This window comes from Copadichromis virginalis, linkage group LG4, assembly GCF_057382275.1.
Source record: "Copadichromis virginalis isolate Kocher_CV1m ecotype Utaka linkage group LG4, C_Virginalis_male_GT1.1, whole genome shotgun sequence".
Taxonomy (NCBI): Eukaryota; Metazoa; Chordata; class Actinopteri; order Cichliformes; family Cichlidae; genus Copadichromis; species Copadichromis virginalis.
The window spans coordinates 30,039,262-30,161,157 of record NC_140621.1 but is presented as its reverse complement, the minus strand read 5'-3'; the positions used below and the strand labels follow the sequence as shown (position 1 = coordinate 30,161,157).

Genomic DNA, 121,896 nt, shown 5'->3' with positions numbered 1-121,896 from the left:
AAAAAATCCTCTCGAAACCCAATTTAGCTCACTGGTCAGGTTTTACTAGGCATCAGTGCTTTTAAGAAAATCTAACACCGTTACAGTGGCTGTAATGAACCTTTGAACTCACTGAGAGTCTGTGTGATTTCACACTTTTCGATATTTCAGTTTTTTTCTCTTTAATTGTCAATGAAGAGCTTTTACTCTCAAGTTTTTAAAAATTTACTTAACAGAGTACGATGAATACTATCGCCACCTGTAACAATTAGGGTAACATATATGATTTAAAATCATTTTATTGATGTGTAGATAAGGTGGCGTGAATGTTGTTTACGTAGAGCTTTAATGCTATAGGGCGTCATCTTCCACAGAGCACGAGAAAATGTGTGCCTGCTGCATCTGTGTCTGCCTCTGCTGATACATTGAATCAGGAGACACGGTAACATGGACTCAAAAGAGCTCCATTTTAAAAAAACTGCATATATATAATTGAGTGTCCCCAAGAATCTCAATACATCAGTTAATTTTTAGAAAGCACCAAATGGCAAAAGAAACCAATGATATGAAATCATTAGTCGTAAAAATTGGTACGATAGAAAGAAGCATCTGTGAGACATGATTAAAAAAGCGTTTTCCTCCAGGGTCTGTGGGATGAAGGTTAAAGGAAAGAGATAATATTCTACTTTAGAAATGCATCAAAGTTAAAAGAAAGAATGATTAATGGGCACACTGAGGGAATTATACTCACAGGGACATCCAGTTTTGTTTAAATTCAGAGATAAGGAGCAGTTACATTTACAGAGTTATCTGTTTTCCAAAAGGGTTACTTCTGGTTTACGTAAATTAGTATTCTTCACGCCTTTTTGTCTTCTCGGAGCTGCTGCAGGCTGGAGTTCAGCCTCAGTTCAGTCTTAGTTCGTTTAACAGATATTTAGGAATCGGAAATTGCCGGCAGGTCAGCCATAGTGCATCAGAAACTCTATGTAAACACACTGATTGCCTTGGTAGAGCGGGAAGCCACACAAAGACAAGGTTGCACAAGTACTTAAAAGAGCATGGCAGAAACAATAAAATCAAATGCTTCGGTGCATTAAAGTGTTTCATGAATCAATTTAGCATGTTAAAGCAAGAACGGAAAATGGCTGAGCTCTGCCAAACACAAAAAGGGAGAGGGGTTTTGTAATGTCAGAGTCCACAACGGGGCTGTGTGCCCAAATATGTCAGGATGCATTTGTTTCTAGATGAAAAACACTTTCTAAAAAGCCTATTGTTTATATGTTTTGTGTGTCAAAGCAAGATCACACAAATATGGATTTTTAAAACAAATCCCGTGTCAGAAAGAAATGTGCATCCATCTGTTCAGGCTGGTGTTCACGAGGGAAAGCCAAAGGCTCTCTGATCTGAACAACCACAGTTCATTTGTCTGTACGCTCATTATAAACCCTGCAAATGTAATAATGGACACAGTTTTTTGCCATGGTTTGTTTACTTTTAGACATGAGTATAAATGTGAGGGTTAATTTGAGGGAATGGAAGGTTAATTTTAAAGAATTCTTAGGGTTAAAGCAAACACTCATTATCTGAACAGCTGGAACCAAACAAGCATCAACAAAAAAGCAGACATACCCAGTGTTTACTGCGAGTCCAAATCCCAAAGTTATGTAGTTAGATGTCAGAAAATTACATTTTACAAGCTTAAACTTGTGAAAAAAATGACTTATAGTTAAAAAGTTAAGATAAAGTTAAACCATTTATCTGCTAAATATTCTTACACTTTAACTTGAAGTCAGTGTTTATTATAAATATAGAAAGAATTCACATAGATGTACAATAAATACTGCCTCTGTTAGGGAGGTTTTCTGTTCTAAATTCAGTATTCATTAGCAGATTAACTTAAAAACATGGATTTAAATTAGTTTTGCTTTGGGCCAGGGAAGAAACTTTGAAGCAAATTTTTTGCCTACGGGTGAAACGGCTGATGATTTCTTCCTGTTTTTCTTGGTTCAAGGTTGGCGTTCTATTTATTCATGTCTCGAGAGATTTCTAGCTGTTTTTTCAATTTTTTATAACTTCAAATTTTATCCAGTCTTCATAAGAATACATTAAATTTACAGATCGCCTCTGAAAACATGCTCCATTTTCTACCGTCCATACAGTTTTGTTTCGTTTTTCTTCTTCGAGTATCCATGACCCGTGCTACAAAGCATCAGAACTACCGGAGTCATTACAGCTGCAGGGCAAACTCACCCAAATCACACACAATATTTGCCTTCCATGTAATTTCCAATTTGTCTATTTTAAAGGTTTTTTGTCTATCTTAGGTTCACATATTATCCTCCTTTGTCCTCAGATCCAACAACAAATAAAGCAGTAAGTCATACATGATAAATAGCACCATGTGAGTGTTATTTTTAAGTAAGTAGAAAAAGTACTACAAAGCTACTTTTAAGAAACTGGAGAAAATCATTTAAAATGATTTATATGATTTAACCTGAGTATGCACAGTGGATCAGCTGTCAAGTTTGTTGTCAAGGCCTCTTTGACCTTATGGTAGCTAATCTCTTACAACCTCATATTCCAGTGATTAGCTACCAAATCAAACTTTGAATCATCTCCAGAGCTTTTATTGATGTGATCTGCCAAAGAATAATGAGAGAACAGGCCTCGCCTGGCCACAAAACATCTTGTCAGTCAATTGTTGAATTATTTTTGAGACTGAAAATAATTCCTAAGCACTTGCAGTGGTTTTGTTAAACCCTGAAAGCTGAAAGTAGGGACTTCAACCACATCTTTAAAAAAAAGAAGTCCACTGTTATAGTGTACAAAATTGTGTCACTGTCTAAAGACACTGCTCAAAAACTTTACATTTTGTAATCAGACTATAGCATGAAGTCAGTTAAACTTCTGGGATATTGATCTGCATGGGTGGTTAATCAGTTTCAGCTGCTTTGGTGTTAATTAAATTAGCAGGTGCACAAGAAGAGGAGCAATGAGCGAACTCCCAAAACAGGAATCATTTTTCAGATCAATGACATTTTCTTCCCCTCCTCATCTTTTTGACTGTTTTTTTCCCCACTAGTTTTGCAGCAATCGCCAATACCTGGACCCTACAGAGGACCTATAGAGGTTGCACAGGTATTGCTGCTGCTCCAGGGTGGCACATTAAAACGTGCCAGTAACGGTGCCTGTGCTGTGTGTGTGTGTGTGTGTGTGTGTGTGTGTGTGTGTGTGTGTGTGTGTGTATTTGGAATCACTGCTGCAAATTTTTTTCATTCGGATGTTTGGGGTGTCTTCCAATTCAGCCATCTGTTGATCATTTTTATTTCCATCAAATGACCCGACAGCTTTTTTTATCCAATTGATATCAGTATAGCTATCCAGATTGATTTTTTCCCTCCATTGAAATCTGATGTGTTTTCACAATGTTCCTTTAATTTTTTGAGCTGTGTAATTTTGTACCTGACAGTCCATTACACCCCGAATTCACCCACGAGGCTCCTGCAGGCCGAGGCCTGGCCATAGATTATAGTAGCATCTAAACTATTTCACACTGTTATAAATACCCACACTATGTTCATCAGTGAACAGACAACACACATCAAGCAGCACTTTTAAAACCAGTTAACGCAGTTGATCAGACACCACATCACTTGGTACTTTTCATTCATGTTAGCGAGATAAAAGCAGCTAGTGGAGAGTGAGTAGATTAAAGAGAAAATGAGAGATAATTGGAGTCTGAACAAAGACACAGTTGGGCACTGACAGTGGGACATCCACTGGAGAGGTTTGTAGAAAAAAAGAGAGAACTTCAGGGAGAAAAACAGAGTTTGAGTTTTCCTTTAGTTCTGCCAGATAAAAGTCATTCCCGAAGTGGGAATTGGGGATTTTTCATTTCTTTTTCCAATCTAATCTTAGAGGCTCTTTGTTACCTGATGTGAGAAAGCAAAGCTAAACAAGGGCATCAGGGTTAAATGTTTACTTAACCTTGATTTATAATTTATACCTGCACAAATTTGTTCTCTCAAAAGCAATTTTGAAAAGATGATTGCATTGTTCACTCAAAACAGACACAACATTTTGAGAAGTGCTGACTTCATCTCACTGACTATGATCTGTTTTAGGACTCTGATGCTGCATCGTTAAATCTTGCGTATACTCTTCCCGAGTGCTACCTGGGACTGAATCATATTTAATTACCTGTTGACCGGTTTATTGGTTAAGGGGAGTTGAATACTAATTTAATCACAAGCCCCAGCCTCATCAGGATGCTCCCATCATGTGTTTCCAGCATGCCCCGGGGAAATCAGTGGCATTCAGAGCAGTTAACAAGGCTAATAATCCTTTCAGCTAATGAAACAACATACACATCCACCTGACCAGCTCTCTTAACAAATCATGTGTCAACATCCCTAACATCCTCAGGAGAGTTTTTCGAATGCATTGAGGAGTCTATGCAGTGATATTACTGAAAGAGGGCTGCTACAGGCTCGTCATGACCTGATAATTTAAAGCCCTGGAACAAAGTCCCTTAATGACATTCACAGAAAGACTTTGCAAGTACAGTTCTATAAAGTGATACATGTATTGGATCATGTTAATGTGCACAATAGAAGCATCCCTTGAGATCTTGACCTGGCTCATTGGTGCATTCTGCAAACTGACTGGTTAGGATGAAAATGCAAACTCATGGCACTTTATGAACCGGGCATTTTTTCTACTGACTTAAGAAATGCCATGATATTAGTGCTCTCTGTATTTTCAAGGCTTTTTTATGTCCATGCTTTTATTACTAGGGAGCCAGTGATTTAATGTTTAATAAGGCATTTGAACTTATTAAATATTTACTTAAGTGTAAAATGTTAATCTGAAAAGTAACTAGTAATGAATGAGAATATTCAGTAGGCTTGCTAACTTGACTGAGTTTAAAAAGAGCTTTCCAGAGGGTCATCACTCATTCTCATCACTGGCTCATCTACTTGATAATGCAAATATCTAATTGGCCAATCATGTGGCATCCACTCAACAGACATGTAGGAATACAGAGATGGTCAAGATAACCTGCTGAAACCATGTGGCATGGTTGTTGGTGCCAGATGGGCCGCTCTGAGTATTTCACAAACTGCTGATCTGTGGGGATTTTCTAAGGTTTACAGAGAAAATACCCAGTTTGTTTTGTTTATGCCAGAGGTCAGAGGAGAAAGACCGGAGTGCTTAGAGTTGATAAGAAGGTAACAGTAACTAAAATAACCACTTTTCATGACCAAGGTATGCAGAAGAACATCTCTGAGGGCACAACGTGTTAAACCCCGAGGCTATCATTCACCAAAATTGGACAAGAGTTTCCTGCATTCCAATAGTAGGGTCAGCATTTGGTATAAACAACATGAACAGATGATCCATCCTGCCTTGTACCAACAGTTCAGGCTGCTGCTACTGATTTAATGGTGTGGGGGATATTTTTTTGCCACATTTTGGGCCCCTCAATAACAACTGAGCATCATGTAAATGCCACAGTCCACCCAGGTATTGTTGCTGACCATGTCTATCCCTTTATGACAGGGGTGGGCAACTCCAGGCCTTGAGAGCCGGTGTCCCTGCAGGTTTTAGATGTGTCCTTGAACCAACACAGCTGATTTAAATGGCTAAATTAGCTCCTCAACATGTCCTGAAGTTCTCCAGAGGCCTGGTAACAAACTAATCATGTGATTCAGGTGTGTTGATCCAAGGTGAGATCTAAACAGAGGGGACAGTAGCATAGAATTTGGGGATTTCATCCTTTGCACTATATATTGTCAGTAAAGAAACTGGGGAGATCTCTGTATGCAATTGTCTGAAAGCCAATTGTTATGGATGGCTGTGATCACTGTGCCCTCAGGTGGCACTAGAAAAAGACAGGAAAATGCAAATGAGCACCTGCAAAAGGTCAGACTTGTGTTCTGTGCTATCAAGCAGGATTTGGGCTTAATGAGATAACGTCAGGGTTAACCTTGTTTCCAGCATTAAAGTGGTTTAGATTTCCATGGTAACTTATGCAGCAAACAGGTATGAAACCACTACCTACTGACCAGTCAGTTCAATAGAAAACAAGGTCACCAATCCTGGAATATTCCTGGAACTTCAGTGCATAGAAAGTAAAAGGGTTGGTAACATATTTGGCAGAACTTTATTTCCGCTTTTCCCTTCATTTCTTCGCTATTGGCTGCAAATAATTTTACTTTTTTTAATGCTATATGCTTCAATATATGATCCTTTAATCTTTTTGTAGTTGTGGACCTTCTATCAAATTTGCATGTAGTCTAAGGCTATATTTAACTAATATTTGTCCTTTACAGACTGTTAAACACCAACAGTGCTGCAGCTGAGAGAAATTAACTTAGAAAGATCTAAACTTTAATGGCATAGTAAACTGTAGTCTGTCAGTGTGTTAGTGACAGCTGTGACTATGATAACTCTGTGAAACAGACGCATTTTTGCTGTATTTCTTTTCCTTTTTCAGTATAGTGCTACTTCTCCAGTCTTCCTGACCAAACAGCTTAAAGCTTGTTCACATTTATTCAGAACTTTTAATACTACACTACGGTGTACTGATTTTCCTCATAACACTGATCTGTCTGAAGCAGTTCTGGTGCTTTCAGCTAACTTCTTCATATTTTTGTAATGTCATAGTTTTAACCTACTTTATAAAATCAGTCGCTCTGCTGCTCCATTTGCAACTTGTTATGTGCTGCCAGTGCCTCCTTTTTCATCTGAACAGGCATGTAGACCGATTGGGTTGATTTTTATCAAGATGATAACCACCTTTGAGTGACCACTTAGACTGATTTCTCATGTTAGGGTAAGAGTAGATGGTATCCTGGTTATGTTAATTTTTTTGTAGTGTAGATCCCAGGACATGGCAGTGCAGGTCCTGGTAGGGCTTTGGTCTGCCATAAAGTAGCTGATTGACTCTCATGGGAGAAAAGCTATCATTACAGGATTCTTCTATAGATTTCCATTCAGGATTCTAAGAGTAGCGTGTGTCTTCCTACCAGCATTAAAATCAATTGCAGTCATTGCTTTTCTGTTACGCTTTACTCTTTTACAAGAGTTTTCCACTGTTGACTTACATGGCTGTTGCTGGGAAACTGTGCTTGAAGTAAAGCAACCAAGAATGTCAGTGAAGGTAAAATCAAGTTTTACATCAAATCTGATAAGTACAGCTAGCTTTCATTCCTTACTGATTTGTCACTGATAAAAGCGCTGGCGAATGAATGTTGCACTTGCACTTTTGCAGAGCATTCCTCATTGAGTTAATGCTCATCCAAGGATTGCACCTTTCGCTCGTAATTTCTCTCTCTTCTCTTTCTTTGCCTCCTCCAAGGATGTTGGCTTTTTTCCTTTTCTTTCCAGTTCTTCCACTTGTTCCATCATTTGCATCATTTACACATTATCTAACTGGGGAAAACTGCTGGAAGAAAAAAGCATTGCCATCTTCTTGCACTTGGCTGTGCTTCATTTTCCAACAAGATTTTACAGTAAGACAGATGGCATAATTGTTCTATAGCCATTACATGTCCAGGCAACTTTTATCTCATATGATAAGTTTAAGCAAAAAAAAAAAAAAAACATCTCTGTTGCTGATTTTAAATTAAATGTGATAAAAAAGAAACCACAAATCCCAAAACAAACAGTGATAATGGTGGAACCAGGAGGGGAATGAGTCACAGTAAGTGAGTGTTTATGTGTGCTTGTATTTTATTGGTGGTGTGTATGTGTGTATTCCTCACTAAAATGTTTTGTGTCAGACAGTGATAAATAACGCTACCCGTGAGGAAGATCTGTGCCACAGCAATGAAACAGAGGGCTTCAGGGAAACCTTTAGAGAAGAGCCTCCACAATTGCAGTCATTTGTTCTGTGCCTCATCCATCACTGAAAAATGTACTTGGTCGGGGTTACATTATGAAAAAAGTCATCTGGGGAGATTACTACGTGGCCTTCGTGCTATACAGTACCTAAGAGGCTGCACAGATTAGATTAAATTGCCCGAAAGCAGAGAAGCAGGTCGTTGCTGTGCGTTATCATCGCCAGATGTTGAGTCCTGATTCAATAACACATGGCCTTTAAACGCATCACTCCTGAGAAATATGTATTTACAGGCTTTTTATTTCATCTCGTATCTCAAAGCACAAGTGAGTAAACAAAGTCAAGTGTGACATGGCTCTCAGTGCCTGAAAGCAATTACAATTAGGATGTTAGGATTATCATTACAAGATGATTTTAGGGTGGGAAACATCTTCAACCACATCTACTGCCAGAAACATGTCACCCAGCAGACTGTGTCGTGCTCTGCTTGTGCCATCTAGTGGCGATAGAGCAGCTCAGCTAATATAACTTTAATTATGTTCTCTTTGGGCTTCTTTATATATCTGATCACTTTATGTAGACATCATTTAAATTGTCAGTTTTATTCATAATGATAAACAGTCCAGTTATTAAATGATCATTTTTCTCTATTAAAGGAAAAAAGTTAAAAAAGTTAAGAAAGAAGAAACAGCCCTATGTGAAAAAGGAATCCCTTGTTAAACCATGAATTAATTGTGATTAACTACATATTCTGGGGGGGAGCTGAGCTCAATTTCAGTGGTCACTCTCAGGCCTGATTACTGCCAGACCCACTGAATCAAGAAATCACTTAAAAATAAAATCTCTGCCAAAGTGAAGTAGATCTCTAAAAGCAACGCATCATGCCACGATAGATAGAAGCTCAAGAACAGATGAGAATCCTTGACATTGTAGCTCATCTACCAGGTCATTTCCTAGCTTCTCCTGTCTGAATGTCAATGTATCCATGGGTTACCCTCACCCTGAGTTGCCCTCAATGCATCCATCGGAGTGTGAATGTATGTTACACAACGTGCTTTTTATGAATGTGTGGGTGATTGAGTGAATGAGGTTTTAAAAAAAGAATGCTCAATTAGAATAGAAAAGCGCTATATCACTAGTCCATTTGCTCTTTATCGGTGTGGAAAGGGTTACAAAGCCATTTCTAAGGCTTTCAAGCTCCAGCAAACCATGGTAAGAGCCATTATCCACAAATGGAGAAAACTTGGAACAGTAGTGAACCTTCCCAGAAGTGACTGGCCTGCCAAAATCACTCCAAAAGCACACTGATGGTGTCATCTAGGAGGTCACAAAAGAGAACAGAACAACATCTAAAGAACTGCTGGCTTCACTTGTCTCAGTTAAGGTCTGATTTCATAATTCAGAGACTGAGCAAAAATGGCATCCATGGTAAAGTTCCAAGGCAAAACCTACTGCTGACCAAACAGAACGCCAAAGCTCATCTCACATTTGCCAAAAAGTATCTTGATGATCCCAAAGACTTTCGGGAGAATATTCTGTCATCTGATGAGAGAAAAGTTTAACTTTTTTGGAAGGTTTGACTCCCATTATACCTGGTATGAAACGAACACAGCATTCATAAAAAGAACGTTGGTCAAACACAGTGGTTGCAGTGTGGTAGTCTGCCATGCTTTACTGCATCAGCATCTGGACGACTTGCTGATGGAATTACAAATTTTGGTCTTTAGCAGAAAATCCTGAAAGAGAAATCCCCTACCATCAGTTTGTGCCCTGAAGCTCATGAACAGTTGAGATATGCAGCAGAACAATGATCTGAAACACACCAGCAAATCCTCATTTGAAGGTTTCCAAAAAACGAATAAAAAGGAAGGTTTTGCAGTGGCGTGGTCAAAGTCTGGAGTTAAATCTGATTGAGATGGTTTGGCATGACCTTAAACAGGCTAGTCGTGCTCAAAAAACCTCCAGTGTGGCTGAATTAAAACATCTCTGCAAAGAAAAATGGCCAGTTTTGTTTCCCCAGCAGTGTGAAAGACTCATTGCCAGTTATCACAAATGCTTGATTGTAATTCGTTTTTGTTAAGGGTAGCACAACCAGTTATTAGGTTCAGGGGTCATGTACTATTTCACATAGGGCCAGGTAGGTGTGGATATCTTTTCACCCTTAATAAATTAAATCATCATTTGAAAACTGCATTTTGTGTTTTCTCAGATTAACTTTGTCTAATATTTAAATTTGTGTGATGATCTTGAACTTGTAAGTGTGACAAATACACCCCCCCCCCCCCCACACACACACACTGAAAAAAAAGAAATCTTTCATCTTAGTTTAAACCGTGGGTATTAATCTGTCTCTATTACAGGCTCTCTTTCTCCAGAAAGGCTTTTCAGCAGATGCTGACTCTAATTGTGCTGCCAGGCAGGAATGCAAGAGCAACACAGAGATTGGTGACTGATGCTAGATGATTAAGGCGTGGTTCACAGCCTGTATTCCAGTTCATCACAGTGTTTCTGCCCTCATGGTGCACGGCTCTGCAGCAAGTGAAGCACACTGCCAAATAAGGTTAAAGACAGGAATTTGTCTTTTAAACTCTCAAGCTACAAACAGATGCAGACGTATTTTCAAACAAGACTATAAAAATGCAAAACCAGAAATTGGGAAGACTGTCTCAGTCTATTAACATATCTAATTCATCAACACACCCAATACCAGGTTAGATTGGTAAGCATGAGAGAAAGCATTTATATCCACTGTCAGTAAATAAGATGGAGTCCACTTAGGAGGTCCTCAAATGAAAGACGGAAAGCAAAATGTTCCAATCTCTACAGGAGTGAGTGTAAAGTTTCTGGAGCCGGAATTCCAAATATTAATTTGGTTGATCTGGAGACTCGAGTACAGATATTCCAGACTTATAAAGCCTTACAGTACCTTTATGGACCATCCATCTGTACAGCCACTTTCCAATTATCCAGTTCAAGGTTTGTGGTGGTGGTGGTGGGGCTGGAACCTTTCCCAGCTATCACTGGGCCAGAGGTGAGGTACACGGTGGACATGCTGGTAGTCTAACTGAGGGTTAACACACAGTTAACCTAAAATGTATACCTTTGAACTCCAAAGAGAACAACCAGTAGATTAAAAGTGTGATGCGACTGTGCATCACAATAATGTTAACATAGCACTTCCTTATCATTGCTCTTATTGTGGTGTACAGCTGCTGTAAATCAGAGCAGGATTCAGTGACTTTGGCGTTCTTTAGATTTGTCTCTCCTCTCAGATGTAGCTTTTTCTAGCATTAAAATACTTTCTTCTAACTCAGCTCTCTTTTATTTATATTTATTACTTTTGAGCTTTGGGAAATTAAACCAGCAAAAAGTCCGATTGTTGCCAAAGAGTTGTGGGCATTCATATGCACATTTTCAAGAATAAGTATGTGTTCCAGCATTTTTCTGGCATGGTCTTCTTTCGGTGAATATATAGCTGTAGATGTAGAATATTGAGTCTTTAAAAAAAACCAATTAAACAAGCAATTTGGCATTAAGATGCTTGGTGTCACAGTTTGTATTTATTTTTAGTTGACAGAAAAAATGACAGCATATAAAGAAGTCATTTAAGATCACATTAGTCCAAAATACCCTAAATTGGGTCCATTTAAGATTCATGTTTAACGACTTCCTTAACAAACTAAAATATACACAGATTCTAAACTTTTTAGTATAATTGCAACATCTGGCAGCAGCTGTTCTTCTTCTACAAGGAGACGGCGAGTCCCTGAACAATTGTGACCCACTATGCAGCTGAGAAATCAACTCACTGACAACACCTGTCATCACCAGCTTCAGATCAAGAAGAACAAGCACACAGATGAAAGTGCCAGATGGGTGGTGTCTTAATTTATGGCAAATTATCACTGTTTACAAAATTTTAAAGAAAAAAGAACATCCACAAAAAGAAGACAATGCTGCAAGATAAGATTTAAACTCATGAAGGAGTTTTAGACAACAATTTAACTATTTAAAGATGTGCTAAGTGGAAGCATGTTATTCGCTATTACCTCATCAGTTTCTTGGTTTTTATTATAAAAATCATCTTTTTCCAATTTATTCTGTCTCTAAACCTAAAAAGGTTCATCTCTCAATATTTAATATGTCAATACTCTTTACTTTTCTCAGTCATTTGCATCTCAACTAATTCAACCCCATAATTCAAATATGAGTTCAGTGCAAAGTTCACCCAGAGAGAGAGAGCTATTCTCCAAATTCCACTTTATCTTCAACTAGGGTACTTAACTTGAATTACATCCAGTCTGGCTCATACTGTAATTGAATTCAGGTTCAATTATGGCACAATATATCACCGTCATTATAGCTGTTTCAAAGACCTGGACTAGTTCTAGCCACAGAAAATGTAAAAAATCATTAAAAAATATATTCTGTCATTCCTGAAAATACTCATTTATAATTTACATTGCTTTGCTTAAGGCTTTCACCTTTTGCTTTCATTAGGTTTTGCAGTGTTTAAATAAAAGTACCACTGCAAGCACACAACAGACCACGAACCTAATGCAAAACTAAAAAACATCATTAATCATCAAGTTAAATGACACAAGACTGATTACAATTCCCTGCATGGTTCCTCTCTATAATTTAACTATTTCTCCAAGTTTGGCATTTGCCCTTTGTGGTTCGTCTTGAGTCTTGAAATCACTTGAGCATGCAAAATGTTATATTAAAGACCTCCTTAAAGCATGCACTACTCTTCTATTTGCAAAGAATATCAATCATCTGATAATTAGGTTAATTTATCTTTTCATTATAATTGAATCATTTTGGATTGGCCCAACATGACTCTGTGAACTAAAGCTTTGCTGGATATTTAATTGTAAAACAAAAAAACATTAGGCTTCAAGTGGATTTATTTTATGTATTTCAAGATCCTAATGGTTTGTAATTTATGGGAAATATTCTCTTAAACAGCATGGGTAGGGTAGACTGGCTCCATCTAAAAGCACCAAAATCTTAAAAAAGCTGACTCATACATTTTATTTTTTCACTCTTTTTTAATACAATTTAATTAAAATGCCTTTTCTCATGGCTTGGTTATATGGAACTTCAAATTTCGACACTGTTCAGCTGTGCAGCAGGCACATTATGAGTACAAAAAGTCCAAAAACATCTGGAGGACAGGAGCAAGAAATCAGAATATGATACAGCAGTGAGGGACAATGCAACCAAGAATAAGGGGGCTTGAGACAATTTATTCACGCATGAGAGAAAACGGGTGGAGAACCCAGCTGGAGACAATCATGGAAATCAGTGAGGACAGGAAGTGAAACTAGATGGACTAAAGTAAAACAGTATGTTGGATGTGCCATGCAATGCTCAATTACATTGGTGTGAACTAGTGTGTTAGCGCAGTTAGCTCGTTAACGTGTTGGCCGTCTAGCCCCATGCACGGAGCGATCGGCGGTAGCTCGTTAACGGAGATTTGCCGTGTTGTGGCGTTAAGGTCATTTCAACGAGATTAACCTGAAAGCACTAGTGGGAACACAACGAATATGACTGCACATTTACGCCGACATCATCCTAGTGCAAAGACAAGTGGAAGCAGACAAAAAAAAGCAAGCATGCTACTAACTTTAGCCGAGTCATTTAGACAGCTGTTAGCACATGATTCTCCTTATGCTGCTGAGAATATAGCCCAGAAGAAGCAGATAGTATAGCTTTTATTTTGGAAAGAGACATTTCTCTGTAATAAACTCTCTTTTCCAAAGATGAGTGATTCCTCAATCAGATACAGGGCTTGCAATATCGCTAGCCCGACGTCCCGGAGCTAGTGATTTTTTCAGTCGGGCTACCAAAATCTATCTCTGCCCTGCCCGTCGGGCTATTGTAGGAAAAATATATGTCAATGCTTTTGCATTCTTTCAGAAATGTAGCTGGGTAATTATGTCATTGGCATCGGTGAGCCACTGTCAATATGTGACATATTGAAGTCGCGTTTGAATTTGCGCTTGTTTTTTTGCTTTCACTTTGCAATCGTGCGAACTGTGTATAGAGAGCGACAGCACTGATCTGTGAGTGATGATAATTTGTGCACCAATTCCTCTGACATCGTCTTATTAATCGTTAGCTTACTATGCAAACATGACAAGTGAAATCTCCCGCAGCTTACACATGTGAGAGGTTGATCGCGCAGAGAATCGCTGAGCTTATGTGAGTGCGTGTGTAAAAGCAGCAGTATATATATTTGACTACGATGACCTGGATGACTGAGAACCTTCACAGACAGATATATATTTTAGTTCTGCTGAGCCAAATAAGACAGGTCAGGGTGAAGAAGTGACAGCCAAAGAAAAGCTTACCACAAAACGGAGAAGTTATGACAAATCAGACTATAAGGCAAAAAGAAAGTGCAGCTTTATGGTTTCATGGACAAAAGAATTTCTGTGGCTGCAATATGACGAGCTAAATAACCAGGGCTGCACATAAGTGGTCCGCAGGTGCGCATTCGCTGTCAAAATAAAAAACACGCACAAGGGTTAGGGTTAAATTTAAAAACTGTACTTTTGAGTTAAAATATATATTTATAATTTTAATAAATGACAAATTAAAAATGCATGAACATTTTTTCGTATCGAAAAAATATCGAACCGTGACACCAAAGTATCGAACCGAACCGAACCGTGAATTTTGTGTATCGTTGCACCCCTATTAACTAGTTATATAGTTTTGACTTTTAAGCCCTCGGCTCATCATAACTGGAAAGTTTTATTTTAGGATCCAGATGATTTGGCAACATATGCTATTCACCTTTCTTCTCCTTTGTTTTTCTGGCTCCGACATGGTTGTTTACCTGCCTATGTGTGCATGGTTCCCGAGGAAAAGCAGCTACAGATTGCTTTGACAATACGTATCAACTTTTCAATTCAATATTTTCCTAAAATACAATTCCTGTCCTTCCTTTTTTAGTATTGTCAGTGTATAAAATCCCAGTTAATCTACCCCTGTGTCTTCAAACAACAAATTTTAGGCAATTTGTAATGGAGTTGGTGGCATCACATCACACTAGGCTTTTTTAACCGTAAACAACAGCCCTTCTGGTTGGAGGCTGATTCCTGTAATCCGTCCTTTAAAACAGATTTCACTTGGCAGGAGTAAACGGCCTCCATATTAACCACTGAGCCTTTGAAACGCAGCATCTTTTGTTTGTCCGTAATGAATGTGGATCTGAGTGCAGCGGCAGCACACCTTCAACTAACGTAGCTCCATTTTCTCAGCAGAGCAACTTTGCTAATTAGAATGATTGTTAACTGGTTTAATTGGGTCTGCCAGCAGCAGTCTCAGGAGTCACAGGATGCTCACAGAGGTAATTGCATAGGAGACAGAGTGAGAGTGGTTGATGCACTCTTGCAAAACTTCCCAAAAAGCCGCTCTTCACAGGCACAATAATGGGTTTCCTATGTTTTTTCTATTACAGAAACTGAATGGGGACTGCAATGAAGAATTAGTGTGAAGACCACTTTTCACTGCAGAGAAGTAATAATAAGGGAATAAGAGTCTGAGACTCCACAGAAAGACGCTGCGATTTTGAAGCCCTGCACCATAAGTGAGACATGTTTTCATGTCTAAAATCTAACTTTAATTATCATTTTGTATTTTGTGTTTATTTGCATATACTGGGAGTCTTCTACTCTTGGACTCAAGCTGGGTGATGCAGTCACTTTTTGTACCTATGCACAAAAATGGTTGGAACACATTCACTGGTCATTTCATTAGGCACACCTCTTCAGCTGCTCGTTAATGGAAATATGTATTCAGCTAATCAGATAGCACAGTGGTTCTCAAACTTTTCACATTGAGTACCACCTCATAAAATATATGGCTGTTGAAGTACACCTTTATGACTGAAGGCCTGTTTAACACCACATACAGTTTACATGAGACAATTTCTTGTATGAATGTTATTTGTCATAAACAAGATGTGACAAGTGATAATAATAACAACTACACTGCATTAAAACATTCACAGCAGATGGGATATCCAGTCTTAAGTGATGCCGTATGAACCCTGCTTCTCTGCTACTACTCTGTGTTTATTAAGGCTGTTTCGTTTTTAACATGTTTTAGTGCTTTGTATCTTGTTCCATTTAATCTGAACAAGCCCGATAAAAAAATTCAGTGATCACTGTCGGCCTCTCTCTTGGTTTTTATTACTACTATTAGTTTTAAAGCTCAGTTTTTAAAACCTTACGATGTAACTACAGCCCAGCCCGTGCAGCAGTATATTAGTGACTCAGCTGTTCTCCTGACTGAAGTTTGGTCCATTTACAGCATCCTGCCATGCAATTGCATTTGTCCCTGACCATCGGGAACCCTCACATTAGCTTTTATCAGGTGGAAAAAAGTTAGCGTTCATCTTCAGATTCACTGTGTTTATGTTATGCTAACCATAGCTGTGTAGCTAGCAGTGTTGGGCAAGTTACTTTGAAAAAGTAATTAATTATAGTTACTAGTTACTTCTTTAAAAAAAACTGAGTTAGTAACTGAGTTACAATATTCTAAAAGTAATTAATTACTTGAAAAGTAACTATTGCGTTACTTTAAAAAAAATGTTTAACCCTCTGGGGTCCAGGGTATAATTGGCCATTTTTAACTACTTTTGATTTTCCCTCCACATTTCACCTTTAAAAACTATTTACTTTGCCTTGTTTGGTATCATCCTTTTCAGCACAACCTCACGTGTCTGAATTTACAGTTATGTTTTCATTTTTTACGTACTGTATTAACACAAGTGATCTAAAATCAGACAAAAAACATAAAATCAGAGTAGAAAAAGTTATATTCTTTACTGTAACAACCACAAACATGATTAATGAATCATATTTCATAACTTTAAATGCAAATATAAATTGTCAATTTTAAAATCCTATGCACAAGTTTTGCAAACAACAAGTTATTTGCATCCATTTACCTTTTACCTTTTTTTAAAATAACCATTTCAAACTATTTACAGAACAATCAGCTGTTCTGCATTCAATAAGATGCCACACAAATTATTTGTGCCACTCCAAAATAAAAAAAATAATTTCTGTCCACTATAAAGGAGAACATCACAGCCTGATACCTGCAGGTCTGACAGCAGCAGGTGTATAACTCCTGTTTCTTCCTGGAGACAGCAGTCGCCTCATTGTTCTGACACACAACCACATCCACAACACTACACACTAACTACACAAGAAAACACATTAACTACACACTCCAAAGATGCTAAACGTCACAAATCTCTCACATCTCAAAACTCGCTCTCTCTCTTTTTCTGCTGTCTCTCGTTCTCTCGCCGTCACTCCTAAAACTTCCCCTGTGCTTGCTGCACTGTCAGACAGTAAACGTGATGAAACTATTGAGGAAAAAACGCCGCATATATATTGTTTATCATGACTCTGGTTTTACGTGGCCTATCAACACAATTTAAAAACTGGTATATCTTGTTGCTTTGTCTTTAAGTGGCCATGTGATTGGCTTACCACGCCTACTTTATTCTTCCTCAGTCAAACAGCAGCACTCGATTGTTTTGCCCCCTTAGCTCCAGGTGTTGTGCTAGACAGTGATCGTGATTACCGTCCGCGGGAGCGCTCGCAGCTACTTAAAGCTGTAGCGTCCAGATTACTTACAGCTACTTCCGTGCAACTGATATAAGATGCGGTGAGCTGAACACAGCTTTAACCGTCTGTTTGTTGAAAAATAGTAACAGACCACATTTTCTTATTAGTAACTGTAACGGCGTTGTAACTATAGGAATAGTAATTAGTTAGATTACTCATTACTGAAAAAAGTAACGCCGTTATTCCCACCACTGGTAGCTAGCCACCACATTGCACATCATTATATACCAGCTAGCCCAACTTCAGTAACCCTACAAACATCACTGCTGTTTAGTTTTCTGTCTTCATTTATGTCAGAAGTGATAGCAGAGCTGTATGTTTTAATTTTTCAGAAATCCCTTAATCAGAACATGGTATATTATTTAATCTTAAAATAATGGGGGCAGATTTCCCGCATACAACTAGAGGGAGCCCAAGTACCACCAGTGGTAAGCGTACCACACTTTAAGAACCATTGAGATAGCAGAAATGAAATGCATTTAGGTATGTACACAAGAAAAGGAAACTGCTGATCTCCTGGGATTTTCCCACACAGGCTCATCAAAAACTGTAACTCTCATTTAGATACTAAAAGTGATTTTGTGATAGCCTTTATTAGAGAAAATGATTAGTGCAGCTTGAAGTTAACGTTGTATTTTTTTGTGATATCTTTATTGTTATTGTTGATAGGCGGTGCCGTTCTCCACTGGCCCACAAGGACAGTTCTTAAATTATAATAAATGACTGGTCATTCAAATGAAGTGTGCAACTGCTGACGGAAATGAGGATACTGTGTTTAAAATTCCAGTTTTCGTCACATAAAAAGAAACTGTCATCATTGTAATAAATATTTGATTTTCTAATCAACATTATGCTCAACTGCTTCATTAGATTGATGATCACGCACATCTCTAGTTCCTGAGTTCCACTGCCACATCATAGGAATGGAAATGATGGTGCTCAGGTTCTGGTGAACTGCATTTAAATTCCTTTCCAGGACCTTAGCTTGTTTTCAACTTATTTATCACCGTGACAGTAATCTCTCCACTTATCAGAACACCAGAGAAACAGTGGTGATAGAATACAAATGCGATGTGTTGAGAGCTCTTTGGGACCAAAGGCAGGACTCCTGGCAGTGTTGTAGATTGCACTGGCACTAAAGAGAGTGAGTGACAGGTAAACGCACACATTCAACATTTTGACATTAAAAATGTCAGTGCAAGCTGTAGCACTAAAAGCAAAACCCACCAAACTGTATTTAAATAAACACTGAAAGTTTGAATCAGCTAGCTTTATTATGGCACTTTGTACATGTCAGGATACAAACTCAACATTCTAGGTTTCTTGGTTCATATAGCACATAAAACAATCAAAAACATTATTTCATTGCATAAAAAAAGACAGAAGGGTTCTGGAAGCTGCTTAGTTTTTTTTACCACACATACAGACACTTACATTCAATCAAATCCCAGTCTAGTAGTGACAGTTTATCTGAAATTTTCTCCAACCAGTCATTTCTTTTTGTAATCACCAGTGAGACACAGTCTGAGTGTCTGATTGGTTTTCTGATTTTGTGTCATTTAAGGACAGGTTGATATTTTTCAGGCCTGTCTTAGAATGATACAAACAGCTTTTGGGTGTTATTCCCCTTCTGTACACTGGTTCTCCTTCTAAGTGAAAATTGTTTCGCGTATAGAGTCAATGAATGTTTTCTAATGATAAGGAGGGGGCACAATAGAGTTCAAATAAAACTGCCCCGTTCCTTTTTATTTAATAGCTTGTAACAGTTTTCATATTACTTAATACTCTCAGTCGTTAGTTTCAGATTTTCATTAACACATCTTTATGTTCATTTTTGTAGATTAGGGTCACATTTGAATTAAAAAAGATGAAGCATGATGTAATTTAAGCTTTAGTGTTCTCAGTCATATCCATCCCTATGCCTGTCAGTGGCTATGTCTATCTTTTATGTACAGTCTGTTGTTCTGGGTCCTCTTAGTTAGCTTACTGAAGTATTTCTTTTACAAAGTTGCCTTGTGTTTTACCAGAAATCATCATAAGCTGAGGTAATTTTATAAGAGAATTTACTTTGGAAGACTTAGTAATTGAATTTTGCTTTTGCCTATTAAAAACTGGGCTAGATGTTTTCACAACCAGTGGAGGGAAATGTTAAAATACAGCTGAGAAATTATGAGTGCTGGTAATTAAAATAATAACTTGACCCTTTTCTTTCATTGACGTTCGGATTAAATCCATTTTAGACTTTATATAGGTCTTTATATTGGAAGAGCTCAAAGTATGATATATAAAATATTGATATGTGAACTGTCAAATTCAGATTTGTATGACTTGAAGCAGATGAAGTAGAAAATGACATCATAGTAAAGAAGGTGAAATGATGGCTAGCCTGCTTATTTTCTGACTCAATAAAAAAACTGGTTCTGTTCTAATTCAGATTTTCCGGACACAGTGTCTTTCAGCGCAACATTACAACAGTAATGAAAAAACAAATGAGTACTCATCACTTCTGCAGTCAAAAATACAGATATCTGCAAGAAAACTCTACAAAATCCATTTCTGCATGTAAAGGAGCATCACAGATTGGTGCATGTAAACACACTCTGACATCCATCCACACAGACTTTGTGCACAACATCATTTTACACACAAACTCATGTGGGTTCCCAGGGATCCAAGGTAAACAGGTTGCATTGAAGTGCTACGAGATCTTTCGTTGGCACGAGAGGAGTAACTTTTACAGTATTTACAACTGCGGTTAAATGATCAGTTTTTTTCATGCATTTCTTAAAAACAAACTCTTGTAGAAAATACTTTTTTCACATTCCGTTTGATTATTTTGTTTTGTTTTTGTTTGCGTGAAAAGAATGCATTAGTGTCAAATGATAGTCACTTAACTTTGCGTGTATTTATTTTGTTCTGGTCACTGTGTGATTATACTTTACATGATGCATGAGCAGTAGGAATAAACAGGAAGCATTCTGCAATTGGCATTGAGTTGAATAAAGCTTTGAAATTAAGAAACATGCTACCAAAAGGTACTCCAACAGGAGTCACAATAAACTGACTGACTGAGCAATCCTTTGAGTGGGAGACCAAACCTGACACACTCAGCTAGAAGTGCAATAGTTTGAGGAGTAAAACATTTGGGCTATGCTTTTTTTAACGAGTCCCATATTTTCAACAAAGTAACTAGTTTGCTATAAATTACCAGAACAGCTGCAGTTAATGAGAAACTCCACATTTTCTTCAAGATGAAAAAGTCTATTAGCTGATATCAGTATTCATCACTTTTATTAAAACTGCAGTTTAATTATGAAGTGCCAGGCATCAAAGAGTCATTTGTCAAAGATAAGCATTCATTCATTTCTGCCACCTGTTATTAACTTGGATGTCTCTTTGTAATTGTCACCTGTGCTGGGAATTATTTTTTTGTATTTCAGCCTCACAATAAACTACAAGATACTCTATCATTTAAACATAACTGCTAAAATGTAATCATTTCAAACCAACTTAAACCATTCTTGACACACAGCACAGTCACGTCCCATCTAATCAAACGTGTTTTCAGTCTTTCTAAGAAATCATCATTATCATTACTGGTGACCAGTGCCGAACACTGGCACCAGTGTTCGGCAGCCTCACCTCCGTCAGTGCGCCCCAGGGTGGCTGTGGCTACAATGTAGCTTGCCATCACCAGTGTGTGAATGTGTGTGTGAATGGGTGGATGACTGAATGTGTAAAGCGCTTTGGGGTCCTTAGGGACTAGTAAGGCGCAATACAAATACAGGCCATTTACCATTATTATTTTTTAAGACAGCCAGCTCTTAAGAGGTCATATACAGTAGAGCTGTGATCCACCTAATTATCTGCCGGGGCTTCCTCTGTTTTCTATCTGTGGAAGCCTTGTGGGCAGCAAACTTCATTTATCCAACTTAAGATGAAGGAAAAGTGAATGTAGAAGGGGCTATAAAAATAACTCAATGTAAGAGGGTAAACCTTTAGGCTGAGGGGGCCAAAATAACTGTTTGGAAGGTTGCCACTATGTAAATCTATATTTTCTGCTTAACATCCAATTTTCCTGAAGGTTTATTTCTGCATGAATGAAAACCTTGCTTTTCCTAACTTTATAAACTCTTTCCAAGCTTAACAAATACATTTTTTTTTATCTATTATTAAGCTGGGGTTTTTTTTTTTGTTTGTTTTGGCCAGTCTAAACTGTGGAAATCTTTTGGAGAACCTGTTGAAAAAATATGGGACTGTTTAAAAAAAGAGAGCAGTACCAAACATTTAAAACTACAATTTCCATCCTTGTCTTTGAACTAAATAAATTGAAATCAAAACCTGAATAAATATGACAAGACAAAGTAGTGATTGTTTGAGGAAGTAAGACTGTGACTTTTGGGCTAAATAACCAACCTGCTTTAAAACTGAGGTATTCCTCTGACATCATTCTCTCCCTTTGGTGCCTCGATTTTTGGCTGACTGACCAGCCCTGTAGCATTCAGAGGACTATGTAGAGGAAGTTCAGCAGACTCCAAGGCTGGCCAGCAGGCCTTTAGAGAAGAGAAGAATATCAGCTCTCTGGGAGAGGACCAGTGCAGGGTTTGGTGAACAGACTGTGAAGTTCTTCTGGAACGATTTGTGGAGTGCGTTGGTAAGCTTAGGTCCGCACCCAGCTGAGAGGCACCCAGAAGGACTCTCTCTCCAGCCTCTCCAAAATACCTCGCAGTTCTGCACAAGCACTGGCCGAGTCCTCCTTGATCAGGACACGGTCCACTAGGTGTCCATACTGCTGATCAATCTGAATGGCAGACTGACGCATCTCCTGAAGGTCTTCATCCTGTTGAAGAAAGGCAATTAAAGAATTTTCTTGTCTTTACAGTGGATGTTGTGGATTGATAGTGTCCTTTGAAAAAATACGCTAATATATATTGATGTTAGTGATCATTTTCTATCTTTTGTGTCACATCAGTTTTGCACTGGCTTAATGCTCCAGGAGTGATATTCTATAGTACATTTGTATAATGAGATTGCTGCGTATTTACAAAGCTTGTGAGTTGATAAGAATTGTGCAATACTTTTGATCTATTAAGCAAAAGAATGCATGACAGGCCCAACTACATTTAAAAAGAAACTTTTAACAGGACGTCTGTTACTGCTTAGAGAAACATGGCTCACTGTAATGCGGCCATGCTCGCCCCCTCCTGGGGAGGTGGCTGCACTGCGACGACGTCTGCTCTCAGGAACACGAGGCTTGACGAATATCACATAAGGCTTGAACTCCGATGTCCGTAGCCTCTTTAGAGCCTGGAGTAGTGGAAGGTTTACATCAAACAGAGAAAACAGAGGTCAGGAAGGAGCTGGGAAGAAGCAAAGTCAACAGCTTGGTGAGCAGGCCTGACATGACTGCCTGCCCCTGCCCACTCAGGTACTCAGTAAAGTGCTGCTGCCTGCAGACTAAGTAACTCATTGTGACATGTTATGACAGTGGATTCTTTGGATGAACATTAAACAGGATGTTCTCTGTAATGTGACCCTTACCTCAGGCTGCACATCTACTATACACATCTTATTCTTGGCCTGCACAGAGCGGATAGCCTCGATACTGGTGCCGTATTGGTTCTCCTTGTATTCACCGTGCTCTATGAACCTGTGCAGCAAGAATTAAACCTTTTCTTAAAGACACAATAAACCAAACTTGCACGACTCAACATGGATTCAACGGAAACATACTTGTTGTTCAAAACATCTGCATCAAACTGCTGTTTGGTGACAAAGTGGTACTCTACACCATCCTTCTCATGCGGCTTCTTGGGTCTGGTTGTATCTGTGGGAACACAGGAGTACTTTAGTGATATTTCTAGAGTTTTGGCGATTCATTTAGGCAAGTGTAAAATGTGGAGTGACTCACGCGGTACAGCTACTGCATAACGATGTGGGTTTTCAGCAATCACCCTCTGTTTGAGTTCATTAATTCTTGCTCCAAGAGAACCTTTCGGAAACAGATGGTGAATATACATGTGAACAAAAGGACAGCATGTTGTAACACAAGTTGTAGTCCACTAGATGTCGCAATCATCAAAGGAGTCCTTTTGTGCTTTTCAGTCTTACCAATCAGAACCACCAAGCGGGGCCTTTCATTTGGCCTCTGCTGATAGCGGGTCACCTCCTCATAGGTCAGGAACTCTGGTTCTCCAGGATCAGAACCCTCTCCTGATGATCCCTGCCTGTCTTTACGACTCAGGCGGAAACTCCTCCGCAAACCAGCTACAGTGAGGTCACAGATGGGAAGGAAGAAGAAACAGAAAACAAGAGGTCTTTGGTCAGATGTACGACAACATTTACTAGTGCACAGCAGTTTGATAAAGTTGTGGACAAACACCTTTTGGATAAATTAAAGACCAACCCACAGATCATGCATTAAAAACCTTTGTATAGAGTGCACATGGATGAATATAGATCTATCCTATTGAAAGTGCAAATAGTTAAATATTTGATATATAATATTATATATATATATTATATATCAAATATATTTAATATATCAATTCTAATATTTGATAGTGTGAGATATACTGTAAGTAGAAGCCAATTGGATGTCATGCTTAAACTAAAAATTGGATCACATGCAGCTGACAGTAAATATATTAGGTGAAAGTCTGTTATATTACATATTTTGATAATTTTCGCATTTAAAAACTGATTTTAGTGACCCAATGTAAATACCATTTTGCTTTTATGTATTAAGAAAAAGCATGCTGCTTTCAACAAGGCTACAGTGCTGAGGCAGGACAGACAGGACAACCTGGCCCTGGGAGACGCCACGTTAAAAGGAAAAGACTGGATCTCCCATGATCAGGACTGTCTGTATCCTCCCCTGTCAGTGATGTGTACCTGCAGGAATGAGCCGGGCACTGTACCTGAATAAAATTCCCAGGAAAACACCTGGCCACAGGAGGGCGCCACTGCTTTACACTTAGGAGAGACTATAACTGGCGTTAGAGCATCACACAACCCAGCCTCACACCTCCACACAGGGTGAACAAGCAACAAACGTGCCTGGTTGAGTGTGCAATGCGTCCAACGCAGCAGGGCCCTCGTGGGTGGGGAGAGGATGGGGGAAGGGGTTGATTCTGAGGGTAGGGGTAAGCAGTGCACCAACCAGAGCAGCAGGGACAGTTAGTTAGATGCAGGGCAGGAGGGAGGGGCAGGTTTAAGGGGATCCAAACACTGCAAGGTGAAGGCGGTGGGGGGAGGGATGAGAATGGGAAGGGTTTAACAGCTCCAAGCAGGTTAACGGGAAGCACAAATACTGTTTACTGAAGTATTTTGTGTTACAGTGAGAAAGGGCTGTGTTTAGATCGCTCCTTGTTGTCACACTTATTACAGCAGCTCACAGGATGGGGGAGCAGATGAGGGGTCAGGCTGGGTTAAAGAAGGGTGAGGGAGTGAAGGTCAGCGGAAGGCTAAAGAGCACAGGAAGAAAATTGGGGACTCCTTTTTTGCCCTCTTCCAAAGCGTAACGTTAGTAAAGATTGCTTATTGCAACATACCTTTGGCCTAGTTGTCCATTTAAATACAGTAAGCAACATTTTATAAACTACTTTGTCGTTAGCTATTAGATTATTTTATAGATTTGTATTATTGAACTATATGCTACACATTAGCCAGCTCAGTATGCTAGGAGTTCATTTATACTTATATCAAGTAAAAAAATCTTTCTCTAACAGTTTCAGTATTTAGTGAATAATAATAATAATAATAATGATAAAAGTAATAATAAAGGCAAGAACAAAACCAGCACATTTGTTGAATTTAAGTCCTACTGAGGTAAAGATATAGTAAAAAAATAAAAGTTACACAATTATTTTTTGCACTACTTTTTTTTCATGTTATGTCAGTGTTACATTTGCAAAAAACACTCACCGGCCACTTTGTTAGGTACTCTACTTCAACTGGTCGTTAAACCAAATATCTAATTGGTCAAAACATTTTGGCATGTTGACGTGCTCAAGACGACCTGCTGAAGTTCAAACCGAGCACCAGAACGGGGATTAAAGGTGGTCTGAGTATACCAGAAAGAGCTGATCTATTGGGATTTTCTCACACAAACATCTCCTGAGTTTACAGAGAGAAAATATCCAGTGAGCTGCAGTTGTCTGGGACAAAATGTCTCGTTGATGCAAGACGTTAAAGAAGAATTGTCAGACTGGTTTGTGCTAATAGAAAAGCAACATTAGCTCAAATAACCACTCGTTATAACCAAAGGTATGCAGAAGAGCATATCTGAATGCACAGCACTTTTAGCCTTGAAGTAGATGGACTGCAGCAGCAGAAGACCACACTGGGTGCCACTTCTGTTAGCTAAGACCAGGAAGGTGAAGCTGGAAGTGACATGGGCTTAGTAAAACTGGCATCTGACATTAGGATGCTAAGGTCAGAATTTGGCATAAACATGAAACCATGGAGCCATCCGGCCTTAAATAAGGAGGATGTTGGTAATGTAAGGGTGTAGGGGATCCCAAATCTAATTTAGTACCAAATGAGCATCATTTAAACACCATATCCTCCGTCTATCCGCACAGTGTACACATCTTCTGGCTGCTTCCAGCAGCAAAACATATCATGCCAAAAAGCTGAAATAATCTAAAACTGGATTCTTGACCTGGCCTCCACTGTTCCCAGTTCCAGAGGCATTAGAGCACTTTTTTAGATGTGATGGAATGAGAGACTCACATCATGGAGATGCAGCCAACAAATCTGGAACAACAATGATGTGATGCCATCATGTTAATATGAACCAATATTGCTGGTATGTTTGCAGCTCCTTGTTCATTTTTATTCCGCTGAAGAATTAAGGCCAAAGGGGTCCAACCCAGCAATAGCACTAACAAAGTGACCAGTGATTTTATGGATAAACGTCCAATTAACAATGTGCAAAAAAATCCCCCACCTGAATGTGGATTTTTCAAATTGTCCTTCCATGACATTGAAAGAGATGCTGTGGAAGCACAGTAGCTTGAAATCGAAAGTTGTGCTTTAAACAGCACCAAGTAGCGAGCTGTTTTCTCTTTTTTCCTTCAGGAAATTTCTAACAAAATAATAACTTGTTTTGCATAATGTAGAACTGTACAGTCTGCACCACAGGAGCTGACACAGTGATGCATCCCTAAACTCTCTCCTAACTAATTATTCAGTGGAGTCTTCAAAGAGGCAACTCTGTTACTAACACCTGCTGTGAGTGTGAGACGGTACTCCCTACACTTTCCTTTGCCCTTCCTCACTTTACACTGTAGCAGTTAAGTGTCTCACTCACATGCATATCTACCGTCTCTTCAGCTATCAGAAATGAATCACTGACCCTCATCTAATTTCTTGGACTGCTGTGAAAACCATCTTTTTTGAACTTTCAAAACCTTCACCCTTGCTCTTATCCCTCAACCCTGGCCCCCGAAGAGACAACCTTCCAAGCAGTTATTTTGGCCCCCAGCCCAAAGCACCCAGGGAACCAGCACACAGCCAGGCTGCAGCAGGCACAGAGCAGATAGGGAGAAGGAGGTGGAGAAAGATGTGCACACTCTCACCTATGTACTGTCCATTGAAATAGCCCTCACAGTCACAGTCCTCTGTAGGGAGGCAAGCAGGGAAAAGAGGGGGGTAAGCATAGGGTAAGAGACCTGGAAGAGTTGAGGAATAAGGGTTGTGGAAGAGTTTAAGAAAGGGGTGGGCGGGCCATGGTAGCTGTAGAGGGGAAGCAGGGCCCAACGGGCAACAGGCAGGCAGGCAGACAGCAGGAGGAGAGAGTGGAAGGGCAGCCAAGAGATGATGAAGATGTGCTGTTAGAGGCAACAGCCACTAAACAAAGGCTTGATAAAGAGATTTAAGTAGAAGGGAGAGAAGAGAGATGGCTCTACATCTGTATGTGAGTCAGCTATTAGACAGATCTCTGTGTACACACACGCAAACAAGCTCTGTGTCCCCAAAGATGTGCAGCTTGTGTACAAACTGCCTATACAAACCCATCTGTAATTCCTAAGCAAAATGTGTGCTTTCTACGCTTCTTTAATAGACTAAAGGGGAACAGGAAACGTTCATGTAAAGACAAATATGGAAAAACAAAAGACAGATAATAAGAGGTGAGGTTGATGCAAGAGAGGGGTGGAGGTATTGTTCTATTCAACAATCTCTGCTAGACGAAAGTCTCCAGGGATGCTGTTCTGCCTGCACCTTACCTGATACAAAAGAAACACACACACACACACACGTACACACTCAAACTAGCCACACAAAGAATCTCTATTCTGGTCTGGTAACTAATGGTAGGAGGGAAGGAATTAAGCTGGAAGCTGTAGAAATCCCAAATGCACACCCCAGTAGCACACATGCAAGCTTTACACACACACACACACACACACACACACACACGAATATGCACACAAACGGCAATATTACTCTGTAGTTTGTGTTTGGTTGTTTTGCTGTGTTTGTGGCTGCACATATACCAACCTTTATCACATCCTGGATCATCTGATGCAGCAGTGAAGGGCAGAGTAACATGTTAAGCACGGTTAAAGTAAAAATTATTTTGTGCTGATAATCTCTAGGAACGTTGGAAATTTGTTACAGAGGAAAGCTAGTCTAAATTTAGGAGATTGGCCTTAAACTGACGTCACTCTGAGACGAGGAGGGGGACCCGCATGTTAAAGCCCCTGCTGGGATTGGGTGGAATTAATAAAGAGAGCTGGGGGAGTGTGGATGGAGGCTGAGACAGAAGAGACCTCGCAGGTTTGCTGCTGTGCAGCATAGCAGGGCTAGTTGCCATATTGCTAAGCTCTTGTTGTCTCCACGCAGCTCCCGCCTAATCGGATCGCCTGCAGCTTATGTGCCACGAAGAGCCACCGCTCACATCATCCACTCACCTGGCTGTTTACATGAATCCACTATAGTATCAACTGGAAAAGTGAGAAGCGCAGCATATTAACAGGGCTTTGTTTCCCACTGGACGACTGTTGTTACAGAGTCTGAGTTAAGCTGAATTTGCAGCCTGCTTACTGGCCAGATGGACTGAACATGAAAGAGATTAATTCATATGTGTGATCCCTCCCAGTGTCTTTCTTCCCCTCCAACTCTAATCTTTTTTTCAAAACCTGTCTACACTGCAGCATTTAGGGAATGTACAGTTGATACTAATGGCTGTGAGAGTTCTAATTAATAACCAAAAAAAGGTTAGAAAAATGAAAGCCAGTGAAACAATATAATCACAGTAGAGAATGGAGAGCTGATAGTGAGAGATAGTGTCAGTCATAAATTGTTACTATAAAAAGATGCACTGAAATCCTAGGAAGCAGAAACTTACAGAGAGACTTTTTAGGGGATTTTGGATTCGGGAGTGTGCCCATTTTCATCCTGTAGGCCAGTCGCCTGGGGAAGTGTGCAGTGGAACAAAGAACCAGAGACGATAAAGGCAGAAAGAGAGTAAGCAAAAAGTAAGGGGGGACTGTCAGGACTAAAAGACGTGAATCTGAAAAGGCAGAGGAATATACAACACATGGATGGATGGCTTTATTATGAGGGCAGAGACAAATAAGACAGCAGTTTGCACATTTTTTGTGCTTACTTTGTGATTGGACTATCCAGCCTATCCAGCAAGAAATGGCAACAATCACTACAAAAAGACATCTGGGCCTATTCAGTAATCCATCCCTGATGAGCAGACCTGAGCTCATGCCACTTTTGTTCAGTGACAATCAATGTAATCCAGTTTTACCCTAATCGGTTTGTCCCAAACATGAAAAAAAAAAACAATTTTAGGTAGTTCTGAACCATATCTCTCTCAGTGTTTAAGCTATGGTTATTAATCCACCAGATGCTGCGGTGTTTGGCTGGAGATCAGCTGAGATCATTTTAACAGCAATTTTGACACTTAGAGTTTCAGCGCATGCCTATTCAAGTCAGAGTTTCAACTAAATTTATACCACAATGATCTGATGCTCTATCTAATCACAGTTGACCCTTTAAAGTGGAACACATGAATGTGGATTTAAAAGATTATTGTCTGGGTAAAATAAATATCCGTTGGTGTATGGGTGAACCGTTCAGCTTCTGTGACATCAGGCTCATTTTAATTGTGAAGACAAGACCTTCTTCTAAGCGTTCTCACCTCTCCTGAAACTGTTTGGATGGGATGAGTCCAGCACGCAGGTTGCTGTCTCCCACACGCTTGGCCTGCCACCAAGTGGGGTCATCCTGCGTCACAACCTGAATGATGTCTCCTCGTTTAAAGGGAAGTCCCGCCTCCTGGCAGGGTGTGGCCTTGTCTTCCAAGGGGATGTAGTCAAACAAGGCTCTCATATACACCTGGAGTCAAATGCACAAGGTGGTGGAAACACCATATTTTAGGGTTTAGAGTTATCTGAGCAGAGTGTCCTGGATGTAAAACACAGGGCAAAGTGAGAAGGTGATTGTACCACAATTATATTTAAAAATTTAAATATAATATAAATATTATTTGCTGAAATTAAATGGGGTTACCACAGGGTTACCATCTTTCATGTTTTATTCAGTGTAAACAGACACTGTCGTTGCTTAAATGCCAAAAACCACATTTGAAATCTCCTTGGATTTGGACTTTCAGCAGTTCACACAAAGACTGAATATTATGTACACTGAACAAAAATATAAACGCAACACTTTTGTTTTTGCTCCCATTCCCCATGGGATGGACGTAGAGACCTAAAATTCATTCCAGATACACAATATAACCATCCCTCCCAAACAGTGGTCACAAATCAGTCCAAATGTGTGGTAGTGGGCACATCTGCTATATTGAGGTAATCCATCCCACCTCACAGGTGTGCCACATCAGGATGCTGATCTGACATCATGAGTAGTGCACAGGTGTACCTCAGACTGCCCACAACAAAAGGCCACCCTGGAATGTGCAGTTCTTTGCGCTATTGGGGGTCTGGGGACCCAGAACCGGTCAGTATCTGGTGTGACCACCATTTGCCTCATGCAGTGCAACACATCGTCGCATGGATATTTTTGTTCAGTGTAAATCGTAGCGCAATAAAAGGTGTTTCATTTTTTGTTTTTTCTCTCCCTTGCACACTCTGAATACTGAGTGCAGATCAGAGGAAACCCATCCATCCATCATACTTTATCTCACCTTGCTCTCCTTCAGCCGGTCCTCCTCTTTAATAGCGGGGATTATCTTTAGAGTGATGGAGCCCTGGGACTGGGACTGGATCACAAATAAACAAGAGCATGGGAAGATTATGACTGCATCCTTACATTAAAGACAAACACTGAAATATAATACGCTTAACTGTCAACTTGCAGTGAACTTTATTTTTAATGGATAAAAGACATTTGTTTTTTTAGTGGAGTTATTCCAACATTCACATGTCCTTCTGTCCATCTTACCAACAACTGACTGATCTCATCAGGCCTCTTGTGGATCACAGAGACCCCGTTCACCTCCCTCAGCTCATCTCCTACATGCACCAAACCTGTGAAGAGCGTACATGCTGGATGAGCTGGCAGAAACATCAATGATGTTCAAAGAGACTTCAGTGTGCTTCCCGGGTCTGTGGGGTTTAGCATTTGTATCTTAAGATCAGCGCTGTTGTTAGATCCTCAGATACGAGCAGCTTCTGTCCTCGGCTGCGATCTGTTTATCTGCAGCCACAACAATGCGACCAAAGAGCACGAGAGAAGGGGGGTCGATATATTTCTCCCTCAGGATAGAAGCACAGAGCCCACGATATTATACTGATGAGCATTTTTTCATCACTTGACAGCAAGAAAAAAAGATTACTCACTGCTTACTTTCATTCTGTAGTTTATATTTTCCTGGTGTAACCACTGCACGTTGTACACGATGACTTACTAATGAAGAGGTTTTTGCTTTTCCAACAACTGTGCTGAATGTTTTGTCCTGATGCAATCTTTCTACCAGAGGGTTCATTAGAACATCAAGTTTTCTTGGCTTATTTTAATGAAATTATTTATCTCCTTCTCGCTGGTTGCAAGAAGAAAACTGAAGCCACACCACTGTAAAAATCAGGAGGCTCTTGAGGCATCATGCTGGGTCAAGGCTACGCTACATTACTGCAACAGCAGTTTGGTTTCATGCTGGGCCTGTTTTTCTTCATGACAGTTTCCCCTTTTCTGACTATTAAAAACAACAGAAACGCAGCAAAGAGTACACTTTTACTCAATTGTTGGTTTTATAAAGACAGATACTGACATCATTTATAAAAGTAATTCTTCTTCTTGTGAATTGATTGTTGATTAAATTTATAACGTGATAGATCTTTATTTGAAAATAAAAATAGAGAACCTTTAAAAAATGCTCTTAGTTTCTCCCCTGATAATCATATAACATCCTCTTGCTCATAGGCTGGTACCACAGATATTGTTATAGTAGTTATAAGATATACAAGCTTTTAGAAAATGAACAGCATTTTACCACTTCGATCAGCTGCACCTCCCCTCATTATCCGAGCCACTATCACTGCTCCAGTGGCTTCGTCACGCCTGATGGTGGCTCCCTAGAGTACAAAGAAGTAACAACTCCATTAGCAGAAGAGGCCAAAGGTCTCCGTCCCATAATCCTTTCCTGTTTCATCTGCTTCTCTTGAAGGCTCTCTAGTTTCATTCCCACTCTCGACTTTACGTCACAACTCACCAGAGGTTCTTTGTTCTTTACCAGCCTGACAATCTTTACAGATTCCTCTTCCAGATCGTCCTCAAAGTCGTCCGGCAGCGGTGGCAGAACAGGGTCAAAGTTCTTCTGAGCTACAGTGTCATGCACTGACAGAACAGCCTGATGGGACAGAAAACATACATGCTGAGATTACAGTGCTGACGTTCAGCTGTCGGGAAGCACACAAAGCAGTCTGACATCTGCCCGAGCTTGTGAACTGCATCAGAAATGAATTTTCAGTTTGATATGAGTGCAAGTGAAACAACCCAGCACAACAGGAAGTGAATGAAATCAGAGTTTGTGTGTCACTGCCACAAAATCTCCACTAATTGAAAATGTGTTTACCTTAAGATGAGGGGAAAGTAGCAAATTCAGCAGCTCCTTCTCCTCTGTGCTCATCGAACCACTCTGTAGCTCCTCTGCCACCTGCCAATCCCAATACACATGAACTCTGGATGTGTATACTAGTAACACACACAGTTTATTGTAGAACAACAGAAGACAGATTCAGAGATGCAGAGTGGGAAAGATAAGTGGAAAGCACCTAGGGTCAGCAGTTTGCTCTTCTGATAACTGGTGAGAGCAACAGGGCAGCAGGATATGGAGTTTCATTAGAGGAGCACTGGGATGATTCAGCACTTTGAGAACATTAAAATTCACTTTTCATACCCACATTGCTTCTCTGTCGGAGCTAACTCATGGTGACTGAATGCTGTGCCCAAGTGGAAAAGTAATTTACAGTATGTGTGTGTGCGTGCGTGCGTGCGTGTGTTTGTGTGAGGAACTTACATCCTCTGCCAGAGAGGAAGCACTGTGGAGGACAGGTGTTGGGCTCTGTCTCTCATACTGTCTCAGCTTCTCGTGAATCTAGGAAAAAACACAATCAGTGTATAGAAGGAAGAATTTTAATAAAGTGCTGCATAGTTAGGCCAAAAGGTGAAGTACAGTAATATGATATTCCATAACATGTATCAGCTTCATGCCATTCTTTTCCAACAGCCACAAAACATAAGCATAAATCCGCTGGGCTCAAATCAACTAGATATAAAAAACAACAACAAATGAACACAGCCACCATGATTGGTTCAAGTTCTGAACCAACTTGTCCAAGGTATCCATGCCCTAAAGCAGGGGTGGGGGAACTCCAGGCCTCAAGGGCCAAAGTCCTACAGGTTTTAGACATGTCCTTGATCCAACAGCTGATTTAAATAGCTAAATTACATGTCTTGAAGTTCTCCAGAGGCCTGGTAATGAATTAGTCATTTTATTCAGGTGTGATGACCCAGGGTCAGATCTAAAACCTGCAGGACACTGGCCCTTGAGGCCTGGAGTTCCACCAACCCTGCCCTAAAGTGTACCTTGCTTTAGCCTTTATGGAGATCATAGATCAAGTGAGTTGGATCCTTTTACCAAGTACTTTTATACAACCAAAACAGTCACCCTCTGTATGTCAGTAGAAAGAATGGCTAAAAGCCAGTTTGATGCACTGCATTATGGGAAACTATGTCCATCTTTTATCTACAGTCTATGGTCAGTGTACATAATCCTGACTATTCTACCCATCGCTGTAATATGTTACAAGTAGAATGACCTACCACATCGAAAGTAAGCCAAATAAAAAAATAACTGGTATATGCTTTTGATTCAGACTGAATGCTCATATAATTGAGATCAAATGTCTTCAGATGCTTATTTTATGTCAGGAGCATACTTCCATGAAGAGCAGACCTCCGATGAAAGCTGTGTGATCTGGTTTTATTTCCAAATTCTGCACTTTTATTATCGTGCACATCAAAATGATCAAATTTTAGGATTTGTTTTGAGTTTTGTTTTGTTTTTATAAAATTATGCCATCTGTAGACCTATAGACAGACTATAAAGACATTGGGAGCATTTTGGCATGATGCTACTGTAGTTGCACCGTTTCACAAAGAAACTAGATACCAATTTCCTGTTCCATGAAGTCAGGTAGTAATCCAAAAAAAAGAAAATAAACCTTTACTGCATAAACAAATAATAGATGTTTCAATTTAGAAATTAGTTATCCAAATAATTATATTACAAGTTATCATTTGTAAAGCTTGAACCATCCTCACAAGAATCATAATTCCTCACCTTCATCAGGTATCCCAAACTCCTCTCACTGAAGACATCTTTGAGGAACACCATGTCCTCTTTGTGGTTGGCATCTGGCCGCAGCTGAGAGGTCAGCAGGGCCAACGTTTCATGTAGCCCTGCACAGGACATGAATTAGAAAATCCATCATGTATATTAGCATGAACAGATGGGGCACAGCTAGCCTTGAGCAGTATGGACAGTATGTGTTGAGCATCTGCGCTCGCTTTTCTTACCCGCTCCTGCTGTGAGAACCGGCATGGCTTCTTTCATGGGTCAGTGAGGTGAGGAGGGGAAACCTGGGAGGGGAGAAAATATAAGTAGTATTTCCTCACACTTCCACTTGGACTCTGGCGGTTGCTTTCCGAGAAGTTTAATTGAGTGATTAAAAAAAAGAATTTCTTTCTTCCTAAAAAAATTAATGCAAGGGTGTGTTTGTGTGTGAGCATGTAGGATTGACGTACCTAGAAACCCATGTTTGGTAATTATAGCTGTACTTCATCCTCTTTTCTACTTTAAGCAATAAATCGGGGTTGCAATTTCCATTTTGCAGTGTAGTTACCTCATCTGTGAATGTGTAGGTGTGGATCTGAACGTCTGCTCGCATTATAGGGCAGTACTACTAAGATAAACAGTCACTGCTGGTACTATTAATCACACCGACTCTCATTAGGCTGTCTGAGCTTGTGTTGGTATGTGTGAAACGAGCAGAGTGGGATACTCTGGCACAAACCTGTGTGAAACAAGCAGTGTGTCAAACCTCTAAGGAAGAAGCTGCTGATACGAGGACTCGAAGGGATGCCTATCACATATTTACAGTACACTATGCTGTTGTAAATCTGTCCTCCTTGCTGCATAAAAAAGAGCCACCCTTCCTTGCTTGAAGGAATAATTTCAGTGATATAAAAACCAAAAGCCATCTATTGTCACAAGTCTTTTAATATAATTCAGAACAACTGAGGCTTATTTTAATTAAAAACAAAACAAGCAGTGCTTATCCCAGTTTGTCTTGAGGAATTTACCATCATAAATGAGACAGATGAGCGCAACAACTTTAGTTGGGATTCTCAGGGCTAAATGAAAAGTTAAAGTAACAAACGAAGGCAGCACTCTTCAGTATTCAGACCTGTGAGTGACTCAAAGATCTATTTAGTGTAAGCCCAGCACAGACTGCCGCATTATTGCAGTCCCAGCCAATCAATAACTTTGTCACTTGATTCAATATTCTCCATATTTCCTCACTTGGAAACCTGGATCAATATGAACAAAACAAAACAAAAAAAACCCACAGAGTCACTCATGTCACACTGTAATCTGATGACAGAACAACAGAAAACTGCAGCAAAGCCAAAACCGCAGTCTGTGGCTAAAACATTAACAAAGAGTATTAGTATTTTCAGTTGTTTCTCATAGTTATGTTGGACATTTATGAACTCTGGGACTTCTTTTAGTCATGTCAGGAAATGGCAAATTAGAAGATAGAGTTTAATTTTCATATTTCCTTTGTTTTTTTTCTCACTGTTTGCATAAATAACACTTTACACAGTAGGCCTATATCTCACAGTATGAGGCCCTAATATCAATCCATATATCAATCTGTCTGTCTACCTATCAAAGATGATCATACTTTAAAAGTAGTAACACCTAAGCAATGTGTTTTTCTAAACATACACAACCCACAAATCCAGTCAGTGAAAATAAATCCAAGAAGTAACGTTGGCTTCTGTACTGTTAGCACAGCATGTTAGCTGTTTTTTTTTTTACCGTATAATCTCAGTCACATTGAAGAAACAGGTGTGAAGCAGTGGATTTCCAGAGGCAGGTTTAACAGTAGCCAGTGGGGTGAAAGCAGTAAGCTAAAATTAGCAGGTGGATTTTCAAAATCCAGGCTGAGGATCCATCCAGTCCAGTTTGGGTCAACTGACATAAGGTGGAGGCTGGGCGGTGGAGTGACTGGGCCTCAGCAGTAGTCACTAGAGGACAGGTGATGAATAGCAAGTCTAAGATTAGAAATACAAGGGGATAAGGAGCTTAGAGCAGAGGTGAGATATAACGTTTTTTAGAGAGCTGGATCTTGTTCAGTGTTCAGAGACAGATTAGTCTTCCTGGTTAAATATATATATCTTTGTTTTTGCTGCAGTAATAATGGAAATATAATTATTTATTCTTCACTAGATCGATCCAGTTTTGAATCTTGGCTGAAGTACTTGTGGCAATAAAAGTTCTAGTGCCATCGACTGAGCCTGGTGAGTGTTCTAAATGTATTTTTAGATTTACATTATTTTTTATTTAATGTTTATATTGATAGAAAGAGTACTAGAATTCTTTCAGTGGAAAGTTAACAAGCTTGTCATATAGGGCTAGTGATTAAACTGGCTTGAATTTGTGTCATGTACTCAAAAGCTGAGTTACTCCAAAGCTTTCCTTTAGGTTCCCTGAACTTAAAATTATTGTGTTAGCTTTACTACTTCATTTTGTATCGTCACTCAAAATAATAAAGTTATTCTAAGTACTACCGTAACTTAAATATCTAAAGTAAACTGTACTTTAGTTTTTCTAATACAACAAGCTTGCGTGTTTATTTATTTATTGCAATACTCACACCTAATTCGATTTTACAGTGTAATATCTTAGCAATACAATTAAACCCTTCAAACTGTGGCAAAACTGCAACAAAAAGACTTAAAATTGTCTTTAGCACTATTAGAAAATGTAAATGCTAATGCTATAGGATATATGCTAATATAAAACCAGGTAGTCACACCAACAGTGACCATAGTGAGGATGTTAGCACGTTGCGATGAGCATTCAATTCAAAGCGGTGGATTACTACAGTGGCCAACCCGTGGTCATTAGGTGAGTCTGCAGTGACATAGAACAGCATTCATTCCTGTGTGCTAACAGAGCAGCAGTGTATTCTTAGGGTCTGTAACCTAAATATATCATCACTGATATGCAGCACGCAAGTGAAGACTTCTTGAATTAGGACAGAGCAACATCAACAAGCTGCAGCTGGCTCAGTTTCTCTTCATCTGCGCTGTTCTTACAGTTAAATAAATCACACCTGAACACGGATCTTCTGTTTCCGTCTGTATTTTGACATGTGCACCTGGGCCATGCATCTAGAAATTGGAATTATGTTGTTATGTACAGAGAGATCTTGAATCTCTGCAAGTGTGATCATCTTTGCCTCTTTTGCTTCTTCTTTCTGTCTCACTCCTCCTAAAGCATTTTTTAAATCTATTCAAGGCCTTTGATGGTTCACAATCAGAATTTGATTAACTTCAGCAGAGACAGCAGCGAGCTCATGAATAATGAACAGAGATGATATTACAGGAGGTGGGGGAGGCAGAGAGGGAGGGGGCTGCACTGTTTTCTGTACTGTCAACACAAGAGACAACCTTTTGTTATTAACTATGTCAGCTAGATTTTACTTCTTAACTCACAGGAAGAAAACAAAATGCCAGTTCTGTGTTTCTAGGAATGATAGACTGGCTTTAGTGGTCACTGTTTTCACTGATACATTTTTACATCAAAGAATGCTTTAAAGGTTTCCTCTCATCTCCTCACAACTATCTTCTACTTGATGAAAATTTAATATCCTCCTTTGTAATGAGCAAGCAGTTCATTTATATTAAATATATGGTTAGACTGTGCTTAAGTATTGATGCTTGTAGAGAATTACAGGGTCAGTCCTGCACATTTGATTAGATGTCTTTATCATTTTTAGCTTTTATCACTGTCTCCTTTTGATTTTTTTGTTTCTTTTGTGTGTGATTTGGACCACTTCAGAAGTCAGAACAGCAACAATGGCCATGACACCATGTAGCAAACATCTCATGGAGGCAGCCAAGCTACTTTAGTGAAAAGTTCCCGCAAGTGGGATCAATAATTAAGTTCCTACTCTGCAGCCTGACTCAGGCAAAACTGAACGCGCAGACATACTGGAGATTTTACTTCACTTTTACTTCCAGTGTCTGATAATAAAACTAAAAAAAACTAAAAAATACAGATCCAAAAATCCACAAATCTCCTTTAAACTGACTGCATTTTTTTTCTTTTGATGATTTGGGGTTTCTGCTTTGGGAAATATCTAATTCTGCAGCTGCTAAATACTCAGCGTTCACCTGCAAGCTCATCTATTAGTGCTGATGGTGGAACACAGTGGGTTTTAGAGGGGCTTGTTTTTTGTTTAAATTGACTTGGAAAAGGTTGTGAACAACTTCACAGTGACCTTAAAAACACTGTAAAACAAAACATGTAACTAAACTGATATGTGATGACTATTGTTGGGTTCATTAGCATACAAAGATTGATACTTGATCTGAGGCCTGTACCACAAACCAGGATTTTGTTTTATCCAGAAAATTTCAGGGCTCTTACCAGGTTACACTGCCATGATAACTTATATTATAATTACTATTATTATTGCTAGAGATTAGCTATCACCAAGTATGACATCACCCCTTACTTCAGAAAATAGTGTCAGATCTTTCAGACCTTTGTGCATGGATAGTTACTGGATTATTATTAATTATTAGCTATTATATCAATTGAACATTAACTAAGCCTATATTTGAATTGTGTTATTTATTAATTGTTAGTTCTTACTCGCTCTCAGTTAAACACGACCTGGGCTCCAGCTGGAAGGAAAACAAAACAAAACTGTCTTATGCAAATTTAAGAATGAATTTAATGGCGTACTTGAGTTTTCCTTGTCATAATAATTGGAATGTTGATAAGTTTGTTTACTCACAAAATTAGGATTTTTGCCAGCTTTTCTTCCTGCCATCAAACAGGCCGAATTTTTATTAACATAATAGTTCTTTTTCTGTTTTACTGACCAAAACTTTTAAAGCATAACCATGCGTTTATACAGTTCTTTTAACACTTAGCTACTATATAGTGTTTTTGCGCTCACATGTAGATTTATCTGAAGCAGCTGTGTTACTTTCATACCTAAGATCAGAAAGCCCTGGGTTGGCAAAGTAAGTTGATGACCAGCTTAGTGTGACTGCGTATCTTGATCTACCGTGTAGCGGTAAGTGATTCCAAATAATGGAAAGATATCCCGGGTATGTAGAACTTGCTATGTGTGCAGGATCCTGGAGCTTGACGTTTGTTTCCAAATATTTGACTCAGTTTAGAACTTGCTGTTTCAGCAGCTTACAGCATGTTACATGAATGTTTGCCTTTTATTGGTAATTAGAAGGATCTGTTCAGATCATTTGTTATCCCCAACACGCACAATGTCAAAATCCAAAAACAAAAGCGACTTGGCACGAAAGAAAATGTGTTCATGAATTTAAGATTAATTTGCTAAAAACTGCATCCAAGTGATATGTTTCTGAATAATTAAACTGACGATTGAAACTGCAGCTTTCAAACAATCAAAAGCTCGTGCTTTATTGCATCTCCCTTTGCTGCTCTTGTTACAATCACTGCATATGTATTCCTGCTAAAACATTTACACTAAGATATCAAAATATACATTATTACTATGTGCACTAATGTCAGCAATTATATGGTAAATAGAAGGTTCCTAGTTTTCTTCATTAACTTCTTCATTAAGTCAGGCCTTCCTGAGCATGCATATTACCTAATTGTTGAATTTAAATTTACTGTAGGTGTGGATATGATTACTTGTGGCTGTCTGTGTCACCTCATTAGACCTGTGTGGTAGACTGGTGACCTGGTCAGGGGTACCCAGTCTCTTGGTGGCAGTTAGGATAGGCCCCAGTCTCCACACAACCCCCAGCTGCCTAACTGGTTTAGAAAATGGATTGTTGCTAAAATTATGCTAATCAAAGTCTGTTTTTTAAATACTAGCTCTGCTGAAGTGGCAACCTCCAGAGATGAAAAATTGTGTACACAAGCCAAAACCACAAATAGCTGTTCAGTTCCTTCAGGGGTTGCATTTTTAAAATATCCCACTTTAAAAACTGAAAAGAATTAAACATGTTTGCTCTCCAGTAAAAACACAGGTTTGGTTTCAGTAGTTAATCTACCCCATCATAGCGACCGTCTGCTGATTGATTATCAATAACGCTCCATTTACATTGTATTAATGTTTAAGGATATGCACTAAAAGGCACACAGACACAGATGGAGATCCTTTCTTTATGTTCTGTATTGAGCTGTCTTTAAAGCAGTTTAGTTTTTTTTTAGGTTTTGTTTGCCAAAAATATGTTGACAGTCAAAATACCAAACTCAAAGCTAGAGGATTACACATGGGTGGCTATGTCTATCATTTATATGCAATAGTTTTATAGAACCTGGTTTTAAAGAACCAGTGTGTTAAAGTTAATCATCATTTGCTGTCTTACAGTATTAGTAGCTTAGGATTAATCCAGAAAGCTAAAAGCTAGTACACATACTACATATACTATGCTACGCATTAGTTTATAACACCTGTTTGCTTTTAACTCTTTGCTACCTCAAAGGTCAGTGTTGTCAAGACGTTTACAGCCGAACAGTGCATCAAATTCACAAAGTTTAAAGTTCCACTTATCAAATTCAAGGTCACGGGGGTTAAAAAGCATTTTTAAAAATGCTTTGATTAAAAAAGAAAGCATTTTTAATCAAAGCAAATCCAAAGATACTGTTTATGCTGCACATTCAGCATTCTGGTCAAAGTTTGTATCATTCACAACACAACTCAAACCCAGCCCATTAAGCGATGCTGAGTGAACAAACCTGCTACATGTGTAAACTTGGTGGAGATTTTAAACAACATTGTGAACATTTAATGTGGATTTAAGGGCAAAACCTCAGACTGCAGTGATGTCTTGTGCATTGTAATGATGTATTTTAGTCTGAAATTTCTTCTCATTTTGATATCTTGAGGCCTGGTATGAAATGCGCCAGAAGATCCACCGTCAACATGCATATTTATATCAGCCTCTTCTGTCACACCCTGAATTCTGAAATCCTGCACAGTTGAGTTCATGTTGTTGTAGCTCAAAACATCAGCAGGACTACAATCACCAAATCGCCCAACGTCACTGATCCAGAAATAGACTCAGACATTACGTTTTTTGCACTTTGTTCCAGCAAAAATGACGTTTGATGTCTCTTGAAATCTAGTTAAGAGCTTAACTGCAGATCACATAAACACGATGGAGTGGTGAAGCCACAGCTCAAAAGTCAGCTGACCAGATAACAGCTTTCGTCATATAGTATTCTTCTGGACTTTGCTAAAATGCAAACATTCCTATTACTGCTTTAATAACATAATCCTGCCTTAAATAAAACATTTAAAAATCAAAAATATTCTAAACAGCAATTTCAGTGATTTCTATCCAAAGTGATACTCACATTAACAGAAAACAAACAGGTTACACCCCGCGTGAGCACACAACCAACATACTCAGACATCCTCTATCTTCCTCCCACCACATCCTGCTCTCACTTTTCCTCTCTTCTGTCCTGATTCATCTTTTATCTTTGTTAGAACCACACAGCTGGTCCACAAGCCTTTTATTCCTCTGCATTCAGTCACGAGCCCCGGGGGTGGCATGATATCAGGCGGTTCACCATGAGAGTCACTGGCCCTCAAAGTACTCAGCGCACTGCCAAGAGCTTTATCAGGTCACTTCGAGTCTCTGTGACGCCTCATCCAGCAAAATCTTAGCCCTAAGAGAGCTACAGAGCAGCCACTGCTCTCCTGCAAGAAACAGAGGGAGAGCTTTCCTCTTTCCTTTAAAGGATCCAGGGTTTTGTAAGATTTTTCAATATAAAATGTAAGAAAATTGTTTCAAATCAGTCTTACTTTAAATATATTCAATTTAAAATAATAAATCTAATTTTACATGGAAACAAGACGACTTTTCACTGCTCCAAGGACGCAAACAATTAATTTAATTCTTTTAATTATTTAATTATTATTTAATTTGTTGCTATTACCTCCTAAATTTACAGTTTCCAAAAACATGATTTCTTTTAGACATTTAAATAATGGCTTTTTCAGGAAAAAAAAGTGCATTTTCATGACATGTATGATAAAAGATTTCCAGCAGAAGTTGGAAGGTATGGATGTAAAATTTATATCCTGCTTGTTCTCAAAGGTTCCAGGTTCTTTGTAGGTAAGGTGTTTTATAGGTACACACGAGTCTGTTCACATATGAAATAAGCTGCTCATTATGCAACTGACAGAATTATATTTCCATTAAAGGCCAACAAACAGGGCTAAAACTCTCTTTGGTAATTATTTTCAATAACAAAGAACTGATTTGCCATCATAAATATTATATATTTCATACAGTATTATCTGGAATCATTCAGACTGTTGATTCCTGTCACAGTATATTTCCATTCAGTCATCGTGGTGCTGCTTGTTATTGTTTTTGTGCACAGAGACTATGCCCTTGCTCTCTGTGTATATCCGAAGATGTTACAACACAAAATAGGCCAGCTGCAGTGCTTACTGTGAAGCCTGTGTGTAGGAATCATTAGAAACCCCCTCTTGAACATAGCAGTGCTTAATGAAAATGCATTGTCTACTTTGCTGTAATATGCCTCGGTATAGATACTAAAGCAACAAATGCTTGGTCGAGCTGTTCTAAGTGTGCTGCCTTTCAGAGACTGTTTCAGTTTGCCAGATGGCAAGGGTCAGCCCTGCTTCAGGAGCATTCGGTCTCTGTCTGTCCAGTGTGCTTTTACAGTATATTATTTCTGTATCATGTCACTAAAAAATGGATGTGAGGAACTTGTAAAGAGGAATCATGCCGGGGGTTAAAGGCTCGATCTGTATACAGCTGCAGCTGTGTGTGCTCCACTACAGTATTCCACACATAAAGACACAGGCAGTCACACACAGACACACACACTGGAGAATCCGTGCTGGTCTCTACACACACATAGAGCTGAGAGCAACATCTCGGTGAGCACATGATTGAGCGGCTTGGCTTGTCGCTGAATGAACACCGCTCACATACGGCTAATCCACTGAACTGACAGTAATGGGAGGCAATACTAAGCATCTTTGGCCAACATCCAAAATGTTTTTCACACACACACACACACACACACACACACACACACACACACACACACACACACTTCCCAGGCTCACACCATCACTTCTGCGCAACCACAAAAACCTCCCATCATCTAATCTCATCTCACAGGAGCAAGCAGAGGGTGTGGCCAGACAGAAACTTATATCATCTCCAACATGGAGGGAAACTACTGATGTTGACAGCTGACACACTCCTGCTCCTGCACACTGTCACACAAAAGGCTCCCCCCTCCTAAATCCCCCTACACCCACTTCCTGAATTCTACACAGCAAAACGGAGGCAGATGTCTGCTATCTCTTCCTGTTTCCACTTCTCTTCCACCTGATCTCTCTATTCTTACTTCCTCATGTCTGTAGAGCATAATGCTGCCCATCCCTCCCTCCCCCACACCCCTCCTCTTCCTCTCTCCTCCATCTCTCTGCATCACCCTGCAGTGCTACAGCGCTCTGCTCTCCCGACATACAGCGTGCCGTCAGCTGGCAGACAGAGGAAGAAAAGGAGAGCTCGCACAGGGTAGCAGAGCATCCTTTCTTCCAGCTGATACCCTACGTTCACTCTGAAAAACAGAAAGGTGTTAAACAGATCAATGTGGACAGAAGCTGCCTTCTTACCTTCGCTTCTCTCCGTATCTCCTCCTCTCTCTCCGTTTGTGTCTCCTGACTGCAGCCACACTGTTTGTCTCGCTCTGAATCCTCTCCCTCCTCCTTCTTTCTTCCTGCTCTTCTGGCTGCTGGTCTCACAAACCTGCTACCACTGAGTGAGCGCCTCTCCCTCTCTGCCTCGTGCCCTCTCTCAGCCCTCCCCTCCCCATCCTCCTCCCTTTACATTTCTGATGCTCTTTCTGCTAACAACATCAGTAAAGAATGCCAGAGTGGGGTTAAGATTTTACATTTTTCATACTCAATGCCCCTGAGTCTGCTATCTAATCTTCTTTTTTCAGGGGGTTGTTAGAATAGACCAGCCTTTGTAATATGAGTTGCATTATTTAAGAAAAGAAAAAAATAGATAAAAAACACAAGTATGTGATAATGAATGAAAATATTCTGTTGAAAATGCCATTAAAGCTGTACTTAATTAGCAATGGGTGAAATACTGTGCAATATCTTCAAGGTTATGTATTGAGAAATATCACCAAATTCTATTGTTTTTCATCTTGTGTTTTAACACATTGTAACTAACAACAGGTAAAAGGGAACAATTTGGTGGAGACCAAAAGCAGAGCCAAAACTACAGCAGCCAAAATTGTATCTACAGGCAGATAGAGCAGTCTGATTACACACTTTCAAAGTCTTTCAACTAGGGTTGGTTATAGCCTTGTTGATTTAACATCTCAAGATAGATTTTAAAAATATCTATATTTTTAGCTGTGTGACTCATTTGTCAAGAAAGTAATAGCAGTAGAACAAAATGGCACAAACACAATGCTGCCAAACAATCCACATATTGTTTTATTCAATATAATATTTTCTCCTTTTATTTTGACTCAATTTCACTGTCACATGTTGTGGTTACTTACTGGATCTGATTGGCTGCCACTAACAGGGAGTTCCCCTCCCCCTCCTCTCAGAGCCAGGCAGGATGAAGCTGAGCCCACATCCAGTTAGGGAGCGGCTGCTCGCTTTGTCTGCATGCATGCTGTTCCGAGTGGACACACACACACACACACACACACACACACACACACAGACTTTCTTTCTTATGATAATTGGGGGCGTTCCCAGTCCGTGTTTGTGGATCTCTTCTGGGGTTTTTTTTTTTTTTGGGGGGGGGGGGGCAGCCCTTTACAGCTCTCAGTACACAAAGAAGTGAACTGCATGTACAAATATGGCATGAACATGCCAACAAGTGATTTAATTCAATCACAGTGAACTGGTGACCTCCATCTGTTCTCAGGGATGTGCGTACACGATGCAGTCAAATCAAACGTACAATGATAAATGGGAAATACCAAAATGTCTTTTTTCTTTCTGATGTCTTATAAATATTGCCACTAACTGAGCTTTTAATGATATTAAATCAAACATTCACTGGGATAATGACCAAAATATATGTTATCTTAAACATTAAATATGTTATGTGCATGTTCTTTCTCCTATATGATCTTTTTTATTTTATTTGTTTGGTTTTTTTTGGTATTATTAACAAATAAATTATTATCCCAGTGAGTATCTGTGAAATAAACTTATTAAAGAGCTTTGAGTTCTGACCTTTTGCAGCCAGGGCTGTTCAGTGAGAGCAGGTGATCTGGACGGAGGGATTCTGAAAGGTCATTGTGATTCTTTGGGCAAATTGATTAAGAAGCATCTGTTAACTTGCTTCTCCGAGGACCAGGAAGGGTCGGCTCTGCAGTGAGAGGAGGGGCAGGAGGGCTAAGCTGTCCCCTGACCTCACAAATAGGCCATAAACTGGGTTTCTGTGTTCAGCCTGCTCCAACGGGACCAAAGGGATGGAGCTGTCATCAGATAATAGAACACATGCAGGAAACTGTGTGAGAATTTATTCCATGCTGTGTCCAGATGCAACCAGAATTTTGAAGCTGAAGATGTTTTTCCAGTCTCTTCTGATATAGACTGCTCCAAAAAAGTAAAGGAGCACTTTGAAAACACGCCACATCTCAAGGGGGAAAAAATCAAGCTGGATATCAGTACTGATATGGATTGGATAATGTGTTAGGATTTGATAGAAATGAAAATGATGAACCTACAAAGCTCCTACAAGGCCCCACTGTGCTTGTATAAACGCCAGAGGTGTGAGCTCCTGTTCAGTCTGAGGTACAACCTGGCAGCACTGATTAGACCAAAATATAAAGCTCCAGATATGTTGCATTGGATTTAGGTAAGGCAAGTGTGGAGGGCAGTCAGTATTATCACTTTCTACATCCTCCAGGAATTGCCTGCGTACACTTGCTACATGAGGTTCTCGTGCACCAAGAGGAACCCAGAACCCACTGCACCAGCGTAGGGTCTGACAATGGGTCCAAGGATTTCATCCTGATAGTGGTCAGGGTGCCATTGCCTGATCTGCAGAGGTCAGTGCATTCCTCCATGGGTATGCCTCCCCAGACCATCAGCAAACTGATCATGCTGAATGATGTTACAGGCAGCATAATGTTCTCTACAGCTTCTCCAGATACTTTTATGTCTGTCACATTGAAGCTGCTCTCACAGGGTGCCATTGGTGGACCTGCCGAGTTCTGGTATTCTATAGTAAATGCCAAATTTGGCTCCACAGTGCCGGGCAGTGAACACAGGGCCCACTAGACCACATCAGGCCTTCAGGTCAGCCTCACAAGATCTTTTTCTGATTATTTGGTCAGAAACATTCACACCAGTCTCGTTCTGGAGGTCATTTTATAGAGCTTGGCAATGCTCATTCTGATCCTCTGTGCACAAAGGAGAGGATATCAGTCCTGCTGAGGGGTAAAGGAATCTCTACAGCCTTGTCCAGCTTTCCTAGAGTAACTGCTTGTCTCCTAAAATCTCCTTCATGCTTTTGAGACTGTGCTGGGGCACAGATTGTATTTACTTATTTTTTAAAAAGCACCAAGAGCCACCCATATTACTGTGTTAACGTGTTCTGTCATCGAGTTTCTCATCATGCGAGAAGAATGAATAATGAAATGAAATGAAATTCGATTTTTAAAAATTAACAAAGAGTTTGGGAAACTGCTATGAATCACTTCTAAATATTTGGAAACATTGTCAGAAATATAAAACACATTTTCAAACAAATATGTGGTTTTGTGTGTTTTTAATCACAACAACAACAGGCAAGTGATGTTGTGAATTCAAGTGGAAAAAATGAAAGTGATGTGAATATAATTATGATAATCATTTAACAGTGGGTACTAACAGGTGTAATTTCTTTTATAGCAAATTCCTGTCCATAGTAAAAACCTGTCTAAATACATTCTGGTAACAGGAAATATCCATAAAAATAGAAATTCTAACCTTTTGAAAGATGATGGAAGACATTATAAGAAATTAAACTTAACTGAACTACGAGAGTAACTGGTTTAAACAGCACAACTGCCAAGTAGCGTATGAGAAGCTACATTTTTGGCAGCAGCAAAGCTATGAGCAACATAAGATGTAAAACATACTTTTATATGAGTGCTATAAGTGTCTCGAAAGACAGAAAGTGTTAGCATCTCCTATACAGCTAAAGTTTCACACGATTAAACCGCTATCAATATCAGGAAAGTAATTTAGTAGTAATTTTTTAATTATTCGAAAAAAGCCACCCAACAAAACAGTTGGTACATGAGAGTTTCTCATTGTTTCCTTACAGATTTACCTTGCTTTGTTTTAATCTATGAGAACTCAGCCTTATGTAACACTTAGAGCAGACTGCAGGAACCAAAAAGCTAAAGCAGCAGTAGATTATTACGCATAGTTGTTAAAAATTGAGTCTAAATTGAGCATGACTCATCTCTGCACCACTACCTCCCACCAAGAGCTGCATGATGCACAAACAACCAGATAAATAAAAACAACAGGCCCAATGAAGTTAAAAAAAACTGAAGAGAACAATCAGACAGTGAAATTTACTGCACAGCTGTAACAGCTGGCACCTTTGCAGGGTGGAGCTGGTCACACGATTGGCCAAGGCTGTGTCACTGACTAAGGGGTGAGATGGGGAGTTCCCCATCTTATGTTGCAGTTCGAATGACAGTGTATCCCATATAAATAAATGGCAGAGACTGACTTTCTTTCATTGCCTCAAGTGACCATTCAAGAAACTGCGATTTTGGATGTTCCATGTTGGTTTAATGGAGGTAGTGACTTCAGTTTCAGAAAACTGAGTCATTTGCTTTATAATATCCTGAAAATGTATTGCATTCCTCTTCCAATTTTAGATATTCTGTTGAATTAATTCATGTATTAATAATTAGTACCACAGGATAGGCATAACAAACAAAACGTATCATTTCAAAATAAAATACAGCAGTTTCAAGAGCCAAAAATGTACCAACGTTCAGTTGACGTTGATAAAATCTGACAAATGTCTACAGTTTACATTAAGCAAAGTTCATTTAATTATATGGAGAAAATCTGAAAATTGAAGTGAATTAAATTAGAATGGAGGTGAAATATATTCTATTACTGCACTAATAGAAAAAAAAAACCCAAATTGAATAAAGTAAGTAAACAATGAAACTGAGAAATGACTTTATCAAACAAGCAGAAAAACATACTTAATTCCTATTTGAACTGCAGTTTCAATCAGAACCATTCCCAAAACACCAGAGATAAAAGCGTCAGGGATAGGGATGTCACAATATGACTGTGTACTAGATACTTTTTAAAAATGTCCTAATTTATCTTACACTAAAAGCTAAACATTCAAACACTGATTAATTTTAAGGATAAGAAAAAAAAATCAATTTTGTCATAATGTTATCGTCCGGCGTGTGGATTTTAAAAGGTTAGTTTAGTCTGCACTTGGCTTATAAGTGGCAGGTGATTAATGAGGAAGAAGATATGCATATTTACTGTTCTCCCTTCAGTCAGATCTCTGCTGCTTAGAAGAGCCATCTAGAAGAAGGCTTAACGTCCTTTCAGACTAACGTCTGCCCGGCGCCACAACTTTCTCACCATTCTCTCTTCCTCCAGGACTCGTCAATTTGATTGTCTGTCTGGCCCTTCGTACATTATCTGCTGGCACTCAGGCCGAGCCCTTCTCCAAAGCCTGAGATACCGAGGGCAAGATGAAAGGATAACAAATTAGATTATTTGACCACTTTGTCAGAGGGAACTTATAAGAAACAAGGCTAAAGCAATAATTTTGGAACACTTTATCTTGCTTGATCATATTTTACTTGATGATGATGATGATGCATGGTTAGACGCAGCAGACAGAGTAGCTGACGGGTGTAGCAGCATGCTCCACCACCTCTGATAGATAGTTGGTAACCTGCATTTGAAATTTGTTTAAGTATGCTTTCTTCTGACCAGAAAATGATTCAAAAAATCCGCAAAGAAATTCAAACCAGCAACCACAACTTGCAAAACACAGAAATGAAAAAACAAAACAACTATTACTCACTGTATACAATCACTACCGTGTGCACAACGTCCACTAAATTTGCCCCGGAAACAGGTGATATAACATGTAAAGGGAGGGGTGTAAGCTGAATCAAAATAATAATAACTTCTTTTCACATTTAAAAAAAAAAAAATGTTGAGCTCAAGTTAAGGGACCCCTTTATCAAAAGTTATAATTCTATCAAAAAGCGAGGCAGAGGAAGACTGCAGTTCTTTTATTTTCATTTATTTATATACTTTGGCAGCTTAATGCCAGACACACAACGTTGCTGGGAAATGTTCCACAATTTCATGTCCTTCACAGGCTGCTGCCGAACGGCATTAGTGAAAGTGAATTACAACCTTCTGTGTGACCCGATAGAGAAAGAAGGAGAAGGGAAAGGGAGACAGGAGGGGAGAAGACAGAAAGCGACTGATTTCTGCTCATTCACAATGATAAAATGGATAAAATGGTAGAGCAGGTGGCTTCAGCTTCCTTTGTGGGCCTCCTGGCAGGAATTTATTAGACTGGTTTGTTGGCAATGGTGCAGTGTAAATTTTAGTGTTTGCAAACAATCATCTGCTTCATATGTTGCAGTTCCACTATTGTTTCAGCGTGAAGTCCTAGAATTGCATTGCTCATGCGATATATTATACACAGAAGACAGGTTTTGCATATTTTATGAACTTGAAAATAAACTTTCATCATTATTTTTTCATGTTAAATAGCTGAACTTAAGGGCTTTGAGAATCTGACAGAATAACTGGCCGTAAACGAAAGAAAGAGCGGCTCATTTTATCTGATGCTCTGTGCGGTCTTTGGAAAAGTGTGCAACCTCAAAATGTCAGTCTTTTTATTAACTGATATAAAATACCTTCATTTTCAAAAGGACCGAATGAAAAGGATCATTTACTGTAAGGGGACTGGATGACCTTAAAGGCCATCTGTGAGGAATACCACAAAACCACAACGCTGCTACACTTTGTTGCTTATTTTGTTCTTAAAATTCGACAAAGCTGCAGAAGGTGGTGATCTCAAGTTAGATTAGATTGAATCAGCTCTTTATGTTTTTGAGTTTTGAAGCTGAATAGATTCATTGCAATGTTAAATGTATCTCTGCACTAAAACTGTATTATACATATATCAGAAATATTCTTGATCCTAAAACGATATATTCACAGACTCACATTTAAGGTGAGTCCAGAACCTGAAATATACAAGGGATAAGCTTTCAGTTAATTCAACTATTTCTTTATATGCAACAAGAAGGAATCAATAGCTCCATGTTAATCCACATCTTGATCTCACCATGAGTGTGTGACGATAGCTTTCACGCACCTACTCTGCAGTCAGAGCAGATGTATGTGGATCTATCCGGGAGGAGGAAGTTCCTCAAGTTGGCGGTCCAGTTCAGTTGTTTCAGTGGCTCGATGCTTATTGAATTGCGTGCCCATTCCCACAGCTCCAGCAGGTCAAATGACTGGGATGTGTAGCTCACGGCCGCTAAGTGGTCTATCGATCAGTCAGCTGAGCCTGTGGGCTGATGGGATGTGCTGCAGCAGACTCGGCCAGGATTTGGCAAGCTGGTAATGGCTGTAAAATACAAAGCATTCCTACACAGATGAGAAGCACCAGAGTATATAGTTCCATGGCTGTGTTCAAAAAGTGGTGGAAAATTTGAAATGAAGGAACCTTTTAAATACAAGCGCGTCCATGCTCACAGGTGTACACACGGGTACTCACACACACAAACTACACCCTTTTTGGCTCCTACCTCAAAGCACACTGTGCGGTGTCAATATTACGTGCTGCACAATAATGTTTAATATTTAGTATTTACTGTTATATTCCCATGTATCATCGTGATGTTGTTTATTGTATTGCTCTCGTTTTCTTCTGCTTGTTTTCTTTTTTCTTTCTCAACAGGTGATCCAGGTGATTGATATATCTATTTTTTTCTGTCTGCTTATTTAGTTGGGTTTTGTTTTTTTGCCCTTTATCCCCGTCCCTCTTCTCCACTGTTTTTTTCCCCCTCTTCCTTTCTCCCTTTTCTTTTCCTGATTCAAGTCTGTCCCATATCTAGCAAGTGAAAATAAAAAATAAATAAAATAAACAATAAAAGGTGAATCAAATAGACCATTACAGCAATATTAAGTTGTTTTGCTGCTTCGCAGACTAAAGTGACGTTGTGTGAAGACTGCTAATTTCAATCAATTGTCCCAAAAGCTCTGACAAAACACATCAGTCTCAACTGCTGCAAGTAACAGAAGACGATGAAGCCAAAAGACAAAATCCATGACTTGAGCAATCAATGTAATTGACCCATGTTACTCAGCCTCTAAGCACCTAAATTCTCATTAATGCAACAAAGTAATCAAACGTATTAAAAGATTATTTTGCACGACTTAAAAGTAAATCATCTTTATTACCATAACTGACAATGAAGGCAACCAAATGGAGACACTGCTCCATAATAAAATGGTTGTAAACATTTGTAAGCACCAATAACATACAAACACAGGTTTAAAAGGTGTAAAATGTAGATAAACACTGAATTAAATGATTGTAAATTTCATAAATCCACATTTTATTCTTAATAGCACATGGCCCAACCTTCTGTGAATTACGGTTTATATACACATATATTATTGGGCCAGACCGTATATTTAAATTTTATTTCACTCTCAGATTAGTTAAGTTCCAGCCATGTACGTGGCATTGCTATTAAGGATCAGGATTCTACACACATGTTTAATCTTTACATGGAAATCATCAAGGATGTGCATCTGATTTGTTCCTCCTGTATACTCGCCACAGCCTGTTCAAGTGACCCAGTGCCCGAGATTAAGGTTTGGCAAAGCCAGATTTAGCACCAGCAAACCAAATCCCAGTTTTTAAGAGCTTGGCTGACTGCCGACTAACTGCAACACCACAGCAGCAACCACCTCGTCAATCTATGTGACATAGTGCAGCATAATATACAGAGCAGAGAGTTTCTAGGTAAAGTGCATCTGCATCTACCTCCAAGAATAGTCCCATCAACACCGAGATTCATATAGCAGTTAAATTGTATCTCACAGCCTTCTGCAGCTGTAATATTATTCAGCTTAAATTATGACAGTGGTTATCTTTGCAAAAGCAATACTTTTAATTAAATGTTTAATTATGCATATAATTTCTTAACAAACAAACAGAGGCTAGATCACTGTTATTATTGACTTTGGTCGATGTGTGATATAAAAACAAAATCAAGAATACAAAAATAAAACACCTTGGGTCACTATATTTGTTTTATTTCCTCATAAGGCCACGCTGATGTATCTGTTGTAAATTACTCATTCTCATGCCTCAGTGGCAACAACAGCGATGACTGGAGGCAACGTGTTTTTTAGGTCGGCTGTTTGTCTGTGCCTTCCTGTTGAACATGATTTCTTAGGAATGCCTTGAGGGAAGTTCTTGGTTGAGATTATTAAAGTGCGGAGCTATTCTTTCTCAACACCAGAGGTTGCACATTTGACAAATGCGTGAAAATAAAACAGAGATTACCACAAACCTTTTTTTCTTTTTACAATAAAGAAAATAAAGCATTACATGTGACATGTAAGTACCTAAGAAGGGGCGAGAATATGTAAGTTACTAATGGATGCAGCTAGGTCCCAAAGACTGAAGTCCTCTTGAACAAAAACAGCTACTTATTGTTAATCGACTACAACCTACAGTCGTTTAATATAACCCACATTTTTTTAATTCCACTGTGCACAAAACACCTGGTTTAAAATAATATTTAACAGTTTCTGGACTGGACAACGTGAGCTTTTAGTGGGAGTTTAGTGCAAGCTGCATGCAGCCATAATATTCTTGTAGCTCTATATTCCAAGTTGGTAATTCTTTGTTTTGGTTACATATATTTATAATTTTACAACAAAATCTACAGTTACACTGACTCACATATGTGAATGATGAAAACCAAGTGCAAGGCTCTTTAAATTAATTTATTTCTGCTGGATGTGTGCACACAGTCTTTTTCTTTACAAAAACACACACTTATAAAACAGTCCATTCTCTCAGAAGCACAAAGATAAATATATATAATTTATACAGAATCCTTAAAAAAATGTTTACAAATGATTTTTGGCACATCGAAAAAAAGCAGACAGGCTTCTTTTTTTTGCCAGCTTAGCACAATGTTTCCTATTCATCAAACAGACTATTAAACAGGCACATTTTGCAAGTGTAGCTTCAACAGATACAGACTGCTACAACATAAATCCCTTTAAATACTCCCAAACAGGGATCCAGCCCCTTTAGTCATTCATGATTTGCTTAATACAAAAAAAAAAAAATCACATCCTTTTAGGAAAAATAGCAGGTACCCCATAAGAACCCACATTCAATTTACCTCTGATTTATATAAAAACTAATAGTAAACTTATTATATACTTTAGTGCAATTAGCAAAATAAGATGCTTCATTTTTAAAATTCTTTTTGAATTCATCAAAGCATAAAATAAGGATTAAAAGTCATCTCTGTTGTTAAAAAAAACTGTTATTATACTATATATGAATGTAAGGAGCAACAGCGACATCCACTGGTTGTAACCATTAAGAGCAGACATGATGCACACAAATGAATCTCTTTGGTAATTTTCAAGATATTTTTTTTAAATGTCATTTGTGATTCATCATTAATGCAGATAAGCTCAGAGGGTAAAGTATCTTTATAAATAACTCTTCTCAGGATATGTATCTGTAGTCCCAGAGTTTCAAACCAGTTACTTCTTTTTGATCCCGTCTTCCTCGCTCATTTGTAGGTTTTAGTGTTTTCGTTTCAGTTTTTCTTCTCGTCTCCAGGTAAGAAGTAAGGATTTTCATGGCCTTGAACCAGATACGAGTAACGAGATGTATTTTTACCTTTGAAGGTCATCATTTCTTCTGGGTTGAGATCGTACGATCCCGTCTGAAAAGTCAGTAGAAGGAGTGAGTGTGACACTTTCATAAAGAAGCAGGGACTTCATAGGTTCACACACTTTTAAACCCACAAAACTCAAGACCCACACACAAAGGTAACCCCAGTCACCAGTGTAGACTGAAAAATTATTTATCACTACTCCCAAAAATATTGTCAGATGAATTTCTTTGAACATGCTGGATTTAGTGTGAAGATGAAAGCGCACTGCTGAGAAATCCCCGTTAAAGCTCCCCATCACCCAGAAAACCCATCACCTTCTCACTCTGGCATCTCTAAGTTATCAGCAGGGGTGTATCAAGGCAAATCAAGAATCTAAAAGCAAAGCCATGCCTTACCTTTTTCCATCCTTTCTGCTTCCGCTGAAACCCCTAAAGCAACATACTGGGAGTCAGGCAAAGCAGGGAGCGTGGCAGGGGGCTACATGCTAGCACTTTATTTACGATCACAGGAGTTAAAATGCATCATCAAAGCATCTGATTTATCTGGGTAGTGATGCAAGAAGGTTATGTGCCCAGTTATTAATTTGCAGGTCAAAAACAAAGGTCTAGTCTAGCTAAATCTGCCAGAAAGCAAGCTCTACCCACACATAGTTGCAGCTGTAGGTTGAGAGCTAGCGATCGTTGCCTACTAATCAATAGATTGGTGGGTCAGTTCCTGGTTTTTCCCAGTCTGTGTGTTGAAGTATCTTTGGACAAGTTACTGAAGTTGTCCCCAGTACATCCATGTGAGTGTGTAAATATTTTAAGTTCTTAAGCATAGAAAAAAGCACTTGTTTAAATGTATTTATGTGCATGAGGCTTATAGTAAAAACTTTTTTTATATAAGTACTGTTTCATGTTCCATCTCCATGCAATTTGTTTTGTTTTCAACCTGCAAATCCTTGTTTACTGAGTGGGTTAATAAGCAGATGCAATCTAGATGTGAGATAATGAAGCAACTGAATGAACAAACATTTGATTTAGTTAGTAAGCAATAATATGCAGGACTTTCAGACTGAGGATTAGCAGTAAATAACTGAGACAGCAGAAAAACAGCTGCGGTAACTCACCATTCCGTTGCTTTGATGCCTTTTGTCCACCAGGACATTACTGCTGCCCCCTTCTGTCATCTCTATAGGAGGAGCTCCATCCCATTTACTGTTGGCACGGGGGATGGGCATGATGCCAGTAGGCCAGGGCTGGTTTAAGTCTTCTGTTGAGTAAGGGCTGCTGCTAATGTCTTGCTTTCTATTTGAGCACAGCCTCCTGACATACAGAAAATAGAACAACAGTCACATTTTATGTTCTATTTTATATCTTGCTTTATTTTTTAAATTCAAGCAGTGAACTCCCACAGCAACAATCGTTTATTATTAACTGCAGCTGAGCAATTTTGTTACTCGTGCTTGCTAATGCTATAGTTGCCGCATATACACAAAGTCTTGAGGTTTTTTAAAATCTTAAAATTTGTGTCAGTTTTTAAAAACTATTCCGTCTGCTGGTCCAACAGTTTTGGATTCAGTTCTGCAGACACACTAAGTCTTTAGTTAAGTATAGTTTTTCATAGAGAAAAATTAACATGATTGAGGCTTTTGTTTTTCACAGGAGTGCAGAATATAATCACAACTTTGGCCCCGAGTCCTAAAGATTTTTAATAGCCATTTTATTTATTATTCTGGGCAAATGACAACTTGCCCATTTCCAGCCAATCTAGTCCAAGCTACAAACGACCATTTGCACAGATAACTGGAGCTGTAAGATGCAGAGCGACTTCATTATCTTTCAGTGTGAATCACAGGCAATCAGTACATATGAGCAATGTTTGGGGGGGGGGGTATAAGTGATCTATAATATTCTTACCAGCAGCAGTATATGAGCAAAGCCAGGATAAGAATGAGTAGAATTCCTCCTAGTACGCAGGAAATGATCACCACTGCCAGCAGGGCCGCTGTGAAGACACAATTAAAAACATTGTGCTGTCAGATGGACCCAAGAACACCTTCATCAACACTATTCATCATTTTGTACTTATTGAAACTCATTTTAAACTGGATGTATTCTACTTTCATCTTACAAAACCATTCATCAATTTGACTACTGTGTAACTTTCAGATCACCAAACGAATCGTAATATTAGCTAATCATAACCCGAGAAAATTCAAAGTGCAGTTTTAAAAGATTATTTTATTTATTAAGGGAAAAGGACTAACCAAACGTACTGTACCTAGCCCTACATAAAGAAAACAACAGCTAATAATTGGTAGTAACACCACTGGGAGCAAGTGCTTCAATCAAGCATTTGCAGAAACAGACAATGAGTCTTTTACTTCACTGTGGAGAAATGTTGGCTCACTCTTCTTTGCAGAATTGTTTTTATTCAGCCACATTGGAGGTTTTTCCAGCCAGTTTAATTCACGCCATGGACCTGAATTTGACTAGGACAATAGCTCTAGTAACCTTCTGAAAGGTTAAACTTTTGTCTCATCAGTCCAAAGAATATTTTCCCAAAAGTCTTGGGGAACACAAAGATTTGATATGGCAAATGAAATCACCTTTTAAAAACAGCATTTTGTATTTACTCTGGTGATATTTGTCCAATATTACAATCAGTTTGATGAGTTGAAACATGTGTGACAACGATGTAAAAAAAAAAAAAAAAAAAAAGAAGAAATCAGGAAGCGGGTAAATACTTTTTGACAGCCCTTTATTTTAATCCCTTATGTATAACCTTTGGCTGTCTAACATATTTAGAGCCACTTAGTTATTCAACTAAACAGTAGAACTTTTAACATATCCCTGTGGCTACTTCAGAAGTATTCCCTTAGGTATTAATATATCCTAGTTAGAAATCTCAGATATATATTTAAATAATCTACTGATTGGAAGGTTGGTAGTTCGATCCCTGGCTCCCACTAGTCTGCATTCCAAATATCCTTGGGCAAGATACTAACCCCAAGATGCTCTCCAATGCATCCATCAGAGTATGAATGTGTGTGAATGGTAGTTAGAAAGCACTAACTAAGCACTAAAACAAACATAGAAGACAGTGCTTGTGTGAATGGGTGAATGTGGCATGTTGTATAGAGCTCTTTGAGTACTCTGGGAAAGCAGAAAATCGCTATATAGGAACCAGTCCATATACTGTGCAGTCTATATGAGTTCTGCTTCTTTAGCATTTCCCCTTTGTAATACTGATGTTATACTCACAGTCATTGCAGTTGAATCCAGCATACCCAAAGGGACATCTGAAAGAAAGCACAGTGACATTCACATTTCAGAACTCCCCAGAACCATAATGGAGTTCAACAATAAATCCACATGGGGGAGCCATATTTTAATACTGTGCTCCAGTGGGAAGACGTGCAAAACCAGAAGACAGAATTTTAAAAAATGTGTGTACTTACGCTTCACACACTTCTCCCACTGGCCTCTGTCCGCTTGGACACGCTGCAAAAAGAAATAGCAATTGTAACTTAGAGATAATGCTTTGACCAATGAATGTTTCAGATTCACTGGACAGAAACATTTAGCGCTCATGATGGCACATCCAAAAATAGGAGCACTCTGGGAGTCTCTTCACTTAAAGGCTTGCTATTAAACAGTTTACGAGTTGTATGCTGGATTTGTTTGAGGCCTACGGTCTTATTCTTTAACAGTATTTCCTATAGCCGATCTCCTTGGTCACAACCCTACACACAGAGGCAAAGCTGCAATTCTTCCACATGTTTCCAGGGAAACATCCCCATTAAAAAGAAATGAATTAGAGAGATAAATGAAGGAAGTGTCAGGGGTCGGCATGGAGAAAAGGCTATAGCTCTTGACCTTGTACGTGAGTCTCACTCCCTGTTGATTCTTCTTCTCATTCCCACACAGAATTTTTTTTGCAAGGATAAGAAGGTTTTGTTACAGTTCTCGTGACTGTAGACGAGCTCGGGAAATTTCGCTTGAGCTTAGTCTTAAAAGCTGCAGGTGGTCAGCTTTAGTGGTCCATGCATGAGCCTTTAATGTATAATACTATTGCAGCAGGATGTTGTGAAGGCAAAAAAAAACATTAAAGACTTGATGTAAATACTAGAGCATGTGGTAGTTTCCTCATTTAAATCCAACACAGGTCTGGATTACGGAAAAAGTAATAATCCGAAATAGTCACTTTTACCTTTGCAACTAGTGTTTGAGTACACATTGGAGATGTAGCCATCTTTACAGGCACAAGCAGCCTGGCCATTTGTATTTGTGCATACTGTAGTGGAGACTTCACAAGGTAATGGGCTCAGCTCACACAGGTTTATACCTAAGAAGGGGCGAGAACAGAACAGGCTATGTAAATCAAAGATACGTTATTAACTGATCACTTGACTTGTATAGAATGTAGTCAGCATTTACTTGTATATGTAGCTTGACCCAGAAGTCCAGTGGAAGTTTTTATAGCTTCATTTATGGCGTTATTAACGGTAGTTTGATTTTCAGTGGTGTCACTAAACACATTATTTACAGTTGCTTGCACGCTACCTGGTCTGGAGATTTATAGAAAACAACCAACAGAGGTTAGACACCTTTTTTAACATGTGGCATCGCATCTTTGTATAACAGGAAAGTGAAACATGTACTCACTCAAGTTGCACAACATCAGACCGGATATACCCTGGCTGTTTCTTGAGGATATCGCTAAGCTGTGAAACAGAATAAACACAGTTTATTGATTAAGTTGACAAATTCTAGAGCTACCCAACATGTTTCTGTCTTCATAACCTACTGTTGCTGAAATTTCAGCAGCCGTCATCTGGAATATCTTTGAAGACCTGTTGAACATTTCATTTTGAAATGTTAAGGTGGTAAGATGAAGCCTCCCTGGGAACACATGGGCTGCGTGATGAAGAGGAAAAGAGAATATAAGGCGACAAATTCACTATTAACACCCAATTACACTTTCATTTACGCATTAGACTTTTTGTCTGAACAGACATAAAATGTTTTAATTTTTTTTTACCAGGTACACAATGTCCATTCAGCAGGTAGGTACCAGTGAGACACTGGCAAGTGCCATTAAGACAGATGCTTTCAAGTGGACATGGGACAGCTGGACACACTGGCAAGCAAGAAAAGAAAATGTATCCCATAAACAAATGTTATTTCTGTTTTGTTAATTACAAAATACCCTTTTTGGCCACATGGAGTGAGCACAAAAAGAAGTTATATACAGCTTTTATATAACATTTTTTTGCAAGCTAACAGTTGCTTCTTTATATCTCCAGGATATGTGGGAACATTATTATTCATGTCAAGGTGCATGTCTGATTTCATAATGTGTATTCTAGTCTATAGAAAAGCAATTTAAAGGTACAAACCTATGACTGGACTCTGCGTAGTGGTGGGTGGAGCTGGAGTGGTTTGGTTTCTGGTAGTGATCTGTGTTGGTTGCAGGGTGGTGGTTGTGATGTTAGAGACGGTGGTTGGAATGGCAGTTGTAATGCCACTAGCTTCAGTTGAAAGAGTTGTAGTTGCGGTTACTGCAGTGTGATTTGTCACTATATCATCAAAAGAAGAGAAACAATCAGATCAGAAATAGAGATAGAAAATACATGGATATGGGTATTAAAGTATGGTACTGTGTGAATATGCATATTTAATAAACACAATACCTTACTTTAACCTATATCCTAGTATGCACTCTCATGAAATACTGGATGGATTGTCATGAATTTCCTTCTCACCTCCATGATATAGTATATTATTTACAAGAACACATCAACATGTATCATGCTGTTAGTATTACCTCCTGAGCTTGCTGTTGAGGGACTAAGGGTGGTGGCATTTCCACTGGGGGGTACGATGCTATTGCCTGGGGAGGTGCTTGGAGGGAAAGAGCTGGAGTTGGAGATGGTGGTGGGTGAAGAGGGTGAGGTTCCAGCTGTGAGTGTTGTGTTTATGGCAGCAGTTGAGGACAAGGGTGCGGTAGTAGATGCAGCAGTCTCAGGAGAGGTGTTAGTAGTGTTTGGTTGAGTAGTTGGAGTTAACACAGCTGTAGAGCTTACTGGGGTGAGTGTTGTTGTAATTGCTGTGCTGTTGCTGGTTTCTTCAGTAGTTGAAGTTGTGATGTTGCTTAGTGGTGTAGTTGCTGTAATAAAAGTTGTGTTGTTGCTTGTGGGTGTGACTGGAGTAATGTTAGTTGAATGGTTGCTTGTGGGAGATGTAACCATAGCCGTGCTGTTGCTTGTGTGTGTAAATGGTGTACTGGCAGTGGTGTCGTTGTTAGTCTGGGTGACTGGTGTACTTGCAGTTATGTTGATGGTTGTGTTTGTGACTGGCATAACTGTAGTTGTGTCATTACTGGTGTTGGTCATTGGTGTGCTAACAGTGGTGTCATTGTTAGTCTGGGTCACAGGTGTACTTGCAATTGTGTGAGAGGTTGAGTTTGTCACTGGTGCACTTGTAGATGTGTTATTGCTGGTGTTTGTAATTGGTGTACTGGCAGTGGTGTTGTTAGTCTGGGTGACTGGTGTACTTGCAATTGTGTGGGTAGTTGAGTTTGTGATTGGCGTAACTGTAGTTGTGTCATTGCTGGTGTTTGTAATTGGTGTGCTAACAGTGGTGTCATTGTTAGTCTGGGTGACTGGTGTACTTGCAATTGTGTGGGTAGTTGTGTTTGTGACTGGCATAACTGTAGTTGTGTCATTGCTGGTGTTGGTCATTGGTGTGCTAACAGTGGTGTCGTTGCTAGTCTGGGTCACAGGTGTACTTGCAATTGTGTGAGAGGTTGAGTTTGTCACTGGTGCACTTGTAGATGTGTTATTGCTGGTGTTTGTAATTGGTGTACTGGCAGTGGTGTTGTTAGTCTGGGTGACTGGTGTACTTGCAATTGTGTGGGTAGTTGAGTTTGTGATTGGCGTAACTGTAGTTGTGTCATTGCTGGTGTTGGTCATTGGTGTGCTAACAGTGGTGTCGTTGCTAGTCTGGGTCACAGGCGTACTTGCAATTGTGTGAGAGGTTGAGTTTGTCACTGTTGTGCTCGCAGATGTGTCATTGTTGGTGTACGGTGTACTACGAGTTGTGTAGGTGGTTGAATATGTCATCATTGTGCCGTTCCCAGTGTCTGTAACTGCTGTGCTACTAGTGGTGTCATTGTTAGTCTGTGTGATTGATGTACTTCCAGTTGTGCCATTGGTGGAGTGTGGTGTACTTAGAGATATGTTGGTAGTTGTGTGTGGGATCAATGTACTTGTGCTCATTGTTTGATTCGTGGCTGGAACAGGAACCGTGGTTGTATTTGCAGTCTCGCTATCGCTGGTAGGATTGCTCGTCCCTGGCCTTGCAGTCGACATGCTTGCGTCAGTGGTTGGAGGTGATGGAGAGGGAGCTGGGCTGCCAGTGGTCACAGTACCGTTCTCAGTAACCGTAGTATTAGTAGTGATCATGGACTGAGTGCTCAGATTAATTGTCTCTGCATTGGTCAGAGTTGTGTGCACAGTTGTGAATTCTCGAGTAGTACTTTCTGTTGCTCTAGTCACTTCTGAAGCAGTTGTCAAGCCGCCGTCTGTGAGGGCACTGCTTGGATTTGATTCAGTTGTTTCTCCTAGAATGAACACAAAAGCACAAAAATAATCAGATTTTTACCTTCTCTTCAAGTCCAAAGCTTGCCACAGTAAAATGATTTTTTTTAAAAAGGGCATGTATAGGACAGATATATATATACTGCCTCAACTATTCTTTAGTGGGAAATCTACGTCATAACTTACAATGCAACCGAAAAGCCTTCTTAAATCTGCCATAACCTTCCACGTAACCTGAAGTGCCCCTCCCAAGAAATGTAACTACATGTTGGACCGATGAAGTCCGCACTGACTGAATGGCGTGGAAGGTTGTGTTGTAAGCTTAAGAGGGGTTATCGGTTATGCCCCAAGTTACGACATAGATTCAGGTATAATTCAGGCATAAGTGTTTAGTCCAGATTTTAATGCTAAACATCCAATGTCTAAAAGAAAAGACACTCTCCTATTTAAATCAATCCCACCTGTAGTGGAGCGGGTAGTTGTTTACTCGTGGACTGAATTAAATTGACATTGAAAATGTTATCAATGCTTTTCAAGTCCAGATGCCCTTTACTCTAGATTAAAAATGAAAGGACTTCTGCTGCTGTGGCATCTAGGCAAGTATGCTGAAAACACCAAATTGCATCACCTTTCAGTAAAATAGTTGATGAGGTTTTAAAACAAAAATGTGTTACTTATGTACAATTTTATCAACAATATATAAATGAATGTTCAAGAGTATTCAGTCACAAATAAAATTTGACGTTGTGTTTTTGTCCAACAGGTATGTCTACTGACTAAAGTGTGTGTGTTTTTTCTTTCTAGCATTTCTTGGGGGACATGTCCTTCTTTACGTCGTAAATACTCCACTTCTTTCACCAGCTAGTTGCTGCTCCAATAGCACATCATCTACCTCCATCTCAACCAAACCCCATCCCTAGCATCCTCTTCTGTCATACCAGCCTTCTGCTTGTCCTTCTTCACTACATCCATAAATCTCATCTGTTGTCTTCCTCTTTTCCTCCTGCCTGGTAGCTCCATGCTAAACATCTTTACAACATATCCACTACCCCTCCTCTGCATATGTCAAAACAGGGTGAACAGGGTGATCCGAAGGGCCAGCTCTGTTCTAGGATGCCCTCTGGACCCAGTGGAGGTGGTGAGTGACAGGAGAACGGCGGCTAAGCTGTCATCCCTGATGGACAACATCTCCCACCCCATGCAGCAGACTGTGACAGCACTGAGCAGCTCCTTCAGTGGGAGACTGCGGCACCCACGGTGTGGGACGGAGAGATTTCGCAGGTCTTTCCTCCCCACTGCTGTCAGACTCCATAATAAAGACTTTAACTGATCAAGCACACACATCCATACATATGCAATAATACTAAGTGCAATAATCCTTTCTGTCATCGTTGTATTTTTACTCAGTTGTATATAGTATTTGTATTTGTATTCTATTCTTATCTTATTGTATATTTATTTTATTTTATTCTACTGTATATAGTATTTTATTTTATTCTATTCTGTACAGTTGTGTACTGTATTTATTCTTATTGTATTCTAATTTTTGCCTCATAACTTTTGCACTGTCCACTTCCTGCTGTGACAAAACAAATTTCCCACGTGTGGGACTAATAAAGGTTATCTTATCTTATCTTATCTTAAAACCATCTCAGACTTGTACAGAGATCCTTTTTTAACTGAAATTTGCAGAATTATCCTGCTGAAAATCACACAATGAGAGCCAACCTAAACAGTAAAGTCGACAGGACTGTCCACCACAGCAACAGTTGACCCTGTTACTTTGATGGACAAGGACTTTAAGCTGTAATCACACGAGGTCATGACTTAAATAAAAATCTAAAACACAGCACATAGAACAGTTGAAAAAAAATACTGAATTTGTTGATAAGAACTACCGTAAACAAGCTGCCTTCTGTTTGTTCACTGTGCTGTTCTGACGCCTGTTCTTATTTAGCCTGTTCCCATTCTTTAGGAACAGTACAAACAGTAGGCGGTCTTTGATAATGAGTGATTACATTCAAAGCATGTTTTTTCAGCAGCCAGAGAGGATAGATATTCTACTGCCAGGAGTCAGATGGGTGGACGCCTTACACAAATAGTTTTCTCCAGTGGTGAAAAAATCAAGACTAATATCAGATCCTGAGCTTGATTTGATTACACTGTGTGCACAAGGCCAGTGTGTGACCTAATGTCTTTATCACTTAGTAACCGAGGCTCATTTAAAGATGAAAAACCAGAGGCTCCAACATGACACACCCTGTGATGCATTCAGTGAGCACACACCTATACCCAACCTCAAAAGTCATGTACTGGAAGACAAAAATAAGACATTGAGCAGTTAAATAGATAAAGAAGTAACAAATTATAGTTGAAATTCAACTGTCACAGTTGACGTTTTCAGTGATCATAAATTAAAGGAGTGGCAGAACTAGATATTGATATATGAGGCAACAGAGCATGAAATCATTGCTACGAAATGCATATCAGTTCCTGGATATTCAAGATCATGGCTTAAATACATCTTATTAATCTTACTGGATAACCAGAGATTTAGATTAATGGAAAAACCCTCTTAAATCAGATCCAGCCAGTCACGCAGTGACGTTACATTCTCAGTGAAATTTTAATAAGATATAATGCAGACGTGTTTCCAAGAACAACTAAAGATGAAGGTTCAATTTGTACCTTTTTACATCATTCCTGCATATCTTCAACTCTCTACAATCTCACATCAAATTTATGTCAAAAATATTTATTAATAATATTTATTATCAAAAGTACGTAAAGTTTTTAGTCATTTTTTTAAAAACTGTTTTGCTTTAACTGAAACTAAACAGCCAGTTTCAGCTAAGCACACCATCCTGTCAGGTGCGTGACTCCACTACAGCCGAGTTAATGTCACTGCCAGCAGCAGGTGCATTTCCGTGCTGATTTGAGGCACTGCAAATTCCTAACATTTTAGTAGCACTGCCAATTTAGCACACAGCATTATTCTACAATTGCAATTAATCTTGTTGACCCCATAGAAGTAGCAAAAAAATAATAATAATAATAGTAGCACTTATTCTAAGTATAAGGAGTCATAGTAAACTTTGTCAAAGAGCCTTATCGTTTGTTATCAGTATTTCTATATACTGGTCAGATTGGAAAGTTTACAGGCAGTCTCCATGAGTTGCAGTAGTTTTTAAGTATCGCCTTGGTAAATATGTATCAATGTCATTTAAAATAAGGAACTAAAGTCAGTGTGCCCCAGGGCAGCTGTGGCTACAATGTAGCTTGCCATTGCCAGTGTGTGAATGTGTGTGTGAATGGGTGAATGACTGAATGTAGTGTAAAGCGCTTTGGGGTCCCTAGGGACTGAGTAAAGCGCTATACAAATGCAGGCCATTTACCATTTACCATTCCTAACATTAGCTACAGTTGTGCTCAGAGCTAATTGGCAAGCAAATGTATGCTAACCCAATGCTGTCAAATAAGTTTCCAAATTTGGAGATATGGAGAGATAATAGTACCCACCGCAGTATTCCAACCGCAGCATCACGTCATCCAATCTTTAAAATCATTTTTAACAGATGTGAAATCTCTTGGCCTTACACTGCCGCCAGAAAGAAAGCATTATAAAGTACAATATGTATTTTATTTTGTTTATTTTAGCTGTATCTGATGTGTCAATAGTCATCAATTGGGAAGTGGTTTTTCTTTTTACTGTCAAAGTAATGGTGAGTGTTAGTCACAGACTGTATATTAAACCACCATGACATCACCCATTTGTTCCTCAGCTCTGACTTTTGAAACATCGACTTTAGCATTTTGGTCACTGCCAATAATGCTCGAGTAGTCTTGTTGGAGAGATGGATGAATTTAAAAAAAATGCACCGCTTCCTTTTACGATGCAAAAAATCAACTATAGACACAAAAACAGTTTTTTTAGTCTGTCAATTTTAGGATGGAGTTGGACATTTGGAGTTTTAACATCAAAGTCCAAATCAATTGACTGCCTCTCTGTCAAATTTGTCTCTTCCTTTTTCACACCCAGAGGCCTGTTGCTAGTTAACAGTACTTAACTATCAATGATTAATGGTTATTCATTTTAAGGTCACTGGGGTCAGGTTTCTGGCATTGTTGTAACAAAGCTGTAATATTTTGATTGGGTTAATACAAAATCTTACAAATCAAATCACAACTTATATCTAATCTTAATTTAAATCACCGAATACTGACACCATGAGCTGCAGAGGAGAAGGATATATACATATAAATGCAATATAACCACTGCACTTGAATGGGAAGTATGTTCACATGCAATGCCATAATCACATAAACAAACCAAGAGGTTCCTTACTGCATGTTATTTAATAACTATCTGCCACTTTAGCCACGCAAAACTGGAAAAACAACTCAGGCAGTGAAAGACATCTGGCTTCGTCTGCGGACATATTGTTTACAAACACTGATGTGGCAATAACTAAATGAAATGCAGATTTAATTACCAAGACATGAAAGCACTTTGTCCGTTTGAGGATTAGTTATAGATAAATGTCTTGGCAGCAGTAAAAAGTAATTGAATTTAGCGGTGTACTTTAACAGCCATTTAAAGTAGGGTTGTACTGATTGTGAAATTCTGGGTCGATATTTAAGTTTAACATAATGATTTGGCAAACAGCAGATACCAACGCAAATGTTTGATTTATTGTTTCTTTTCTGTTATTCATTCTCGCTTTTATGACAAGGAAACAAAAGAAATATCTTGCTTTCAGAAGCAATAGTCGTGATTTGTCAGAGCTCTGTCTCATCTTATCTCTTGCTTACAGCTTAATACCTGGAAAGAAACTGGAACCAAAATGCAGGGACGGTAATATCTAAAAGCGTTGCTGATACATTAAGTGTTCGGATATTTATCTGAATGAAGATTAGTTCATGCTACGGTCACATCATAAAAACAATAGTTTGTTTATGGACAGAGGGAAGTAACAGACAATAGGGTGTCACGGATATGAATGCATATGTCATGAGAAACACAAATATGATGGTTCTCTTTTTGTCCTCATTTTCATATTATTGTTTGTTTATTGCCGCTTCTCCAATTCCATTCACATGGAAACATTGTCTGAAAAAGTCCGTACAGAACAGTACACTTCGATGACGTCCTGGCTGAAGACTGATGGCACAATAGCAACAAATTGTGCCCGCCTGACCACAGACCACATCATTTCCAAACTACGTGTAGTAAGGCCCAGCCTAAGGCCTTTATTTTTCAGTTGGCAAGTTGCCATAATGGAAAAGGTTACCAAAAACCCAAGACCCAGTCCAAACAGACAATCAGTGAGTAGTATTGTTGAAAGAAGAGTAATTAAGAGCACACTCTGTGTTGCAAGCCTAACAGGCAGCCTTGTCTCTAAGGATTTAGCCTACAGCCGGGTAATCCCCTGCAAATATAAAAGAGATGACTGGGACAGGCAGGGTGACAAGTGGGGTTAAGGTCGACCTGTGAACACACACTCGGGAGGATATGGATTAGAAGGTCCGGCTTTGCTCCGATTCCAATAAGGATGTTTAATAAACTATCGCTAAAAGCTCCTGTGACTGTCCACCTTTATCTTTCCCTTTATTTTCTCAATGCTAACATCAAACAAGCACAATGGGGAAGTTTATCTGTAGTCAAGGAGATGTTTGTTTCTAGCTGCCGAAGCTTCGCCAGACTTCAATTTACTCACAGAAATAGAAAGAGACAGAACAAGACTTTGGCACTGATGCTCATGTTTCAGTTCAGGGCTTTAGTGACGCAGTAGAATTTCTATAAAGTACCTGCTCATGAACAGACCGTTAGATCCTGTTCCCTAAACACACATCCTTAACTTCCTCTCAATGCTGCCACTCCCAGATAATACATGGTCGTCATTGCCGATAACACTGGGCGAGGGCCAGTGGAATCTAGAAGGAACAGTACAGCGCTGCAGACAAAGAATCTCCTCTCTTCTGTGTTGCTATGAAACTGTTCGTTCAGTTCATTAGTGCAAACTGCAGTCTTGAAATAATTCCAGCAGCACAGAGCTGGACCAGCTGATCAAAGACTGCACACAGAGCAGGAGATGAACTGACAGGTTGTGACCCAATAGCCAGGAAGAGCCCGAAGCCAGAAGCCAGGATCTCATTAAGGAGAAAGAAGAGTCTGGCCAATAGTGTGTGCAGTGGTCGTGCGCCTAAAATCATCTAAAATGACATCTGAAACATGCTGTTCCAAGGCAAAAATGCTACAGGCATACTGGACCATGGCTCGCAGCTAATTACTGCGCACACTTTGTAGGTTAATGGGAGCGAACAAGTCTTGCATGCTGTTTTATGACCTCCTGGTATTTAAAAGCTGTTTTAAATGTCATGGAGCACTGACAGATACACACACAGGTCAGTTTCTTGCTGTATCCACAGAGGGGTAAAACCAGGACTGAGGGAGGCCACATCAAAGCTACACAGCTGATGCCACTTGAGCAGGAGCGTCCTTACAGGACACAGAGAGACTTTTAATATTCATTAACCAACAGTCAGTCATGCAGCTAACTGTCTCATGTTAACAGTTCTGATAAGAGGATGCACACAGATGCCTCAGAAGCTGGATAGAGTAGTTAATCATATGATTAACTACAGTCTACAGTATATAGACAGAACTGATAAGAGTAGCAAATATTAAATTAACAGACAACTTTTTGTTAGTAGCAACAAACAATTTGCATTTACAGCTTTTTAACTACTGCAAGTATTTTTTTTTCCAAGTTATATAATAAATCCAGTCTATCAGCACCCAGGATTACTGCACTTTTTCGTCAATACCTTAAAACCAGAATTTATTGGTTCAGATAGAAAACTGCAGTAATTCAAGCTTGGTGTACCTAATATTTATGCAACTGATAGCCTAAATCATAGAAGGGCATGATGCTGAATCACTTTGACGCATTACTGTAATGAAAGCAAAAGTGCCCCCAAATGCAAAAGTTGAAAAAAAAAATTATTCTTAAATTTAATTTGATTGTGATCATTAATCACACAGGCCTAGAGGTCAGTTGTTGAGCCCCCGACAACCACACGTCTCTAAGAAAACATGTCGATTCCCAGACAGCTTAAATTAGCGATTGGTTGTTGTTGCTGTCACTTGATATAAAATCTGTTGCTATAGCTTCAATCACACAGGCTTGGGATGCTAAGGAAAAATGTAGATTCCCCACCTGGAGGCAGCATCATCTAACATCCGCTCACAGTCAAGAATATGCATTTTTCTTATTGGTTGGTTATCAGTAGGTTAATAAAGGTGCAAGGCTTTAATATTTTTAATTGTCTTATATATGAATATATTAAATATCTTTATATTTTGGATGTCTTGAATAAATGCTATCTAAAAGGCTAGCTATAATATAGCATTGTATATTATTGTATGTCATTATTGTTTGAAGTCCTTTCATTAAACTCTTAAATTCTTTATCACACATTTTATTTTTTATGATCCAAAAACAGGTTATAAAGTCTATTACTAAATCTTTACTTACTTACATCTGGATTATCATATAAACGTAATCTTGGTCAGAACGGTAGCTCTTCCTGCTGCTTGATGCCTGACACCCACATGTGCTGGCCATCATGCATAGAAACATATTTACTGCAGAGGTGGGAGTTAAATAAATGAATACATAAATACATGAACCTGACCTGATATCTAATCTGAGTTTCTATTCATTCCAGAAGATTATGTCATACTCTAGTCTTTTCTTTGGCCCCTTCCTTATCAGACAGACCAATTTGTGGTATCCACAGTGGGAGGAGCCAGACAGACATGAGTTCTCTATTCTCTGTATGTGAGCAAACAGGGCTCTTTTACTGCAACTTGGGAGTAACAGATGGCTCCCTGGAGCAAGAGCTCACTTGCAGGGCTTCTGCACATATCATATCCAATTAAAGCTCCGCCAGCACATGCTTTCCAATTACAGAGTGAGATTTACTGCCCTGAAGCAGGTCTAATCCATCTGGATACAGCAGGGACACTGTGACAGAGGAGGGAAAGAAGGAGAAGAAACAGCAGCGAAAACATGATGAGAAGTGGATATAAAACCGGGTGCCAAGAGGTAGGATGGAGGGAAATGAGAATGTGAAGCAGATAGTAGCACAGATAGGAATGTTTAATATGGCAGAACAATTACCATTATTCAGAAGCAAAGAATAACTTAGAGGCAATTGTGTTGTAGGACAAATGATTGTTGCAAAAGCAGGGTTAGTAATGTGTGAATCAAAAACTGTCCACAAGAGAAACTCAATAGAAAAATACTCCTTTTTTTTAACTTCCACATCTGTTCCTTAACTGCTGAGTCTGCCATGCTGACCTAATGATGACTGGCCTGAAAACACGACACGTGGAACAGACAAGACGCAGCACATGGCGTGAGAGGAAGCAGTAGCGGGAAGAGGAGAGACAGGCACTGAATGTGCTCTGCTGCTTTCATACAGGAGGCTCAAAAACATGAGGCAGCAGCTTCAGAGGAGGAGGAGCACAACCTTTAGGAGGTCTTTTCATCTGGACTCTTTACTGCCGCTTCACACTCGCTAAAGTGCGTCAGCTCCCCACAGTTTTCTCCCTCCCTGCTTAACTGCGTCGCTATAGAAGTAAACACATGACATGAAAAGAGAAACACGCAGCCTGCAGGCTTCAAGTGAGACTCCGGCACATGACAGCGACAATTACTCTCAGTCATCATACGAGGAGCTTAAAACACAAAGATCCACTTGAGAGGCAAGATAATAGAAAGAGCGACAGATTTATTTAACTGCAGTTAAGTTTAGTGACAAAGGCTCTAGTGAAGATTTTTCTCAGAATAACTTGAGCAGCTTCACTACAGTTTGGAGGGTGCACAGAGTAAACTTTGTGTGTGGAGTGTGTTGCGCTTCAGGGGGTCGCCTGGTGTTTGAACGATGCCTTCTCCCTGGCATGAGTCCACCCCCAGAGAGCTTTGAGTCACACTGAAGGAGTTGAGTCAGGTTCAAAACTATCTGGGGAAAATCCCCACCAATGAAAGTCTAGTTAAAAAACAAAAAGTTGAGTGTGCAGCACTTACTGGGGATAAGTCACGTGGTTTGATTATAGTATACCCAAGGAAAAAAGTTTATGCACTTTATTCAACCTTAATTTCCTAAATTGACTATTAAACAAACTCACAATAAATGGCCTTAAACTCTTTAGAAGGTGAGTTTGGTTACTGCACACGAAGACTGGATTTATTAACATTTGTACAACAAAGGCGAACACGAACACTGACCATGAGTCATTAATCATCAGTCTCAGTCATAATGGCCTGTTAATAGCTAAACATTTACAATTTTCCTGGCCACACAAGCGCTGGAAACCACATTACCCATCCAGAAAAATCAAAGTCTAACTAAATCATAGCTGAAGTAATGGCACTATTAAGGATTTAAACACAACACCAACGGCCCCACGAGCTTTCTGTGCTTAGAAAAATCAAACCATTAAATTAAACAAGAATGCCCAATTACATTCTTCTTGCCTCAATATAAGTAAAATATAACTCAATATAACTAAAAACTTATATAAATCACGTATTCTAATTGAAATTAAGTAATGAACAATAAACAGTAACTACACGGTGTCTAACGCCGTTGGAAGTAAACTTCACTCACCTTTGGCTGCAGAACCAAAGAGAAACACCGCAAACAGACAAATGAGAAACATCTTTAAGTTGTTCTGACAGTTTGTAAAGCCGCTCCTCAGAGAGGTGGTTAGCCGGTTATGAAGTTCGCGTCCGGCGGGTGTAACAGTGTATAACGGTTCACTTCAGGCGCTGTCTCCTCTGGTCTGCTACAGGTGGCTGGGGATCTCAGACTGGGAGCTGCAGACTTTGACAGGGTTAAAAGCTTTATCCCCTCCTCTGATTGGCTGCCTGTCCTGTCACTTATCATTACTGTACCGGAGCTGCAATGGCTCTGCCTCCACCCACGGACCAGGGCTTTGGTTATAATTATTGCCAGCAACAACACAGAAGAAGACTTTGGTAGAGTGTGCAAGTCTAATTTTAGCTCTGCAATGACGTGAAAGTTGAAAAAGAGCAATTAGCGCCTTATCAATGACGAAAGAGTCGCAAAGAAAAATGCATCAAACAACAAAGGGGTCACGGTGACGATGTGAATTAGGGCTGCCCCCCTCAGAGGCTCTGAGACAAATCCTCAGTTTCAGTTATTTTCCACTGGGGGTTTGCTGGTTTCAGTTTGGTAGCGTTTACATTCGTTTAACTTTCATTCATTTCAGTATTAGTTATAGGGGATTTTATAGTATAATGAGGTTGTATGTATTAACCTTAAAAACACTGATCAGGTCAGCAATTTCAGGTGCAGCATGCAGATGTTAGTGGCAGAACATGGAAGCATGTATCCATCCTGCTTACTATCAAATGTTCAGGCTAGTAGATAGAAGAGGAGTTTAAGGATGTGAGGTGTTTTCTTAGCACACTTTGAGCCATTTAGTACCAACTGAACATTGTTTACATGCCACAGCCTACCAGGGTGTTGTTGCTGAACATGCCAATCCCTTTTCGACCACAGTGTAGCCATCGTCTGATGGCTGCTTCCAGCAGCTTGCTTCTATACCATCTTCTATACCAGGGGTGTCAAACTCAAATACACAGTGGGCCAAAATTCAAAACTGGAACAAAGTCGCGGGCTAACGTTAATATTTATTGAAATATTTTTATTCCTCCAGATATAAGAATTAATCTTTTCTTATGGACTCAAACACATTTTGTTGAAAAACTGAATATGGAACAAGCAAAGCTTAATACTAAACAATATATATATTAGCTATATAATACCAGTAGGCCAGCTCTAATAGTAATTTGGTATGGCTTTGCGGGCCAAATGTAATTAGGCTGCGGGCCAAATTTGGCCCACGGGCCAGAGTTTGACACCTATGTTCTATACCATTTTTACTTTAGTAGTTTTGTGCAATAAATCGTGTTTAATGACATCTATTTTTCAGTAGTTTATGTTTTCTTTTTTCACTTTGTGTTACCACCCACCCCAGTCAACACTTCATTTTTAAGTGGGGCGTAACATAAGTGGAAAATCCAAATCCAAATCATCTCAAACTTGTTTCTTAGCCTCCGCAGGTACCAGAATCACAACCACAATCCAATAGAGCAGCACCTGGTGAAATGGGAAATATGCATCATGGAGCTGACAAATCCACAGCAACTGTGTGATGTTATCATGTCAAAATGGACCAAAGTCTCTCAGGAATGTTTCCAGCAGTTTGTTGGAATTAAGGCAGATAGGATTTTTTTTTAAATCACCTATTACTAGATGAACTTCAGGATATAACTAGAGGAAAACTCAGTCTTTTATCCTAGTAACAATTTTATGGTAGGCTGATAGACCAATTGCCAGAACCATAAAAGTAGAAGATTAAAAGTCCTACAAGAATGAATATACCCACTGAAATCTCAACTAAACACTTGTAAGATAACAATAATACACACTGAAGGAATTCCACTCATATTTAACCAATTGTATCAATTGACTATAAATCTCTCTTACAATGTGACTCAGTGACCAACCCACAATACACATATCAGGTGGATGCTTTACAGCCTCACTGACTGTTTCTAAAAAAAGCACCAGTCTTATCTTCCAGAAAGAATATGACACATACAGTACATGAAAGCCAAAAGTGCTTCAGCTGCAAACCTTGACCTCACGATGGATTTTCAATGTATCCTAATATTTCCCTTTGAAACACTTGCTTTTTAATTTGATAATCTACTCTCTTTGTCCTCCCATTGAGATGCACTGTCTCACATTTAATTCAGCCGGTTTGGATCAAACTCTGGCCTCTACAGGCCTGGACCAGGATCAGGATCAGGTCATGCTGACTTTGAAAAGAATGAGAGTTCTGTGATCTCAGTGGCAAACAAGTGATGTGAAACTAGCACATGAGATGGAGTGATGGGATGTGCAGGAAAAACCTGAATGAGAAATGTGTTTCTTATTTAAGTTCTTCATTATGTTTTGTGGTGTTCTTTTTGTGTTGGTTTGTTCTAATATATTTAGTTGTTTGTTTTTTTTCCTTTAAAAAGACCCATCGTTCAAAGAATTAGAACACAAGAGTGCCGAGTCCTCTGGATGAAAACAGAAACTCTGCACAGTATCCTCTCTTTCTTTCATGCTGTTATGCACTTCGAAATGGGTTTGACTATTCAGGCTAAATTGGTCCTGTCAGGATATGAAAAGAAGCGATGTTCTGTACAGCATTCTATTATATTTGCAGTTGTTATGTAACCACTCAGACAATCCAATGAAGCTAGTAAACAAAACGAGGAATTCTGCCCAGACCTTTGCTATTTTTCCCGAAGTTAAAAGCCTAAAAGTTTACTTCAACAAATTGCTTTTATTACCACTTATCTTTAGTTTTTTCAGATCTACGTTACCAACAACTCATTTGTAGCAAAGAAAATCTTTAACTTGGGGAAATCATTTCGAAGTATATTTCAGTGTTTAGTGATTAAGAGATGAAAAGTAGCTTTATGGACTCAAACAAAGGTAGGAGACAGGACAGGATCCCCTGGAGTCTAGGCCCAGGGAGTGGTGCAGGATTGCTCAATGAAAGGGCTCAGACTGTGAACATCCATGAGGATGAGGTGGAGAAGAGGGGGAGGGAAGGGTCATATAATGCTAGTTATGCAAGCTAGAAATACATGATTGCAATTGTATTTAAAGCAGAGGGACTAAATGACTCAAAGAACACAGCCAGAAAGATTACCATTCATCTAAGAGCGAAGATATTGGAATAGTTTTTGAAAGGATTCTTACAGCAGGAATAATATTCAGCCAAAAACGAGTAAAGACAGAAAGCAAGTGGACAGATACTAAAGCTAAAGCTTCACTTGAATTTCAAACATAATGGTCAAACGCATGAGGAGCTCAGTGTGCGCACTATCTTAAGAAAACACATTTAGAAAGAAAAAAACACAAGTAAACAACATCACTAATTTGACATGTGCAATTACAAAAAACAAGTGTGAGAAAACATCAAATCAAACAAGATGCAGTGCAATGAGCTCTCTTTGTCACCACAAAACTCAGCAACGTATCTGTGGAAACAATTTCCCAATGAGAAAATAATGATAATGCAGATTTAAACACAGATTCCTGTCATCTCCTGCTGACAGTCTGACGGAGAATTATCCTTTAACTATCAGAAAGAACATGCATTTAAAGTGATGACTGGATGTCTTAAGACAGAGCGACGAAAACTCTATTTAAGTGAAAATTTCAAAAGTGATTTCTGTGACTGTCACTGACTATCATATGTAATCCTTAACATGGGCTGCTTATGTGATGACTACAGAAAATCCACTGCTTTTATTTTATGTGGAAATCTTGAGTCGCAAGTGCCAAAGACTCATCCTTTGATCTGTTATTGATGTGAAATTCAGACCGATATCAACTAATTAAGAATCTTGATCAATAAATCCTTCTTCAGGTGGCCATAAAGTCCTCTGTGGCACATACAACATAATTACCTGTTGACATGTCTCTAATAAAATGCTAACGTTCCAGGAAGCCTGTGCATTCAAATTTACAACATAAAAAAAAAAACCCACACTACATAAATAACATTCTTCTTCCACAGAACCACGTTTCCATAGCTCTGTCACAAGAACTCCACAACTCTGCTAACTTTTAATGGCTGAAAATAGTTGCGGTCAAGGATCCCTGTATAACACCTACAAAGAGATCTGGAACAGCTTGACCTTTCTCATTCTGAGCCAACACTGATTTTCACATTTTACAGTATCAAGGTCACGGCTGCTAATTTATACCGCCTTGAAAAAGCTCATCGTTAGAAAATTTATTGCAGCTTTTCATTTTTTGTTCCGGAAGTGAGGCATGAGACGTGCATTGTTACCGTTATATTACACCAGCGATGCCGTTACTACTGTTGGGTAATTGTGGATGACACACTGCTGAACTATGGAAGCAGATAGATCAACTATAAAGATAAAAAAGTTTCCTTAAGTTTCTATCTTAAGGAAACTGAGCAGGAACATTTTATTGTCTTTATTGTCTTCTGTAGTTGTAGAGTGTGAACGATGGTGCCATAATTTCAGTTACGAGAACTACTATTGCTCATGTTACGAGTTTCAGTGACCGTATTTAAATGCTTACACTTTATTGAGGCAGTAATTTTGTTTTGTTTGAAAAGAAAATGCCTTTATCAGACCTTAAGATGGTCAGTTTTCCAGTTAGATTCACATTCTCCTTCTTCATATTCTTCATGCTCCAACTGCTCAGTTTATATGGCTCTGCTCTCAAACACTCCTCAATGAAAGCCATACCAAATATCCAGCAGTGCATAAACACACACACACCTTAACGACCTCATTCTTATCTCATGCAAATACTCACATTGCAACATTTTCCAGTACCTTATGTTAATTTTCAGCCTGGCATGAGGAGCCTTTTAGAGTTGACACAAAGTGTGTCTTATTTCAGAGCTGGATTCTGGTAAAAGGTGAGCCTTTCTTAATAGCGTGCAATGATTTACTTATTTATCCTTCTTTTTATTTTCCGGTTGAAGATTTCCTCTAGGGTTCCTGAAATGAAGAAAACATTTGAAGAGCTGGCATCAAAGCATATCATTGTCAACTTAACTGTGTTTGCACATTAACCACGTTTCATTTTTTTATTCTAGTCCTGATGCAAATGATTAAAACTGACAAAGCAGAGAGGCAGAAGAAGCAAATAGGTAATTCACACAGCAAAGAGGGGAAATATATTGCATTTTAGAATATACTTCCTGTGCAGGAGCCCAATCTAAAAACAAGTGGTGAGATCAAAAAGCAGCAGGCACAAAACTACCAAACAAAAGCTAGAACCACAAGAAATTCAACAGTGACTGGCATCCAGCACCACGACTCTCCTCACAAGGACATTTACCGCAGTGTCTTCATATGGTGACTAGGTGTCCCTCTTTATGTGGGGACACACTGAATTGGCATCCCTCCTACATTGTGATTTACATCAACATGTGAGTCTCACAAGAAACATGAGGACATTCACTGATCTGTCAATGCAGCCCTAATAATCACACACATGATTATTTTACAGAACACGAGCTGAAGTAGTACTTTCACAAAAACAGCTATACCCTAAAATCAAACTCTAGCTTTCATGTAGCGTTGCTTGCTTTCTAACATAATTTGGTGTATTTGTCCTTTACAAAACAAATGTCAGATTTGTACAGTGACTATTTGTTTTCTTTCTTTTCTTTGTAGGGATCTGTTCATCCTATTCTCAAACCTGAAATATGGACACGAGGAACATCTGAGTCCCCAAAGTCATTATGATCTGTCGCTGTGAAGGAGACAGCCACAGAACAAACAGCCTCTTTAAAACTCACTCCCTCTCTTTATTGCTGTATTTCCCCATACGCTATCTCACTGAGTACACAATGCAATAGGCGGCCATTTCTCAGCTCTACAGATAAGAACATCATGCACGTCACTCTCTCATCCACCCTTCCAACAGATCTGCATCCTCTGAAAGCAGGAGGAGTCAACAAGAGCACATAGGACAGAGTTCACAGCCTGTTTGCCAACCTTCCCACAAGGTTAACAACTGTTCAGCCAAACGCAACAATGCTGTAGGTTACTGCTTTTCCGAGCAACACATGACTTTACTAATAAAATTTAATCACTTCTGCCCACAAATTCATTGCTTCAACATTTAGGTCTTCCTTTCAACAATTCAGCATGGTAACGTCAAAGTTTGAAATAAATCAACTGAATGGGAACATCTGTCATTGTTTGATAGAAAATCCAGTAATTTATTAACAAGATGGAGCTAGTAAGTCTGGGTGTGGACAACATAACCTAGGTAAACTTCACCTAGAAGTCATCTAAGTTTTGTTTGTGGTGACAGAAAAACAGTCTGGTTCCCATTTCTATATAAGGAAGCAGTTTAATTCCCCTCATAGGTAATAAGGGGGAAATGAAAAGTATCACCCTCCCCTGAGGTAAAGTTAAAGGTTATTCTCATCTGAAGCACACAGTGCCTCGAATCCATTTACTTCCACAGTAGTCTATCATCAATAACACACAGATGTTTGTAACCCAGTCAAAGTAAGTATAGTTTTGAATGTTCGTGGCATTTAAAACAATCCGTGCCATGTCATTTAAGCTGTCACGGAAAGTGACAAATGTGGACGAGCAGAAGTAAAAGGATTCTTCAATTGTCCACAAAACACGATTTACATTTACTGCTGCTTTTCCTTTTTTTTTCTGTCATATATGCTCACCAGCTACTTTGTTAGGTACACCTGTTCAACTTCTTGTTACCTCAAATGTGTAATCAGCCAATCACACGGCAGCAGCTGAGTGGATTTAGGCATATAGCCATGGTCAACACAACCTGCCGAAGTTCAAAGCAAGCAACAAAATGGAAAAGAAAGGTCATAAAAGTGACTTTGATGTTGTTGTTACCTGATGGAATGGTCTGTGTATTTGAGAAATTGACGATATTTTGGGGATTTACCCAAACAAACATTTCTACGGTTTATAGAGAAGGGTCCAAAAAATAAAATGTCCAGCAAGCGGCAGTTCTCTAGTTGAAAACACTTTGTTGATGTCAGACAAGAATGGCCCGACCATTTTAAGCTGTTAGTAAGGTAAAAGTAACTCAAACATTAAAACCAACATATGCAGAAGAGCATCTCTAAACACACCACATTTTGAACCTTAAAGTAGATGGGCTCCAGCATCAGACCACATGGGTGCCACTCCCGTCAGCTAAGAACAGATAGCTGAGGCTGTGGTTTCCACAGGCTCACCAAAACTGAACAACAGAAGACTGGAAAAATGTTAGCTGGTCTGTTGTTTCGCAACCTGATGCAGGATTTGGATTAAAAGGTCAGAATGTTGCATAAACATGAAAACCTGCGTTCCATCATGAATGGACTGTGATACCATCATGTCAACCTGGACCAACATCTCAGATTAAAGCTGCACCTTGTTGAATCTATACCACAAAGAATTAAAGAAGTTCTGAAGGCAAAAGTGGGTCCAACCTGGTACTGGGGTGAGTGTGGCTCAGGTGTTAGAGCAGATCCGCTACTGAGTGGACGGTTCGTGGTTCAATTCCAGTCTGCATTCCAAACATCCTTGGGCAAGATACTAACCCCAAGTTGCCCTCCGATGTGTTCATCGGGGTGTGAATGTGTGTGAATATTTATTAGTTTGCACTTGAGTTTAGAAGTGGTTGTGTGAATGGGGCATGTTGTATACAGCGTTTCGAGTACTCCGGGAGAGTAGAAAAGTGCTACATAAGAATCAGTCCATTTACTGGCAACCTGTGTCCCGTGAGTGTATGTACACCAGTGTATCGAATGTAATCTGATTCATCTTTCATTAACAAATAGCAAACTAATCTTCCCATTAGGCCTCCTTAGGAACTCACTGGTTACAAATCTGTTTCCTGAACACAATTTAATTCAATTTTATTTATGTAGTCCCAAGTCACAACAACAGTGGCCTCAAGGTGCTTTATATTGTAAAGACACTACAATAATAAAGAGAAAAGCCCAACAATCAGATGACCCCCTATGAACAAGTATTTTGTTGACAGTGGAAAGGAAAAACTCCCCTTCAACAGGAAGAAACCTTTGTCACCTGATCCAGCCTTAATTATTATATGCTTTGTCAAAAATGACAATCATATAGTCACAAACACATGATCTATCAAACTCATTTTAGAGTCTGTGCTGTTTATGCAACTCCCGCCCCACCCCTTCCAAAGAAATGAGTTATTTAAAGAACTGCTTGCTGTCACTAGATGGTGATGTCTATCTTTCTATCTAGCGTTAGTAAGCCTCTTATACATTATACTACACTAATGTGCCAAGATCTTCATTATGAGTAACTACACATTTGATAAGAACTTTGAAACAAATCAGTTTTCTTGGTAACAATTTTTATTATTTTTCTCCTACTGTCAGTTCTTAATTCGTTGGACAATCAACCTCGCGAAATGTGTCACATGAACTTGAAAGAACATAAAAGTGAAAGATATCAGCTGCAAACATCTGGCTGTTATTTAAAAAAAAAAAAAAAAAAAAAGGGTAGCAAAATTAATTTTATACAGGGGTAACAATTCAGTAATGTGTAGTGTTTCGTACATTTTTTGTAAACAAGAACACCGAAACAATATGGCAAAAATAAGATGTGAGGGCGAGAGGAGGTTGAACTTAAGAGACTGAACACTGGTTGGCAAGAGACATTTACAGAAACAGCATCTTAATGGGTCACATGTACAAATGTCATGTACACAAATGTTTTAAAACAGTCGCACAGAATCATGACGTTTTTCCACACACAACAGCATTTCTGCTACATACGTCACACCGTCACTCCTTTTGTCCCTGGATTACTGTGATATGAGGTATACGTGAGGCAAATTCTTGCCTCAACATGGCAACATATTATTTCAGATATTACAGCATTGCATTCAGTCTGCCATGTTTGATGATTGCTTAATTTTACGTGGAGCAATATTCAGCCCCAATTCCATGAAATTGGGCACAAAGGGGTTCAGCGACTCGGTCAGCAAAGTGATATAATTTCCAGCATTCGGGGCCAGTCGTTTCTATGGAAGACAGCGCAGTTATTGTTATGTTGTTGTCTTTACATAAAGTACATTTCCAAACCAGCGAGAAATTACATTAAACATTTACGAGACAATATTTTGTTGCTGTACTTCTAAGGAATAGGCACCCAATTTCTAACAGGACAAACAGGCTTGGTACTGCCAGCACAAGCAAAAGCTCTAAATGTATACAACATATTTCTCTATGTGTATACATGTTTCTGAGCTGAAGAAATACTTGATCACTATCACATTTTGTCATTAAAGTCAATATGAAAGCAAAGCTGATAAACTCGAGTAACAAGTCAAACTAAAACTAGGGGGTTTGAATTACATTTACATTATCCCAATTAAATATTAGCATTTCTAACCCCTCCCTAAAAACAGGAGGAGCAAGATCAAATCCCAGTTTTCCCATATCAACCCTCCCCTCATCCCATATGCTCAGCCCCAAGAACCCCCATCTGCATACAACATGTCTGATGTTTGAGCTTCCTTGATCCGACGTGGTACTTTACTCAATGTAAGAAATCGGTTCAAAGTGCTAATTGAAATAAGAGGAAGAACAGAAGAGGAAAAGGGGAAGGCCATTCTATCGCTGTCCAACAGCAACCTCTATTGGCCAAAGAAAAGCCTTAACATCATTTTTGTTCTCCAAAAATACACCAAGGACAACATTTGACCCCTGAACCAGCCCCCTTTCTTCCTCAATTTGGATTGGAAGATGCCCAGAATGATTAAAACTGTTCTTTTACATAATATATATTTTTATAAATATATATATATAGATATATGTATTTATATATGGCCCTTATTGAAGCAAACATGAGTTTCACATTGACATTAAAGTACCATAATCTCTATATAGCCAAGTAGAAAGTGTTCTCAGTGTTCAAGTGAGCTGGCAGCAGTCAGTTTATGTCACACTCATTCAACAAGTAATAAAACATAAGAAATATCATCTTTGAAGTCGCAAATTTACACTTCTGAAAAGAGTGCTCACTGCACCTCGTAAGCCTCTCCTTTCTCACTTTTTCCTGAGTAATACTTTAACCTTGTAACAGACAAACACGTTTTATTTTGTTTTGTTTTTTTTGCTAGTTTTATTCTGGGCTAATCCCTGCCATCGTGGTTATTTCTATGTTGTAAAGTTGATTGCTCAAACACTTCAGCTCGTTGAAAAAGAAATACGTCTGGCTCTTACCCTACACTTACTGAAAAAGTTCATAATTAATGACCAAACCTAATGTCACTAATGTGACCAGAATAAACAGTAAAGTACATATTTAACTTAAAATTACAGATACTTAAAAAAAAAGAATAATAAAAAAACTTGCATTTGCAGGAAGCCTTCCAGGCTCATTGCAGGAAGAGGAGTGGGCACAAAGACAAAGCATCAGTATAATTAAAATATAGATGTCACTTAAAAAAATAACAATAATAATAATAAAATAGGAGCACTGAAAAATTAAAATAAGGACATCAACTTTAACAACAGAGCATTTACTCATTCTCAGGCTCTCATCTGTAGCTTTGGCTTGTCGGAGTTTTGGAACCTGTACTTACTGGCTCATTGACATCAGATAACAAACTACTATACCCTGAGAATTCAGACACAGGTGTCCGTATCCTGTGATCCACCTCCCTGCCAGAGTCAGTGCCGTAAGACAAGCCTCTGCCATCTGACTTAAACTGGGAGCCAAAGGCCTGGGCAAAGTTTTCAATCTGGTAGGAAGGCTTAGAGGAGTCCAGAGAGGCCAGATCCTGCGAGGGGGCCAGAGGGTAGGCTGCCGCTGTACCATTTTTGACAGGCGGGTGGTCCTTCTGGCTACTCAGGTCAGATGGGCTGATCTGGTAGGATGAAGGGGGAGTGGAGGAGTGCTGTTTCTCCATCTGTTCGGTGAGCTCCTGAGAAGGGGTGAGCTGCTGGTGTGTGGAGGCCTCCAGGCTGCCCAGGTGGAAGCTGTGCTGTGGTGAGGAGCCTGTCAGCATCGCAAAGTGAGACTTTGGCACAGAGGACAGCGAAGGCAGCGACTGGCCAAACCCGCACTCCAGTGGGGACGTAGTGTAGATGTTCTTGTCAGCGTAGATGGGATTTCCTGGGTGGGAACCAGTGAAGGGTCCTGAGGCAGGAGGTCCCAGAGGGAAGCCTGCACTGTGGCTGGTGCGCTCCAAAGCTTGCAGCAGGAAGCGGGAGTATTCGTGCATCATCACAGTCTTGTCTCCTGATGGGCTGGGTGTGTTGGTGTTGTGGCTGATGTCAGCACCATCAGATGTGGTAGGGTTCAGTGCCACATGTTGGTCATTGATGTCGAAGTGAACATCCTGGTGTGAGTTATCAGGTTTCTGGGCATAATGGTCCAGCAGACTCTGCAACACTTCATCAGGGATCCCTGACTTGTCAAGACTAAGAGAAGCATCGCTGTCCATTACACCAGAAATGCCACCCTGGATTACAGAAGGCTGGGAAGACAAGTGGATGCTTACATCATACTCAGTGCTAGATCCTCCAGCTACAGGAGGTCCCGAGGCGTTTGCATTGTTTGCTGCTTGAAGGTAGCGACGCTTCTTCAGAAACTGCATGGCGTCATCGTAATTGCTGCTGGCGGGTCCGACTTTAGCCCCATTACCCTGCAGGAGCCCAAGGCCATCCATACCCCCACCCTGCTCCAACGTACCTGCTTTGACCTGTCCCAGACCTGCTTTATCCAAGCCCTTACGATTGGCCTTTTTGAATGCCATCTTTGGAGCTTGGCCGTTGTGGCCTTGTTGCATTCTAGGGTCTGGCTCAGTAGAGGAAGAAACCGCTTGATTCTCCAGTGAGTATTCATGGATAGTATAGCCTCCAGATACAGCCCCATGCATGTGGGATGCCCTCAACCCCCCTCCATCTCCCTTCTTCTTTTTGCGCTCCCCTCCCTCTCCAGAATTTTTAGACCTTCCCCTCTTCCTACCGCCACTCCCAGCATTTCCCTGAGTGATCCCATAGCTGCCATTACCCATTTCTACACAACTCAAGTCCATCATGCCAGGATCCAGCCCCTTCTTTATGGCTTCTCCACAGGTTCGCTTGTGCTTAAGCAGTCGGTCTGTCCGAGAAAAATACTGAAACAACACGAGTTGCATTTAAAAATGACTCAACTTATTTTAAAATAACAACAGTACCAATAAACCCTTTTGATGGATAGCAAAGAGGAGGCTTTAATTAGTTCCCAAACCTGTTGGCAGGTCTCACATCTGTACGGCTTTTCTCCACTGTGCGTCCTTTTGTGTCTTTCCATGTGGTATTTCTGAATAAACCGCATGTTGCACTGGTCACAGCTAAATGGCTTCTCTCCTGTTACACAAAAACAGACACTCTATAGGTTAGTCATCCTTTAGTGTGGTAAAAAACACATAATGACTCGAGTTTGCATTAGGCCCCTGGGTCATATGATTAGTTGTCATAAATTACTCACCACTGTGGATTTTCTCGTGTCGCTGGAGAAGGTACTTCTGAATGAAACTCATGTTGCACTGAGTGCATCTAAAGGGTCTTTCACCTGAAATAAGATCACATGATCACTGTGATGTTATAATAACTCATGTGATATAGTTCTTTAAAGCAGGATATACACATAATACGTACCCATGCACAACTTACGCAATTGAGGACAGTATTTACAAGCCGTCTGTGTGTCATAAAGGTGTTTATTCAACTTTGGCAGTCTGGCAGCTTGAACAAATACCTGGCTCACTCAACACAAAATGTGTGTGTGTGGGTGTGTCACTGCTATTGCAACACACGGCACTGGATTTCAGAGGTGCTTACCATACCTTATTCTCTCAATTTTGCCTCTTAGAGTAAAGTCCATTGTTTTAAGGAAGAGAGAAAGAAAAACTTCTTCTCTAACTTTTCTTTTTATAAAAGGCATGTATGAGGTCTGTTTATTAAAAAGGAAGCAGCGCACAAAAATCAAAGACCATTCTCAATTTAAATTTATTCAAATCTCAACTTAAAAATCCTCTTCCTGAAAATACAGAGTGACTTTCAGCACACCTGCCACTTTTAGAAAGTGCTGTGGAAGTCCTGATCTGACCTCTTGTACTTATGCCTCTGCAATCTCCACTAGTGTACCTCCATTAAGCCAAAACACTAAATGTGAATTTCATTTTCAAGGAAGGAGGAAAATTTGGAGAATCAGCTGGATGTTTGTGCAGGTCAAAAACTTCTGCGCTTTAGACCCACCTCATGTTGGTACACACAATCCATGATACGGACACAATTAAGTGACACAAAGTGGACGGTACACCTTAAGTGTGTAGTAGAACTCTGCATTGTCAGCCTTACCTCTGTAGATTAACTCACGAAGCAAAAATCCCATTAATGACATAATGCTTATGGTATGCTCCTCATCAAATGTGCCACCTTAAAGCTTGGACTCCTCAACAGAAAACTCCTAAAATCTGCCCCTTCTGCACTTAGCACTTCAGGGATGATCTTCCACATCAAATTCTACAATAGAAATTTGGGTTTTCTCTCTGTACACCCCAAAGGAGATCTGGCACATTAACACTAGCTCCTGGCCTGCTCTTTTAATCAATTTTCTATCGTCTATGACGATACATTTATCACACCACAGCTAAACATTCAGACAAAGAGCAAACAAAGGAAATAAAACATTTCTCAGACAAGGTCTGGAGGAGCCAAATTATATTTTACTTGATAACGAGACAGAAAGATTAACCAGCATGTGCACTTATGCACACATACAGGGATTTTATTTTTATTTACAGGAACTTCAATCAGCAAATGGATTAAGCTTTATTGTAACCAGAAACTGTAATACAAAACCTTAAAAGAAGATGGATTTAATTTAGAAGTGGCAGCTAGTGCGATCATGTGCCCTTGTAAGCAGCAAACAACACATTTACAATTAAGCTTAATTATAGAAAAAAGGCATGGGTTCCCCTATGATGAGTAGTGATAAAAGGCTGTACAGGTAGAGGATAGGCCTCGCATCATATTTGTGTTTGCCTTTCACGAACAAAGAGCATCTAAAACAACCTGAATGTTAGGATAGCAGTGAAGCTCATGGCCTGGGATAACCTCTATTATTATTTTCTACAGTTGACAGGCTAACAAACCCTCCTGTGTCAGTGGCAGCTGAACTTCATTCGACCATGGCCTGCAATGACTTTGCCAAATTCTTCACTGAAAAAATCCAAAAAATTAGACAAGCAATTGGTACATCAACAGCAGATCCAGGATATGTACTGTGTCCACCAAAAAACTGTTTAAACACCATGAAACAGTTTCAACCTATTAACAGCAAAGACCTGGAGGACATCTTAGGTCAACTGAACTCCTCCTCCTGCTGTTTAGATGTCCTGCCAACAAGTTTGTTCAAAAAGGTCTCAAAGACTTTAGAGTCAGACCTGTTACAGATCGTCAACTTTTCTTTATTATCAGGTGTGTTTCCAGAATCACTAAAAACTGCTGTAATCAAACCTATACTGAAAAAGGACAATCTTGACAAGACACAAATGAACAACTACAGGCCGATCTCAAATCTCCCGTTTTTAAGTAAGATCATTGAAAAAGCAGTTTCTTAACAGCTCAGTTACTTCTTAAAACAGAATAATTGCTACGATGCCTTCCAGTCAGGTTTTAGACAGAACCACAGCACTGAAACCGCTCTGACCAAAGTGTTTAATGACATATGTCTGAATACAGACAGTGGAAAAATGTCAGTCCTAGTTTTACTGGATCTCAGTGCAGCATTTGATACAGTTGACCACAACATATTACTCAAACGACTGGAGAACTGGACAGGTCTTTCAGGAACTGTACTAAACTGGTTCAAAACATACGTAGAAAACAGGAAATACTTTGTATCAATAGGTAACTTCACATCTGAGCAGACAAGTATCACATGTGGAGTTCCCCAAGGTTCCATCTTGGGACCCCTTCTGTTTAACATCTACATGCTCCCACTGGCACAGATTATAAACAACAACAAAATAAACTATCACAGCTATGCAGATGACACACAAATATATATCACAATGTCACCAGGAGACCGAGGCCCTGTACAGGCTCTTGGTAAATGCATTGAGGAAATCAATGACTGGTTGTGCCACAATTTTCTCCAGCTAAACAAAAACAAAACTGAGGTAATAGTCTTTGGCGCCAAAGAAAAACGATTACAGGTCACCAGAGAACTTCAATCTATACATCTAAAAACCACAAACCAGGCGAGAAATTTGGGTGTAGTGATGGATGCAGACCTAAACTTAGAAAAACACATTAAGACAATAACAAAGTCAGCTTACTATCACCTCAAGAATATATCAAGGATAAAAGATCTGATGTCTCAACAGGACCTGGAAAAACTAGTCCATGCATTCATCTTTAGTAGGCTTGATTACTGTAACAGCATCTTTACAGGTCTACCTAAAAAATCAGTCAGACAACTACAGCTCATTCAGAACTCTGCTGCTCGAGTCCTCACTAAGACCAAAAAAGTGGACCACATCAGTCCAGCTCTGAGGTCCTTACACTGGCTGCCTGTCCGTCAGAGGATAGACTTTAAAGTTCTGATGCTGGCCTATAAAGCTCTGAATGGTTTAGGACCAAAATACATCAATGACCTCCTGACCCAGTATGAACCATCCAGATCCCTCAGGTCATCTGGATCCGGTCTTTTATCAGGTCCCAGAGTTAGAACCAGACACGGAGAAGCTGCATTCAGCTTTTATGCTCCTTATATCTGGAACAAACTCCCAGAAAGCCTCAGATCAGCTGAAACACTCAGTTTATTTAAATCCAGGTTGAAGACTCACCTGTTCTCAGCTGCATTTGAATAAAGCACCAAATCCACACTTTAAGCTTAAATTTCAAAACTTACATTTAACTACTGATTTTATCTACTGTTCTGATTTTATCTGTTTTGATTTTATATACTGTTGTTTGTTTGTTTGTTAATTAGTTAGTTAGTTTATTTGCTTGTTTTATTCAATTTTAAATCATGCTTTTTATTTGTTCTTGTTTCTAATGTCTCTGTAAAGCACTTTGAATCACCTTGTTGTTGAATTGTGCTATACAAATAAACTTGCCTTGCCTTGCCTATTAAATGAAGCAAATTCAATAGATTTGATTAATCCAAAGCACTTAGTAAATACTGGACAAAGAACTATTTGAAGATAATATTACAGTAGAAAAGCAATAAGCTACGATGCATGGGCCAATGCAGCATCTGCCAAATGACATCATCATTTCCTTCCTTGTATTTATTGTGCTAACCACTGAGATAACCCACAAGGAAATGCACAGAGCAGAAAAATCTAAGCACTGTGGTGAAATCGACACACTACAATACCTGTGTGAATGAGAACGTGTCTGCGTAGATGATAGGAGCTTCTGAAGGATGCATTGCAATGTTCACACATGTGAGGCCTGGATCCTGGAGACAGGTTACCTCCATCTGCATTCAGCATCACTGACTGCTATAGAACAATACAAGAGAGAGGGGGATGGGTAACAATTAGCCATCTTTCTCTAGATACATTCTCTACAGAATGTATCTAAAATATCACTGTCTGAAAAATATTGCACTTTTTTGCAATTGGTAAAATCTTCTAACTCAAAATGCATAATCTATTTTTTCAACATTAAACTCAACTTGCACTTAAAGCTCCATGTAACTCACAACAGAATTGAAATTAAACAGATGTTTGTAAATACATTGAAATCTCTGGTCCAGTAACAAAACTGTATTAAATGTAAAGTGATTGTATTACTTCACTTTGCATTGCTTTGATTAAAGTTGATTGAAATAGACAAAATACTTTGTGCCAATCATTTTTTTATGCACCCCCCCGACATTCTTTTTTTTTTTGTTTCTGCCAAAAGCAAATTAGCACACTTGTATGTTCTTTGTGATAATTATTGATGTGATGAGGACTAACTAAAATATGGTTGCATTCAGTTTTATAAATACAAGACAAACCTTTGCGTCACTTCTCTTCTTTCTTGGTTTACCCTCCTGTCCATCACCATTTGACCTTCGACCTTTTTTCCCAGTGGGCTCCTTTTCTAACTGACTTGGCAGCTGTGAGGATGACAATAGGAGAGGGAGAGGGCCGTGAGAGCGAGCCATGACAAGAAAAATCACTTGATTGAAGGTTAAAGGCCTGCAGTCTCAAACTATCACGCAAACAGATCCACGTTTGCTGCTTATGCAAACAAACAAAACGCTTGGACAATCTCTTGTAATTGTCTCTTGGAAAGTGATTGCGCAAGATGTGGTTCTAGTGGGCAGAATTTATTGTTCTTTTATGGTTTAGCAGCCTCTAACTCACCACTTTTCATCTACTATTCTTACGAAACTGCACACTTTGCAAACTAAACATTCAAAATGACAACTTCTTAGTAAACTTCACTGCAACGAATGGCATTAATTCAGAGAACAGGAAAATGAGTGCCTTTTCTTCTATTTGTTTGCCTTCCTGCCCTGCAATTTCTTTCCCAGTAAGCACACTACTCTCCTCACTGCCATATGGAGGCTGACGGGACAAATGTGGGTGCACCTGCTGTTTTCAAATCAGCCCAGTCTTTAGGTCAATCTGGGGAAAGTCCAACCAAAATAAAAAGGGTCCAATTTTGTCTAGACTATGGAGTATTTAAAAGACAACATTTTGTAGGCATTGGTTTATTACCAGAAAAGGAAAAAAACATCTGGTAAAATGTAAATATTTTTCACTATCTTATGATAATTATTAAGCAATTTCTTTTTTTTTTTTTTTTTTTTTTTTTAAAGTATTACATTTATAAAACACTCTTTTACTGCAACTTGCTATGAAAATCTGTGGATTCTAAAGGCTCCCAATGTTGTGTAACAAAAAATGTTAAACATCAATTTTAAATGAATGCTGCTCAATGAAGACAATAATTGGCTGTTTTTCCATAAACAACACTGGCGAACTCTGACGGCTTGCTATTGTTAGGAGAACATGGATGTGTATATTTGTATCTGAATGAACACAAAGGAGATCTGAAATGAAGCACGTGCTCAAACAAGACAGCTGTGTCCTCGCCACGACGTTCTCATTCATGCCGAGGCTGGATGACGTCACCCTTCTAACCAGAAAGAGAAACTACTTTGCATTTCATGCCGTCAATAGATTTAACGCCATATGACTAGTTTCTGTCAGGCTATTCCACCTCAGGTTTTTCAGCTTATGACGTGCTTGACAACACAGCAGCGCTACTTGGGGATCAGACTATCCAAGACCCAAAAACACACTCATGATCAAATGCATATTACCAATTTTCTCTAATGTACGTTCCCAATATTATATTATTTACTCATCAAAACCACATAAGCCCAACTTATGATTAGAACACAAACAATTAAGGATTTTATGCTCAATTTCTTTGTTATATATGGTGTAAAATTCAATATTTCTAAATGTTATTGCAAATCTTTGTTTTGGTACATTCGGGGGAATAAGTTCAGAAAATAACGCAAGTGATTGTTCTCTTGTTTTGTCCAGCGAAGGCTCAAAAATGCTTCAAGAAAAACCATTGATTACTTTAATAAATTAAATGACTTTTTAAAATATTTGTATCTATAACCTGATAATGGGAAGAAATTCAACTTTTAAAAAATCATACACATGTATGACTCACTTACAAAACTGCTAGAAATGAATCACAGTCTGCAATCCTCTCAGAAATACTTACACTGCCCATGTTGAGATCGTGCACCAATAAATCTTGGTTGTTACCAACATTCACCTCCAGCAGCTCTGTGCTCTTTACCAGGCCACCAGGGTAGAGAGGCAAGCGATAATCGTGCTCTGTCAGCTTCTCCTGCTTGATACCTATAGTGTGAACATAGTCTCCCACACCTGCACATCCCAGGCTGCCAGCCTGGTTGTCCATGGTGCAATCAGGGGAGTCACGCTCCTTCTTCAGGATCATTTCTTGAGGTGGAAGGTCCTGCATTACGGAATGGGCAGCCAGCCGTGTGAAGCTGGTGACAGGTGGGAGATGGCTGAACATAATCATGCCTGCTCCAAAACTGGAGTCCATGCTCCCGTTGCAGCGCAGGAATTCATTCCCTAGTTTGTCTTGAATGATGCTCATGGTGAAGGCTGGCGGGCAGGAAAACTATGTGGTGAAAATCAATGTGATCCTGTGAGGAAAAGAATGACAGCAGGACTATAATATTACATAATCACAATAAACTTTAAAGGATAACTATAACTAGCTATCAGGATGTGAGGACATCCAAATAATAGTCAATAGACAACAGTTATGGAGCCGGTTAAGCTTAGCCTACAGGAATCGGTGTCACGGTCTCTGATCTCACAACTAGACGCTTAGTCGGATTAAAGTGACGATTTGTGGGTCAACAAAAGGCTACAGTCTCGAACAATGACAAGTGCAAATAAGCTGGTGGTACACTGTGCAAAATTCTTTTCCCAATTACTGTGTGCGTGCTCGATATTTTACAGGACAAAAAGGTGACAGCCAGAGCTGTTCTGGTCACAACATGAGAAGTGGGGACAGGATTGAACTTGTATGTTAATCTGTTTGATGGTGCTGTCTGACCCAGTCATCCTATTTGAATGAGCTTATCAACGAGAGCTCACACGGGCTGTATTAGAAAGGCTGATGGTGTAATTACGTGGCTGCTACATAAACAACAGCAACCAAGGGGAACAGATCCGAGCACATGCTAGTATGCCAGTTTTGATCATAGTGAGGATAATGCATGAACACAGGACCCGTTTATTATCTGACCCACCGTGTACTAGACCACAAAGCAAGTTCCATCACAGAGAGCTCCAGGTAGTATTTCCAGTTTCTGAAACCAGAATGGGATGTTTACATCTAACACATAACCAAGATATTAGTGTGCATGTAAACATACTCAGGCTGGAGCCAAATGCACGCATCTGAACAAGATCAGGAGTTAAAACGTCATTATTTACATCCAAATCTAATTTTACCAATATTTGCTAAGATGTCTGTTTACATTATGATTCCCAGGATAATAATACAACCGGACAAAAATACAATTATATGTTGAACATGTCTCTCACCACTCCGCGAGTGCTTTCTGCCTGCAGCCTCTTGGGGTACGCTAGCAGAAATAACCAACTCAGCTAGCAAAAATCCAACTTTGTAAATAAAATAAATAAATAAGTAAATCAAACTTAGTCGAAGTACTTAACTATGGGTTTTTTTAATGCGCTAAAGCAGATAAACTGTGTGCTCCCATATGGACATTTAGGAAAACTACCGTTCGTCTTCTATGAAATTAGCTCCCTGGCTAACCATCTGGCTAACGACTCTTGCGGGGCCCTTCTTTGTGATGCAGGAGCAGGCAATAATTAATATCGCCATGCAATAACAGCAAGCAGATTTACGATGAGAAAAACGCCGAATGATGCGAATACGAATGGGAAAACGACTGTAATACGAAGAGAGACATTTCTTTCAAAGCATCTGAACAAAGTTAGTTAAGTACTTTTTTCTTAACGCTGGGTTTGAATATTTGAATTAGAGGCAGGTATCACCACAGAGGTACACACAAGCCAACCTAAATCTGTGAGGTGGAGAAATGATCAAGGACAAAAGCTGTTTTGAGTCGGAAGATGAAATAAATGACTACAACTTACATCGTGTGCTATTATTGAGGGGCTTCTTTAAATGTTGGCTTTGTTTCCCGGACAGTTAACCGATTGTAAACGATGGGAGCGACAACACGGGCATGACCCATAACAAACGGCCCACACAACCCCAGCGAACAATGATGCTCGCCCGACTAGCCGAGACGGCTAACTTAGCCGCTAACTAGCGGTAACGTTGCTGCGCTCCGCTTTGTTGTCTGTCCCGTACGAGGAGTTCAAACACAGCTCCCGCCGACCCTGTAACCAAAGTTGGATTTTATAAATTTATCTTACCGGTGCAGGACCATGACCCTGCTGCTTTGGCTCGCGTGGTTTACCCTCAGCTGTCCGTTTTTTAATATCTAGAGCCAAAACATTGTTCTCCCGCAGCTGCTGGGTTCTTCCATCTTTGCTCGGCGCGGAGCATTCTGGGTCTCGCAGGCGGACGCGTCCTAAACACAGAAAAAACAAACCACCTCCTATGTTCACGTACAGCCTACCGTACTAGTATTTCGGTTTTCACTTTCACATCACTCATTGTCTTAAAAAACAACAACCTTCAAAATAAACCTTATTAGTTTTTGAGAATCCGCTATAATTAATGTATTTTATGCAAAGTATCAAACAGACACCATTTCAACTTCTGTATAAGCCTTTGTTTTAACACCTTTAAATTCTGAAGGTATTACAAAATAGCCAGATAGGACAGAAGAATATAGATTGGTAAAGTGCCACAGTTACCAAAAACAGTTTAGAGTAATGTTTTCAAAAGCAAGTAGAAAATCTACTGGAGTTTTCTTTCTAAAAAAGCACTAAATAAATAAGTAATTGCAAAATATGTGTTCAGAACAAATGCTAAAGCACCGATTGTAAGCAAGAGTACTGACTTCAGACTGCCATTAGGGTATGTAAAAATACATGGTGTGAAGTATGCACTAAGATAAATAGCAGCCCTTTCTTAAAATTTCAAACCAGTAGACTGTGATTACACAATAGGACTCTCCTTACAGCAGAATACTGTTATACAGTATATTAATATCTAGTAAACAAAATCTTAAACACTACTCTCTCAGTACCTTAAGTAGGTACAGAATTTACATATGACATGTAGTGGAGTGACATTAGTAGGTAGAGGAACAAGTGCGTCAGTACATATCAATAAATATTCTACCTTAGTTTCTGAAAATATTGAGCACTAAAGTGGAAAAGTGGTAGAACACCCATCAGTTTTCAACTTTTGTTTTCAATAAATCTTCCTTAGGTTCACATATCGGAGGCTGCTCTTTCACACAGCGAGTCTCAGATGCTCAGCTCAGCGTTTTAAAGGGACCATGACAGATGTGCTTGGAAGCTCTCAGACCTGCTGGATGAATGATTTTGTATACATCTAAAAGGACATCAGAGTTTGTCCTCGCACCCTCTGCTCCTAATTGCCTTCACTAATGAACCAATTAATTCAGAGAGTGGGGTACAATGAAAATGCAGAGAGTGGAAAAATGCAAAAAAGGTCAGGGAATGGATTTTTGATGTCTGATCTTTACATATATCAAAATTGACAACCCACACGGCTGACAGTGATATCTTTGAAATCACTCTCATCTCAGAGTGTTTAAATATGCATGGCGTTGATGTCGGCCTGATGAGCCCAGTCTAGTAGAAAAATAGTCATTAGAATTTGAGAATTTGCATTTGTTTCAAACCAGATAATTAAATGAATAATAAATTAATCTGATTATTTAAGCATACGGTGTTAAGTAGTGACAACCATATGATTAAAGCACAAAAAATAAAAATAAAAGAATTATGGGGGCAATGCAAAAATTATAAATACAATGGTCAGATATACTGTTAGGTATATTGAAGGTTGTCCCAAATCAAACTGCCTTGGATTTATAACTTCATAATAAGTTTAACATTAATTTATGTTTCATTCTAAAAATTTTGAACTATTCCTTTAAACTATACTTCACTCTAGTCTGCTTAGATTTGCCATAAAGTCTCATTAACCCCAAAACAAAAGGTATGTAAACACATCTAAAATGGTCCGCACAAGCTTGCAGACATTGAGGAGACACCCTGGAACTATATGGTGTAAATACAAAGTCATGTTTTGAATCTTCAATGTCAGTCTCAGCTAATGTTTGGAAACATCAATGTATGGCTCAACTTTCCCGCAGTGTCTACTATCAGCTGAGTGTTTGGGACATTAGGGTCAGAGACATTAGGACTCCTGTTCAATGAATGCCCTCGTTGTGGAGGAGACACAAGAGTGAGCGTGTCTGAACCTGAAGAAGGGTGGAACACGAGAAAAAAAAACAACCAATCTGACATTTTCATCTCAAGCAATTTGTGTATCTTATGACACAGATGGTTAGCACTTCTAACTGCTCATTAATAATTCATCCTGTGCTGCACGTCTTTGTTTCCTTCTTTCTCTGCAGCATGTACCTCATCCCTGAACACATATGCACACAGTCTGGATGTTATCGCCAATATCGCCTCTATTCTAATGATGGAAGCCAAAAAGAAGAAGTGCAGAGCTAAGAGCCAAGGTTTGGAGATTTCCTTTGTTGTGCTGATTTCAATTCCTCTCACTGGGAAAGCCCGATGCCTTCACATAACAGATGGCGATCCTGGCTGTCTGCACTCTAATCCTCCATTGTCACGAGGGTCACAGCTGTATATGAATTCACCCTATTGAAACAAGTCCCTCATTAGTTAATCTGTGCAGCTGGTATATTATATATTGATTTTAAAAGAGATATATTTGCTCATTTGAAACAAATCAGAAAACACTATCAATACTAAACCCACACTGTTATGTGTTACAGACTCCAGTATATATTTATGCTTGTTAAGATAAAGATTTTAACCAGCCAATCCTAGCAGACGGATATAATATAAAACCCATAATTTCTATTTCTATCTATTATGATCTATCTATTCTGAGTTTTCCCGACCAGGGTGGAGATGTATGATCACATGACAAGTTTTCTGTGAAATTAATTCCCAAGAATCTAAAACTGTCCATCTCAGCTTCACCGTTTTTGCCTTTTATCGATTGCCTGTTTAGTTTTGTTGATGTTAAGCAGCATCACACAGAAAGATCACTGATGATGATGATGCTTTCTGCAAACTTCCCAGTGTTCTCTCCATGTCTGGGCATGCAGTCATTGATGTGCAGCGTGAACAGGAGGTAACTGAGCACCTAAACCGCGGGGGCTGTTGAGTGGGGAAGATGTGATTGCCAACCCAAAGTGTGTGCGGTCTGTTTGTAAGGAAGACCAATAACCAATTCCAGGGAATAGCACTCAAGCTCAGAATGCTAATCAGTGTGGCAGCATTGAATATAGAGCTGAGAGCAACAGCTTTCTAATGTAGGTGTTGTTATTTTCAAGGTGTACGAGGACAGCTCAGCTCAGCAGATGCAGAGGCTGCCTGGGGATGGTCACCAAGAGGCATCTTTGTTACGGTACCTTAATAGAGACTGGTGCTGGCTGCTTTCTTTTAATTTTCATTCTTAACATTAAGCTGAGTAAAACATTTGCTGCCAGTAGCATCTCATTAATCACAGCAAGTGCTATCAATCTTTTCTTTTAACTCGCAGCACAAATATGAGCAAGCAAACATTTTGTTTTACGATAAACATTTGCTTAGCACAACATTATCAGGCAGGGCCATAATAACTTATTTTCAAAGGCTCCGTGTTGACTGGAGTCATTTAAAGTTGTTTCAAAAGCTTTTTTCTGAATCACCCAGAACAGCTGCTCCTTTCAACAGTGCGAGTCAGCACAGCGCTACTTTTAACTGATCATAAATGAGTCATTCTCTTTTTGTTTTTTGTTTTTCATCTCGTCAGAAATCTGTTTGAAGGAGTTTCTATTGTCCTGGTTTGTTCATGTGCTTTGATATAAAGATAAAATGCAACACCTGTGACGTGTACAAACTTTTCTCACTTTTAGTTTCCAAGCTAACGTGCTCATAATGAGAATAATTATTATTATTCTAATAAAAATGTACCTTTCAAAACAAATATCAGTTGGAAAACTGCAGTTTAAATTCCATTTTGTTGCATCATGCCAGTTTTATCACCCACAGCTGGGACTGTGGAGCAGGTTTGCCTTTTACTATAACTAAGAGGTGAAACACTTTAACATACCAGGCAATTTAATGTCTACAAGAATTTGCCTTTATCACAAGAAATATTTCAGTGTTCCAGAAGTACTCCCAAGTGCTTTTGATAACTGCTCTTTTGTTCATCCTGGTCTGCCTTCTCTCTCATCCCTTTCTTGCATTTGTGACCTGAAGATAGTGCAGAGTCATCTTTTTCTGTGTTCAAATGATTAAGCTTTCAGTTTGCCATTAATTCTCCTCAAATTCTGTTAGATTTTTCCATTAGGAGGAATCTCAGCATAATATAAAGCAGACTCTAATACTGCACAATAGTCACTGAGTAAAAATGCTGAAGAACTGACACTACAAATGAAATTCTTGATGTGGTGAATATAAAGCCTTTATCATTATGGCTCACTTCACAGAACAGCACAAATCCTTAGGCATGTCTTAAAACATAACAGCCTGGATTATGTGCAGTTTCATGCCTGTAAATTCAGACAACATTCAGTCATCGTATTTGACCGTACAAATTTCAGTACTTACTTCAACATTTGTGAACAGAGTGTTTCCTTTAACCTGCACATTGTGCAAAATTTCTTGGATTCGTTTCTGTCATTATGTGATTTTTGTCAAAATTGGGTACATCCTGTTTGTTGTTCATTTGCTATGTGCAGCCTGGAATATTGTAATACCTTATCATTTGGTTGTTCGAAAATGCTCCTTAAAACTCCTTAATTGGATCCACAATACCACAGCGAGAGTACTGACAGGTGCTAGAAAAAGCACTTGTGCATCTCTGAAACTCACTACTCTGGTGTACCTAATATGAGGGCTGTAATATGTAGCTAATTTCCTTTCTGTTAAATGCAAAATTGAATTAAAGTCACTTACAAATTATGTATCTTACTGAGTATCTCAGCCTGCAGTCTTCTGTGTCAGACTGCAGGCTTACTTGTATTTCAAAACATTTCTAAAAGGAGAATGTGAGGCAGAACCTTCAGGCCCTTCTTCCCAGTTTAAGTTTAGGAGAGAGGCACCCTCTTACTTTTTAAGATTAGCCTTAAAACTTTCCTTTTTGATAAGGTTTATAATAATAATCCTTTCTGTCATCGTTGTATTTTTACTCAGTTGTATATAGCATTTGTATTTGTATTCTATTTTTATCTTATTGTATATTTATTTTATTTTATTCTACTGTATATAGTATTTTATTTTATTCTATTCTGTACAGTTGTGTACTGTATTTATTCTTATTGTATCCTAATTTTTGCCTCATAACTTTTGCACTGTCCACTTCCTGCTGTGACAAAACAAATTTCCCACGTGTGGGACTAATAAAGGTTATCTTATCTTATCTTATCTTATCTTATAGTTGGGGCTGGGTCAGGTGACCCTGAACCATCCCTTAGGTGTGGGGATTTTCCGTGATGCACTGAACATTTCTCCGTCACATGGCTGTTTTCACTCTGTGCATGCTGTGCTTTTGTTTGCCATTACTGCATGTCACTAACTTTTGTCTGTTCCTGCTTTGTCTTGATTGTTTATATATCTATGCTCCTTTTCTGTCTTCTCTTCCTTCCTGTTCAAAGGAAATTTTCCTTTCCACAGTAACAAAGTGCTTGGCTCTCTCTAATATTGTAGGATCTTTAACTTGCAACATGAAGTACCCTAAAATTACTTGTGTTTCTCTGCACTATTTATGCTACCGGTGCTATAGAACCAAACTATCGGATATTCTGACTATAACAGATATTAAATAACTATAATATTTAAAATTATGTGTTACAAATTTTTGCCTGTGAGACATGATGCAGTTACTTTGGTCCCCAACTAAGTGAACTTTATCCAGGCATGACTATGTCTTGGAGCAGGGGTGTAAACCGACTTATTTCACCAAAAGAGTAAATAAAGAATGATGTTCAAGGCAAGTATTGGCTGCCTTAAAATTGAAAAACAGAAAGTAAAGAATAGCTGTGGGCTGTCTGAAGAGAACAGCGTGATCCTAATTTCATCAGCTTATCTTTTACTTTTCCATGTATATTAGCATCTGGGATAGTAATTTGCATTTCAACATTGCAGACGTTGTTTTATAGGGCAGGGAAAGGTAGAAAAAAAGTGAGTCTATTTCTCAGTATGCTGTGAGGTGAGAATAGTGGGAAGAATTGTCTTGCCTCTCGCCGAGGGCCCTACATCTCTCAAGTTGGGCCATTATCGAGCTGATATTGTGTTTGTCTAAACTTGGCATAATAAAACCCCTCAGCTTTTCTTACCTTTGCTTTCAAAATGAGAGAACTTTTATTGTCACCAAAGGGACAATAGAGGTGCTTTTGACAAACAACAACAAAACAGCAGCCATCAGGTAAACCCGTAGTACAAAAGAACAGATCATAAAAGAAAAATAAAGCTGTAGAAGCTGTTACTTAACAAATCATTAAAGGGGATTGACTTATACAAAGACAAACAATAGATACAGAACACGTGTTGGGCAAAAATATACTCATGTTACAGTGACAAAGTAATTTCAAATGAGCTAGAACAAGAACATCTATGCTATCTCAGTCTCTTCTTGAGGTTGTGATGAATGATAACTTGAGCAGTCAGATTTCTGCTCTGAGTACTTGTTTCTACTGATTATGGCTGAACAGAAATCTTTGAACTGTCAGAGCAAGAGCAGGTTGTGCTTTTTTCTATCCAATTTTCTCAAAATAATTGAAGGGAAAAATCACAAAACACCCCTCTGTTCCATGCTACACGCCTACATCTACTTGAAAACTTACAATATTTAAAGCAGGATTTCTTGCTGGACGGTTTCCTTAGACTGGATTCATTTTAGCTACTTAAAATTGCACTTTTTGTCTGGTGCCATATATTTTTAAAAATCTTTTTTGTTCCGCTGTCATGCCTACCAGAAGCAACAACTAAAAAGTCCACAGGGATCAAAAACCAAAAAAATCAAGTTCCAGAAAAATCAGGCCATTACATCATTTATTGATTAAGTGCTAAAAATACATTGAAAGAGGAACAAAGTGATTATAGATCTTGTTTTTCAGAGGGCACAGCTCTTTTATATCAGAAATACTCCTACTGGGGTCTCAACACGAATGAAAGGGCTGAACAAAGACACTTGAGGTGAGGGTTGGTTGGAGGACTATGCTATCTGTGTGACTCAAAGTGTGATTATGCATTAGTTAATAATGATAATGGCACTTGCATGAAGTGCAGACCTTTTGTGGCTTTGATTAAAATGAGGCCAAAAGGGAACCAAGAATGGTCATCTCTCAAAATGTCCTAAACCCAATGTCTTCAGCATAAAAACTGACATTCAAGAAGAATATTTAACACATAAACCGCTACTCCATTTGTCTTTTAAGTTGCTCTTAATTTACTAATTATATCTCAGATTATTAGGTTTTTAGCAATTTGGCACAGGCTAGCAGAAGACCAAATATTATCAGCAGTTATGTTAGTGATACCCTAGCCCCCATGTTGCCCAGTCCACTAAAATAAATATGTATGTATGTTATCTATCCAGTAGATGGCACAATCTAACTTTAAAGCACAAAATGTCTCCAGTCTCTTTACTTTGTGTGGCTGTGTGTCTCAGTGCAGACGCAGGATAAGCAGCTGTAATATAAAAGCAATATGACTACTCAAAGGGAATCAATGAATAAATTAACCAAAGCTTTGATGAATATATCAATTAAGCCTCACACTGACTACCTGTATGAATGAACTGGACAGAAAAGAGTCAAACTGAACGCCTCCCTCCATCTCTCTCTTACACACAAACGCCTTCTTGTGTAACTCTATCCTCCTCTCTCCCTGCCCCTTCCCTCCCTCTCTTCACATCTCTCCCTCTTCCGTTTTTTTCCAATTCTTTACAGCCCACCAGAGGCTGTGAATGGTAGACAACTCATCGTATTTCGTTCCACTGGCGAGTATCACACCAGTTAGAGTGTGGGGAGGCTGAGCAGAGCGCACAGCTACAGTCAGCGATCCTCAGATGTCATGTAAAGTAACTGGCAGAACAGTGGAAATTTTTATCTGAGAGGATGATGACTGTGCTTTAAAAGCACTGAAATACGCACGATTCTTTTTTTTTTTTATTCATAGGATTTCATGTGCGCGCTAAAGTGGCCATGGCGCATTTTACGCACTACAGGTAACCAGTGTTTTGGAGGCCAAAACAACCAAAGCATGGATTAAACTGCAAGTATTTTCCCCCACTTTCTTCAGCAGAGCTGAAATGGCGGCACTTCGTAGAAAATTTGGCGAAGACTATCAGGTGGTTAACACAAATCGGGCTTCATCTTTTTCTGCTCCGGTCAAGAAAAAACGCCAGCGTTTCGTGGAGAAGAACGGTCGCTGCAATGTGCAGCACGGAAACCTCGGTGGAGAGACCAGCAGATACCTCTCTGACCTGTTCACCACTTTGGTAGACTTAAAGTGGCGATGGAACCTACTGATCTTCATCCTAACTTACACCATCGCATGGCTGGTCATGGCATCGATGTGGTGGGTCATTGCGTACATCAGAGGAGATTTAAATCATGGCCACGACTCATCCTACACCCCCTGTGTGGCCAATGTTTACAACTTCCCCTCAGCTTTTCTGTTCTTCATCGAGACTGAGGCCACAATTGGTTACGGCTACCGGTACATTACGGAGAAGTGCCCGGAAGGCATAATCCTTTTCTTGTTCCAATCGCTGCTGGGCTCCATAGTGGACGCTTTTCTCATCGGTTGTATGTTCATAAAAATGTCCCAACCCAAGAAACGCGCAGAAACGCTCATGTTCAGTCAGGACGCGGTGATTTCTCTGCGAGACGGCAAACTGTGCCTCATGTTCCGTGTGGGCAACCTACGGAACAGCCACATGGTGTCCGCACAGATCAGGTGCAAGCTTATAAAGGTAAGCTTAATATCGACACACTCGGCTAATAACATAATAATAAATTTAAAAAGAAGCTAAATCTGCAAGAGTAAGAGCAGTTCGTTTTAGACCACATCTCCTTTCATCAGTAAAGCAAATCATGACTTTGAAATAGATGCAATGTAGTTAACTTACACTAACTTGTTAGACTCCCTGCTGATACACTGGAGCTTCAGCAGCACTGCGTTATCTCATCAGCGTGGAGCACTTTCTTTGAAGGCTGGCATCCCGTGTTTTGTTTGTTTTTTACTTTCCTTAAGCTTCCACGGTCATTTATTTTAAGCGTGACTGCACACTTGAATGACAGCTTGCATCGCTGAATCTCTAACCTAAGCCCACGAGGCCAAAGACAAGCTGCAAATTGCTCAAGTATATAACAAGTATATATGGTGAAGCTGAGCAGCAGCCAGATGGGTGCCTCACAAACCACTGAAATAAGAGAGAAAAGACTGTGTTGTCATTGGGGGGGGGGGGGGGGGGGGGGGGGGGCTGCAGTGTGCATGGTCCCTACTGTGTCCAGCATCAGCTCCGCTTCAACTGGTGACACATGGGCAGATAGAAGTGTATCAGTAAGCAGATGTGACAGACAGATGCCCCTCCCCCTTGTGTTTGATAGAAAGTTAGACTCAGTGAATCAGTAGGGAGCTGAGATTGACACACCACAGCAGATCACTGGACTCAGTAAAACAATGCTCTGGAGAGAGAGTGTTAAGACATAAAAAGTATTTAAGGTGATGCATTTTTTTTTAAATTTCCTTTCTGAAATTTAAAAAGAGTTAGAAAGCACTGCAGTGTTTGAATTTAGCTGCAAAAAAAGAAGAAGAAGCTTATGCATTGTTGAAGTGGGTTTGTGCCATTTTGGCTTCAACTTAGCAGATTTTGGGAGAATACAGCTAATAAACCTCAAACTCTAAAAACAGGCAGCAATGCAGAAAATTGCCACAAACAGCACCAAGGTTGACAGGCCCCCCTGTGTTAATTATCGTAATAGAGCTCCATTCAGCCACATCCATGTTCAATGTGCAAAATGGGCCATAAAGAAGACAAACAGCATTAGAGAGGTGCTTGGAGCTTGTTTATATGTGTGTTCTCCTCCGCACAGCTACATCAAGCACAGCATTGGTCAGCTTAATGATGCATGCAGGCAAAGAGGGAGGCAGGGAGGACTGTGCTATTCCACAGTTACAAGCATGGAGAAAGTGAACAACCCCATAGGCAGAAAGTAAAATTGCACATGTTTGCGATGATTTCACTCGCCTACCTTGTAAGACTGAACCATAGGCTTCTCTCCACCTGCGTAATACACCAGTGATAGTGTGAACTGCAGTACATCAGTACACTGGAGCTCAGTGTTAAATTAAGTAAGTTGAAACTGAAGGCAATTTTTTTTAATAACATGGGTATCCAAAACTTAACAAACAGGAGTGTCAATGAGATTGGAACAGACATGAAATCACTAAAAAGAATGGAAACTCCTTTTTTAATTTTATTTTTTTTTTAAATGGAGCTGAGGTAAAACCCATTTGCTTCCTTTCCAGACTGCCAGAAATACAATCAGTATATATTCCAAGACCTATGCCAACCCCACATCCTCTTTACACTCCCCCTCTCTGTGAAATACAATAAATACAGCATCCACTGTGTGCTTCTTAGATTTTTTTTTTTATCATTTTTTGCTCAAGGGCTTTCTGGTCTAACCTTATTCTTTCGCTTCAAAGACTCTCTTACCAAGACAGAATATTTGTAGCAGCACTGCCAGAGTACACACACACAAAGAAAAAAAACTAACAGTCTGGTGAGTCAGTGCACAGACCACAAGCCTTGTTTAGGATTTACATACGTGTAAATATTTATCATCAAATACGATGCTGAATTAAACTACTGCCATAGTTGTATTGTTTTAAGTTGGATGCCTTTTAGTGCAGTCCCTGTGTAGAAATGTTGGTGGTGCTGTTGAACTACAGCCTTTTTTAAGTCTTGCCTCATCATAAGATACCCAAAGACATTAGTGGCAGTGGAATCATTTAACTTGTTTAGAAAGAGTTTAAAAGAGAGGCAGAGTTTAAGAAACTAAAGTGGAATACGCGAACAGCCCTCAAACTTCAGAAATCAAAACAAATGTTTTTACACTGCATCAAAATTCAACTTCAACTGTAAATCTCTATCATTTGAACTGCAAGCAGAAACATAGTTGTATCAGTGGGGTTCAAATACTAAAAACTATTGCAGATTTATCTGGAAAAGCTTTGGACATCTACACAAATCAACCCAGAAAGTTTGTGCCTGCAATACGATGTTCGTTACTCGTTAGTCTTTTGAACTGAGGCGTTTCCTCTTGCTTCTCATAAACTGTAACTTGCAAACTTATAAAGCATTCAACGCCTCATTTACATGCAGAGATGTAAATGAGCGGGTATTTTCTCCTGCTGCCACCAGTGTGGTTAAAGTAGTTCGTTTCCTTACTAAATCTTTTCATTGCGCAGTATTTCTTACCAAACTCATTAAAACAAAAAAAGAAGTGGGACACCACAGATGACAACGATCAGCTTTCCCTCCACTCTGCATGAAGCACTTTAGCCGAATTGAATTTGAAAACACCTGCGTAGCTCCATTTCCTGTGGGAATCAAAACAAGCATCAAACAAGATTTGAAGCTGAACCAACTCCTTCATCCAGCGCTGCAAGGCATTTTTTTAATGTCTTTAAACAGTGGTGGGTTGTACCAGCACATTTCTCAAGGTTTCTATTATATTAAATAGCATCTTCTCGTCTTTGTAGTGTTTGGAGAACAATTAAATAAGAGAATTTAGGTAAATCCACAGACTCAGTCTTCACTTTACTCTTAAATCATTCCACATTGAAAGTGCTTTTGTCAGCTCATTAAAATGAGAAAATAGAAGAATAAGAGAAAAGTCAGCATCAATAGCATTTTTTTATTTACTTCATCATTTAAATTTAGAACCATGCAACTGTAGGTCTGACTGTCAAAAGAACCATACATTTTAATAAAGATTTTTTTTTACCCTAGTGTTCTTATGCAATGCCTTTAATCACTTACCATAAATATTACACAGACAGTTTGATTTATTAGCCCAAAAATGAAAAAATATGAAGGTTACAACTGGGATTAATATGAAATAATAAAGAGAATATATATATATTTTTTAAATGTTGATTCAAATTAGTTATTTGTTGCCATTATTTATGCTACCAGTGAAGTCTGACAGAAATAAACACAATATAAATGCAGTGCAGGTAACACATTCAAATATCGTGTGCTGTGGCCGCTGCGCTGATGGTAGTAACATTACTTGTGCAAACTCTAAACGAACAAAAGCTGCCATCGTACTTTGAAATCAGAGTGACGGACAGACCAGCTGTGTCCCTGTCACTAGACAAAAATGTAAAAAAATTAAATAAAAAATGGACGTTGCTTCAGATGAAGGCTCAGACAAAAAGACAGTTCCTTTTTTTCCTGCCTTGTGTTTTCATGAGAGGAAATAAGATGCAAGAGAATGACGCAATTGACCGAAATGCGGATACAATCAAGGGAATTGGGCTGTACCCCTCATGCATATGTAAAAAGAAAGGTAGAGTAGCCTGTTGTCAGACTCCCCAGTTGTGAAAGAACAAACGTAAAGTAATAAGTAACCTTATTTCTGCTTTATTTCTTTGTCCTTTTGTACTCTGCCAACTAAAATACACTAAAAACCACACAGAAAAATCACATATCAGTCTGTCTCACCTCCTACTGGAATTCATGGACACACCGAGCCTTCATTTGAAAAGCGCCTTGGGCCATCAGCTCACACCTACGAGCAAAATTTTTGGTTTTCCCTCTCATTTTGGTCATGCCCAAGAAGCCAAAGAGAGGTTTGTGGCTCGTATTAGCAGAGGGGAACACTGCTCACTGCTTTCTTAAGCCAAGAAGAAATCGGCACCGCACTGAGGGACAATTTAGCACAATCTTTGTTAGATAAAGTCAAAAATCAACATTTAACACAGTGTGTTTGCGATGTTCAGACAGGAAGCAGCCTTGTGATTATCCTCTGCCATATATGCTGTTTCTCATCTCTTAAAAATTAGAATTTAAGGGATTCAGCTCAACTTGCAAAAAGTTATTGCTGTTGCTGCTGTGTTTGGAAAGAGCCCTGTAGTACTGCTGTGGATGATCACTGGACATGGAAAAAGGCCTTGAATCCCTGCATTATAAACGAAATAAGGAAAAGACTGACCAATGACAGCCAACATTTAAAGTCCCACCATAAGCAGCTGAAATGCAGCTTTGGAAGGCATCCACAGCAGCCTCAGAGGGCATCCTGGTGGAACATCCAAGCTGAAAATATGACTCTGGTGTAGCTGTGAGGGCGGGAGGCGGGTGTGAGTGTGCAGGACATTGATTGAAAGAGATGGTGAGCAGTGAAACAGCTGGGTAGAGCCTGGCAGATTTTTTTTCTTAATATTTTCACTGTATGAATGGTGCCTTCTATTTCAGAGATATACAAGGGAGTAAAATAGTCGTGGCTGCATATCTCCTCAGAGGATTGCACAGCAGGTTACACAGGCACTAGAACTGGAATTGATTTCCATTTTTTTTTTCTAATAAGAAAAGACTCAATTATACTATCAGGCTGCAGAGGGCTGGAAAAAACAGACCTCGAATCTCTGCATGTATTGATGAGCGAGTCCAAGAGCTGGAAAGTCTGCTCTGTTCATGTTTCTCGTGTGTTTGTATTCTATACTTAAATAATTCAGTCCACACAGGACAGAACATTCTGATGTAGGAGTGTGCATTCTCAAATATACATAAGAACAGATGTACAGCTTGGATTCCCAAGGTTTCTTTCTGAGGCATTTGCTATTAATCCGGATCTGTAATGTGAAGTTTTTCTTTCTTCTATCAGGGGTAAAGCACTGGACCATTATTTTTGCATAAATACAGCATCTTTAGGCTCCTAACAATACTAAAAGCATGAGCCTCGTTAAAGAATTTTCCACACAAGAAGAACTCACAGGGTGCACGGTGACAACAAACACACATTTTGGCCAAGAACATTGTGACACCATATCTGCCAAAGTCACAAAGTTGCCACATGGAGAATTGAATGGCTTTCCAACCTGGTCTCAGCGTTTCAAGCTACACCTAATCTTGTCTCATTTTAATTTTAGCGGAGCTTAAGCCTCTACAGCGACCTCATCAGTATGACTTTACATGCCTCTGTACTCAGGCAAATGTGGCAGGTTGTTACTTTCCAGTACGCTCTCTACTACTACTGCATATTTTCACGCACCGAGAAAGCAGCAAAGCATCCTTTGGTATTATCTCCACGTTAAGATTTAGCAATAAACTAATTATGAAGCCGTGTGCTGAGTCTAGTGTGGGAAGTTGGAGAAGAGGCGAGGTGTTGGAGCAGTGGAGGTCATGTTGTCTCGCTGTGTCTGACTTCACTGCCAGAGGCTTGAGATTGGATCCCAAAACTAATTAAAGTGAGCTATTTGTTAAACGGTGCACAGTGTACAGTAGAGCAGCCACATGCAGATGCAGCATAGAAATATAAATACCACTTTTTTGCAGGGAATGTTCAAAAACGTGAACATGTTTCAACAATCGCCCAAAATTAATCTCAACTCAGAAGATTTTTGGTTTTTGAGGGACTGCATGGGTGTACTACAATTCAACATTAATGGGTTACATGAGTCACAAAAGTGGCTCTTTCTTAATTTGGCTTAACCAACGTGCACCTCTAACCAGATTAAAATCAGGTGTAAGCGCCACATTTTCAATAACTAAAAGGAATTAATTTCCTAACAATATAATTTCTCATGCTTGTATGCAGAGCCCGTTAAGCTGTATGTTAATAATGCCACAAATGAAGCTGTGCAGTAAAGTTAGAGCAGCGCAAACGCACTGCTTATGTTGTCATGGCAATTTACACGGATTCACAATTAGCAGCGAAGCCCATCTTGCACTGCTGCAACTAATAGAACACAGATTAGAAGATTGATTAGTCTATTAGTATGTACTGCAGAGAATTTCCAATTAATAAAATTCATTTTACTTTGATCTCGTCCAAAACTAAACGGATTCCCACGTCTCCTTCATTAAAGGATAGTGTTAGACCTAAATATGCTTCTTTAAGTTTCATGTTTAACTGGCCCGAGCTTAAAGTTTATGGGCGCTAATGTGCACGTTAGAAATGAACGGCAGCATTAAGATTGCGTTTAGAGTAAAAATAAGACCATTAATTTACGAAATTTCAAGATTAACATCTTTCTGCCATCATTCATCTCCCCCTGTTGTGTAGAAGAGAGCCTCTATTAACTTTGTTGTACAGCCCTGAGTAGGTGTCATCTTTGGAAGCTTTTCAGTTGATCTGTGCACAATAGCTGGTCTCACATTATCAGGATGAGCCACATTTTTCTTGTGCCTCAAGACTCAATTATGTGTGTCCGATTAATGCGCCCATGTGTGTTTGAATAGCTTTCTTTCAGTTCTATTATGTAAAAAGTACACACAACAAAAATATGCAGTCTCAAAGAAAAGTAACCTGGACCTTACCCTCGGTAAAACATGTTAAATAGGAAAACTCTCCTCTTCTCAGTTGACATTTCCACACTCATAAAAGAGCACCTTTAGACAAACGTTCTCTAAAGTGGATAAATCCACCAAAAGCTGGTCTCACAATTCAATTGTGTAATTGTGTGCCTGCTCAGCTCAGTGAGGTTTCCCCTCTGAGCTCTTTCATTAACAGATCATGCAGAGGTGTATTAAACTGTATTTGATTATGATGTAAAAAGCGATTTACAGTAAAGCAGAAATGGCTGCTTGACTGGATAAAGGGAGCTTTTAGGCGAAGCAATGAAAGCTCTATGTAAGTGTTGTTCAGTTATATAAAAGGAGAAAAGTAACACATTTAAATAGAAAAAATGAAATCTTGAGTTGCTGTGGTAGGAACACATCTTGGTGACGATGGTGCAACAAAGGTTCTGCAGAGAAACTGAGCCGTCTTTTATGCTTTTACCAGAGGCTGGCTACATTAAGCGATTCTGCCTTTCAACAGCTGAAAGTGTAGGAAGATGCAGACATTCATTTTAAACCCGTTCGTAAGCAGTCTTAAACACAAGCAGTTGTTTGCAGTTGCAGTCTCGTTTGTAAGAGCAGAAGAACACCATGCAGTCTACCTCAGGTTGTTTCTCCCAATTAATTAAACTTGTGATTTAACTTTTCTAATTAATCTCACTCAGTCTTGGCTGAATTGGCTTGAATGAAATGTTAACCAAGGCTTTTCTAAATCTAATGATTAGGCTGTGCATAACTTGCAGCCTGAAAGCGCGCGTGATTTGGACGGATTGTCGGCCGGTCGATCTGATTGCCTATAAGCACCTCCACCTCCATCTCCACTGAAGCTGCTGATTGATGAGGGTCTGGCCGAGCAGGAGTGGAGTTGAGTAGGAAGACCAGGACCCTTTAGGTCTAATCAGTTTTATTTATCACCTGTCTTTATCCATGAGCATCATTCACACCACTGAGACACTTCCACTGCAAGCACAGAGGGGGAAAAAAAAAACGCCTCGCTTTTCTAATGATAATGAGTAGCTGAGTCGTTGATGGGCATGGTGAGCAATCAGACGTGACAGGTAAAAATTCAAAGAGAGATGTTTGTGTGCTCATCCAGTGCTTCTTCTCCCCAAAAATATTGTGGAGAAGAAATAAAAACAGTTCCTGTCTGACTATGTGAGAGCTTGGAGAGAAAAATCTGTTGATTGGTTGAAACAGCATGTCAGATTTACAGGAGGAAAAAAAAAGCAGACAAGCTCAGCTATCTCGGGATCTTTGTTCAAGAAGGAGTCTAGGAGAGTGCCAGGGGGCCTTTGTAAGAAGCTTTGCCTGTCAATGTTTGCATACAGTCATCCATCTTTTTAATCTTAAGCGACTAAGACAGAAAGTGAAAAGAAGAATTTCCCTAAGCTAACACGAGATAACCCTCAAAGGAGGAACAATGCCAAATAGTATTCAGTGGCCTGTAAGCACCTGACAAGTGAACAATGCCCGCTCGACACGAAAGTCATTCCCCGACATAAATCCAGACGAGCATCTCATTGATATTCACAGGAGATAGAAATAGAATGCAGTGTTTTCTGGCAATGCAAAACCTGTTTACTCGCACCTTATTCACAGTTTGCATCTGGGAGATAGGACAATATCACCGGCAGGTCAGGATGAAATCGGACTAGGACTAGTAACTGTAGCGCGGGGGGCGGGAAGTACAAAGAAGCACACTAAAAGAAAATTTTCATTAATTAAGCTTATTTTTGCAGCACTTCAAACTCAGCAGTAGCTACTTTATTATCTAGTAAAACGAATACAGATTCTAACAATAAATCATGTTTATAGACATGCTGTTTAATATGCACGGTTGTTTGGAGTTTGGATTAATGATTACCTGCTGCAACATTTTGAGATAATTCACACGAGGAAAAAAATGCAGAACCATCTCTGTGCACCGTCACATTAGCTAAGACTAATATGCAGTCTATGTGCATGCATCAGAAAAATTACCTGATGACATTTTGTTAAACTAGTCAGCATCAGTGTTTCAGATAAATGTGATGTATCGTCTTTGGATTATTTTATAAACAGTTTCTGCTTTTACTTTAGTTTTCCCATTCGGTATAATGCCTTGATTACCTACATTCACGTCATGCTCAGTTATAGCTTAACTAGGCTATTTTTAGGCTAGCTAACTTTAAACTTCATCACATTTAAAGAAGGCACCAAAAACCAAGAGAAACGCTCAAGCAAAGTGTATTTTATTCCATAAACTTTATACTATACATGAAAAAAGTGTGCTTATGTGTTTAAGCTCTCTTGAAGACATGTTCATCTAATGGCCCAGACACAGGAGAATAAAGAAGAGGACAGAAATTTCCTTTGTAGTTTTTAGATGATTCCAATTAATTTCTTCACATTTAGCAATCTAAAAGTACTACAGCAGCCACTTTCAATCGCAGTGTGGTTGCATAGGTCCCCTGGTAAAAGGTAGACTGTCTCCAAACAGTCGTGGTTGGATTGGGCCTGATTGTAGTCCCCTTTAGACTAATGAAGGTCTGCTAGTAATTGCTGATTTATAACAGACTGCAAACACTCTGCAAGCAATATATGTAATATGGGGACTCCACTCAACTGGTCGTATTCTAGTTATATTCTTACATGAAAGGAAAGCTGCTTGAGTTCCTGTCTGATTCTGCTGTTAAGATGATGTCCTGGAGCAATGACATCACTAATTTCTGTTTCAAATCTTTGAGATTCTGGCTGGACTCTGAATGTAAGCAGTCTATGTGTATCCAAATGGCAACAAAATTGCAACAGACATCAAGAAATTTGTAAATTTCCACCTATTTATCACTGTTATCACAAAAAATTTAATGGAATTGCAAACTTGACTCCTTCAACCAGGAATCTCTTATTAGCACTTTATTGCCATTTTAATGCACCACAGTTGCTTTAATGATGGCAACTGACTCTAAGTGGTCACAGACCCCATTTTTGAAGCAACCATTTCAAAGGAAACATGACTGCAAGTTCATTGCACAGAGTCACAATAAAGGTTGTTTGTGCTGTGGTCTCCAACTGCTGTTTTCTGTCGAGCACCTGTAGCAAGACCGGCATCAGCACATCACCTGGTCTGGTTTATTTCAAGGCCAAATAGCACATCATTATTTATTTCCCTGTTGTTAAGAAGTGGGGTGGCTGTAGCTCAGATGGTAGAGCAGGTCAGCAACTAACCGGAAGGTTGGTGGTTCAATCAAAAATATCCTTGGGCAAGATACTAACCCCATGTTGCTCTTCGATCCATCGGAGTGTGAATGTGCATGAATGTTAGATAGGGAGCACTTAACAGCTTAGAAAAAATGCTCGTGTGAATGGGTGTGATTGGGTGAATGAATTAGTTGTATAAAGCGCTTTGAGTGATCAGATAGAGTAGAAAAGCGTTATATTTGAACCAGTCCATTTACCATTTACCAGAAGTATTCCCTGAATGCTGAAACTTTCAGCAGCTGTCTGCTCTCAGATTTAGGGTTTAGGTTTACATATCTGCAACTTCAGCTACTTTTAGCTACATTCCAAACACTACAGCCCCTCTTCATCTCTCACTCCTTTTCTATTGCAAGTTGAAAGCAGAAAGCTTTCTCTTAGATAAGGCAAGGCAAGGCAAGTTTATTTGTATAGCACAATTCAACAACAAGGTGATTCAAAGTGCTTTACAGAGACATTAGAAACAAGAACAAATAAAAAGCATGATTTAAAATTGATTAAAACACGCAAATAAACTAACTAACTAATTAACAAATAAACAAACAAACAAACAAACAAACAAACAAAACAGTATATAAAATCAAAACAGATAAAATCAGAACAGTAGATAAAATCAGTAGTTAAATGTAAGTTTTGAAATTTAAGCTTAAAAGTGTGGATTTGGTGCTTTATTCAAATGCAGCTGAGAACAGGTGAGTCTTCAACCTGGATTTAAATAAACTGAGTGTTTCAGCTAATCTGAGGCTTTCTGGGAGTTTGTTCCAGATATAAGGAGCATAAAAGCTGAATGCAGCTTCTCCGTGTCTGGTTCTGACTCTGGGAACTGATAAGTGATAAGATAAGTGTTTAGGCTAAGCATGCAAATATATTTCAACAGCCGTGTCTTTAATTTAATGTGCGCTCTTCAATCAGCTGGTGACCAGTGGGCTGAAAACATCAACAATGAGTCTGCAGACTGGCTTTTTAACCAAATCATGGAGCAAGCATCTGCTTAACTAGCTAACTCCAGTGGATAATTTCTATTCTAGCCAGAGCAAAATTAGTGGTTACTCATTTGGGTCAGAGTAAAACAGAATGGCTTAGATCAGTAAACAGATGACCCAGCTAGGTTAGGGGTGTGTTAAGTAGCCTACAAATGGCCAATTTCCAGTTTCATTGGTGTTTCGGGCAGGGGTGAAAGAGGGGACTGTGTTTTAGTGAATAGTGTATTGATTATTATTAAGATTCACAACAAGAACAAAAGATCCAGAAATGGCAGAAAGCATTACAGAGAAGCTGGTGAGGCTGTGTGGTAGTCTGTGTGGGAGTTCATTATGAAGCTGCGTGGAGCTGAGGTGGAGGAGTAGTGTGTGCTGTTAGGTGGGTGGCTGGTGAGTGACGCATCCAAATAATTGGTTTGAGGTAAAACAATGACCCAAAAAAAGAGAGAAGAGTAGAGAAGGCAGGGTGTCATGTAAAAGAATCTAAAAATTAATCTGTGAAAAGAGTAAAATCATCTTTTTGCAGATTATTTTCTTTGGAGTTAATGACATTAATTTACTTTAAAAGGAGTTTAAGCATCTTTTTTTGATAACTGACTTTAACTGAGCTCCACGATGCCAAAGAAGATATTGTTCCTAATTATCTTAAATGTGGATTTTTGCCAAAATAATCTTTGATTCTCAAGACTTTTTTTTCCCCACCCACACCTGTTTTTATCTTCCCTTCCTACATTTTTTATAGCTATGAAAATATTTCACATTAATTATACAGGGTGGGCCATTTATATGGATACACCGTAATAAAATGGGAATGGTTGGTGATATTAAAGTCCTGTTTGTGGCACATTAGTATATGTGAGGGGGCAAACTCCACAAGATGGGTGGTGACCATGGTGGCCATTTAGAAGTCGGCCATCTTGGATACAACTTTTGTTTTTTCAATAGGAAGAGGGCCATGTGACACATCAAACTTATTGGTAATGTCACAAGAAAAACAATGGTGTTCTTGGTTTCAACGTAACTTTATTCTTTCATGAGTTATTTACAAGTTTCTCTTTGTTCACAGCCTTTGACATGTCGAAGAGGTTAACACGTGAGGAGCGGATCGAAATTGTGTTGATATCTGGTGAACGCAGTAACCGGGTCATTGCAGCAGATTTCAATGCAAGACACCCTGCGAGACCACTCATCTCCCATGCTACAGTTAGCAAACTGCTTGCTAAGTTTCATGAAACTGGTTCAGTGTTGGATTTGCCAAAATGTGGACAAGAAAACTGTCACTAATGAAGAAACATCAGTGGCTATCCTATTCAGCAAGAGCCCACAGCGTAGCACTTGCTGCATGTCACTGGAGAGTGGCATTAGTCGAACATCAGTGATGGTTTGGTGTGGTATATGGGGTACAACGATAGTGGGTCCATTCGTCATCAATGGAAACCTCAAGGCCACTGGATATTTGAAGTTGCTACATGATGATGTGTTTCCCTCTTTATGCACTGAAGCTGGCACGTTCCCTGAGTTTTTCCAGCAAGATGGTGCACCACCACATTATGGGTGCCAGGTCCGAGCATTCCTAGATGAACAGTTTCCTGGAAAGTGGATTGGTCGTCGTGGGCCAGTTGAATGGCCCCCAAGGTCTCCCGATCTGACCCCCTTAGACTTTTGTCTTTGGGGTCATCTGAAGGCAATTGTCTATGGTGTGAAGATACGAGATGTGCAGCACCTGAAACTACGGATACTGGATGCCTGTGCTGGCATTTCTCCTGCGGTGTTGCTATCAGTGTGTGAAGAGTGGGAGAAGAGGGTTGCATTGACAATCCAAGACAATGGTCAGCACATTGAACATGTTTTATAAGTGGCCAGAAACTTGTAAATACAGTAACTCATGAAAGAATAAAGTTACGTTGAAACCAAGCACACCATTGTTTTTCTTGTGACATTACCAATAAGTTTGATGTGTCACATGGCCCTCTTCCTATTGAAAAAACAAAAGTTGTATCCAAGATGGCCGACTTCTAAATGGCCACCATGGTCACCACCCATCTTGAGGAGTTTGCCCCCTCACATATACTAATGTGCCACAAACAGGACTTTAATATCACCAACCATTCCCATGTTATTGCGGTGTATCCATATAAATGGCCCACCCTGAAGCTTTTGAAAATCGGAAAGGCTTTTTGCAGCAGGATGTCAGAAAATGTCTTGAAATTTAAAAGACTTTGTAATAACAGGTGAAACAGACTGCTAATTGAGAAAATGTGAAGAGAAAAGGTGAACAGATTGATTAGACAGAATAAGACAGGAAAGAAGAAAATACATCCAGGACCCCGGTGCTGAGCTCTAACATCATCTGGGCAATTAAATGCTTCCGCACCAATTAACGCTCTGTGGGCAAGTCCTGTCCAAACACAGCTGTCTCATACGTCTGCCTGCAAGTTCTCCTAGAAATCAATGTGAAGCGCAAAGTCTGTGGACATGGCAAACAAGATAGCACAGAGAGAGAGTGAGGGATTATATATATAGAGTGAGAGAGTTATATATTTTAAGAGAAATGCATTTTCTCACCTTTTGACTCATGAAATTTTGGAACACTTATTAATTAGATGAAAGTAATAATATTTCTATAGTCTATCGGTCTGCTTTTAAAATATCAGTTGAGTCTGGACCACTATACTCGAATTAATTGATGTTATTTCAATCTGCTGTCCTTTAGATTTGAAGGTAGACATCAACTACAAAACCCAGCACAGGAGAAAGCAGGCAGCATTGAGAACAGCATGAAAGGAGTAGTTGGAGCAGAAGTGGGTTGCAAAGCAGTTTGCAGATGGGCAGAAAGTACAAGCATGCTAAAGCAGCTTAAATAGTTTTTCATATACAGCTCAATTACAAATGAGGTACTTAACTTGCCACACTTTTCCATTGGACTTGTAATACTGGGCATTTTAACATTGTCATAAAGTACCAAGTAGAATACAAAAATATTTCATTTATAGGTGGACAGAAGAACTCAATTGACTTTTTAAAGACTACATGAATGTAATTATCACTTCCCTGTCTCTTTCTTTTATTTTTGTATCTTTTTGTTTTGCTTTCTTTACACTTTCCTCTGTCTCCGTCTACTTATGTGTGACTTTTATCTTTCAGTCTCGTCAGACACCTGAGGGCGAGTTCCTGCCTCTGGACCAGTGCGAATTGGATGTAGGCTTTGGAACGGGTGCAGACCAGCTCTTTCTGGTATCCCCTCTCACCATTTGTCATGAAATTAATCCCAAGAGCCCCTTTTTTGACCTATCCCAGCGCTCTCTCATGAGTGAACAGTTTGAAATTGTCGTTATCCTCGAGGGCATCGTTGAAACTACCGGTGAGCAATCTTACGTCATTTCTTTAAACTGTGTCCTTCCCCATTCCCATTGTTTGTTTTCTCTCCCCGCTTTACTCACTCCCAATCTAAATGTAAAGTCCAACATTAATAACAAGCCACATAACGCTCCTATCAAATAGATACTCATAATCTGGAATCTAATTTCCCCACCTTCCCAGTTTGGCATATTTGAACAGCACAAGAACTGGAGAAACCAAGGATGACATCAACACATGAGAATGACGCACTGATTGAATTTCAAGGGATATTTTATTTCTGCAGAATTAGTTTATGTCTACTCTATGCATAATAAAACCCTGTGGTCATAGATGCGTGTGTCACTTTGATGAATGAGGTTTTAGTTGAAGTTCCACTCAATTTTTCACATGACATCTGAGCGCAGAAGTAATTCAGAGGGTGTGAGACACTGGTATAAAGCCGCTGCTGTACGCTACAGGCAGCCATGCTGGAGTACCCTCAGCAACAACACAGATCTCTCTGTTGCATATTTAACACAATGATTCATCCCAAAAGTCCAATACAAATAAATCCATCCTCCTCTTTTCTTTTCAGCCGTGCTTCTAGGCATCCCCCCATAACCCTGCCTGTGTCACTGTTGTAGGAGAAACCATGGAGCTGAATAGGCTTAGAGCAGAAGGGAAGGATCAGCGGGAAGTGAGAAGCCAGGCAGGCAACACGGCTGTGCTCTGTTGATAACACCATTAAATCAGGGTGCAGCTAGAAGTCTAGTGTCGCAGTGCACAGCACTCGGAGCTGAGGAGTAGAAGAGGAAAGCCCTGGAAGTGTCACCTACAATTGTCCACAATATGCTGTCAACTGTATGGAAAAGGAATGCTTAAAAATAATAACAATAATAAAAATAAGCATATTTTTAAAATGTCATTTCCGTATGTGCATCTTCACACTAACCCACATCCCATTACCCCAAACACATTAACAGCTTCCCGGTATATCCAGCTGCTGCTGACACAGCTGTTCAGCTTGTTGATCGTCTCTCCTACTCATTCACTTTGTTTCAACCAGACTTGACAGATTACCATGCAGTGGCTCTAATTCTTGTCAGTTTTAGTTTATGTCTTCAAGGCATTTTTTTTCTGTTTTCAACAATGTGACAAAACTACTTAATTTCATTGCTGATAAAAAAAATTCTGACAGCTAAAATCAATTCCAAGCTCTCGTTTATGTCTGATTTTAAACAACGAGTTATAGTTAGTTTCTTCTGTGTGGCAATAGAACAGGATCACATGGGTTGTCGCTTGAACCCAGCATCACACAAGATCCATGCTGGTGCTGACTTCTGGCAACCTAATGAGATGAAAACTGAGAATGGCAGAATTTGTTAGCTCTATATAAGAAACTATAAAACTAAAGGGCAGTCAACATGGCATAAGATTTTTTTTTTGTCCTTTTAATGGTATATTGACTTCATCTTTAGGCTGCCCCTTGACAATATGCAGATGACGTGCAACTATGTAAATTCGCTGACCCTAACATAACACTCAGCAAATGAAGTTGATGTACTCTCTAACCTCTGCCAGTGTCAGGAATTTTACATAAAGTCTTGATGTGCCGAGGGCTTTTATTTTTATGCAAAAAGCAGTAGACATTAACCAGAATACCTAAAGTATGCTTAAATGATGAACCTTAACTAGCATGCCTGTCAGACTCGACCCAAAAGCTTCCATTGCATTGATATTACTGTTGTCTTGTGCAACTATAATCAACTGAAGTTCAGTTTTTTACTGGTAAGAGTGGAGAAAATGCTGGAAAATTATCCTAAACTTGCAACTGCAATTAAAGCTGAGCCTTAAGGCAATTAGAAAAAAAATACAGAAATGGTGAAGAGTTTCTGTGGATGAAGATGAGTCGTGTGCCTGGAATAGCATCAGGTTATGACATAACACAGAACATATCATCCCTCAGAGGGACTGGATCAGACTCCTACTCTTTAGCCAACTGTAGTGTTTCACAGAAGAGCTCAGGTTGTAGCAAAGCCATTGGATCAGAAAAGAAACTCAAACTAAGTGATTATTGATCACGAATGACCTCCAACAAACATCCAAAAGTCAAGAAAATTACTTTACAAGCCTCAGGTCAAATGGAAAACGTGTACACAAAGCAGACGCACAGGCACCCCCATTACTAGAAATCTTTGCTTAATACATCATCTATAATTTAGGCCCTCCACCAGAGCATGATGAAAACTGATCCCAGTTTGCCAACAGATGATTTTCTTCTAGCTGGCCGAAGACTGAAGCTGCAATCAACACAGAGAGTTAAATAAAGACAAGTAAAGACAGAACACATGCCATGTTGTTTTGATGTAAGAGCATCACGATGATCAGATTTAAATGAGCAATTATCACAACCAGCTTTGCCTAAACCATCTGCCAACTTTAGCCACCATTAATGGAAGAAAATGTGAAAATAATTTACCAGATCAAGGAAAGATAAACTTACAAAGCTTATGAAATCCAGGAAAGAAATATATATATATATATATATATATATATATATATATATATATATATATATATATATATATTAGGGGTGCAACGATACACAAAATTCACGGTTCGGTTCGATACTTTGGTGTCACGGTTCGATATTTTTTCGATACAAAAAAAATGTTCATGCCGTTTTAATTTGTCATTTATTAAAATTATAAATATATATTTTAACTCAAAAGTACAGTTTTTAAATTTAACCCTAACCCTTGTGCGTGTTTTTTATTTTGACAGCGAATGCGCACCTGCGGACCACTTATGTGCAGCCCTGGTTATTTAGCTCATCATATTGCAGCCACAGAAATTATTTTGTCCATGAAACCATAAAGCTGCACTTTCTTTTTGCCTTATAGTCTGATTTGTCATAACTTTTCCGTTTTGTGGTAAGCTTTTCTTTGGCTGTCACTTCTTCACCCTGACCTGTCTTATTTGGCTCAGCAGAACTAAAATATATATCTGTCTGTGAAGGTTCTCAGTCATCCAGGTCATCGTAGTCAAATATAAATCTTGCTGCTTTTACACACGCACTCACATAAGCTCAGCGATTCTCTGCGCGATCAACCTCTCACATGTTTAAGCTGCGGGAGATTTCACTTGTCATGTTTGCATAGTAAGCTAACGATTAATAAGACGATGTCAGAGGAATTGGTGCGCAAATTATCATCACTCACAGATCAGTGCTGTCGCTCTCTATACACAGTTTGCGCGATTGCAAAGTGAAAGCAAAAAAACAAGCGCAAATTCAAACGCGATTTCAATATGTCACATATTGACAGTGGCTCACCGATGCCAATGACATAATTACCCAGCTACATTTCCGAAAGAATGCAAAAGCATTGACATATATTTTTCCTTCCTACAATAGCCCGACGGGCAGGGAAGAGATAGATTTTGGTAGCCCGACTGAAAAAATCGCTAGCCCCGGGACGTTGAGCTAGCGATATTGCGAGCCCTGTATCTGATTGAGGAATCACTCATCTTTGGAAAAGAGAGTTTATTACAGAGAGATGTCTCTTTCCAAAATAAAAGCTATACTATCCGCTTCTTCTGGGCTATATTCTCAGCAGCATATTAAACAGCTGTCTAAATGACTCGGCTAAAGTTAGTAGCATGCTTGCTTGTTTTTTGTCTGCTTCCACTTGTCTTTGCACTAGGATGATGTCGGCGTAAATGTGCAGTCATATTCGTTGTGTTCCCACTAGTGCTTTCAGGTTAATCTCGTTGAAATGACCTTAACGCCACAACACGGCAAATCTCCGTTAACGAGCTACCGCCGATCACCCGTGCATGGGGCTAGACGGCCAACACGTTAACGAGCTAACTGCGCTAACACACTAGTTCCCACCCATGTAATTGAGCATTGCATGGCACATCCAACATACTGTTTTACTTTAGTCCATGACTCGCTTACCTTCAGGGTCATACGTCACATGAAAACCAAAATAATTCCAAACGCCAGATCTGAATGAGAGTGGGGGAGGTCCATGATGTAAGGAGAGCTTAACTTCTGTCTCGCTAGCTTGCCCTGCGCTCTTCCTTCTGACGATGCTGTCTGTGTTGAGCGCTCAGTGAATCTGCGTTCGACTACTCCGCCTAGGCTGCACTGTCGACCCTAGGCGGAGTAGTCGAACGCAGATTCACTGAGCACTCAACACAGACAGCATCGTCAGAAGGAAAGTTGATAAAATAAATTACAAATTTTGTATTGTTCGATACATATGCGTACCGAACCGAAAGCACTGTATCGAACGGTTCAATATCGATACGAATATCGTTGCACCCCTAATATATATATATAATGATCTTCATCTCACATATTCCATTACAGTACATCAGTATTGGAACATGGCAAGCTTTGAAAATAAAAACATTAGGGTGTAAAAGCCTCTTGTTACTTTTATGAACTGGGAAATGCAATAGCCCTTTCATGTGGGTTTATTTTAAATCTTCTAGTACGTGACTAAACTGAACTGGATAATCACACAGAGCAAAGCATGAAGCTGTCATCACAAGAAATAAAGGAGAGAGAAAAGAGATAGCATGCAGTGATGCCGATCCTACAGATTCCTCGTTATCAGCCTATAATTGTTTTGCTGAAACCCCATTTAATAGCAGTTATTAAAATTATTACTGCCGTCACTCTCTTCTAGGTATGACATGCCAGGCAAGAACGTCATACACTGAGGATGAGGTTTTATGGGGCCATCGTTTCCTACCAGTAATGTCCCTGGAAGAGGGTTTTTTCAGGGTCGACTACTCTCAGTTCCACAGCACGTTCGAGGTGCCGACACCACCGTACAGTGTCAAGGAGCATGAAGAGAAGAATTCTCTCCCATCGCCTCTGTCTACTCCTACCCCCGCACTGACTGAGAGCCACGGTGCCCGACGTGACCGCGTGTTTTCTGTGGATTGTATTAACACTACTGAGGAAAGGGGCCATCATGTAGGGACTGGGGTTCGACTTCCAAGCAAATTGCAGAGGATGAGTTCATCGGGGAAGGAGGACCTTCAGAGGAAAGTGCTTATGCTTAGCTCCCAGCACTCAGAGAAGGCCTGCAGCACCGGAGACCTCCCCCTAAAGCTGCAACGTCTCAGTTCCTCACCTGGCCCCGAGGCAGCAAATCGTCTAGGGTTAAAGTCTCTCAAGGTGGGCTTTGAACCCATGACCCAGTCAACTGGAGACCTGTACCAACACAGCCTGCCATCCACGCTGTCCCCTGCTCCGGTTCCCATGCACAGCCCACTTCTTTCAGCCGGTGGGAGGTTGGAGGATAACTTGCCACCAAAGCTAAGGAAGATGAATGCCGACCGCTGAAATCCAGACAGTCCTGGACTATAACAACATACAGACAGTGACCTCTGACCACAAACACATGAAAAGAAGAGTCAAAGATGTACTTTACCCTTGGAGGCTTTGATTAAAACAAAAAAACAAGAGGTTTATTCATTTTTATTTCTTGAGACTAAATCTTTACTGGAATTACTGTGATTTTGTGCTTAGCAGAGGCTATGCTATTATTAATTTACGCTTTGGTACACAAAACCAGAAAACACAAACTTTGAGCTTAAAGCAAACTTGATTATTCTGCAAGAGTTGTGCATGTATACACTAAATCCATTGTTTAATGTATGCACCACTACACTTAACTGTCAATCTTAGTTTTATCTAAATATAAATTATATTAAGATGATAATAAATGCTGTTTGATCTTTCTCTTTATTGTGTTTTTATTACCGCCCCCCCAGAATTTATTATGTTTACATTAAAATTTTTAGTGCTGCAATTCTGCCAAATATCAATAAGTAATCCAGCAGTGCGATGCAATTGTAGCTTTAATAGGCTGTTGTTAATGCCCGTAATTTTACCACATTGGCAAGCGACACTATGCAGGAACAATCCCATAACTCCGTGGTGCAGTAAGTGGCTATCAGAGAGAGGGAGATGATAATGAGATACACTGCTGTTAAGATGGAAAATATAAATATGTGTTTATTGGAGAATGGAAGCTGATTATAGATGACCTGTTATTGCAGACTGAATGTGGTCAGCTGAGGCATCCTGTTTAACAAGCATATCCAAACGCAGTGTACCGTCTTCACGCCAGTATATTTCAGAACACACGACCACACCAATTTGGTTAGTGGGGCTTATTGTTTTTTATCAACTTATGCCAACACAATAGATTTATTGAACTGTCATTCTGCATGTGGTCAGCATTTGTACCAAAAGCAGGTGAAATAGTAGATTGAAAGTGTAGGACAACCCTGAACACATAGGGCTTAATGAAATCCAAGTATAAACACACAACACAGCATGGATGCAATTAAGGAACAAAAACAAAATCATCATCATCAAATACAGAGTCAGCATATCCAGAGAAGACCAAAGCCTCAATTTTCCTATTGCGAGGAAGGAAGGGAGGGAAAAGGATTTTTGACTGGCTTTAACAGTACGCAC

General features: G+C 39.4%; 4 protein-coding genes across 9 annotated transcripts; 1 reads left to right on the top strand and 3 right to left on the bottom strand.

The window, feature by feature from the left end:
• Nucleotides 1-18,739: 18,739 nt before the first annotated feature.
• On the bottom strand, nucleotides 18,740-44,071 carry mpp3a (MAGUK p55 scaffold protein 3a). Of its 3 annotated transcripts, XM_085454839.1 has the most exons (20): nucleotides 43,941-44,071; nucleotides 34,546-34,608; nucleotides 34,310-34,428; nucleotides 32,984-33,061; nucleotides 32,540-32,620; nucleotides 32,177-32,314; nucleotides 31,958-32,039; nucleotides 30,910-30,995; nucleotides 30,653-30,727; nucleotides 29,645-29,841; nucleotides 28,841-28,905; nucleotides 27,991-28,011; nucleotides 27,069-27,110; nucleotides 24,405-24,470; nucleotides 23,596-23,751; nucleotides 23,396-23,476; nucleotides 23,218-23,311; nucleotides 23,026-23,134; nucleotides 22,663-22,791; nucleotides 18,740-22,324 (listed from the first exon to the last, which is right to left on the bottom strand). In XM_085454839.1, the coding sequence occupies exons 2-20, from the start codon at nucleotides 34,580-34,582 to the stop codon at nucleotides 22,145-22,147; spliced, it is 1,836 nt and encodes a 611-aa protein (XP_085310965.1). In that variant the 5' UTR covers nucleotides 34,583-34,608; nucleotides 43,941-44,071; the 3' UTR covers nucleotides 18,740-22,144. The 3 variants fall into 3 exon arrangements, with proteins under 3 accessions (XP_085310965.1, XP_085310966.1, XP_085310967.1); XM_085454840.1 differs by lacking the exon at nucleotides 24,405-24,470; XM_085454841.1 differs by lacking the exons at nucleotides 24,405-24,470; nucleotides 27,069-27,110.
• Nucleotides 44,072-53,327: 9,256 nt separating this feature from the next.
• On the bottom strand, nucleotides 53,328-71,715 carry LOC146711815 (uncharacterized). Of its 2 annotated transcripts, XM_085454837.1 has the most exons (14): nucleotides 71,529-71,715; nucleotides 60,077-61,873; nucleotides 59,649-59,828; nucleotides 59,291-59,389; nucleotides 59,057-59,166; nucleotides 58,915-58,973; nucleotides 58,687-58,817; nucleotides 58,460-58,594; nucleotides 57,708-57,750; nucleotides 57,511-57,548; nucleotides 56,164-56,251; nucleotides 55,374-55,569; nucleotides 54,661-54,693; nucleotides 53,328-54,313 (listed from the first exon to the last, which is right to left on the bottom strand). In XM_085454837.1, the coding sequence occupies exons 1-14, from the start codon at nucleotides 71,578-71,580 to the stop codon at nucleotides 54,185-54,187; spliced, it is 3,090 nt and encodes a 1,029-aa protein (XP_085310963.1). In that variant the 5' UTR covers nucleotides 71,581-71,715; the 3' UTR covers nucleotides 53,328-54,184. The 2 variants fall into 2 exon arrangements, with proteins under 2 accessions (XP_085310963.1, XP_085310964.1); XM_085454838.1 differs by lacking the exon at nucleotides 54,661-54,693.
• An 8,757-nt stretch (nucleotides 71,716-80,472) lies between these two features.
• znf281a (zinc finger protein 281a) lies at nucleotides 80,473-92,618 on the bottom strand. 3 transcript variants are annotated; one of them, XM_085454832.1, is made up of 7 exons: nucleotides 92,499-92,618; nucleotides 90,268-90,721; nucleotides 88,532-88,633; nucleotides 87,902-88,028; nucleotides 83,999-84,082; nucleotides 83,759-83,877; nucleotides 80,473-83,645 (listed from the first exon to the last, which is right to left on the bottom strand). In XM_085454832.1, exons 2-7 carry the CDS (start codon nucleotides 90,670-90,672, stop codon nucleotides 82,062-82,064), a joined length of 2,421 nt encoding a protein of 806 aa, XP_085310958.1. In that variant the 5' UTR covers nucleotides 90,673-90,721; nucleotides 92,499-92,618; the 3' UTR covers nucleotides 80,473-82,061. The 3 variants fall into 3 exon arrangements, with proteins under 3 accessions (XP_085310958.1, XP_085310960.1, XP_085310959.1); XM_085454834.1 differs by having other exon boundaries at nucleotides 87,902-88,025; XM_085454833.1 differs by lacking the exon at nucleotides 92,499-92,618 and adding an exon at nucleotides 92,214-92,431.
• Nucleotides 92,619-100,209: 7,591 nt separating this feature from the next.
• Nucleotides 100,210-121,153, top strand: kcnj19a (potassium inwardly rectifying channel subfamily J member 19a). The gene is made up of 3 exons (XM_085454835.1): nucleotides 100,210-101,232; nucleotides 115,194-115,410; nucleotides 120,089-121,153. The coding sequence occupies exons 1-3, from the start codon at nucleotides 100,567-100,569 to the stop codon at nucleotides 120,751-120,753; spliced, it is 1,548 nt and encodes a 515-aa protein (XP_085310961.1). The 5' UTR covers nucleotides 100,210-100,566; the 3' UTR covers nucleotides 120,754-121,153.
• Nucleotides 121,154-121,896: the final 743 nt, after the last annotated feature.

Excerpts from the sequence above, each read along its gene's own strand:
- mpp3a (XM_085454839.1), bottom strand. The coding sequence starts at position 34,582 with ATGAAAGAAGCCATGCCGGTTCTCACAGCAGGAGCGG. Across the intron at positions 27,111-27,990 it reads TGATCCAGGATGTGATAAAG|AGGACTGTGACTGTGAGGGC; the intron begins GTTGGTATATGT and ends GCCTCCCTACAG. Across the intron at positions 23,752-24,404 it reads TTCCTGGGAATTTTATTCAG|CTGGTTTGCGGAGGAGTTTC; the intron begins GTACAGTGCCCG and ends ACCTCACTGTAG.
- LOC146711815 (XM_085454837.1), bottom strand. The coding sequence starts at position 71,580 with ATGTTTCTCATTTGTCTGTTTGCGGTGTTTCTCTTTGGTTCTGCAGCC. Across the intron at positions 59,829-60,076 it reads CTCAACAGCAAGCTCAGGAG|TGACAAATCACACTGCAGTA; the intron begins GTAATACTAACA and ends TTGATGATATAG. Across the intron at positions 57,751-58,459 it reads CTCAAACACTAGTTGCAAAG|CGTGTCCAAGCGGACAGAGG; the intron begins GTAAAAGTGACT and ends TTCTTTTTGCAG.
- znf281a (XM_085454832.1), bottom strand. The coding sequence starts at position 90,672 with ATGAGCATCATTCAAGACAAACTAGGGAATGAATTCCTGCGCTGCAAC. Across the intron at positions 88,634-90,267 it reads ACGATCTCAACATGGGCAGT|CTGCCAAGTCAGTTAGAAAA; the intron begins GTAAGTATTTCT and ends TCATCCTCACAG. Across the intron at positions 88,029-88,531 it reads AGAAGAGAAGTGACGCAAAG|CAGTCAGTGATGCTGAATGC; the intron begins GTTTGTCTTGTA and ends ATTGTTCTATAG.
- kcnj19a (XM_085454835.1), top strand. The coding sequence starts at position 100,567 with ATGGCGGCACTTCGTAGAAAATTTGGCGAAGACTATCAGGTGGTTAAC. Across the intron at positions 101,233-115,193 it reads TCAGGTGCAAGCTTATAAAG|TCTCGTCAGACACCTGAGGG; the intron begins GTAAGCTTAATA and ends TTTATCTTTCAG. Across the intron at positions 115,411-120,088 it reads GGGCATCGTTGAAACTACCG|GTATGACATGCCAGGCAAGA; the intron begins GTGAGCAATCTT and ends ACTCTCTTCTAG.